This window comes from Nycticebus coucang, chromosome 4 (genome assembly GCF_027406575.1).
Source record: "Nycticebus coucang isolate mNycCou1 chromosome 4, mNycCou1.pri, whole genome shotgun sequence".
Taxonomy (NCBI): domain Eukaryota; kingdom Metazoa; phylum Chordata; class Mammalia; order Primates; family Lorisidae; genus Nycticebus; species Nycticebus coucang.
Genome location: NC_069783.1, coordinates 14,913,401 through 15,057,579, shown reverse-complemented (window position 1 = coordinate 15,057,579; position 144,179 = coordinate 14,913,401). Strand labels below are relative to the sequence as shown.

The 144,179-nt window shown below is 43.2% G+C and overlaps 1 protein-coding gene across 2 annotated transcripts; it reads left to right on the top strand.

Annotated features, from left to right (window-relative positions):
- The first annotated feature begins 24,041 nt into the window (after positions 1 to 24,041).
- Positions 24,042 to 128,267, top strand: CYRIA (CYFIP related Rac1 interactor A). Of its 2 annotated transcripts, none has more exons than XM_053588521.1 (12): positions 24,042 to 24,139; positions 64,758 to 64,913; positions 92,171 to 92,250; positions 111,171 to 111,292; positions 112,490 to 112,595; positions 114,406 to 114,542; positions 114,989 to 115,066; positions 115,245 to 115,361; positions 115,454 to 115,533; positions 116,932 to 117,058; positions 123,103 to 123,173; positions 125,230 to 128,267. In XM_053588521.1, the coding sequence occupies exons 3-12, from the start codon at positions 92,181 to 92,183 to the stop codon at positions 125,291 to 125,293; spliced, it is 972 nt and encodes a 323-aa protein (XP_053444496.1). In that variant the 5' UTR covers positions 24,042 to 24,139; positions 64,758 to 64,913; positions 92,171 to 92,180; the 3' UTR covers positions 125,294 to 128,267. The 2 variants fall into 2 exon arrangements, with proteins under 2 accessions (XP_053444496.1, XP_053444497.1); XM_053588522.1 differs by lacking the exon at positions 24,042 to 24,139 and adding an exon at positions 64,601 to 64,649.
- Positions 128,268 to 144,179: the final 15,912 nt, after the last annotated feature.

Below are 144,179 nucleotides of genomic sequence, written 5' to 3'. Positions count from 1 at the left end.
TGCATGTTATTTAGTGGACAATCTTGGCAATGGAACAAGAAGGATTCATCTTGTTGTACAAAGGTAATTGAGCATTAGGAAGTGAAAGCTATTTACTAAATCAACAAGACAAAGAAAAAACTGCATGGTAATCTTTACAGAGAGCAAGCAGGCATTTGATAAAATTAATATCTATGCCTAAATAAAGCAAAACATATTTTCAAAGTGGAGTTAGAAGAATATCTCTAAATGTCATCTACTTGGGAACCACGGATGAGAGGTTCTTAGGGGATAAGGATCTCCAAAAAGGTATGATGCAAGGGATTGAACAGCAAAAGTGTCAGAGATGCAGAGTGTGAACTCAGCCTGCCAAGTGACTGGTTTGAGTAAGAACTTTACCTCCTCACTCACCTCCAACCTCTGAACTTGATGGGTTAGGAAACAATGCTGGGTAGAGGTGGAGGAGGGCAGAGGAAGGAGGGATAGTGTCAGGTGGAGAAATAAAAATAATGGCTGTGAAGCCTTCTCATCGCCTGGAACATATTTGAGCTGGGGGAGGGGAAAAGATTTAATCCTAATTGACATTTGGAGTTTCACTTAATATCTTGGACTTCAAAATTCCAATTTTTGGATTGAGATTGTTTGCAATTTAAATTGGCCATAGGACTGTTAGATCTAAGAGTAAGGAGAAAAATGTGTCTGCTGTAGTTTTCATCCAAGGGCAGAGGAAAACTACATCTGTAAGACATTTAAAAGGATTTGGGTTTTTAGTATGTTCTGCTTCGTTAATAGTACTAATTACATTTATTTTCAATTCCACGTGAACATTTGAATTAGCTTGCCAGTAACCTAAAAAGAAAAACCTACTAAAATATTCCAAGAAGTGTTGCATTAATTTATAAGTTGATTTGTAGTGAAATTATGTTTTTATAATATTAGGTCTTTTCTATTCAGCTGTTCTTAATACATTCTTCAGTAGTTTTATATTTTGCTTCACATAGGCTATGCATGTTTTTGCTAAGATTTTCCCCAAGATATTTTTAATTCATTTTCGTAGCAATAGGACCTGTGTGATTTTCACTCATGATTTTCAAGTAACAGTTACTACATTAGTAACTGTCTCATATTGGAAAGTATTGAACTTTTTTGTTGGTCTTGAGTTCAGCCACCTAACAAAACTCTTCCTTCTTAAGCTAATTTTATCATCTACCTAATTGATAGTCTGCAAATATTTTTTGTTTTCTAACATTTATACCTCTTTTTTGATTTAATGAATTTTAGCAAGTGAATTGTGCAATTATGTAGATTCACACAGAGTGAGGGTATTTTTCTTATATTAGCTTACTGAGGGGGTGGGCTGTGTGTGTGTACACTGGTGTGTGTGTGCGTGTGTGGTCAATCAGGAATGTGTTATGACATCTGTTAAAATGATCCCCATGGGTCTTGCTTTCTGTATGTTAATAGTGGATTTCATTAATTTACTTCTGGATGAGGAACCATTTTTATATGGCAAGAATAGAAAAAAAGAAATCTTAGATATCCATAATACGTTATGCTTTTAATTCACCGCCAAATTCAGTTTTATAAATGTGCTACTTCTGAGTTTTGGGAAATCGACCAGGATTTGTGAGTCTGTGTCTGTGCTCATGCATGTCCAGGTTTTAGTATCAGAATAATATTTAATTGGCTGTGATGTGTTTATCTTTTTCTGTGGTTTAGAATAGTTAATATAACATAGAAATTACTTCATTTAAAAAACTGAACCTGGATGGGAGTCTTTTCTAGATCTTGGGTACTGTTTTTCATTTCTCCCATATTACTAGACAAGTATGCTCCCTTTCATTGATTTGATTTTCCTAAATTACATGTTAATAGAAAAATCACTCATGTTTTCTAGTTGTTCAGCTTTTGCTCCCAAAATGAAGGTATTCCTCTATAATTTTAAATCATTTTAATTATGATTTTTCTAATCCTCATATTTGTTCTTTTTCATTTTTTTTTTTTACTATTTTTCATTTTAGGGGATTAATTTGTCATAGATTTTCTATTTCATTAATTTGTTCCTGAAAAATAAACACCACCAGTTCATTTTATTGTTCAAGTTTGTTACTTTTTAAATTTCCATGTTGCTTGTGTTAATCTTTATCAAAATAGTCTTCTCTTTTCGTGGATTTATTTTGATTTTTGTCCTACCTTTGTTAATTCTATGCTTCTTTTATTCTCAGATGTTTTCTTTTTCCTCTTCTATGAAAGTAAGACTGCCTATGGGTACTACTAAGCCAACATCCTACAGCTTACAGCTTTTAAAATGTGGTACATTAATTGCAACTTATTTTTAAATAGACATTTAAATGTCCTCCTTAATTCAAAACTTATTTAAAATCCTTTATGTAGCCTTTTTATTGAAGTATAACATACATACAGAAAGGTACACAAAAGGTATCAAGAGAAATTCTTAAGTTGGGCATTAATACTTTCTTTTTTAATTGCAAAAACAAATTGCAAAATTTTCAGCCACCCTTCAATATATTTTCTGATTTTATTACATTGCAGCCAGAGAATTAAATTTATATTATTTTTAGAAATGTTTTATTAAGATTTTCTTTAAGGTATAATACACTGTCATTTTGAATGTTTATGTTTTTCAAAGAAAATGTGTTATTTCTCTTTATTGGTGCAAAGCTTCATAGAAAACACACGTAATACAAATGTACATATACGATCATACATATGCTTTTGTATCATATATCAAATCATATTTAATTATTCTTAGTTGTTCCAAAATTTGTTCAGGTCAGAGCCCAGCTCACACAGAAATTTATCTGTATGGCATGCTCAGAAAATGAACAAAGCTGCTTGACGCCTGCGGTAATTGGTTTTAGGCTGTGGCTGCCTCAGGTCCCACCAGGCCACCTGATGGCCACATGATCAATATCTCAGCACTTCAGTGAGCCATCTGCGGCACACCACTGTGGGAAGGGTCTGGAAACTCTGCTCTCTGTCCTTTATTGTTTACCTAATCCTTGGATTTCAGAAAAAAATATATATTAAATTGTCCTTTATGAATGTGGATTTGTCTGTTTCCCTTAAAATTTGCCAATTTTTTCTTCATAAAGTCTGAAGCCAGACTGTTTGAGGTCTTAAAGTCTATGATTCCTATGGATTCTATGACTATGGATTATAGTTTTTATTAATATTATTATCTCTAGGAGGTCTTGCTGAGAAATTCTCACTTCAAATTCTCTCTCCCCTAAAATTAATATTGCTAGTTTGGCTTTTATACTACAACAATGCACCTGGTATAGAAAAGAAAGTCCATTTAAATTTTACATTTTATGCTTCATTTTGTTTGTGGTGTGCCACTTGTACAGTATAGGACTGTCACCCAATTCCAGGACCTCTTTTCTTTGTGTTCATTTTAACTATTTCTTTAAGATTTATTTTGCACTTGTAGTGTCTATATAATAAGCATTCTTACTGTTTATTTTTATTTCCCTGTCCTGTCTTCATTTTAATTGACTGAGTTTTCTTTATTCTTTTTATTCCTCTAGTATTTTAATGCTTGTATGTCCTATTTAAATTTTACTGGTGAAAAACCCTTGAATAACTGTAGTACACATAAGTCTCCACAGTCAATCAGTATTCATATCTTTAATCAAACAAGACAAAATCCTTCATAAAAATTTCATTTCCTTCCTCTCTCTAACCCTAGCCTTCCTCCATATGAAGATTCAGATTGAGATTACAATATTTTTAAATTATGCAAAAATAATCACTTCAAACAGTTGTATTGGCTGCTGTGGTTTGTGTGGTTGGTATAGTTTTATACGTTTTTTTTTTTTTTTGCAAGACAATTTTTCTCAAAAAAATGTATCATCTTCTTTGTTGAATTTAGTATTTATTTTGCTAGAATATATGCTCAAACAGGTTTTTTGGAAAGTTCTTTGAGTTGCGAATTTTATGATTCTTTGATTACTAAGAATATCTTTACTTTGCCCTCTCATTTGAATGCAGTTTGGGTCACTTTCAGGATTATTGTTTTGAAATGATTTTTATCTCCTAACTCTGAAAAAAACCTGTTCCATTGTTCTTAGAATCTAACATCACCAAACAGAAGTTAGGTGATATTCTAATCTTTTTTTAATTGCTTCTTTTCTTTCTCTGTTACCTTTAAAGGATTTATTTCTTCTAAGAGCTTTTACTAACACATGTCTGGATGTCAATATTTATTTATTTAAATTAAGCTCAAGCAGTACTTTTGGGGTCTTGTGATTTGAAGATTCTATACCAAACTCTTACTCTCTTCTGAAAATTGTACTTACCTATTCTCAGAAGATGGATATTCCTGCTTAGTCAATCCCCTAAAGACAGGGCAGGTTGGCACCTATAGCTCAGTGACTAGGGTGCCAGCCACATACACCAGAGCTGGCAGGTTTGAACCCAGCACCAGCCAGCTAAATGACAACTGCAACCAAAAAATAGCCGGGCATTGTGGCGGGTGCCTGTAGTCCCAACTATTTGGGAGGCTGAGGCAAGAGAATCACTTAAGCAGAAGAGTTGGAGGTTGCTGTGAGCTGTGATGCAACAGCACTCTACTCGGGGTGACATAGTAAGACTCTATCTCTCAAAAAAAAAAAAAGAGAGAGAGAGAGAGAGAGAGGGAGGTTGTTGGATAGAAAATTGAGAGTTAGAAGATGCGGTAGAACAGCACAGATGTACTGAACAGAACGGATATGGTACAACAGTCCTAAAATTTCTTGTGCTAATACTCAGAGTCTGTGAATATGTTGATGTATTACTGCCATGATTTTATTATATTGTGAGGTACAGTTGGCCTTAAGATGAGGAAGTTATCAGGGTGGGCCTGATCCAGTCTCATGAGCTCTTACCAGCAGAGGATTCCCTCTGTGTAAAGGCAGAAGGTGAAGTAAGAAACAGCAGATGCATAAGAAGGGCTAATGAGGAATTCCTGCTCTGAAGTTGGAGGGGCCATGTTCAAAGGTGCATGTGAGCCTTGAGCTCTGATAGTGTGAGAAAACAGGTGCCTCGGACATACAACTGCAAGAAACTGGATTCTGCCAACAACATGAAGGACCCTGCAGATTTTTCCCAGGGCTTCCTGATGAGGACCTAACCAGGTAATCCCTTAATTTTGAGTCTTTGAGACCCTAAGCAGAGAACCCAGCCATGCCTACTCATTCTAGAACTGTGAGATAATAAACAGTTGTCCCTGATGTGTGTGTGTGTGTGTGAGTGTATTAAAGTTGTAATATTCAATATACACCAATAATGTTTGTTATATCTGTTGCAATTACAGAAGTCAAGCATGACTTGAGCATTAAAATTTTAATATAGACTTTCCCTTTGTTAAAATGTTAATGCCTTTTTGGCACCCTCTGTATCTCATCTAACATTTACCACAACCTCTTTCGGTAGATATTATTTCCTGTGTTTAAAATTAGGAATCTCTGGCTCATAAAGATGAAGTGACTTTGTAGAAACTACAGAGATATTTATGGTGGAGCCAGGGTTCAGATCAAAGGCTGTCTCTTTTCCTGAACCCCTGGAGCATTACCTCATTCATGCCTAATACTCCAGTTCAAAGAATAAGACAGCTCTTTTCTCAGCCCTAGGTCCCCAAACTGGGAACTGGGACCTGACCCCGCGTGGGTCCTGCCACCTCTTTCACTTGAGACCTGGTTCTGCTCAGAACTGACTTCCGCAGGTGCCCCCCTCCCTCCACCACCACCTGCCTAGTTAATACCCACCCGGAAGCCTGTGGTGATTATCCCCAGCCTTCTAATACCCTCAGGCTCTAAAGATTGCATCCATCTTTCTGCTGTAATTTCTCCTCAAAGAACTAGCCCCCTACACTTCCTCTGATTCTAAGCCTATGACCACGCTCCATCTTCTCCAGAGAAGGAAGAAGAGGATATTTGTAAACATATGCATGTCCTTTGTCAATTGTCACAATAACTGAGGGATGTGCAGCAATTCAAGTTTACAATTTCTGCAGTTCATGGGTCAGTTCACATGATGAAGAAGCATCTTGCCCTAAATGCCAATAGCACCTCAGCTAAGGAAGCCTTGCCTCCGGCTCCTTCCCCTCCCCCGCTGGTCGGAACCTGCATCTCCTGACTGTGTCTCCTCTCTGGTGGCTTCTGCCATCTTGCCCCTACCCTTCTTTCCAGGATTACCTCCCTTCGTGAATGTCTGTGACACTTCATACTCTCCATTTCCTTCTGCCTCAAATTCCTAGTCTCGTATCCTGCAATATTAGCTTTCTGCCTGCCTGGTGAGTAATCATTTATCTCAAAAGTCTCAGCTTGAATTCTACTTTTAGAAAATTCTTCTACATCCCTGAGGCACCGTTTTGGTGAGGATAGAGGTGTTTCTCCAGAACTTAGTAAATAGTCTGACACGAAAGAGGTTGCTCAGTGATCATTATTTAGTAAACAAGTTAGTAAATAAATAAGTAATGAAGAATGGGTAAAAATTGAATGAAAAGAAAAAATGCATCATGTTGCATTTCATATCGTCAATGGCCTGAAAGTAATAAATATCACTTATTTTCTGAGGTCATGCTGAAGTCAGGCTAAGGCAGAGCTCTGAATGCATTTTAAGATGCCTTGAACAGCTCTCTCCACTTAGGTTCATATGTTAGCTGTGCATGTGGTACTCTGCCCCTCAAGGGCAAGCTGGTGCCTGGGCTGGACCATCAGGCAGTCTCAGTCAGCCTGAAGTCTGGACCATCAGGGACAATGAGAGGTGAACCAGTCAGTGAAAGCCCCCTGGGCTGTGCCTGGGTACCTGACTGCACAGCTCCTGGCACAGCGGTCCCTTGGCTGTCCCTTTAACCCAGAGTCCTTTACCCCGAATATTAACTATAGACAATTCAAACATCCAATTTTCAATAACAGAAGAGTAATTTGAAAATACTATAGCTCTGCATCAAAGATGGATTGTTATTTTAACTCAAGGGTATCATTACTGATGAAACTTCAGGAGGTCACATGCACTGACCCATGGCTCTCTACTTCCTCATTGGTTAAAGGGAGAGGTTAGAAGCCAACTTCTTACAAACAAGAAGTGAGCATAGGGACGTGGAAACTCCTATGGGCTGGACTCATTCATTCATGTACCAAGGACACAGCATTTGCTGCATATCTGTGATGCTCTGGGCACTGGAGAGTGTGAGGAAGGCCAGAGTCGTGACTCTTGCAGAAGAGGTTGTGGTCTAACACTGGGCACCAACAGTGAAATTGGTGAGGGCAGCAGGGGTCTGACCCCACAGAATAGGTATCATTTCCTCTCTCCAGGGGAGCTGAAAGTCCGAGAAGGTGGTAGGGGAGATTCTCAGGGGAGATGAGAGCCAAGTCGGAATTTTATAAGATAGACAAGTCGGGATGGACAAGATCAAGAGAGGAGGAGTTCCAGAAAGAGGGACCAGCCTTGTGCTTTAGAAATGCAAAGCTGTTGTGATCATTGCTCCTGTCACCTTTCTCAGAATTGCCAATTTGTGAACCGCATTGCCAATTTGATGGTTAAATCATCATAGAATGCTGTTTCTTTATTGCATTGCTGTTAAACTCCCCCTTGTTTATATGTTGTCTCCTCAAAGGCCTGTGCTTTTTTCCCTCTGCATTCTTAACAGAACTCATCCAGACACTCATCCAGAACACATCCCTTCCCCCAATCTTCTCCCTCTCCGACTATCCCTTCTCCACTCAGTTACACAGACTCAAAACCATGGATTCCTCCTTCCCGTTCTTTTCTCCCTGTCATCTCAAAGGCCTGACACATAGTGATCAGTGACTGTGCCTTTGCGAAGTTCCCTCTCCGCTCCCCACTCCAGTAACATCTCCTCTCCTCCCGCCTCGGCCCTGGGCCAGCCCGACCCTCTCTGAGAGATCAAGGGGCCTCAATCATTGCCACAGGCTGTGCCCTGGGCTCTTGGCCTCCAGCCTTGTCCTTCAGCTGTCCCCACATGCAGGCCGGATGACTGCACTCCCTGTCTACATGCTGCTGGTGGGGCTCTAACCTTTTCAGTCCATGAAGACGGACATAACATGTCCCTGCCCTTTACAGGGACACAGTGAGACTCGAGACCCAGAAAATAAGGTATCAGGCCCAGGGGACTAGGGAAATGGAGGTTTTGAACATTACCAATGTGCTTATTCTTTGGTCTTTCTCTGTTTTAGATCTTCATGAGGCTCCAGAGATTTATGTGATGAGAGAGACAGACAGAGACAGACACCAGGTTGCAGAGTGAGGTTTTTCACAGAAGGAAAGCAAAAGAACAGAATTGACAACAGAGTCCCAAGTCAGACTATTGTGTTCTGAGAATTTTTCTGAATGTATTTTTCTTCCATGAGGGCATATTAAGAACAAAATTTGGATAACTTTGTTCATAGATTTGCCCCAAAGTGCACAGGAAAACACTCCTCTCTCCCCACTAAGACTTACTGTGGTCAGAAAGAAGGAGACTCTGACACAGAAGGACTTTCTTAGGCTGCTCCCTGTTCCAGGAGGTTGATGGCCACAGATCCAGAGACCCACTGTGGCAAAAAGAAATCAAAACCCAGGAGGAGCTAGGGAGTGGGTGGGGAGTGAAATGAAGACAGAGGTGCATAGGTCTGCTGCCTACAAGAGTTGAGAGAGGCTAATTTTGCACAGAGAAGTGACAGTTGTCCCTGTGGGAACACTGCTGAAGCCAAAGTAAGGACAGTCCACCAGCAGCAGCTGTAACACGGCAGTCACCAGGGCTCCTGACAGCCAGGTAGACGATGGACATGGTTCTGATACACAGGGTGCAGCCCAGTGCAACTCTGAGGACCAGGAGAATCCCAGAGGCCTCTTCCCTCCCAAGGCCAAGAGGCTGTGGGTTAACTTCCCCCCCCACCCCACTCTCAGACTTGGTCTTAGGGAGGTGACTGGGGCAGTGAGAAAGGGTCCTTCCCAAATGATAAAGCAGTTTTTAATCCAATTGAAAGATAATGCTTCAAGAGATAATTTAAATTTCAAGATCAGACAAGCTTTATACCAGATTGAAACTAGATTCCTGTAGTCTTTGTTCTGTTTTATTTGTGTGTATATAGGGCTGTGTTGGGTGTGTGCATGAGTGTTTTGCTGTATTCTGGCTAGCCCACAGGCAGAGAGTTGGGGGAAGGCCACTTGATTACACACATATTTTAAGAAATAATTACATTTTCTCTGCAAATCCAAGTTGTTGTGAGAGTTGACTTTGTGTTTTCCTCCCGCTGTAATCTTCTAATAAACCGTAGTAAGGAGAATGCTAAGAAGGAAAAGAAAACTGGGATACAGCCCCAGGAAATTAGTCACCCTGACATGTAACTGACGCCATGATCTGTCTCAACTTACCTTCAAATTTTATTTCTCATCTATTCCTTTAATCCACCCAACTGCTTCCCAGGGATAATTTCTTCCAAATTTAGCCTCTCTGAAAATGTGTAACAGCTTCCTAACTAGAAAATTGCTCTTTTACTTGAAGAGGGGCCTGCTCCTCCCACCTCTCTGAATGCCGCTCTGAAGTCTGCGCTCTGCCCTTTTGTTCTGTGCTCACGGGCTCTCTGTGTCCCGGGCTGAGCCTCAGTGGACACAAAGAATGAGAACTGAAAGTGGAGATGAAGAGAAACTGGAGCACCCGCCTGGCAGAGACAAGGGATCAGATAAGAACTGGACAGCAGAAACAAAGAGAAGGGACTGTCTGCAAGTGACACAAAAATGGCCTTTGTGTGGAACAGCCACTGCTGGGAGTTGAGGAAGTAGCCTGGCTGGGCCATTTTGGGGAATTCCAGAACATCCTTTCAGTGCCCTCTGGCTTTGTTGCTCAGCTTTCTCTGTTCCCAGGTGTCAGGCTTCAGGCCAGCACAGGCTAGGGTCTCAATAAAAGGAGCCCACGGAAGGGAGAAGAAATCTGGTCATAAAGCAAGTGTCATTATTAAAAAACCTTATGAAACCCCCATTGATTGTTGGCTGCTGAGTGCCTGGCCTTTTGCTGGGATATTCAGGTGGAAGTTCCTTCAGAAGGCATCTGTGCCCATAGTGTGTGCAGTGGGGTGGGGAGGGGGTTCATTTATGTGCACAGATGAGAATCAGCTGGCAAGGGCACCCATGCTGCTGTAGGTGCTGCTGTTGCCTAGCGTAGTGGTGAGTTTCCACGAAGCTCTTCCTAAATTATTATCACAACATGTCTGCATGAGCTAGTGCTGTGTGTGCTCTGCTTAAACCCTTCCACTCCCAAGCTTGTCTCTTTTTGTTCCCCCATAGAACTGTGCTCATTCCTCTGTTGGATCCATAGTACTTTGTCATAACAATTATGAGACAGTTTTTGAGATTCTCAAGAATATGAATGTGGTCACTTTAACAGCTATTTTGAAAACCATCAAATGTAAATTGTTTTTCTGACCAAGTAATGGCAGAAAAAAGCAGCTTCAGTGTCATCTCTTCCCAAGGATTATCCATCCCTGACCCTCCAGGGAAAGTTTCAGGGTTGACATCAGAATCCAGGTGCACAATTGCACAATTTGAGGCTTCCAGGTCTAAGGAACGTAGCAAATCGGCTGCATCAAAATATCCTGCTTCCACCTTCGGATTGGGTCTGCTCTTTGTGATTGCTTTGGGACTTTTGAGCCTGATCCCTGACTGTCTTGAAGAGCCTTGTCCCCTTGTAAGGTTGACCTCTATGTGCCAGGACTGGATGGGCTCTGGCGGTGATGCCCTGGACAGCTTTAATAGCTTCTGCAAAGATGTGCAAAATTAAATCATAAGCCAGAAGTTCTGTCCCCTGCCCAAGTGAGCTTGGAGAGACAAAAGAGCTCATCTTCCCTGTGCTGTGTTCGCCCACACAAGTCTTTTCTCCTGTTCCCGGAATGGCCCCGTCATCCTCTCCCTTTCCCTGTCCGTGTGAGCTCTCAGCCAGTTGGCTCTGCTCTCCCATCACTACCTCAGCAGAAGGCACCTTCCCTCATCCCTCCTAGCTCAGGAGGCCACAGATCTCTTCCAGCCCTCATAGGGACCACCAGCTTGGTCTTCATGAGGGCCCAACTCCTTTCCATGTCAGTTCTTCTCAACCTTCTCTTTCTCTCTTTCACTAAGAACCAGAGAACCTCAACAACAAACAGAGCCCACCTGATGTAGAAATTATCTCCTTCAATAGCCTTGCAGGGTGGCCAAGCATCCCTGCCTGTGTCTGGTGACAGCAGACTCCCTGGCACACTGACTATTCCTCTCAAATTAGTTCTTCCTGAAGATTAAAAAAAAAAAACTAAAAAGGGCCTTGTAAAGTTCCTGTAATATAAATCTATCATGATGTGTGAGTGAAACAGGGCCAGAGGACCACAGTGAGTCATCCAAAAGAAACACAGCAAGTCTGGGCAAGTTCAAGCCTAGAGTAGCCACACTGCCTCCCAATCAAGGAGCATGCCACGCCACACAGTCTCCCTGAGGTCTAGCTGAGCTCTGCCCCACCTCCCCACAGTGTCCACTGCTAGTCCCCTTGCCATCCTCTGGGACCACAGGGGACTTCACACAACGGCTCTCATGGATTCCCAGAACCTTCTCTTCCACACAGTCTGTGGCCCTGTGATTAATCTGTAACTTGACAGCAACCCCTTCCAGGCTTTTATACATGCCTTTATCCAACCTGGATGACTTTTTCTAGTGGTTCATATGTAGGCCCTTTTTCCAAATACCTTTCCCAGTACCTGCCTCTGGAAGCCATATCTGATAACCCACCTTCTCCTGTTGCTACTCTATCCTGCAGAAGTTCAATAAAGGTAACCAGAAGTCTGTCATTGACACAATCTTGGCCATGTTACTTATGGCTATTTTTCCGGAAAAGACTGAGCTTTTTGGAGGCAGGATCATGTTTTTATTCCTCATATGTAAAGAAACCATATTTGAATTTTTTTCATCAGTAACTGTTTTCTACCTTCTTAACTGTGTCTGACATCATATGATGAAAGAGCAGCCCAGGGAGCTTGGAGGATCCCAAGTTCCCTTAGCTGAGAGCTATCAGAGCCGGGACAGAAAGCCAGGTCTTTATGACTCCCATTCCCATGTTTTCTTCCAATGTATCCCTTTGGCCTACAGGATTTCAATGCACCACATCTTTGTGTAAATTACTTACCTGTTTGGGTATTGCATGTCCTCTGAGTGACATGTGACTGTCCACTCCCTGTCCAATTTTAATAACATCAACAAATTCAGGCATCATCTCTGACCATTTTTTAGCCTTTGTAGAGGACTATGTATGGATGATCACTTACTAAATTCTTTGACGATAGCAGTGATTTTTACTGAAAGCCATCATTTGGATAAATATGCAACTACAGTGAAAAGGCTACAGCTCCTACTCACATTTTCTACATTCACTACAAGCAACTTCAAAAAGATTCTGCAGATAGAGTGATGCTGCTATATTCCAATTTAAGCTTTCCCCAGTAATTTCTCTGTAACCACACTCAAATTTTCAATTCCTCAAATAGAAAATGAACTGAATAGAAATTAACAAAGTAATCTCTACACTTTGAAAATTGCAAACTGTCTGAATTTTTCTCTGATGGTTGAGAATAGCCATAGAGAAACCAATCATCATTCCTTCTCTCCAGCCTCTGAACTACATCATTTGAAAAAGCTTCCCTTATTGGGTAATAAAATGAGGAGAACAATCATATTAGAGACTAATGAATTCACATAGGGTTATTCTCTTCACTTTGTAACTTCAGGGTATGAATAATTTTCTTTAAATAAATTTTTAAAACGTGGATTAAGGGACACATTTTGTTAAAACCCTGAAGTCATGAAACTACAGTGATAATTTTTTTCAAGTTTATGAATTTTGTAACATAAAAACGGTCTTTTACAGCACCAGTTATCTTTAACTTTAATCACATAGTCTAGCTAAAATCATTAAGCCCAGGAATGGACCCAGATTGATGTCTGACCCAGAGCAGACATCAGCTGGACTGATCCTGGAGAGTCAGACACAGCTTTCAGTGGCTTTAGAAACCAAAAGAAAGAAGATGTAGTGGAATGGTTAGTTATGTAATCAACAGGGCTGCCCCTTTGCTAAATATGTGGAATAATTTGAGAGTCAAAAAGAAGCTAGCTTCATCCAAGTGTTTCCTATGCACCTGCAGTATCTTCCCTGCCCACAGCAGAGTCCTCTTTTCTGCTAAGGCTTTGTGTTCCTCTCAGAATATATATGTCTTTGTGTCCTCTGAAAAGTAAAGCAGACTGAGATGGTATGGAAGATACTCCCCTTACTCAAAATACCCTAGAAATACTGGATTAAAAATAGAAAAACAAATCAGCTAGCAATTGTAAAATCATGGTCTGACTTGAAACCAAGAAAGAGAAATTCTCCATTGAGAAAAAATAAGAGAATTTCAAAAACGGTGAGAGTTTTTTTTTTTTTTTTTTGTAGAGACAGGGTTTCACTTTGGCCCTCGGTAGAGTGCTATGATGTCACAGGATTCACAGCAACCTCCAGCTCTTAGGCTTCCGCAATTGTCCTGCCTCAGCCTCCTGAGCAGCTGGGACTACAGGCGTCCGCCAAAACACCCGGCTATTTTTTTGTTGCAGTTCAGTGGGGGCTGGGTTTGAACCCACCACCCTCGGTATATGGGGCCGGCGCCCTACTCACTGAGCCACAGGTGCCACCTGGTGAGAGTTTAAACTGAAAAGCAAGCGTAACAGGGGGATTGGAACCTGTTATAAGCCTAAACAGCTGAGACTAGAGATTAATGCTACACAGAAATGGAAATTCAGCCAACAGCCCTATGTGTGTGGGCAGCCAAAACTGAGTGGCCTAAATTGATTCTGTAGCCACTGGTATTGCCATTGGTAAGAAAATCACTGCCTACCTAACCAGCTATAATAAAGCTTCCTATCCACCTAGGCCAGTGGATGGAAATAAACATATTTATAAGAAATAAGAACATAAGAAGGGGTACAAGTTTAAGCCACTTGAGTAGTTCAGGACCCTCCCAGATAAATTATCATGAACATCAGCCTACCACACTTAAACTCATAAAGTTCTAGCAGAAACTGTCACTCAAAACAAGTTACATGGATTTCCAATAGGAAATATCCTGAGAATTAGCTCATAGCCAAAATCATAAACCACGTAAGAAAAATTAATGACCAGGAAGTACAATGAAGAGAAAAAGTAAATAATCCTGGAGATAATAACAAAAACATAAATAAAAACACAGGCAATTCAAATCAATAGCTTTAATTAGAGTTTCCTCCAGAATTTCAAAAAGGATATGTTCAGATATTTTACTGAAGAGAAAATCTGAAAAAAACAATATACGTACAAAAACACGCTCAGTCTTTCCTTAGTAATCAAGAAAGCACCAATGACAGCAATAAATTAAATTACAAAGATTAAAAAAAAAACCCAAAAGCTTGACAATAGAAATATTGAAAAATATATGACGATGTCAGCATACTGTTTCATTGGTGCTGTATTAAATAGTAGAAGCATTTTGAAGAGGAATTTGTAATATCTGCTAGATCTGGACATGTACATTGTCTATAGAATTGCATAGTCATTGTGATGGATGGTTTTAAAATCCATACTATTGAGTAAAGAAACTTAAGAGCCAGAATATTATAACATTTATGTAAGCTTTCAGATCATGCATCATAATACTATACATTAAGTGGTGATAAGTATGTAGAAAATGTGAATGGAAAGATTCCTAGCAACTTCATGATAGTAATTTAACTGGATGGGGAGACTGTAAGTTGTATGGGTTAAGTTCACTAAAGTAGTAACAACTCCAAAATTCAAGATGTTAGAGGATCTCACACTAACATCTGAAGCAGTCTGCCCACAAACCATTGGTCAGAACTTGTCACATGATCCAGCAAAGCAGAGAAAGGACAGAGTAAGTTCCTAGGATACATAGGGAATAATAGAAGTTTTAGTTGACCATTAGTTGGTCATTAATAACTTACTACTTAATAGAAAAAAAATGAAGCACAAATAAAAACATATTAATATTTTGAATGATAAGACCATTAATGTTTATCACATTAATCTTTGTCTATATAGTTTTTGGAATGAGTAAACATCTCTCAATCATTACTCCTTAGAGAGAATTGGACTATCAGTGCTTGAATAAAAAAGAGGAAATGGATATATGTTGAAATCAACATGTCACTTCAAATAATTAATATAAACTTCTTAGCAAATCAGAATATTTCTCTAAAATGACAACTATCTAAAGCTTCTATCACTTTAGTCAAACCAATTGTCCTGAGGAAACCAACATTTGGATACATTTGTTGTTATCTTTAATTTTTCCCCTTTCCCCCCAGGTCAGTTCTACTCAGCCTAAATATGTGAAAGTATAAATTTTTTTCAAACATCAATAATATTGGATAGGAAAAAAAAAAAAAAGGACCAAAGAAAACCTGACCACTTTCAGGAAATTAACATCAAATTAGTATGCATGCCACTTTGGCAAAAAGGCAAAATCTTCTTCTGCCATTACATGAAATAACGACATTTTGTTTAGCTTTTTACAATATTTTCACATCTGTCACTTGATGTGATTCAACATTCTTGTAAAGTTGGCAAGGAAGGTGCAGGGAACAGAAAACATTGAGAAGTTTGCTGACCTGCCCAATATCATGCAATGAGTTCAAAGCAGTGCTGTTTTTTGAATGCAGGTCTTTGGAGTACAAATTCTTCCCATGAGATCACTCTACCTCCTTAGAATGACAGTTTCTGATTCTTGTCCCAGAATTGGCCTGGGCCTTCCATTATAGGTACTCATCCCTGGAGACAAAACCCAATGGAATCTGTGAGAAATTGAGGCAAAAACTTGACAATTTGCAGTTAGAAAACTAGAATTCTAGGTATACAACAAATGGTAAACTATAGTACTCAAATAAGAAGGTGGGGGTGAATGTTGTCCAGCCTCAAGGACTACAAAAACCACTAGCCTGTTACCAGCACACCATGATTTGAATCCAGGCTCTGCCACTTACTTACCTTATGACTTTGGAAAAATCACCTTCCCTTTCTGGGCCTCGATTAGTCCATGTGTCAAATGGACAAATTGGATTAGACTATCTCTAAGGCCTCTTCTGCTCTGAGAGTCTTTTAAGACCTTGAAATGCTTAAACATGTATAATAAAAGGTCATGTTCCTTTTACTTCTAGAAAAATAACCTCACATTAGATAGATTTGCTGAAGTCGAGGTATAGATGAACCATAGAAATCAGAAAAATTAACTGCATTTATGTATAAAAACATAAAATTCACCAGATTTTCTAAAATCTTCCATTTCCTCTCCCATTAACAGATGGAAAGCAGTTTTATCAGATGAAGCAGCTGCCATCCTCGCATCACACTACATGAGTGACATTAATGAGACAGGTGAAATATTCAAGAGCCCAAGACTCTCCTCAAGAAACCACAGCAGTTCTGCCAGGGTCATACTGGGCATGCTTGGGGGTTATTCTTCAGCTCTAAAAATAGACTGTGTAAATACTCTTTCTTATGATGATGATGACTATTATTTATAGTTTGCCCCAGCTTCTAGGCAAATATCCCAGGAAGAACAAAGGGATGCCTCTTATAATTAAAACAAAGAAAATGCAGAGGTGTTGGCATATGAGAAAAGGAAGTGTTTCGACATCAGAAGCCAAGAACTGTTTGTTGGATTTGACTAATAATAACTAATATGGATTTTATTTTAAGATCACACAATATTGTGGGAGTTTTGTTTTAGTCACACACAAATTTATTCTAAAATCTCTCTTCTACTAAAAAGTTCTTACATTGCTCTTCCAGGCTTGATTATATTTTATTTTTCCAGAAATAATTTTAGAAGACAATTATTCTAATCTCTGCATTGTGAAGGATTCAGGGAGATTTAGTGTGACTCAGATCAACTCAGTGGATATTTATTAAGTGTGCACTAGAGGTCAAGCATTGAGAACACAAACATTGTGTGTGTGTGTGTGCTCATGTGTGCGCGTGCACATAATTTGTAAATTCTGGCAGCTAAGGGAGTGGTGACAGAATTAAAACACCAGGAGGTAAAGTGTGCAAATCACTGGGCCTGGTGAGCCAAGGGTCAGAGTTTGGAAAAGAGTTCAGTACAAGGTGATAGTTACCTGCCTACAGGACCACTTGGAGTTATCCATTTGATAACCGACAGGCGGGTGTTCTTGGAAGAGGAAAGCAGGTACAAACACAGCGAGGAGAGGCATAAGATTTTTGAATTAAAGAGTGGGAAAAATGCAGCCAAAAGAACAAGCAAAGGCAGATTATAAATGGCCATGTAATTATAGTTTTGCAGAGAATGTAAGATTTTGTCCTAAAGTCTTGGGGAGCTATTAGAAGGGTTTGAATAAGGAGCCTCTGTGACCACAGTTACCTTGTACAAAGAGCACTGTGGCTGCTGCAGAGTAGACAGTGAATTGTACGGGCTAAATATGAAAACAGGACACCAATCAGAAAGCTGTTGAAATAACTCAGGTGAAAGTTGACAAGGAGTTAGTAGGGCAGTAGCTGAAGAGAGGATAAAAAAGGTAAATATGAATTCTAAAGATATCAAGTTTGAGCATTACCATTCTAAGACACTTCTCAAGTGGTTAAGGAGGGAAAAGGCAAATGCAATAGGTTGCAAATCATTAAAATGGCCACTTATGCAGTTGTCACATAATAATGTGCGTTGAAAGATGAAAAATTCATGAAATTCATGAAATTCATTAGCACAGCTTGCAAAGAAATTCTATAGTGTCAACCATTTTGCTTTATGAGAACTTTAACACTGTCTTAGTATCCAAAGGGTTTTTTTTTGTTTGTTTGTTTGTTTGTTTGTTTGAGACAGAGTCTTTTTGTTGCCCTGGGTAGAGTGTTGTGGTGTTATAGCTCACAGCAACCTCAAACGCTTGGACTCAAGTGATCCTCTTGCCTCAGCCTCCCGAGTAGCTGGGACTATAGGTCCCTGCCACAACACCCGGCTATTGTTAGAGATGAGGCCCTGCTCTTGCTCGGGCTGGTTTCGAACTCCTGAGCTCAGGAAATCCACTCACTACGGCCTCCCAGAATGTTAGCATTACAGGCACGAGCCACTGTACCCAGCCCCAATCTGAAGTTTTTTTGCTTAAATTGGACAAAATCTCTGATAGCAAGAATGCTGGCCTATGCCTCAATCAAACATGCCTACATGCTCACTAAAATATTTTCTGAAAAGCAAAGGAACAATTTGTAAAGAAAAGCAAGATCTGATTGTCCAAGGAATACAAAGTTTTGTCTTAAACTGTGAGCCTTGACACTTTTGTTTTGTTTATTTATTTATTTTTGGCTGTGACTATAACTCAGTTGATGACTTGAACCAGTCACATAAAGCCTTAATTTCTGGGCTTTATAATGGGGTTAGTCATAAGTGACCTCTACTTACCTGTTTGTGCAGCTACACAGATGACCGAACATGCCTGTAAAATGCTCTGAGCCTTTGTTCAAAGGCTCCCACCTGTGTGTCATTACTTTGTTACTGGTGATTTTGTAGACTCTGTGAGTTTTGCAGGCATTGAGTTTGAGTTTGAGTCGCCAAAGGAGCTGACTCATTTTGTCAAAGGCGCCAAAAATTGATGCAATCAGCAGTTTCTGGGTCTACCTATGTAGCCAAAGATTGAGACAACTGATTTATAAGAAAGTATCAGAGTATGTGGACTTAGAAGAGAATGGCAGTCATATGTTGAAAACTTGCAAATGATAGGGATGGGGTCAATGGCAGGGAGGGAGGGGAGGAGATAACTTGATGGGTACAAATAACTTATGATGACTTTTTAAATTTGGTAGCTGGCTTATATCAGGCACTGGGCCAGGTACTCATTAATTATCTGCACATGCATGATCTCATTCACATTTCTGTCTAGGACACAGTAGGCACTCAATAAATGTTAGCTGCATAGACAGCCCTTTGTGGCAAGTCCTAGTATCATCATTTTATATACATGACAAACAAGGCTGAGGAAAATTGAGGACCCGTCCAAAGTCACACTGTTGGAAGTTGGGGAGGAGCCCCCATTTACTTGTGGATCTCACTCCAGTGCCACCGCAGGTCACCCTGATTTCCCTGCCTTCAGTTGACTACATCCCTTTCTTCTTACCACTGTGCCACCAGTGTCCCTTTCAGTTGCTGGGCTATGTTGTTTTTCTCCTTTGTTGGCTGTCATTTGACTCTGCTTTCCTAGATCTTAGGAATTCATTGCCCCGCTTCTCTTTTTGGGAGAGGATGGTGCTGCTTCTGCTCTTTTACCCATCATCAAAGCCAACGTATGTATGATTCAGATTTGTGACATATGAGGAATCCACTCCCTATGAAATGCTCCTTACATTCAGAGATCAGACCTTTGGTCAAATAACTGACAGGCATCAAATATGGTCTTTGACATTCATATGGGAGATGAACCAGCATTGTATTTCCTGCTTTATTCATATAAGTTTATACATTGTCAGTAAATATCTAAAGAAATGCAAGATTGAATGGTTCACTCATACAACTGGCATTTATTGAACATTGATTTTATATGTATCAGGTGCTCTTCAAAGGACTGGGAAGATTATCAAAACCAATGAAGCCCAAAGTCTGTCTCAAAGAGCTCATAGACTAGTGCTCTAGTCGGAAGGTTCAGAGAGTTGATGATGTTCATTATTTTGCTATTCAGGGGATCCCATATTTTTGAATTCACTTACTTGCTAAAATGTATTGGTAACCATAAAATCAATACTTGCAGAGATTCTGTGGTCTTTGACCGACTTGCACCAGCAGGTGAAACCCTTAGGTCACCTGGACATGCATGTTCCCAGCTGAGGTCCAACAAGACCATGTTCTGCCTTCCTGCTCCTCTTTACAACATATTTGTGCCTTATTTTTTTCTCATTTTTGTACTATTTGTTGATAATGATACTGTTTAAAATGGCCCCCAAGCACAATGCCAAAGTGCTGTCAGGGGTCCCTAAGTGCGAGAAGGCTATGATACTCCTTACCCAGAAAATAAATGGATAAGATAAGCTTCATTCAGGCATGAGTCATAGTGTTGTTGACTGTGACTTCAATGTTAATGAATCAAAAATGTATGTTAAGTAAAGTGTCTTTAAACAGAAACATACATAAGAAAGGTTATGTGTTGATTAGTTGATGAAAACTTGACCTTGCAGGAACCTAACCCTGTATTTTCCTAGGAAGCTGTGGTTCGTTATATGTTAATTCAGCGTGCCTGGTGGCTTTTACAGAACGCAGCTACTGTGTATAACAGGAACCAACTATATGTAAACTACCCAGTTAATACTACTTATAAATTGTGAATGCTACAGAGGAAAGCACACAGGAAAGAGCAGTTGACCTGGTCTTGGAGAGCTGGAGAAGTTGTTAGAGAAGAGGTGCTTTTGAGTTGCATTTCAGGAAGATGAGTTGAAACTCAAAGAATGTACCAGGATGGAAGGTCATTCAAGGCAGTGGGGAACCAAGTATAAAGGAAGGGAGGCCTGAAAAAGCCTGGCACATTCAGTGATTAAAAGTGATTAAAGTCAGAGCCCTGAAGTCATGTGCTCCAACACAGCCACTGGCAAGGATTTTAAGCCATTACAAAGTTTCTCTATATAGTTCGGGCTGTGATTTTTACAACAAGGAAGTGTGCAGCATGTCAGCTGTGAAAATTGGCTCAATATTCATAATCAAATCTATTATGCTCCCTCTGAAGCCTGGGCTATGTTTCCCTAGAAACCCCTAGTTACATAAAGGGACTCTGGCCAGTAATTGGCAAGAAAATCCACCACCTTTGGAAACCATTATAGTAATGCCAGAGGGAAAACACTCTATAATTCCTGCTGGAGATCAGTAAGCTGAGAGGGGGAAAAAATAAAAGCAGTTCTGAAATGAACACTTCCCATCTGCCCAGCACAATTCAAGGTACCATGAGGCTACAGACACACACACATACACACACACAGGGTGTGTAGCATTGTACATAACTCTTCTTTCACAGCTACCAGTTTATATTTAATATTAACTTTCTCAGGTAGGTTTTATTACCGTAATCCCATTTTATGGGAGAGAAACCCACAACTCCAAACGATGAAGTAACCTGTTTAAGTGCACACAGCTAGCGAGTGGCAGAAAGGGTTTATGCTCAGCATCAGCTTTGACTCCAAAGCCTATGGGGATTTTATCTGCTCCTCCAATAATATCCCTGTTCTTGAGAAACTGGCATAGGTGAAAAATCCCCAGTGCTTGTGCTGAGACACGGCTGTCACATACCAGAGGAGTGAGTGGCTCAAGCTGTCAATTTTCTAGGACTACTCAGAGGACAAAAGTCTGAGCCCATAGTGCCACACTGTCCCCCAGGCATCCTTAGTACTAGAACAGATGATCATTGGTAGCTGTTGATGGGTGAGGAAGCCGTCCCAGGTGGGTACGCCAGCAAAAGTTCAGAAGAAGAAACGATCCTTCCAAGGAATAAGAGTCATAGGAGAATGAGAAATCAAATGGAGAGGGAATGTTCCACCTCCCCTAGGACAGGTCCCAGTGGGTAGAGAGGAACCTGGATGGGATCAGCCCTATGGCTGTATCCTCAGCAGGGAAGCCCATCTTCCATGATCCTATCATTTATTCAGTAATGCTGCTGGGCACCAATTTGTGCCAAGTACTGTTCTTAGCACTGGGAACCCTTTGGAGAATGCATTTTTAAAAGAGCCTGGTCCTTCCCTCCCAGGCAATGACGGACATTCCCTGCTTACCATTTTCACTGCTGCTTCTTTTTTCTCCACCTCCTGTCCCTGTGGACCCTTAACCTGTCATCAGTCCCCAGGATGAAGTGCACCTGATGGCCCAGTTCTCCACTTCCTGTGTCACATTGTGCAATTCCCCTGGTGTGGGGGCCACACCAGGCCACTTTCCCCATGGCTTTGTCCCTCTACCTGGAGTGCCCTTGTCCTCATTCCCTGACTATTGAAGTCTAGCTCATCCCCTGGGGGTTAGCTTAAAAGCTGTCCTTCCAGAGAATCGGCTCTTAGTTTCCCCCAATCACAATAAATTCCTTCTTTTCCTGGGTCCACACGGCCAATAGCTCTATTTTAGGCTGTTTAATATCCTGCCTCATAGACTAGGACTGGCTGCCTGTCTGTGTTCTCCTCAAGACCAGGGAGCATGCATCTTTAGTCTATCATTTACCAAAGTGCCTGGCATTTTGTCCACAATCAATCTCTTTTAAAATAAATAAATAAATATGTAAAGAGTATGTCCTTGACACCTGAACAGTTCAGTTTACATTGAATTTAATTAAGATATTAAGGTTCATTTTAGCAAACATAATGCAAATAAAAACCATCTGAAATTCAATCTCCATCTACCTGCCCCCTAAATGACAGTTCAATTTCACTATAGTCTTTATTATAATAACCTCTAAACTTGTTATTAGTGTTACTGACAAAGTCAAAAGGCTTTCATCTGGTTATTGTGTCTTAGGAAACATTTAATTATTAAATTCCACACTAATAATTAGAAAACCCTATTATTTTACACTGGGTGAGGCAATACCATGCAGCTGAAATCTCATACATTAAATGGTCTACTCACCAACTCTGCTGTGTTATTAAAGACAGATGGGTATAAAGTAAAAAGTCCTTCTATGGTATGAAAAGGTAGAGTTTTATGGGATAAATGAGATCTGTGCCAGATTGGTTCTTGCCCTTCCCGAAGTCTGGCCAAGTTCAAGGTGGACAGATCCAGCTAGAAATTTTGGAGGGTGTGTGTGCATGTGTGTTTTGGCAGAGGAAGGAATGTAGTTTAGCTCTTGGCAAGAAGGGTTTTCTAATAGAGCCGCTCAAAGATAAAATCAATGGTCTTTGCAAGGGCTGACAATAGAGGCTGTGCCAGGGTATGGGGGAAACTTCAATGAAGCATGGGAAGGTGTTCATTCTGGTCCTAAAGCCCCCTTTTGATGAGACTTACTTCTCTCTAACTAAGCTGTGTCCTCCTGCCCTCTGAATTCTTGCCAAAGCCCAGACCAGTTTGTGAAAGCTTTTAGAACCCCAAGGCGGCTTGGGCAACATCAAGTCCTCTGTGGGGACACCGACTGGATCTGAGAGGGAAGGGACCGTGACACTTCTGATGTTTCCTTCCTGCACTCACAGACCTGGGTTTTGTCTCCTTGTGCTCCCTACCGACGCTGTCCCCAACCAGTGAAGCTACGGGCACACTGCTTGGCACCTTATAGGGATTTCATAAATCCCTAAAATGTTTCACGATGTTCGGCTGATTGGCTGGGAAAGGAAGCAGCCCAAGCCCTCCGCAAGAGCCCCCCCTGCCCTCCACAGGAGCTCTGACTCACAACCTGTTTGGCACTGCTCAGCCATCTCTGGTTTCCTGAATCTCCCACTCTCTAATGCAAAAAAGCCTCCATGGCAGATGTTTTCAAACAATGATCATGACAGTGATGCTGCAATCCACTACTTTCTCCTGCATCACAGAATTTTTTAAAGTATTTTTGCAGACTTACCTTTTAGGGCAATTAACATTTTTTTGGACTAAGCCTTTGTGATCCCGTCAGATAACTGCGGGCCCCAGGTCTGGGAATCTGTTAACAGGACGGGCAGGAAGGGACTGGGAGCAGGGCTGGGTTCAGAATCCAGAGTAATTGGGAGAGGGGCTAGGGCTTGGGATAGTCTGACTGGGAGCATAGGCACTAATTTGAAGGTGCGTGTGCGCCCTTTTTTCTTCTTTTTCTTGGAGGGTAATAACGGGTATGGAGGAATTCGGTGTGTGGAAACAGTAAGGGGCTGGCCGGGGCTTCCTCTGGTAGGGCATGGCCAAGTGGCCAAGGGTGAGAAGGGCCGGGGTTGCCATTCTGGGGGGGTCAGCGCCAGCTCCTGGGCGCGGAGGGCAGAGCCGGCTAGGAGCGGGGGTGGCCAGGACCAGCGTGAGGACGCCCGAGTGACAGCGGGGCGGGGTCCCCTGGGGCCGGGGCGGGGCGGCGCGCGGCCGGCTGGGGGCGGGGCGGGGCGGGGCTCCGGGGCCGTCTCGCAAACTGCGGCGGCCGCGGGAGAGGCGTCCACGGCGGCGGCGCGGCGGAGCGGGCGGCCGAGCAGGGCGGCGGCGACTGGGTGAGCTCGGCGCGGACCCGGCCGGGGCGCGGCGGGAGCGCGGTCTGGGGTCTGCGGGGCGGCGGCGCGGCAGGGCGGGCACCACTCTCCGGACCGTCCTTCCAGGCTCCCCATGACCCTACAGCCTTCAGGCGAGGGAGGGAGAGCAGAGCGTCTAATCCTTGAGTCCTTCTGCGCTTGCTGGCCAGAGGTCCATCTTTGTGCCCCATTGCCCCCTCTCTCCAAGGACAGCCTCCTGATCGTGTTTTTTTCCCAGATCATCCTCTTCAGTCCCTCAACCCATCACCCCTGCCCCCAGCTATCCTTACATCCAAAGATATTCTTGCAGAAGACCTCGACCATCTGCTGCCCTTCCCACCACCAGAGGCCCCGGCTTCTCACCACTCTCTAAAGCCCCAGAGGCAGGGTGACGCCCTCCCCATCCCTGCACACCTGGACCCTTCTGCTGCCACCCACCACAGAGGTTCCCGGCCAGCCGGCAAGCTGTGCTGCCTGAGACCCCAGCCCTCCTTGCAGTCACCCTCTCTCCTCCTCCGGAGCCCAGAACCCAGAACCCGAGGCTGGCGGGAGGGACTTTCCGATACTGAGCTTTGGGAACAATTTGACCCACTTCCCAAAAGGCTGGTCCCAAGCCAGCCACGCTTTTTGGTGGAAACACCTGTCTTGTCTGCCGTTTGAAGGGCCAAGAATGCTTCTGTCAAAATGGGCCAGGCGGTCCCTAGGTCCTTCTCTATGCTGCCCTGACTTGCTGGCCAAGTCCCCAGAGACCAGGCCAGGAGCTTTGTCATTTAAGGCCTCCAAAGGTATTTCCCTATCCCACACACACACCCATCCCAAGAATTCTCCCAGCCACTGCGTTGGGTGTAAAAGAACTGATGGGGCCACCTCTGGGGGCTCTGGGGCTGGTTTCATTTCCTGCACCCTGTTTACCTGCCTGACTTTTAGGCAGAGAACCCACGTCAGAGACAGGGGGCTGGAGTTCAGGGCCTTGGTCCCCCCATAGCTCTGTAGCCTCCTTCCTTTCCCTGTTAGAAACTTTCCCTTTTGCTACCAGCTAGTCTCTCCTCTGGTTGGAGCCTGGACCATCTGCATGGCATCAAGTCCCCAGGGCACAGAAAGCTGGGCTAGGACTTGTGCTGGGACATTATGAGGAACATCACGGGTAGCCAGGTCTGGGCTGGGGGGCCAGGGGTCTTACAGTGGGTTGTCATGGCTTTCACTGAGCTCCAAATGGGGTTCGAGGGCTTGGTTTGCAGTGAAGACAGGAGGCATAGCAGGGGCTGTTTTCCTTGCGTGTTTCTGACTGTCTTGTGTTGCTATGGTGACAGTTTTGCCTGTCTTCCTCCTGACTCTTCTGGGAGCTGGTTTTTATTGGTCTGTTGTCCTGTCTTTTATGGCTCTAATTTCTCCTTTCTACTTGCTCTGAAATAAACAGTCATAAACATGGCTCTGGGCCCAGGCTGGGGGCTGGCAGGACTTCACCTCCTGCTGGCCATGAGCTCCTGTGAGGGGAGACTAGGAAAGGGAAGTAGGAGAGACCCTCCACACACTCCCTCTGCCTCTCAGCTCTGGGAAGGGGCACGTAGTAGGTGCATACTGCCTTAGAGCTAATAATAAAGGTCAAATGTGATGAGGACCTCACTCATATTATTTCCTTTCATCTCCACAGTGTCCGTGAGGGGCAGGGTCTGTCTCACTTTGCAGATGAGGAAACTGAGCCCAGAGCAAGTGGGCTTTTTCTCTAAAAGTCACACTGATTTCAGCCCTCCGTGTTTATTAAATGAATGAATGGAAAAGTAATGGAGCTGCTGGGCTGATCCTGTCCCAAAGGGACCACAGAGCCTACCTTAGTTCAGCTCCCTAAACCTACACTCCAGGGGGCTCCTCAAAGGGGGTCCCCCCTTGCCCTGCTCCTGGGTGCACCAGTGAACTCCTGTGGAGGTGAGCTGCCAGGGAACTGCATATCCTGTCCTGGGTGTACGCTTAACCCTCGACAGAACTGCTGGGGACCCAAAGCAGAGCAAAGCCACTTGTGACTTCCTGTTTTTACTCAGCACCAAGAAGAATTCAGTTTGCTTTTACTCCCGGGGCCTAGATGCAACTGGATAAGTCAGGGATGCTGAGGCTAGCGTAGGACAAGGTGTTCAGAGCTTACTAGGGCCATAGGGTCCCTCACTGTCAGCTGGCACTGATACTCTCCAGTGGAGCTGTCTCCTCTCTTCCCTGCTGCGATTGCCTGTACTGCACTCTCTTCCACCCCTCTTTGTCTCCCATGTAAGTTGCTATGCTGAAAAAATATCCTAGTAGCGTGAAAAGGACAGAGAGTCAGCAGCCTCCATGTCAAATATTGGCCCTGGAGAAGTCCTTTCACTCATATGGGCCTCAGTTTCTCAATCTTTAAAACGAGGTCAACAGCATCTGTCCTATTAGCCATGTTTACTTCTTATTTTAGGATGGAATGGAATAGCCTCAGAGATTTCTCTGAATTCATTGAAAGGCTGAAGGACCATAATGTCCTAGCCCTGTTGGGATATCTCAGTGCTAAAGAGACTACTGAACCACTGTTCAGAGATTGAAAACTGATTTAGGAATAATCAAGTCATAAACTCCCAGTCTTTGAGACATTCTGAAAGTCATCTTTTTCAGCCTTGACAACGCATCAAATCCTTTAAGCGCCTTATATTTACTGAACATCTACTCCGCACCAAATGCAGTTTTGGGAAATGGGGATCTAAAAGATGAAAATGAACCCTATTCCTGTTTACAAAGAATGTAATCTGGTGGTGACGACAAACATAGAAAGAGATACTTGTAATATAGTCATGGAGAGGGTGCTAAGAGGAAAGACAGGCTGGTGCGGGGCCAGGAGAGTCACTTCATGAGGCCGCCATTAGGGTTGAATCCGGTAGGCTGTGCTTTGCAGCTGAAATACAGTTGTCCTCTGCTGACCGTTTGGCAAGCCCCAGTCCGCCCTCCCAGCCATGGAGAAGTTGCTGGAGAGGCCCTCAGCAGCTCCTCTGAGCTGGGCAAGGAAGAGGAGGCAGGGTGCCAGTCCTGCCTCGCTCTTTGAGTTTTGACTTGTCCACTCAGAGTAGCTTCTGGTTCTTACTTCATCTTGGTTAAAATCCTTTCTCAGGAGCTGCATGAATTACCTGACAAAGTGCCATAGTGACTGGGAAGAAAGTGGGCTTAGGAGTCAGGTAGTTCAGACTCCATTACTGCTGTGTCCTAGCTGTGGCTGAAGGTATATCTGACCTCAGTGGGCCTCATTTCTTATACCTGCAAAATGGTAGCAATTATACTTGCCTTCTAAGAATTAAATGCTTTTATGTATTTATAGGGTCTGGCATGGTGCCCGCCTCATAGTAGACTTGCTGTTATTTAGTTATATTGATTAGAAAAGACTTCTTGGTTACTGAGCCTCTGGGTCCTCTTACAACTGTGGTAGAGAGCTCTTTGGGTGGATTCTGGCCTTTTGAGATCCATTCATTATCTGGGAGGGTTAAAAATTGCCCACACTTAGGCCGCTAGCACTGCTCGTTAATCTTGAGGTTATCTCTCACCAGATAAGCTATGTCCTAGGATACCACCGCAGTGTGCAATTTACCAACACTTTTGTTTCTCAAAGGAGAACAAATTTTAAATGGAAACAAACTCCCTGATTTTCAGAAGCATATTCTGTCTATAAGAATACTTTAAAATGGGGTGGCGCCTGTGGCTCAGTCGGTAAGGCGCCGGCTCCATATACCGAGGGTGGCCCCGGCCAAACTGCAACCAAAAAATAGCTGGGCGTTGTGGTGGGCGCCTGTAGTCCCAGCTGCTCGGGAGGCTGAGGCAGGAGAATCGCCTAAGCCCAGGAATTGGAGGTTGCTGTGAGCTGTGTGAGGCCACGGCACTCTACCGAGGGCCATAAAATGAGACTCTGTCTCTACAAAAAAAAGAATACTTTAAAATGAATTCTTCATTTTTTTTTTTTTTTATCCCGGGCATGCCTAGTATCTTTTTCTGAAGTTACTATGAATACATATGTACATGTAGACATTTTCCCCATGTTATTACTACCATTCTGCCCCATTCGTATTATTGTCCCCATTTTACAGTTAAGGAAACTGGAAAAGTAAAGTCATTTGCACAATGTCTGGCAGCGACTAAGTGGCAGGACCAGAATTTAAAAGTAGGTTCTGGTTACTCTCTGTGCTTTCGTACACTGTTGTCATTTCCTTGGCTGGCATGCCGGTGACCTAAAATAATTGTGTTTGGAGAATGCAAGCAGATTTGAATGGGGTGGAACTGGTCAGTGTTGTAACTTAGACTCCTAGTAAATATTTAGAAACTTTATTAGGGTTTTGCTTTCAGCACAGCCTCAATAGAGTTTCTGCAGTTGGCTTGATATTTTTATCCTGTAAGTGATAAATAGGAGTTTGACACATCTAAGTTAAGGAAAAATGTTTGATGACGCTGGAAGTAGCTTCCTTTGCCCAAGAATGGACTGCTGGTTTGTCACTGAAATAAATTGAACTTCTCATCAGACCAAGATTTTATCACTGAACTTATCATAAAGGTGTGACAGTGCCTCTCAGGGACGTGGATACACGAGAAATGACAAGGTCAGGACATACGACTGGGTGGCTCTTCAAAAGCAAGGGTGCTTGGATTAAGTCTGTTGGTATAACTCACATCTAGGAAGCTGAAGGTATTGAAAAGCAATTATAGAATTGCTCACCAGCTTTATTTTATTTATTTATTTTGGTATTTTGGAAGCCTAATTTCCCTGGTAAGAAGCCTGTTGCCCCAATGAAGTCGAGTCCTGGAACTGGGCTCCATGTTTCTCGGCAGTGTGTTTGTTTACGAGGTCTAACTTAGCACTGCAGACAGATGCGTTTCTATTTGCAATTATCTCAGGGCCTGAGTCTGGTGTCTGCTTATTTAATGACTTCACTTTCTAATAAAAATCCTGTATGGCATAGATAATTAGATTTTTAAAATGAAACTGGGGAAATGGAGTGCCCCACAGAGTTTAATTTCAGTTTTATGATGGATCAAGCATAAAAATTAGATCATTCATTCCTTTAACAAATGTGTACTGGGTGAGTTCTTGCCCTGTGTTGCACTAAGATACAGGGACCAATATGGCGCTGTCCCTGCCCTCAGCTAGCTCTCCCTCCCTGGGGGAAGCAGGGGAAGACACAAGTGCCCAAGTGGAGCTCGACCCGTGTTCTACACAGTACAGTGTGCAGGGCTGGAGGCAGCGCCATTGTTTCCACTCTCCCCGCAACACAGCCCGTTTCCTTCCACATGGATGTGGTCCATGGAGCACCTGAATGACACCTGACATGTCGCTCAGAGAGGGAGCATGACAAGCACAGGTCCTGGAAAGCCGCCACTTGGCTGAGCTCCCAGCCGTGCCCCTCACTTCCTGGTGAGGCAGGAGAGGCTCTGGGCTTCAATTTCACTCTTGGTACAGTGGAAAGGTTGGATTTGATGACTTGAAAGGCCTTTTTGCATGGAGCCCAGTGATTCCAATGAAACCTTGGGCTCTTATCCCCGAGTGACAAGTGTGAAGAAGCAACCCTTGGCAGCATTGGGTAGCAGGTTGCTCAGAGCTGGCTGGAGTAGGGGAGTGGAAAATGTGTTGTCAAAGAATCCTCTCAAAGAGCAGAGAAACCTTACTACCCTGCCCAGCAAGGGAGCCCCTTTCTGATTGAGCACCATGATAAATGACCAAAGTCAAGGCTGAAGACAGTGGGGAAAGAGGGGACACAGGAGCAGAGGGAGTGCCAGCTTACTCCCCTGTTCCAGAATCTGCACTACCAGGAATGTGGAAGGGGGTTGACTTCACAGATGCCTTGGATACAGCAGTGTCCAAGTAAATGTCCTTTAAGAAAAAACAAAATGAAATAAAACTTCATTTGGTTTGATGATTCCTAGGTTTCCAAATAGATTAAAACACACACAGTGATCATGAAGAGCGGTGACTGGCACACACCTGTGCCGACACCCTTCAACCCTGTCCTTCCCTCTCCCACCAGAGGCGTGTTCTTCCAGTAGCCATGGTGAGGCTAAATCCCAGTCACCTTGTGTAGAGAGGCCCACGCTGTGGGCAGGGCAAGAACAGTGAGAGGGTCTGGGAAGACCCGGGCTCTTATGCCCACGCTGCCCACTCTCAGGGAGCCCAGGCTCTGACTGGTTGTCTTCTCTCTCTGAGCTTGTGTTCCCCTCGATAAAATGTGGGCAGCGTTGTGCACTGAGCCATCCAGGTATCGTCATCAGAATGGCAATAAGCATTTCATACCCACTTCTAACATTCCTCTGAAGAGCTTTTGAAACGGATATTATCTCCATTCTGTGGATGGGGAAACTCAAGTTCAGAGGTGTTAAGAAATTTGCATAATATCATCCTTTTAGTAAGGTGGCATAGCTGGTGTCTGAAACCATGTCTGTGTGCCTTCAAAGCCGGGTCTCTCTCTACCTCCTACTCTGTAAATAAGAGCTGTGCCCATGTGAGGGGCATGGAATTACTAAGCTTATATCTTGGCTAGAATACTCATCTCCAGGAGGTTTAAGTTCATGCTAGACAGAGGAGCCTCCATAACTTGCAATAGAATAAAATAAAATAAAATAAAATAAAATATAGCTTGTGTTTTAAGTGCTTCCCTGTGCCTTGCGCCTCTGTGATTGGCTGATGTCCTCCAGGGTCCGTCCTTCCTTTGTTCAGCCCATTTTTTGGAGGATGCCACTCAGCAGTGAGGAGCTGAGCCTGCAGTGTGTGCAGCCTATGGTCTGGCTGAGCTGTGGACCCCTCCCTGTCGAGGCAGGTGGTGCATAACTTACTCTTTCGGCCTTTCCCTGGGACAGCCTGCCGTCATGGGAGCACAAGAGAACGATGTTCTCAGCTTACAGAATGACAGGCTCGCCCATGGATGAACACCTCTGCTCTGCAGAAACTGAGACTCCTCTGTTCTGCAGAAACTGAGAACTGGTAGCTGGCTGGCTCAATGGGTGGAAAGAGAAGGTAGGAGGGAAGAAGGAAGGAAGGAAGAGAGGGAGGAAGGAAACAGGGAGCAAGGGAGGGAGAGTGGGAGAGAGAGAAACTAAGACCAGTTGCTTGGGACAAGAACTCAGCTATCAGAACTCTTTGAAACCCGGACAAGTGCCACGTGCTTCTGAAAGTTCTGGAGCACATGTTTGGAAGAAATAGACGTGGACTGGAATCTTGGCTCTTCCCTTGGACAAACGCCATAAGCTTGCTAAGTTTTCCAGTTTTTAAACTGAAGTTAGTGGTACTCGTGTCTGAGGGATATCGTGAGGGATATGCGAATTGAATCTATATCTGTCTCCCTTTTTGCCTGAGCTTTGAATAAAATCGGTTTGAAATTTTTTTGTTAGGTCCTCTAGGTTCCTCTTTGTTTGTTCTTCTGAGTGGGAAATGACATGGAACTTCTCCTTTCTCTGATAATATATTCCAAATCGCCCCTGACAAGCCCCCGAAAGTCTGCTGCTCTGGCTTCTATTTCTAGCTTGGGAACCTTCCTTTTGTACTTGACGTGAACCCAGCTCTGTTATTTACTGGGTTGCAGCAGTGAAGCACCACAGATACGCTATGACCCATCTCCTGATCCTAAGTTTTTTGCTTGTCTTTTACATGTGTACTTTTTTCTGGAATGTTGAGGTTTTAAATCTGGCCCCTCAAATACCTTCAGAAGTAATAAATGGGTCATAAGCTATTTTTTGCCACATACACGTTCCCTTATTTTTAAGTCCAAAAGGCTCTCAAAATGGCAATTTTTTTCATCATTCCATTTGGAAGCTAAAGTTGGCTCAATGTTACACCAGAGTATTTATAGCTTTTATTTATCCCACTCAAGATGAATGCGTTTTTTTTTTTTTTTTTTTTTTTTTTGGTAGAAAGATAAGTGATCCACACCCTGGTAGGTACCTAATAAATGGTTCAGGCACTCTTTGCTTTTCTAAAATTAAAAAAAAATTATGAATTAAGAAGCACATCTGAGCAAAGGGTTTCAAAGAAGGGTTTGCACATGTCTATTGCAAGAAAGCTGAAGGAGATCACAGGACCCATAAGATCCCAAGGACAAGAATAAATATCCTTCACATCTTTGGATATTAAGTGGTGTGGGGACATGGTTCATCTCACGCTTTATGGAAAGCATTAATGGATATTTTTATATTTTGTCAATTTAAATAATAGGAAACGAATTAAGTGACCTAGATTGGCACAAATACAACAACAATAAAAACTTTTAAGGACATGGGTTCCTCCAGAGTTTTACTGTCACAAAGTCATTTTAAAAGAAAACTTTCTGAGAAGTGAAAATACGCTGGGGATTTTTGATTGAGCATGGCTTATAATCAGATTTCAGCAGTGGCCCTAGAGAGGAAGGTAGAGGGAATTTTTAAATCTGACTCATCATTTTAGTTGTGCAAGGAGGAACCAGCGCTTGAAGAGTAAGCATGGGGAAGTGAAAAGCCCTACAGAGCGTGAGAAAGTCTTGGTTCTTATGTCAGGTCTGCTTTTGACTTGTTGGATGGACTGGAGCTTATTACTTGCCTTCCCCAGCCCCTTAGGAACTGAGTTTCTAAGTCATGCGTTGAGGCTAGGGCCCCAAAGGAGTTGGGCAGGGTGGGAGGTGCAGTCTGGCTGGCCGGGCCATGTGGCCTACGGGGCAGTGAGAAGCCTCTCTGAGCTCCGCCTTGGGTTCTTCCGGGCCCTGCCTTTGCTCCTCTCACAACACTGACCTTGCCTTCAGCTGGTTTGCGTAGATGCCTTCTGGCCCCAGCGCTTTCACTGCCATCCTATCACTGATGATCGGGATGTCTCTGACGTTGGGATGGGTGGCGTTGGTCGTGACGACAGTCACCTCAGTGGTTGCTCTGCTTTGGGGGGCTGACACTGAACTTTGTTGAGAGGCCCGTAAAAGTTTTCCACTGGGGAGCACAGGACCCAAGCAGGATGTGCCCAAGGAAATGGAATAGTTTGATAATACGGCTTGTGTCTGTGTGGACTTAGGTGTTTAAATATAGAACATTTAAGCAGAAGTAGCAACCAAACCATGGTTGCTGTCTCTCTATCTTGCTCTCTTTTCTCTAATGTTCTCTTTCTTTACCTCTTTGTCTTTTGAGTTTATGCTTAATGCATTGTAATTCTGACTCTTGCCAGGCTGAAAGCTTTAACATATCTTCCAGAATCCAATGAGGCTTAAAAAGTCAGTGACTCTGCCTCTCCCTGAGGACTCCCACTCTTCATCTGGAGTAGTGTCTTCCCCAGGAGACTTGACCACAGACAAGTGATTTCCACAGTTGAGAAATGACCTGGAATTTCAAGATCCTGAGGTCTTAGGTTTGCATAGATGGGAATTGGAAATAGGCTTTACGTGAAGGCATAATGAGGCCCTGAGATGAGGGTACCTCTGGGGGTGGCTGGTCCTTATAATTAGAGAGGCCTGGACTCCTGTGTATGAATGTGTGTGTGTGGTTTGTGAGTGGGGGTGAGTGTGAGAGTGTATGCATGTGCTGTGTGGGTGGGTGTGAATGTCAGCGTGAAATATGACCTGCATAGGTGTGTGTATGAGCATGCGTGTGTGTACATGGGCACGTATGTTGTGGGAGGATCCTTTCAGACCCAGCAAGGTGCTGCCCAGGGCGGGGCCCTTCCAGACACTGTCTGGACAAAGCTCTGCCTCAGGCCAACCTCTGGGCCTGTGTAGCTCGGGAATGGAGTTGGGTGATTGCTTAAGTCCTCCTGCAGGCTAAAGGGCCTTTTGTCTTTCAGGGACCAGTGACCAGCAAGAAGGGCAATTCAGACGTTAACTGGCAGAAGTAACCAAATTCCCTGTCTCAGGGAGAGCTGGCTAATGCTTCCGCTTCAGAAACACAAACTCCTGCGAAATCTTATTCTATACATATTCAGAAACAGGCAAATCATTTGGGTGCTAGTTTAAAAATAAAAATAAATGAAAGAAAAACTTAATATGGGTTTAAAAAAATAAAGGACTGAGAATATATTCAATTTTATTTACTAGTCAGTTGGGAGAAAGTAGGAAAAGATGATGAAAGTGAAAAGAAAAAGAAAGAAGAAAAACACAAAGGGAGAAAAACTGTGCCACCATTGCCTTGGCCCCTGTGTCACTCAGACACACTCTAGTCCCCTCATGTTTACCACCCCTTGAAGTTCAAGCTCTTTCAGGTCAAATCCAGACAGGGCTTCGCTGAGTCAGGAGACTGGGTGTGAGGGAGGAGAAGGCCCAGAGGAGGGGGCGTTGGGGATGGTTGCCTGGCTTTGCTTACTAAGCTGCTGAGGATCGGGAGGCCCACATGGTGGTGGGTCCAGGCAGACTCCTGGCCGCTGAGTGTGGCTCTGCTGCTAACTCCCTGCCTAACCGGTTGTGAGCCCATTTCCCTCTGTGAGCCTCAGTTCTCCACCCTCAATGAGTGAGTTTGATTCGACAAACCCTAAAGCAATTTCTGGGAGAAAGCCTGGCCCCATACTGGAGGCCCAGAGGCTTTCTTGAGATGGGAAGGAGCTTGTTCAACTCCGGACTTCAGCTACTATAGCTAAGAGCCCCCTTCCCCATTGACCTAAATTGGGGTTTCCTTCCACAGAGCCAGGGAGGGGGGTGAGTGTGAGCGCTCCCGCCCTGTGGATGAAACGTTACATGTATTGCCCCTGTTTTTTCCTACCTTTAAGCCACCTATGTGTCACCCCTCCTTCCCCCTTTCACACTGTACATGCCATCAATCATCTATGGGTAAGACCGGGGGTTGTGTAAATTTATCTGTTAAACCTCAAATTCAGGAAGTAGTTTGAGTAGCTCGTATCAACTAAAATAGCTATAGTGTACTTGCTGTTTTGCGGTGTATTCATGCAAATTATTATTTGTTTTTTCTAACCAGTGATTTGCAGGTTACCCAGTCCTGACGTGATCGCTAATTTTTCAAAGTATTTCTGAATTTTTAATTTTATTAATAATGGTGGATTACGCTATCCAACATGTATCTAGCATTTATTAATTTTAACTATTTTATAATCTTTTTGTATACATTTCTCACCCCACAGACAACCTTGCATGTTGCTATTTTTAATATTCTTTTGATGTTAAAGGCACTGAAGCTAAAAAAATTTGCCTTAAGACCTAGCACTGAAGGTGGAACACAGGTTTTGGTTGAAGTCTGCCTGGCTCTAAAACTTCTTCACGTTTCCACACCACACAGCTTACGCTGCATACAGGCCACAATTTTTTTTTTTTTTAAAGAAAATAAAATCCTTTTTTTTTTCTTTTACCATGACTGGAGTCTCTTAAACCTCAGAAAATATAATCATAGCTTTATTTCATTACTTTTCCTGGAATGAAGTCCCAGAGCTCTACCTACCCTAATGTAACTTTCATGTAAGTAGTATATTCTGTTTCTGTTCAACAAACTTTTCCTGGGTGCTTCTGAAGCACCAGGCACTCTGCTAGAGACTTCTACATGTGTAATTTGATGGGAGAAGAATCTGTGGTCTACATTGTAGAGAGGGCACAACTAAGACTTAGAGCAATGCTATGATGTACCTGAAGGCAGATAGCAGATGGAAACTGTGGCTTGCTTTGTGAATTAATGCTTCACACAGTTCAGTGGTAGGGTGCTTGGTATTTTGCCTTGACCTGGAACTGAAGCACCCCTTGTTGAATAAGGAGATTGATTTTTCCAGCTGCCCCACCAGTTCCCACCTCACTGGGCTGGGCTTCCCCACTTTCTGTCTGCTGGTCATAACTCAATCTGGTGGTTGCAGAGAAAGGCAGCTTCCTCTTGTCCCTTGCCATGTTGCATCACCCTGCACCATTGCTGGCTCATTTTAGATCACCCAAGCTCCTTTTTTAGTTTCATGGCTCATCATAGACATGCAAATACCATGCATTAGCTCCGTATTATGAAAAAAATCTCTCTTCACAGGAGATTGTCCTTTTTCCAAATGCCCTTTCTTTATCTGGACAGATCCTTTGAGATTCACTTCACTTTCTTTATCTGGACAGATCCTTTGAGATTCACTTTAAACCTTCTCCAGGTCCCCACCAAATTCATGCATCCATCTGTCCATCCATTTATTCCACGAGTATTTGTTGACCACCCATGATGATCAGGCATGTCCTCTCTGGGCCAGTTTCTGGGGATTCAGCGGTGAACCAAACAGGCAGACTCCCTGCCCCTGTGGAGCTCATGTTCTATTGCAGAAGGGAGACCATAAACACATTAACAGGGTAAATGTATATTATGTTAGATTAATCTCCATGAGGAGAAGTGAAGCAGGGATGGGTGCACAGAGCAAGCAGTGGGTAGGGGGAGGTTTGAGGAAAGAGATGCTGCTTTGAGTTGGGTGGTCAGGGAAAACCTCACGAGAAGGAAATGGGAGACAGAACCAGGTTGGATAGTCAGGGAACACCAAGTGCTGAAGCAGAGGCTGGGTGTGCCTGGCCTGTTAAAGGGACCGCAAGGAGCCCGGGGGCCATAGCTGAGTATGCAAGTGTCTGGTGGCAGGCAGTAAGGTTGAAAGACAGCTCGGACCAGCCTGTGCAGGCTCTGGCCTAGAGCTAGCGCTGCACCTGGCTGTCCCTGGTTCACTGGCCTCCTCTCACACTGGCCTGTGCACCTTGCAGGGCTCCACCTCTAGAGCGTAGTGGAAGGCCCAGGACAGAGGGAAAGCTCAGCTGCTATGAACACCTTTGCTCCTTTTATTTTCCTTTTTTTTTTTTTTAAATGTCAGTAGTTCTAGTTAAAGATAGATAAACAAGGGAATTTTGAAGGAATGCTGACTCTAAATCCCATTTAACCAGTTCCTTTCTGAACAACCATCAGATGGGTGGAATTGCTAAGGAAAGAAGAAGGTGTGTGTGTCGGGGGTTGGGGGGGGAGCTAGAAGTGAAAGTCATGGAGAGGAGAATGTTAATTAGAGTCCAAAGAAAGAGGGTTTTTCCCAATCCCTGGGGAGTAATAGCAGGCCCCGGAACCCTGCTGGGGACTGGTGTTTATAAAAAGTGACCGCAGGCTGCAACAGGGAGGCTCTCAAGAAACCCTCAAAGCGTGTCGGGATTTCAGCCAGAATGTTCCACTCTCCACTTTGCTGACTCAGAGGGTAGCAGGGGAAGTCCAGGGGACCTGGAAGGCTGTGCCTCTGGAGACCTTTCTACAAAGAAAAATGCCTTCACGCCAGGCAGGGTGTTTCTCCTTGCTGAGAGGAATGCTGGTCTCTGAGAAGTTTGCTTTTCTTTTAATTCAAGAAAAAAATCCTAGGAAATGAAGAGAGGCTACAGCAAGCGGAGGGTGAGGGCTAAGGTGAGCATTGCCCTCCTGCGGTGCCAGGGTCAGGGCGCCATGCTGCCTCTCCAGCATGCATGGGGTGAAAGGGGGTTATAGCAACCTGTACCAACTTAGACCAGGTGGGACAAGTCCCCAACAGGCTTAGATGGGGTAGCAGTTAGTGAAGTTTGAAGCTGGGGGACACTCTGAAGTCTGGGGAAAGCCCTTAGGGCATTTTCACAAGAGAGGAAGGAAACTGGATTTCCAGCCAGGGGTATTTGTGTTTGTGTGTGTGTGTGAGAGAGAAAGAGAGAGAGAGAGGGAGAGAAAGAGAGATTGAGAGAGAGAAGTGTATATGCCCTAGGTATAAAACTGTGCAGTATTCATTAATGAATTAGTGAAAGTTGGGGAGGAAAGTTATTTGCTTTCAGCTGGTGAGTCAGGAGGTGGACTTGCTTAAAAATAATAAAAAGAGAAAATACAAAGATCTGTCTTTCCCTTGTTTACCAACAGTTTCTTGAGACACAAATAAGGGTTGGCAGGTGCTGGCCCGGCATCAGTCCTGCTGGAAAGCCAGCCTGCATGGGGCCTGCATGGGGCCTGCACGGGGCCTGCACGGGGCCTGCACGGGGCCTGCATGGGGCCTGCATGGGGCCTGCATGCCTATCGGCCTCCTAGGAGAACCTGATTTGAAGGTAACGTGGGATAAGATCACTGGAATTGCCTGGATTTAAATGAACGTTGCCAGCTGTCAACTGAAGAAATTAAAAAACAAAAACTCAGTGCCTGATATTAAAAGAATGAAGAGTTAATTTTGTGTCTCCCAATGGCCAGGCAAGTCGCTGCCTTCCTGGGCCTCCATCTCCCTGTCCTCTGGTGAAGCTAACCTTCCTCCCTAGTTCTGTCCCTCTCAGGGGTATTTTGAAGTCAACACGCTTTGAAAACAAGTGAAAAGCTCTGTACAAATTGCAGGGCGTGAATAACATGCCTGCAAGGGACCTGTGTTCACAGGTGATACCTGGTGAGAGGTTTCTGAGGAAGGCTTATGTTTGCTCACAAAACATTTGTTCACAACTCGATTTTTATCAACTTTGCATATCCTTGTTTGTTCCCAAACGTCTGTTTGGATTTTCCTCCAGCTTTCAGAATTAAACTTCCTGATTTTCTATTAGTATTTGATTTCTGCAATTCAGCATAATGCTGTAAAAGCATAAGCATGTCAGTGTTTACCTACTTACTAGAAGGCAATTGTTTAATATCATTGATGAGACAGGAACAGAAGGCAGTGGCCAGGATTGCTGCTCCAGATACCAGGAAGCTGGAGTGCTGAATGCAGAAAGTGTCTGTAGGTACCAAGGGGCAGGAGGTGTCAAAAGTCAGCTTGGCTTGGGTGTGGTAGAAACCGGTGGTGTGAATTGTCATGGAAAGCCACATGTAGGGGCGCTCCCAACCTCCCCTAGAAAGGGATGTTGAAAATTGAGCTTTCTGGTAAAAAGATCACCTTCTGCAGAAAGCCTTCCATATACGTCAGCAACCTGGGGCAGATTGCATAGGGAGAGCCTGAAATGTGTCTAAATAAATGATGAAGGTGACTTACTCGCCCCCATTGAAAGGAGTATTTTTCAAAAGTAAAAGTAAGAGGGAAGACAGAGAATAAAGCAGAGAAAAAGCACAATACGGTTTGAATTTAAAACAATATGAGCAAGAAAATTGAATTAGTCACTCATGTCAGATCCTGTTTGCTTCTGTCCTGAATTACTACCTCCCTGGCTAGGCATTAAGGTCAGCGTCTCTTTATGTTTGAATTTCCTGGTGAAATAACACAGCCTTCGATTGTTGCCAAGCCCCGTGCCGGTTCCAGGCATGTGATGGGCTTTCCGGGAATGTTTGTCAGGGAGCTGCTACGGAGGTGGTCTGTTGATGTCGGCAAGCCTTTCCCTGGCCAGAGAGGAGCATCCACTCTCCCTAAGACCTTCAGTGAGACCACATGGAACCACTCAGCCTTGGGATACAAGAGCTGAGGCTACTGGTGCATTCAGTTTAATGGGATAGATGCCCTGTCCTTTGGTTGTGTGTTTCTTTTTGGGGTGCTCTTGTTTTTTTGCTACATCACCCCTGATATCAGGAACTTGCCCAGAGAGCAGTGAATCCTTTATGATTTGCCCATGGTTTAATCCATTTGCAGTTTGCAGAAGGATTTTTGCATTAAAGGTGAGTCAAGTCCTGTTTTTAATCTCACTTAGCTATCATGACGTATACAGTTTTCTTCCCCCTCCTGTCATCTCTTTGCTGTTTGATTCTGGAATGTCACATAAGCGCTCTTAGGTCTCGGGAACTTCATCCATAAAATGCATGTAATTCTTTCTTTACTGACTTCACCATTGTACCTGTGAATATGAAATGATTTAATCTGAGCCAATGTGTGTATTAGTCAGTTTTGCCACAGTAAGAAACAACCCCCAAATCCCTGTGGTGATAGCAACAGGCATCTTGCTGCGTCACCTATCAAGGCCTTCAGGTTGGCTTTGGTGGCACTGCTCCACGTTGCTCCTCATTCTGGAACCTGGGCTGAAGGGGCAGCTGCTTCTGTCCCACAGGCTCAGGACAGAGAGCAAAGAGCAAGCAAGGTGGGCAGACAGTTAAGACTATTCTTGAGACTACTTTTCTGCTGGGATGTAGCATTCTTTGTTCCAGAAACTCATATTCAGTCTGCTAGTCAATGTGAATATCCAAGGCCAATATCGATTGTATCCCATCCCAGCAGAGCAACCAGCAAGGCTGTGCTGAACAGTGGGCCCTCAGTATGTGTGGGGGATTTGTTACAGGACCCCCAACCCCAAATGCTAAAATCCCAGGGGATTTGCATATAACATAGGCACACCCTCCTGTATATTGTGTTAAATCTTCTTTAGATTACATAGAATAACTAAGACAATGTAAATGCCATGTAAATGGTTGAACTTATAACACTTAATGCAATGTAAATGCTATGTAAATAGTTGTTATACTATGTTGTTTTTATTTGTAATGTTTTTTATTGTGTCTTTTTTTACATTTTTTTAAAGTTTTGTTTTCTTTTTCTTTTTTTTAAAGACAGTCTCACTCTGTTGCTCAGGCTAGAGTACAGTGATGTCATCATAGGTCACTGCAAATTCCTGGGATCAAGTCATTCTCCTGCCTCAGGGTCCTGAGTGCCTGCGATTACAGAGGCACCACCTTGCCTGGCTAAAATTTTTTTCTATTTTTTGTAGAGATGGGAGTTTGACATGTTTCTAAGGCTGGCCTTGAACTCCTGGCCTCAAGTGAACCTCCTACCATAGCTTCCCAAAGTGCTAGGATTACAAACGTGAGCCACTGTGTCTGGCCCTTTTTTCCTAATGTTTTTGTTCTGTGGTTGGTTGAATCTATAGATTCAGAGCCCACAGATGTGGAGGGCTGATAATGTAATCTTTTACAAGTGAGGAGATAACACAGTCTAGCCCATACAGTGTAAACCTATTGCACAAGAAGTGAACATTACGTTTTTAGTAAAATAATATTTGATGACATACTAGGAATGGAGTTTGTATCTGGTGTTGATATTTTAGTGAGAAATATCATGTTCAAATGTAGCAGCTCCATGGTGGAAGTATTTTTGTGTGTTCACTCCTGGGTCTTAGGGTTAAAGCCTGGACCCTGCCTGACAATTAGTAGGCATTCCGCACACACTGGTTGTTCTGCATAAATTCATGAGGTCACAGCTGCTGCAATACCCTGGGAACCCTGGAAAGTCAAATATGATTAAAGTCTCTGCACCCTATTTAAGATCAGAAAATTTGTCAAAGTGTGTATTTCAACCATGTGCTAGAAAGATAAAGCGGTTTATCAGTTTATGGATTAAATTCAAATATAATCACATCCTTGAAACCTTTTTTTCCCCTTCTCCTGGAACTCATGTCATCATGTCAAAGACCTCTAGTCACACAGTCTGAAGTCCCCACAGTCAGGGTCCCCACATTGTTGATGAGCAGGAACCCCAACTGGGGCAGTGACCACACAGTGCTTTTGACCACTGTTGCCTCTTCTTTGAGGCTGTCCCAAACACCTGCAATTCCTTATATTCTTTTTGCTTTTGTTGTTGTTCCTACTCTGTCTTCCTGGGAGCAAGGGTAACCTTTTAAATACAGAGAAAAGAAAACTAAGTCATCAATCTGCGAAGACAAGGCCAAAAGCCAGGCAGTGAGTTGAGTGGATATTGCTCTCAGCAAGGTAAGACCCCCTGGGCCACCTCTTCTCTACTCAATAGCATAACCTTGGACAAGTTACTGGGTCTCTCTGGCCCTCATTATTCATATCAATAAAATGGGTATAATAATAATAGTGTTTCCTCTTTGGGGTGCTATGAGGATTTAAAGAGGATATAAAGCATTTGGCACCTGGGTGCTTGGGGGACCAAGTGGGCTTTCTGGTTTGACAGGGCGTCTAGGCAGTTTTGGGGCTCAGACTGAGTGGTGGTGGGTCAGAAAAAAGCATTTGCAGGGGTGTTGTCTTTGTCACATGGCAGCCTGGGTCAGACAGAGGTGTGGGGGTCTCTGGGTGGGAAGTGCAACTTGGGAAACACGTACAGAGCTACATCTCAGGACAGCAGGCTCTCAGTATTGCCGTCAAACAACAAACCACAGATAAACCACTTGGTAGAGGGCACCTTCTCCACAGGTAATATCCTCAGAGTCATCGCACACCATCATTAGCTATGTCCCTCTAAGACCTTGATTAGAGAATATTATAAAAGCCCAGTGTGAGTTGCAATGTGAACTTGAAAATAATAAACGATAATTCCATTTTTATTCCATCATTGAGATTTACCTTTTTAAAGCAACTTTGTTAGAGAAAATGGAGCTATAGGCCTTATTTACCTGTTAATCATTTCCCCTTCTGCTAGCATTAGTGGGGAAGACAATCTGTGTACAGCTCTGACGACCTGTGTTGTTCAAGGGCAGGAGGGGACTGATTTCCAGGTTTGTTCTTTACCCAGCCTGTCTCCCCCAATCTTCATAATAGTCCTGGGAATTGCATTTCACTGTCTGTGCCTATTTTGTGGAAGAGCGAACTAAGGCTCAGAGGTGTGTCTGCTTGGTTGTGGTTATACAGATGGTAAATGGAGTACGTGCAGCTCAGAGCAGGTGCCCTTAGCATTGCTTAGGATAGTGGTCAGTGGGTGATCTAAACAAGCTTTCTTAGGACACTTTATCTTCCCAGATGCCTGGGCCAAAGTGGGTGAGTGCTTGTGTTTATGAAAACCTTTATGATGTGGCTCAAAAAGGTTGTGTGAGGATGGTCCTGGTGGTCACGAGAGGTTCACTGTATGGAGCCTAATCGCCTCTGCCCACTCCCACTAACAATGCAGGAGCACGGGGAGTGTGGGCAGCTCAGGGTTAATCCAGTGGGTGAGTTCCTCCCATCATACTCCATGGTCAGCTTCTACCCAAGAGTGAATGTCTATTCTTTCCATGTCTGTCCCAGTGCGGGGTCACATGGGCTGTGGGGACTGGCCTGGTTCATTCATTCTTTCAGTCCCCAGTCAACAAATACTTACTGGGCATCTACTATGTTCCTGGCATTGGACAAAACAGTGCCTTGGCTTTTATGTTCATATATACATGCTTGTGTATAGTGTGCGTGTGTGTAAGACGTTAGGCAGTGATGAATACTGTGAGAAGAAACAAAGAATAAAGTTAGGTAATGGAGGTAGAGAGTGACAGATGTGTATGTGTGTGTGTGTGTGTGTAGGGAGGAGTTAGAGGAAGCCTGCCAGTATCTACAGGGAAAGTGGGGAGACCCTGAGGTGACAGTATGTTGAGGAGTCATGAATGAAACCAGCGGTGCTAGAGGGCCCAAAGCAGCTGGACAGAACCTGCAGGGCCTTGGAGGATGGGTTTTGAACAAGGAGAAAGGAAAGTGGCGTTTAGTGAGGACACATGTGCGCTAAGCCCAGGCTGGGGGGATTGTGCCAGAGCAGCTGGTAAAGGAGGTGTAGGCGAGAAAGCTGAGCTCACGTACTTGTCTGTGATCAGGTAGCTCACAAAGGCAAACAAAGGATTTGGACAAGGTCTTGGGTTTCAGAGTGTACCCCAGACCTGCTTCAAGTTTGTTAATTATTTAGTACCTGATATACTTGTTCATTTCTCTACTTTGTGTCAATTGCTATGATACAGGAAGGCTACATTTCCACTCACTGATTTGCATTAACACAATTAATGACTATAAAATATCTTTTAGGAAGGAAGACTGCACCAGATGTAGTTTGATTGCTTGAGCAAATTAATATATCCTGTTAGCTGATATGTCCTACTCCAGGCTCTTCAGAGAAATAGAATCCATAGGCGATACACCACTTATAGAGATGCATTTGAGGAATTAACCCACATGGTTATAGAGACTCAGGAATCCTATGATCTGCACCTGTTAAGTTGGACACCAAGGAGGTGGATGAGATAGTTTCAGCCTGAGTCTGAGAAACAAGGGAGCTGGTGGTGCAAGTCCCAATCCAAGTCTAAATCCAGATGTGGAAGACCCATGTCCCTGCTTAAAGATAGTCAGGCAGAGACAGCAAGTTCTCCCTCACCCCACCGTTCATTCTTGTAGATGAGAATGAGGCCCACCCGTATTTGGGGAGGGGAAAGGGCAGTTCACTGTAGTCTATTGACTCCAGTTTATCCCATCCAGAGATACCCTCACAGACACACACAGAATATTTGCTAAGTGTCAGGACACCCCATTCCTCAGTCAAGTTGCCACATAAAATCAACCATCACAGAGACCATCTTTATAAACATACGTATGGTTAAAGAGACCGGAAGTTCTGATGGAGAGGCTACATCACGGGGTGTGGCTTCTGTGGTCCTGCAGGGGGGCCTGAACCATCCGGCCCCACGGCCTTGCAATTCCTTACACTGACCAGCTTCTTGAGATTCCTGAGACTCTTCTTTTGCCTATTCAAGCCCTCTTTGTTTCACTCAAGCTTCACCTCATAGGTTGAACAAACAGACAGGAATATTTGTGATGATCTTGACTAGGAATTTTCAACATATTCTATGTCATGGTCAAGTGGAAAATGGAAATGTTTGTACAGCACACAGAGGAAATGGATGAAACTGCTTGTGACCACGGGGTAGTGGCCTGTGGGAGGTGGACTTTGGACATCCTAATCCCACCAGCTGTCTCCAGCTGAGTGAATAAATTAGCACACCTTTGCTGCATAGTTGGAAAAATTTGGTTTAAATCAAGCCATCCATCATATAGATGAGAAGACTGAGGCCTGAAGAGGGAAAAACCAAAGCCAATTGTTACCTCCTGAGATTTTCCTGGTCACACTGCATAGCTGCCTTACCACTTTGGACATTTGTATTTCTGAATACTCACTGAGCAATTTGTCACCAACTGTCAGGGACAGCTGACTTGTGTGTGAGTGTGTGTGTGTGTGTGTGTGTGCACACTGTCTCTTCCCCATCAGGTTATTAATTATCCAGGGACAAGGTCTGTGTCATGTTTTCTATCTTTTCTCGTACCTCAAAATTACCAAGCAATCAGACAGATCACACTTTTCTAAGTATTAAAGTATAAACGAATAATCATCCACCATTATCCTTTAAAAATAAACTGTAGCATCCCCCTACTTCAGATTCCCTTTCTTCTAGAAAGTGTTTGCTGATATCCCTGGCTATGAATGATTACTGCTTTGTATCACCTCCCAACGCATTTATTTTTGTGACATCTTAAACCTTTTGCTACTTTCCATCTTTTAGAGTTGTTGGTGAACATATTTCATCTCTCTTTCCAATAGTACAGCACATGTAAAGTAGAAGTTGTGTGGTTCATCTGACAGAGGGGCATTTCCTTACAGGCATTTCAGCCTTTTTTGAAGGTCTCTTGTATCAGTGCCTGTATCAGCTACTGCACTGGCTCTCTTCTTACAGGGGTTTCTCTACATACACATCACATATTTGCAGTGAGGACTGTCTCTTAGCTTCATTTTAGTATATGAAGAAACTGAGGCTTAAAGAGGGGAGGGGAGGTGCTAATTCCAGACTGGCTTAGTTGGAGCCCACTGGTTCTAAATGCCACACTCTCGAGCTAGCCCTTGCTTACCTAGGTAAATTTTATGGAATAAGTACACAAACCAAGAATTGGTGAGTTAATTCTTTTAGAGGCTAACAGATGCCCATCACAAATCATTTATGGTGTTAGTGGCTATGAAAGTACCCTCCTGGGCGGCGCCTGTGGCTCAGTGAGTAGGGCACTGGCCCCATATACCGAGGGTGGCGGGTTCAAACCCAGCCCCAGCTGAACTGCAACCAAAAAATAGCCGGGCATTGTGGTGAGCACCTGTAGTCCCAGCTACTCGGGAGGCTGAGGCAAGAGAATCGCTTAAGCCCAGGAGTTGGAGGTTGCTGTGAGCTGTGTGATGCCACGGCACTCTACCGAGGGCCATAAAGTGAGATTCTGTCTCTACAAAAAAAAAAAAAAAAAAGAGAGAGAGAGAGAAAGTACCCTCCTATTGGAAAAAAATGAAAAGAATGTTGATTCTCAGGGATTCGTTCTGCTTGCCCACGGGCTGTGCCCTGGAACATCTGCAAGTTCAATTAAAATATGACTTCCACATGAAAGAATGCTGTCACTGTCCCAAGACTTTCTGCCCTGATTTCTATCACAATGAAAACAAAAATTTACCCTTTTTTTCATTTTAATGTTCATCAGCTTTTCTGATAAGTCTTTTATTTATGAATGAGGTCGATCCAATTGGCCGCTGACCTCTAGGAGGCTGTGTGTTTGTGGCTCCATGTGTGTCCCTGTGTGTGCGCGTGAACGTGTGTGTGTGTGTGTGTGCATGGCAGGGTTGTGTACATCTTGCTTTATTTTTCTGCTCTACTTTCTTTGTATTTCCTGTAGCCATAATTGACCCCCTTTCATATTAACGACTCCCCCAAAGGGAGAAGAAAGCGGGCACAGTAATGCTAGAATCATCTTCCGTGTTGTCATCTAAGATTGGCCCCCGGAAGTTGTTTTGGAACCCAGTTACTTCCTGACTTACTCGGAGCCCCAAGCCCCCGTCCTGCTCCTGAATTTGGTGATGACAAGTCTCTTCATGGCATCTGGGAGGACAGCGTGCAGAGAGGAAGCTTCTGATAGAAGACAGTAGTTAAGTCACAGCAGTCGCTTGACAGATGCTTCTTAACAGCAGGATATGCACCAGCTCACGGGAGGATGTGACAGAGAATGTCCAAGGGAGGAATGGTTGTCTGAGGCCAGGACGCAGAGGGGTCAATCCTCACAGGTGTGTGACATGAGGTGTGATGAAACTCTTGCTGACAAGGAAAACGCTGAGGTTGCCCATGACTCAGCCTGTCCACTAAGGAGACTGGTCTTAGATGCAGCTCTCCCCTCCCTGTGTGGAAGGGAGGACACCTCAGCTGGGCGAGTGATGGTCTTCACCTGCAGCGTCTCTTTTCCTGGGATCAAACAACAGCAGCCGAGTAGAGAGTCCTGAGATGCTGGCTCATCCAGCACCCAGACCTGCAGGTAGATGAACTTGACTTTTAGTTGTCAGATACTTAGTAAATGTCTACTGGAGCCAGGCCCCACGCTAGGTGCAGGGAGACAGGGTTGGCTAATGCTCTGTCTGCCTGGAGGCCAAGGCAGTGGGCCTCAGAATGTAATCTTATGTCACCCGAGGGATCCTGGCAGGGCATGTTCAGAGGCATTCATTCATTTCTTCATTCACTGAACAAAGACTTTGAAAAGACTCTGTCTGTTCATAGGCTGGGTGCTGAGAACCTCCCAGGGAGCAAGACCGTGGTGTGAGTCTGGCTAGAAAGCAGGCCTGTGGGTTCTCATTGTGGGCACATAGAGACAGAAGGAAGGATACTGTTTTTGTAATATTCTAAGGGAAAAAAGGTGCGAAAAAATGTGTAATGCAAACAAAATTGTAGACGCAATATTTACACACATTTACCCACTTTTGTGTATGTCCTTTGCATTTTTACTGTATGTAGTATTTTTTCTTTTTAGCATAGTGATACATTGAAGTCTCTCGAAACTTTTGTAGGCTGGTCTGGGCAAGTTTGAAACCACTTAGTGGTGCTTCTTTAGTGCTGCTGAATAGTTCAGGTGGGTCTTTGCAAGACTGTAACATCCTAAAATGTTGAAGGAGGCTGTATTTCCCAATCCTCTGCTCCTCAAGTGCCCCTGCCTGCAGAGCCGTTCATCTCTGTCTGTGGCTCAATGGCATTCATTGTTCAAGCTACAGGTCAGGGATCACCGACTGAAGTCATCCACTCGTGCATTTGACAAATATTTATTGAATGGCTGCCTTCTGCCAGGCGTGGGGCAGTAAGGATGTGATACTGACACATAGTGAAAAAATAGTAGATAGTAAATAATAATATTAACAAGAAAGTAATATTAATAACAGTATTCTAGCAATAATAACATTAAAATAATGGTAATAAAGTCATATTTATATTATTTGTTATAAATAATACTTCAAGGTGAAAGTAATAAAGGGATATTTTTTACCTTCTCATGTATTAGAAGGTAACAGGATCTATGGGGAAAAAATGGAGCTGAGTAAAAGGAAGACAGTTGCTATTGAAAGCTGCGTTAGAAGGTTTTCATTGGAAAGGTGGCATTTGAAGAACTTTTAAAAGATGAGGGAGTGAGCACATGCTACCTGGGGAAATGTAGGCCAAGCAGAGAGAGAGGCCAGGTGACTATGTGGTTGAGGACAAGGGAGCTGATGCGTGGGCCCAAGAGAGCAGAAGGAAGGCGGAAAGTGATGTCAGAAAGACCATGAGGGGGACTTGGACTTGAGCCTGAGGGGCAGGGGCAGCTGCAGGCTTTGTGCCGGAGGAGAGTCGCGGTGGGACTTGTATTTCCGGGGGATCACTCTGGCTGCTGTGTGGTCAGTGACCAAAGGGGACCAGCGTTGAATCAGGGAGCCACGGGGGAGGATGTCCTCGCTGCCCGCAGGGATGGAGGGTGGGGCAAGGTGCTGTGAGTATTTTAAAGGAAAAGGCAAAAGCATTTCCTGAAGGATGGGATGTGGGGTATGACATTAAGAGCAGGCTGCGATGTCTCAGTATTTTTGTCCTGGAAGGATGGAATTGCCATTAGCAGGGATGGGAAAGGCTGTGAGTAAACAGGATGGGAGGGACGATGAGGAGCTCTGCGTGGGGGCTCACTGAGTCTGAGTTCGCCTGCTGAGTGTAGCTTCTGAGCAGAGCATAGGTCAAAGCTGGAAATGTAAATCTGGGATTTATCAAAATAGAGCTGATATTTAAAGCTGTGAAACTAAGGACACACCACCAAAGGAGTGAGTCCTTTCACAGCCACGGGAGGCCGAAGGGCTGAGTCCTGGGAAAGACCAGTGTTGAGAATTTGGCTAAAGAGAAGGACAAGGAAGTGAGGACAGCCAGGAGGGACATGGAGAGACCACCATCTCCGAGAGGTCCAATAAACGAGATCTGATCGAAGGGATGATGATGTTTTTGTGTTAAATATTGCTAACAGATTTTAAAAAGGTGAAGACTGAAAGACGACTGTTGGCTTTAGCTCGATGGAGGTCAGTGTGTTGCGGACTGGGGTCCGCTCAGCCTGCCCCTCTGTGTGCCGTCCTGACCTGACCAGCCCATCAGCTGGGCCTCCTGCACAGTATCCTGCCGGCCTACAGACAGACTGACTGTGCGCTCCTGCGACGCGGTGAGCACCTGCTGGGTATCAGCACTGTGCTGGGGCAGTGAGTGCGCAAGACGGAGCTGGGTCCTCCTCTGCCCCAGGTTTCTGATGGTCCACAGAGAAAAACAAGGCGCACAGGATCTCTGATAGCAGCAGCAGGTGGTTGAGGTGGAGTGAAATGATGAGAGGACAAAGACGTTTTCTCTGGGGCCAAGACTGGGTCCACGGCTGAAGGGGCCTTCGAATTTGGTATTGAGGGCTGGGTTAGACTTGGAGTAAAGGAGGTGGAGGGGAGAGGTGAATATTTTAGGTAGAGGGAGAGGTGGGGGCAGGGGTACACAAGGGAGTAAGGAGGGGGTCGGTGAGGCAGGGTTTGCCCAGGGGGCTGATGAGAGGGCCTAGCAATTAGACGCTGGGCTTTATTTCTTAGTCAACAGGGCCATGGAGTGACACAGTGATAGCTGTGCTGCTTCAGGAAGAATCACCAGTTGTGCATGCCGAGCCGTCCAGGAGAGAGATAATAAGGACCTAAATTAGGGCTGCAGGAGCAGAGAGGAGGGGTAAAGTGAGGCGCGGGGGATGGGCGCTGGGCCCAGCACCCAGAGAGAAGGGCACAAGGGGTAAAGCTGGGTCCTTGCCTGCCCTGAGATCCTCCCCGGACTCTGAGGGCAGTGGCCTCACCTCCCTCCTGCCCTTCTCCCACACCTGCCCCCACCCCCCTCTGGCCTATGCGCCCTCAGGCTTCTCATTCATGACACCAAGCTGCTACTTCAGGAACTCTGTGGTTAACAAGTGTCTGCATTTGGGAAACAAAAGAGCCAGGTACAGTTCAGGACCCACCACCTATAATGTGCCCACTTTGAAGAGGGGAGAGCTGGCCCACCTGGGTCACCTTGGGCCTGTAAGCTCTGGTCTTCTCTTGCATCCGACCTGATGGGATCTGACCGCTCCTGTGCACCATTGTCAGAAATTGTTGAGCAAAGGTAGCTGTGAGGCCCAAAGAGGGGATACACAGAGCCACCGACCAACAGCGCCTCAGGAAAGGCTAAGGTGCCAGGTGGGTCTCTCTGCTCCACTGCTTAAGGCTGGGCCCAGGCAGTATGCCCCAGAAGATGGAAACTCTCCTGATGGCCCCAGGCAGAGTGGGGCACACAGGTCATGGCCCCAAGGGGGTCGGCACTGATGTCTGAGGCTCGCCTGGTGGGAGGAAGGGCTGGCCACCAGCCCCAGTGTCCCAATTCATGTGGCAGCGCATGGGGAAAAGCCTCTGGAGGGGGCGAGGCTGGCTTCTTCCTGAATCTGCCCATAAAAGGATAAAAGTGCTGCTGTCTGGTCGGCATTGGTAGGATGTCTGATGATAAATTTTTTAAAAGTGTGGATTTTTCCCCCTTTGTGTAAGGACGTGTGTGTGCGCGGGTGTGCCTGTCTTCACACAGTCCGCAGCCTGCATGTGCTAACAGATGGGCCCCGGTGTTACAGAAGATAAAACTCAAACTGGATGATATGTTGCCTCTTCAAATTAAGAGAGGAAAAAAAATAAAATAAAAAAGCTCTTCAAGGGAAGCCCTTCTGGTAGAAAAGAGTGATCCAAAGTATTGTCAGGCTGTACTCAGAAAGGCGGAGACAGCAGAGCTATCTGAAAGTGGTTTTTCTCCCTCCCACTCTGTGACTTCTCCAAAATATATCATCTCTGTGTCAGAAGTAGGCCAAGCTTTAAGGCTATCATGAATTATATATCAAGGGACATCATTTCCCAGGAGTCTAGAACAAATGCCCCATGGTTTAAATTTTGCAGATATTTTCCCCCCAGTGGCAGTGCTTTCTGGGATGGAATGGGAAAGTGTTTTGCAAAAGGCACAATGAGACATTATGCTAATCACGGTAATTGTGCAATGGTTGGAAGCCCTTTCTTCCTGAAAGAAGGCTTTTACCCTCCCCACACCGCCCCTGCACTCCAGATACTCAGGCTGCCTGCTCTGGTCTTGCCTTATTTTAACAGGATTTGGAGACATCCAGGGTGAGGGAGGATTGAGGGAGGGGAACTTAACTGGGCACGTCTGTGCTCGTCCCTTAAGGCAAAGACCCTGCCATCTCACCTGAATATCACATACGTACATATGCTTTTTTCCTACCTGTTTACTATTCTGTAAAATTCAAGAAGGGCTTTGTGAAAAATCCTTCTTTTATCTAAAGTTGTAAACTTAAGCACATCGGCTAAATTGGATAGATAGGTTTTGGGGGTCTTGGTTCTTCGCCTCCTTAGTGCAGGTGCAGGGGTCAGAGTTAGCCCAGAAGGTAGGAGCTGAGGACAGGCCATTAGCAGGTACAGTGCCCTGTAGGGCCTTCCAGATAGTGACAGCTAGAGCTTCCGGAAGTGGCCTTCTCTGCTCCCCACACCATATTCTTCCCCTCAATTCATTCTTCTGAGCTGGATGTTTGAAAACTTCTGAGCTCTCCTGTATACAGACTTGAAAGAATCAAGGTGTATATATAACATTTATATAGGCTTTCCATAGTCTTTATAGAGGCTTTCCATTTTCTCTTAGTTTTAAATAATCCTTTTATTAATCATCCCATTTTATTCTTTTTTTTTTTTTTTTTGAGACAGAGTCTCACTATGTCACCCTCTGTAGAGTCCTATGATGTCACAGCTCACAGCAACCTCAAACTCTTGGGCTTAAGTGATTCTCTTGCCTCAGCCTCCCAAGTAGCTAGAACTACAGGTGCCTGCCACAATGCCCGGCTATTTTTTTGTTGTTGTTGCAGTTGTTATTGTTGTTTAGCTGGCCCAGGCCTGGCTCAAACCCACCAGCCATGGTGCATGAGGCTGGCACCATAACCACTATGCTGCAGGCGCCGAGCTGATCCCATTTTATTCTTAAAACACTTTTGGGATATGGAGGGCAGGTCATGTTTTTCCCATTTCAGAGATGAACTAATTGTCAGTGCAGTAACACGAGCAAGGTCATGGCTGCTAGGGTAGTGCTGTTGTGCAGATACAGATGTAGATCAGCGCATGCGCAGCGTGAAAGGCAAACACAGCAATGTTACCCGCTCCCTAACAAATAATAAAAGGTAAAACCCAATGTTGAGAGTGTAGATGCCTTTGTAAGGACATGCCCAGCCCCCTGGTCTTCTCAGCTCTGACTCTCTCCCAGGCCATCCCATCATTTTCTTGCATTTCTACCACCCCCAATGACACCTTGTTCCCTGCACTGGGGACTTTATCACTCTCATCCATTTTTAGTGCCTGTGCCCTCTGCCTGAGCACCCTCCTTCTCACTCCCAGGTCACCCACTTGCCTAGCGTGGTGCCATCTATTGTCCCGGCTCAGCTCAGGCCCCTCCAGGAAGCCTTTCCCAGGCAGATCCCGCTACCCCGGTGGACTTCAAGATGCATCCCTCATGTCTCCACGTCTGCCTGTCACTTGCCACACTGTATTCACTTGTCATTTTGTATGTTTATGTTTTCTGGTAGCTCATGAGCTGTTAGCCAACAGGGGTGAGGGGCCATACTTGTTCTCAAAATCTTCATCCCTAGAGGAGGAAGGATGCGTGCAGGGTGGACCTGGGTGAGATTCCTCTGTCCTATCTGTACTTCTCTCTGAACACACCCCAGACGAGGACTCCACCCTCCAAGAGAGAGTTCGGTGACTGTCCTGTGTGCCACTCAGGTGTATGGCTACATCCAGACCCCAAGATGAGGTCACAACTGCTACCTCATTCATCACCCCCAGTGACCTGGGCCCCAACACCGTCCTCAGCTGACACGTGAAGAGAAGATTGATTATTCTAGAGTCTGTGGAATCTCATCTATCACTGAGCTAACACAGTCCCAGGTGCAGAAAGCAGGTCATTATGGAAAAATGATCCAGAGATTCCGAATCAGGCACCCTACTGCCATTGACTTGCTGTGTGATCTCAGAAAATTCACCTAGGCACTCCAAGCCTTTGTGCCTGCATCAGTAAAGAAAGAAGAAATGGATTCTACGTGAAGCTACTTTAATAATGAGAGATTATTTTGTACAGTGCTCAGTACATAAAGGATATGCATAAATATAGGCTGTCATTAATATGAACAAATGTAGTTTTGCAAGTCCATAAATCAGAGGATTATTCACAATATAGCAAAATGATCTGCCATTACTGAAGAAGTCATGGTCTCCGTCCAGGATACTATAACATAATATATAGACCGAATGACTTAAATAACAGAAATTTATTTCTCATAACTCTGGAGGCAGGGCACTGTCTGGTGAGGACCCCCTTCCTCGTTTGCACAGGGCTGTTTCCTGTTTATATCTCACATGGTGAAGAGAAAGTTCGTTTCTCTCCTGGCTCTTCTTATAAGGTCACTGATGTCATTCATGAAGCTCCATTCTCATGACCTTATTCCTCCCAAAGGCCTCACCACCAAATATCATGACAAGGGTGATTTTTTTTTTTTTTTTATACAGAGTGTCACTTTCTTGCCCCGAGTACAGTGCTATGGAGTCGTAACCCATAGCTACCTCAAACTCTTGGGCTCATGCAATCCTCTTACCTCAGCCTTCTGAGTAGCTGGGACTATAAGGCATCTCCCACAATGCCCATTTATTTATTTATTTATTTGTTTGTTTTAGAGATGGGGGTTTCGCTCTTGCTGAGGCTGGTCTCAAACCTGTGAGCTCAAGTAATCCATCCACCTCGGCTTCCCAGAGTGCTGGCATTACAGGTGTGAGCCACTGTGCCCAGCCTGACAATGAGGATTTTGGCTTCAACATATGAATTTGGGGAAATACAAACATTTAGTCTCTAATAGTCATCAAATTGTTACTTTAAGTATTACAACTGTATCTTCAAAAGACAAGAATTGGTTTGAGGTATGAGCATTGGAACCAAGGAAATCCATTAGCTGTTTGGCCAAGCGTGTTCCTCTACTTCTTTTAGCCTGGGTTTCATGAGACCTGGCTTGCCAGGGTGTAGGTGTGAGGATAGTGAGGCGGGGGCGTGGAAGGGGCTTAGCCAATGACAAAGCAGGGTCTTAGGATGTGGTGGTTCTCAGAATTTCTTTGCCTGAAGCTGTCCTACTTACATCCTGTGACGTTGGGTCCTTGCTGGATTGGAGCCAGCTTGTTCTGAGCTCCATGCCTTGGAGAGGGAGTGTAGAGACCTCAACAGAAACCTACTCTCTGACGAGATAAGTGACTCAAGACTGGACACACAAAACTGCATTCAGCTGAGAGTGAGTAAGAAACTCAGTACAGGCCCGGGCAGCTGGCCTTTCAGGCCATGGGCCCCCATCCACCAATGAAGACTGGGCAGACGGCTGCTCAGGTGGCACCCAGTGACTCTAATGAGTAGTTGAGCAAGTTGTCATTCATGGACCAGGGAGGGCAAAATTATCCTCATTAATCTGCTCACAGTTCTGGTGCTTGAGGAGCCACTGGGTCCTGCCACGTCTAGAATTAGCTTTGAGCCCTTGGGCTTTTAATTAGCGAGCTTTGTGAATCAGAGGGTTTATGGTCAGATTCAGATCTTCAGGGAGACACAGAGGGAGGTCCTCTGATTTGTCATCTTCTCCTTTAGAAATTGGCTGCCTCTCCCAGCGTGAGGACTCTGGGAGTCGGGAGCCTTGCAGGGCACCCCCAGGAATGGCCTGTGGTTGAGCTTCACTGGCCATTTCTGCTGACTCCAGGCCCCTAAGGCTCAGGGGCAGTAGATATGTTAAAAGTCATGGCTTTTTTCCTTGTGAGGGTCTGGCTGGTGCCAGCCCGGTCAGATTCTGCCGCGTTCCCCACGCTAGCCACAGTGTCTGTGGTTGTTTCTTACCCTGTGCTGTTTCCGCTTCGGGTGTTTGGTGCTAAATGCATTTTCGATCCCAAGTGGTGCAGAGAATAAAAGGATTGTCTTTAAAAAAGTGGCTTTGAGTGTGTTGAAAGTAAGGTTGCCTGCTGTGTTTTTAACAATTGCTTCCCCAGAGGAGCCTTTGAAAACCTCACCTTTCAAGATGTTTCAACTCCTATTAGAAAGTGACTTTAATAAAATTGCTCTTCTGACCATTGCTGTTGTGGCTGGCAGACTAGTGACTGTTTGTCTAACCTGAGTCTCCAGGGCTAGAACTTCACACCATCTCTTCTTGCTACCCTCCCAGCAGAGGTGAAATCATATTATCACATTCTTCTACTTGGTGTCACTGGGCAGTGACACCCAGTGTCAAATGTCAAATGTCTCCTCACCACTTTGCATTTTCCAACCTGGCAGGTGGGAGGTGGGCACAGCAGAGTGTGGGCTTGCTGAAGAGATTGCACTACGATTTCAACTAGATACATTTGCTTTTCCCGTAAACTACTCCTGGGCACCTGTCCCGCGGGCAGCACTGTGTCAGGGCAAGAGCTGTGTCTTATACGTGCACTGTCAACCTGGAGTATACATCACAGTGTTCTCACTGGCTGGCCTTGTGGGTTTTTGTGAGATGACCCAGTTTCTCTTCTTTTTCTTAGGATACTTACATGTTCAGGGTGCTTGCATATCTTTACATCAGGATTGCTCAGCCTCAGCACCACTGACATGTCGCGCCAACCAGGTCTCTGCTGTGGGGGGGTCTCTCCTGTGCCTGGTAAAATGTTTAGCCATGTCTCTGGCTAGTAGCACCGCACACACCTCAGTTGTGACAACCGGACATGTCAGCAGACATTGTCAAATGTCTCCTCACCACTTTGCATTTTCCAAAGTGCTCTTATGTTCTTTACAGATGAAACAACTTAAAAGAGGAAACTTGCCCGTATCCAACTGTGATGTGGGGGCACAGATACCGCTACAATTGAGATCCATTTGGTGGTGTGCTAATAAATATTTAATATCTAATTCTCTGGGGTAAACAAAAGCAAAACAACCTTGATTGGAGCATGTGTAATTTCCATGGTGTAAGAGCTCTCAACGTGGCTGTTTTCACGGGCTTCCCTGACTTGTCTGAACGTGAAGCTGGGAAGAAGCAAGCAGGATTGGCTCTACTGAACCGCATAACTGGCTCCAGGATGCTCTGGGGTCCTGTGTGCTGCTGCTCCCAGATCAGTCTTACTCTCTTCCGGGCCTTTTCCTACCTGCAAACACAAATACTCGCCACTGTGATGTTCTCTGGGGGCAGGGTGAGCCTGGTAAGAGGAGTTTGATCACCTCTTTGGATAAGCATAGCAGGTAGAGGGAAAGTTTCCTTTTACAGTCTTTCCATGGAGGGAGGCCCAGAAGCAGTGGGGCAGCTCTGGCCTCAGGAATTTCACCATGGATCTCCTGGACAGAGGAACTCCTGGTCAGGGACAAAACACCATGGCTGAGCATCAGATCTGTGGAGTGTGAAGTGCTTGGGAGATATCAAAATGACAATGGCCAATGGACTGTGGAGTATGCCATTCTGGATGTAGGAGAAAGGTCTTGGCTAAAGTTTTAGTCCAAATGCAAACTATGACCACTGTGAGACTGTAAGAGGAGAAATGCCAATGCACTTCCCACTATTAATGTCAAGAGCAAATGAATTCTCTTGTGCCTGTACCTCACCTACCTTCTTGCTTCAGATTCCTTTCTTGGTGGATGGGTTGATGGTCATAATAGTGTGAGCTCTTCAAGCTTAAGGACTTAGCTGGTCTTGGTGTTTTCACCTTGACCATAGTTCAGTGGCATTTGCTCCTAGTTATCTGTGATCCAGCATTGACCTGGGAGAGCCTGGGACTGAGGGAAGAACCCTCAGCTTGTTATCCAGAGATCTGGGTTCCCACTATGTGTGGTGTCACCGCATTACATAACCTGGGGGAGCAGTTGGTATGAATGGAAGATAGATAACCCAAGGGGAGGGGCGGGAGCAGGGTGTGGCATTTGGATTTGATCACGAAGGTGGTGAGAGGTGCTTGAAAGGTTTCAAGCCGAGAAGACAGATGTGTGCTTTAAGGAGTTCGTTCTGCAGCGTTCAGGGCCACAGTCCAGGCAGGATGAAGCCACGTAGGAGGGTGGTGCCACACTCCAGTCAAAGGAGGAGGCAACCCATGGGTTCTAGTTCTGAATGGTACACAGGGAAAGTGCTATGAGACTTCACAAAACAAGAGGCCAGCGTGGACCATAGTTAGTAGGGGTTTCAGAGGTGATTTTGTGGAGGATGTGAGACCTCTGGTGCCCTTGAGGGATGGTAGAAAAAGGGGAGATCAAAGTGTAGGCTGCAGGACAGAGAAAGAGAGCACAAAGTTAGCTGAGAGCTTATATAAAGGATGGGTCTTGCTTAGTGTAGCCTTGTTGATGGAGGGACTCGAACCTGAGGCTTAGGACTATGGATTTTGTCAGAAAATGGTGGTTCTCATGTGGAAGGTACACTGTCCTGTGTTAGTGTCTCTGGGAATCCATCCTTATTCATTCTCGTCCACTGCCTCCCACTGCCCTTTCTCCTATGATAAGATGTGGGGTGCCTGAGGCCCTGATGGGGGTGCCGTGTTGTTGGGGAAGGCAGACTATCTTGCATCTTGAGGATGATTAGAAGCTGAATGTGGGTCTACGACTCCTGATTTGCCCACAGCAGGGAGCCCAAGACGGAGAGCAGCTGTGCTGTTGTCTGCAGCAATTGCTAGTATTTGTCTACCGAGGCCAGGGGTGACCACTGCCAGCATTGTAGATTAGCCGGCTCCCAGCTGTCACAGGTACGTCCTCCATCATTCCTCCTCCTGTCGACGCTGACTCGCTCCCTGTTTCTGAGGATGATGGAAGTGTCTCATTTCCCCGTGTCTGCTTACTGAAAGCGTACCTGGCTCTGTCCACAAGGGCGAAGGATGACCAGCTGCGGGTGTCTAGGTGAAACGAGATCGGCACTTTCTATGAAGTATTAAGAAACGGAGTGTTCTGGGAAACGGCATGGGCTATGATCCTTACCTCTGAAGCTCACACGAGGACACTGAAGCTCAGAGGTGTGGAACAGCTCATCTGAGGTGACACACACAGGAGTATGTCAGGCGAGAACCGGAGACCAGGCCCCCTCTGGATGTCAGAGTGTTCCTGATGGTTTGGGATGAGGACATTTATGGGATGGGCTCCATCACCATGGGATTTTTATCAGAACTCTGCCTTGTAATAAAATCACTTTCTTAAGCACAGTATGTGAGATTAGTTATGTTCCTACGGAAGCACTCCACAGAGGGCTGCTGTAGGCATTGAGAATCCCAAGTTCCAAAGACCACTCAGCTAGAAAGCCCTTTATTGCACAGGTAGTAGCCAGTGACTTGCCCTAGTGTCTTTAAGAGATCTAGAGCCAGCCCAGATCTTCTGCTCCTCAGCTCAGCATGCTTTGCCATCCACCCAGATTTATGGCACAAGTGGGGTGTCTGTCGAACACCCAGCAGGTATCTCCAAGAGGTGCCCCTTGTAGATGGTACCGTAGGTCAGGGCCACTTTGAGGTGGTTTGTGGGACTTAGGTAATGTTTGCTGTCATGTGAGACCATGTGACTTCTGGGTGTGTGAATGCTGTAGGTGTTTGCAGAACATGCAGGACCACCCCAGAGTTGCCCCCAAACTGGACAGCAGATGTGTCTGGCCACACTGGCTCTAGGTCGTGCTCACTGCAATGTAGCCATAGCACCAATTCCTCGCTTCTGATTCCGAAGTAGCACTTGTTTACCTCGCGCAGTCCAGATCATCTCGGTCCTTAGAGCAGACATACTTGCTGAAGTTCAACGAGGTGCCAAGTACTAGGTTGGTCACTTTAAATGCTAGGCGACCCTTGTGACCCTGAAATGGAGCTGCTGTTCCCATCATGCAGATAAGACAGGGAACTCACAGAGACTGAAGTTCATAGCTGCTGGGCTGGAGACCCCAAGCTCTTTCCACAGCCACATCCTCCTACTAAAAACCTTCTTCAAAAACCTTTGCGATATCAGCAACATATTGAGTTTAGGGGTATCAGTATGTGTTAAGTCCTCCACAGCCTGGTGTCAGCCTCTTTTTTCTTCTCACTGTGTCTTCGGCACCTCTCTTCTTCCTCCCCATCTGCACTGAGCTGTTCACTGCCCTCAAAGAAGCGGAATTTTACAAATTCAATCATCAACACTTCTTATTTGTGCAGGGCTCTGGGCTAGTCACAATAGTCTGTGAAGATGAATGAAACATGGTCCCTCATCATAAGAAACTTTCCACCCAGTGGTGGAGATAAACCATGGACACAAATAGCTCCTTTGATGTGCAGAGAGGCTCCGCGCATGTCATATCTGCATTTAACAGGTGGCGTGTCTACAGGGCAGAGAGAAGTGACTGACTGAAGGTCACACAGCTCAGCCACATCACGATGGGGGTAGATCCAGGTTCCCTCACCCTCTCGTAAAGCAGTAACACTTCATCAAGGCATCCTCCTGGCTTTTGTCACCCTGGAGGCTCAGGCTTAGACTCCACCATCTGGACTGTCCATTCCTGTCTTGCTATTGCCTTCCTGATGTTCGCTGCTGATGCCTCAAACATGTTTGAGTTGTGCCCCTCTGCCTTCCCTAGAGGTGACGCTCCTATGATGGCACCAGGGAGAGGGAAGAGAGGAGGTGAAAATGCCACCGTGTGGGGGTTTAATGGTATTTTTGCTCACGTTGGCAGAGAGGGAGCTGGTCTCACTGGGTTTCTAAGGTGTGTCGCACTCCCCCAGCGGAAAGCCTGGAGTAACGGACCTTAGAGAATGCTGTCTCAAGGAGAGGGGATCCACTGGGGTGGTTTGATTCAAATAGAACAATGTGAACTCCTTGAAAAGCTGGGTGGACTTTTCTGAATCGTTCAGCCAGTTTGACAGACTGAATGGGTGTCCTCCTGCCCTGCACACACCTGTACGCACCTTCATGGCTATTTAGGTGTGACAAAGATCACAGTCAGAGGTTAAACCACAACCTTGAGGAATGGAATAAACATGGGCCCAGGAATAAAGACCTGGGCTCTTGTTCAGGTTCTTACACCATTTTCTACCTGCCACTGCCCTCCCAAACCTGTGTCCCAGGTAGACCATCTGTCAGGATGGCCCAGGCCCCTTCTTTGCAGTACAGTGCAGCAGTCTGTGGTGGGGGTGCCCATCAGACATGGGTCCAAATGCATGCTTCACTCTCTTCTACTGGCTAACACAGGGCTAGTCGCTCAGCTCTCGGAATTCCTCCCCAGTTCCATGCTGGAGAGGCAGATAACAGAAGGACCAGGTTTCCCACAGGATTGATACCAGGGCTAGGTGGAACACTGATGTGGTGCCCAACAGTGTCAATGTTACATGGTCACCTGAATATAATCCACAGTCCCATGAGGCTGGTCAGTTTTGCAGAACAATCCAGGTATTTGTCTCGGTAAAAGGACCCCCTTTCACCCTCAGAAGTATCCAGGTTGGGACGATAAACCTTGAAGTCGCCCTAATTATGTGTGACTATGTACGTGGAAGTGGTTAGCACACTTAGCGCAGCCGTGTAAGGTGGAGAAAATGGTTCAGTAGAAAATGTGCTTTGGCAGCTCAGAAGCTGGCTGTGGGTTAGCATCACCGCATGGCCATGGGCAAGGCGCTTACACATTTCACAGCACATGCGGCTTTGAGGTGAGATCATGGGCCAAAAACTCCCAGAAATAGTGTTCAGGTTCTTTCTTGTAGGGGCTAGCTTTGACCTTTACAAAATTGATGAGTTCTACTCAACTACAAATTAGGAATAAACATATGAACCTCTCAGAGTTTGTATGGTTGTAATTATAATCTATGTGAAACATCCAGCTTATTTCCTGACATATTATTATAGGACTGTTCCCAACAATTGGGAACTGCCATTATTGTTATTATTCCAGGACTGTGGCTGTTTTAGCTTCAGTCTCTTCATCTGGGAACTGGTGAGAGATGAGTCCTGTCTGTCACTGCTTCCCAGGATTCACGAGGCTGGAACCAGGTGGCATCCCAAAAGCTTGTGTCCCAGGAGTGCGTGTACAGTCGGTGCCAGGGACTATAGACAGAGCACCGCCCTCACGCCCGCCCAGCTGCTCCACCCCTCTGGGAGATAGGAACAGGGTTCCCAAGACATCATCCCCTCCACCCACTTCTCTAACTGTCCCCTCTCCAGCCCAGCCACTCCCTCCTCCCACAAGTGGTGCTTGCTGGGTAAACACCACAACCAGGATGTCATTTACTGGTGCTGGCTGACACTGGTGGGGCTAGACTGAATTCCCGATCCTGCTTGCACAGCCCCTCTCAGCATTCCCTGCCCGGAGAGTTGCCTTTCTTCCTGACTCCTTCTGAAAGAAGGTGTCATCCGCTCCTAGGGCATTTTGCTTTCTCTTTCTTTCCACTACTTTGCCTCACAGAGTTCAAGTCAGATGTGGCTTTGTCTCTCAAAGGTTTACTCCCTCAGACAAGTGACTTAACCAGTCTGTGGCTCAGTTCCCTCATCCGCAAAGGGGGAAACGGCAGTGCCACCTGGTAAGGTTGCTGTGAACTTGCAGGGAGCTGCTAGGTGCTTCAAGGCCTGACGCCCAGCAGGCACTTAACACATGTTAGCTAGTGTTATTATCGAAACACCTGTCCCTTCTTACTTCTTAATGTTGGTCCTGCTCCAGGGTTATAAGAAAGAGGCCACTGATGCTGTGTAAGCTCTGGCGAACTGTGTGACTTCGCACCAACACGTGCACATGTCTGCCCGCAGACTGCCTGCCTGGAGGGTGGGATGGGTCTCTTTTGGGCCCTTCCATTTTGCCTTCTAGTCAGTGGGCCCCAGCCCTGCCTTCCTGCCGCCGGAGCCCTTCAGAAGTAGAAGCCAGGCAGCTGTGCAAGCCGTCCCTTGGCCCCTCTGCTAACTGGAGACATCTCCTGTCTCTGGATTCCAGCTTCTCCACTATTAAAATGAGGCAAGCCTTCGGCTTTGTACCTCTCTCAGAATGGCCAAAGATGCTGAGATTTTGAAAAGCACTTTGCTGGCCTCCCGGTACTGCAAAGGGGCAGACCCCTGCCTACTTGGGCCAGTGTTGGTCCCACCAGGCCACAGCTGCTTATGATGGAAATAAATAGTGATGGTGTTGGGTGAGCTTACACTGCTGGCGGAGACCCCCAGTGGAGTAGGAAGTCTCCTTTCCCACTTGATCTCTGTTTTCACTATCGGACATTTGGGCCACGGGTAACTCACACAGTGTAAACCACCAACAGTCACTTCAAAAAGCTTGGCCTCCTCTCAAACATACACTACTTTTTGTTTCTCTGTGTTTGTTTGGATTGGGGATGGGGATAATTTACAGAATCTGAGCAGGCCCTGGGGGGCCATTCTCTGCGGGACCTCGAGTGAGCCCCTGCCCTTGGAGGGTGTCTGCATCTGTGGGCTGGGAGGGAGGTGGGCGATGGCGAGGGCTGAATCAGGGCCTGTGCTACCTAAATGCCAGTCCATGAAGCAGAGCCAGTTCGATCGGGGATGCTAAATCCCTCCCAGAAGATTTTTTTACCATGCAAGTTTCCTTGCCACTACTTTGGGTTAGGTCTGCATTTTTTATTAACTTCCCAGATGCACCAGCAGTTTGGAAGAAACGCTAGAGGATGGGGTGGTGCCTGGGGCCTTGTCTACTGGGGCACTCTGCATTCTCTGCCCCCACCTGCTGCCCCTGGGGGCTATAAGACAGTATCAAAGCACTGGGTTGTTACTTGTGTGGTTGTTCCACTCACCAGGTGGCTGCCATCCGTAGTTATCTGCATTGGGAGTTGGGGAACTTGTGAGTAAGCAGAGTGGGCAAAATGGATAAAAACACACAGGATCATGCACTGGGGAGACTCAGCCTTCTGCGGGACCGACCCTCCTTGTATTGAGGTAGGAGGTGGTAGCATTTTTGCTGGGCCTGGTTGGGCAGATCAGTCCCAGTGACATTCTGAAAACAGGTTCTCATTTTGAGAACATTTGAGAAAGGAAAACAGTGAGGATGGGATTGCTCCCCGGTGCCCGGTCACTTCTACAGCTTCTAGATCTTTTTGTGACACATGGGGCCTCGCAGCCACAGCCAAGACGTGAGGAATGTGGTCGTCCCCAGGCTCCCACTTTGGGAATCCACCTCCTTTGGTGACAGGCTGCACCTGAGCGTGTGGGAAGCAGCCCTGTGTCAGGCGCGCTCTGCGGTGGGAAGTGAAATTTGTGGGCACCAACCCTGAGTCCAGAGGAAACAAAACTGCTCTCTCTCCGCCTACCTCCCCCTGACCATCGTGACCAGGTTTCCCAAACTGCGAGGCTCGGCTCCACACATGTCCACTCAGAAATCACTTTCTCATGGGGCCAAGGACATTTCAAAGTTGCTGTGTTTTCTCTATCATTTCCTTCCCTCCTCCCCGCTTCACTTCCTGTTTTTTTCTTCCTCTTTCTCCACCCCCACCCCATCTCCCCTGGCATGTCCCATGTTGTGTGAGAACAGGAACAAAGCCAGAGCCAGGGAGCTTGATAATCATGACTTCCTGCAGTGCCCTCTTGCTGGTGCTGCCCAGAGCAGGGGCCAGCTCAGCCTCTGGGGGCCTGTGACCCCAGTGGAGCCCGGCAGGAAGCCTTGGTCTTTAATATTATGAGAATAACCCTTCATATCCTTATAATGGCTACGGCTTCCAAAGAACTTCCTTGGACATTTTAGCTAAAACATTGAACAAAGTAGACAGTTCTGAGTATTTTGACCTAACAACAAACTGTAGTCCGGTTTAGATGACCAAAGCAGATTTAGGAGTTAGACACGGGTTCATTTTGGAGTCTGTGTTCTGTTCTCTATTTGACTCTATAAATCATTCTAGCTCTTGAAAGGTTAGTTTCCTACCTCTTTGCAAAATGGAGTTAATGGTATTTCATAGGGATTTCTTTGAGGACATCTTAGGAAAATATATCCATAAAATTCTCATGGGATGCCTGGCAGATATTTGCTTAATGAGTGTGAACTTTTTTTTTCCTGTGATTTTTATGATTTTCTTCACAGACGTGTGGCCATTCCAATGAACAAACGCCAGAAAATATCTCCTGATAAATGATATTCCATATTTGATACTTCAGGGAGGGAGGGGGGAAGAAAAAGAGAGAGAGAGACCTGGGTGCAGGCGTGCTTCCCACTAAAACCAGAGCCCACCCAGCTCTGTGTCACTGTGCCATGGGTCATGGTATTCCCTAACAATAGTTTTCTAATGGAAAACAGGGAGAAGCATCCTGACCACATGCCTGAGGTGAACTGTTTTACCAATTTAGCTCCCAGGGGTAAAACTGCAAAAACAGCATTCTGGAAAAAGTGCCACATCCCCGTTTGAAAATCTATTTGAAAAAAAAAAAAAAACAGAAACAGAAAAACCTTCCCATTCAGGGTCAGTGACCATTTGTTTGAGAAGTCAACCCGACCATGTGTCTGCATTTTAAAAAATTCCAAAGGCCAGAGAGTCAGAGTCAGGCTTCCATGGGGATTCTGCTCCCAAATTGCTGAATCTTCAAATGAGGCAGTTTTGTTCTCTGAGTCTCAACTTCCACAACCTAAGAATTTTATCAGATTATCTCAGAGATCTCCTCCAGCCTTGGTAATCTACAATCTTGTGATTCTCTCTGCTCTCCTTAAAAAAGTACTTTGTGACTGAAGGAGAACAGGAAATTGTCTCTTTAGTAACATGACTTGCATTCTCTTGCAGCAAGGTACCACCGTCTTCAGGACAGAGGAGCTGCGGGACTCCAGGAGGTGACGACCCTGACTCCGGGAGCTGGACTTGCCTCAGCCAGACAGTGGCTCAGCTGGTTCGTCTCATCAGCCTGGATTGGTGAAACTGAACCATAAGAGATATTTCCAGGTAAGGAACAACTGACTTTGGTGATAGCACCTAACACAATAATAACCAATATCGTAGTGCAGGAAGTGTGTATGTACATGTCTGTAGAAGACTTGAAGCTAGTGAGGATGCTCATTTGACCCAACCTGTCCTCTTTGATTAGAAGCCATGCCTCCTAGCATCACATACATCTAAAGAAAGATAACTCCCCACCTCCACAAAAAGAGACATAAATAATAATTGACATGCATTTCAAGGTGGCTATCATTTTGAAGTAAAGCCCCTCAGGTTCTATAGCTGTATTTTGGTGGGATCTGCGTTGTCTTGAGTCTTTGGAGTGTTTAGGGATAAAATAAAGTAGCAGGAGAGGAGCAGATTGGAGCTATAGGTTTAGTGTCCTTTTTCCTTGCAGAACCCATTTATGATTGAGCTGGTCAGTGCTGCTTTCTGCCCATCCTGGCCTAGCTGATTTAGACAAGCAGGAGGAGAAGTCCTTTAGTAGCCAACCTAAGATGAAATTCAAGTCTCATGTTAGAAATCTGACTCGCATCCCACTTGCTGTATCATTTTAAAAGGCAAATCCAATTCATGAAGTTATCACTCAAGAGCACTTGCAGTGGGCGGGCTACAGATAATGACTCCATTGCCCTCTTCTGCCACCAATATGCTGGTTCTGTCTTGTTACCATTCTCCTCTCACCTCCTCCCAATCAGTTATGAATACTTTTTCTTTTTATGTGCAAGGATATGGCCACATCTGTTTACTTGAATGTCTTCATTGGGCTTGCACCTGTTATAGGCTGTCATTCCTTCCAGGTGACTAAAGATGTGGTGAGGGTTCATCTCCCGGGACCCTGGAATATCAACACAACTCTCTTAGGAGGAGGGAGAAAAGCTTTGGGAATCAAGAGACCTGACTTCAGATCTCAGCTCTGCTATGTACTGGTTCAGTGATTTTGCTGATTATTTGAATTTGAATTCCTGAGCTTTTGTGTCCCTACCTGTAAGATGGGCCAGAATGTTCTGTGCTGTGGGCTGGTGCAGATTAATAAATGAGATCACACCTGAGCATCATTTCTTACTAACAGGAGACCTCAGAAAGTGCTAGCTCCTTCCCCACCCAGTCTTTTTTTTTTTCTGCAGTTTTTGGCCGGGGCTGGGTTTGAACCCACCACCTCTGGCGTATGGGGCTGGCGCCCTACTCCTTTGAGCCACAGGCACCACTCCCACCCAGCCTTTTTTAGAGCTACTTAAATATAGCTTTGATCTCCTGTCTGGAGTCCATTGGAATCTTGTACCTAAAATCTAGGGGCAGGCTTTGTTCACAAACACCATTAGGTCCCAGCATGTTAAAGAGAAGAGCCTTTCAGAGCCCTTTCAACAGCAGTCTATTCTCTGGGCTTGGTCAACTGTCTCTCTGAGCTGGCATTGGACACTTTGCTCTGTCATATCCAAATTTAGGGTCACCACACTCCCCTAGTCTCTTGACTCCATTCTTTGTCTTATGAGTTATTAGCTGAAGACTAACTTCCTCCCAGTGGCTTTTTCCCTTGAGTCTAGCATACTTCCAAGACCCAAATGAATGGGCCAGTTGATTTGGGGCAGATGTCATGGCCCAGCACTCAGCAAGACAGTTATGGTTCAAGCTCACCTGCATCCAGGGATTTCTTCCTTACCTGCTAGCTTTTCCAGTGAGTTCATTCAACTGGTCATCAATTTCGTCAACACATATTTATGGAGCATGGGCTGGGCAGCATGTTGCAGGTACTGAGAACAGCAGAGGGCAAATCCAAGTTACTGTTCTCATGAAGCTTGATTTGAGTAGGGTCAAGGGATTGTCAATAAGTAATAAGTGTACATATATTACATCAGGTAGTAGAAGGTGATGTTCTGTGATTTGCTTAGATTATTTAAATTCCTGAGCTTCTGTGTCTCCACCTGTAAGGTGAGGCAGAATGTTCTATGCTGTAGGCTGGTGAGGATTAATAAGTGAGATTACACCTGAGCATCATTTCTTACTAATAGGAGACAAAGAAAATTAATCAGAGAGAGAGGGAGAGAGAAAGTCAAGCCAGAGAGCAGGGGAGGTGAGGGAAATGGACATTGCTGCTTTATATAGGGTGCCAGGGGCCTCCTGGACAAGGCATTACTGGAGCAGGATCCACAGAGAGCGAGGTAACAAAACTACAAGGAAGAGCTGGAATGAAGGCTCTCAGGGTGGACTGTGCTTGAGCTTTGCCAAACCACAAGTGGCTGATGGGACTGGAGCAGAAGGAAAGTGGGGCCTGTGGAAGGAGGCGAGGGCAGAGAGGAGTGGACAGGTGGTGCCAGACCTCGGAGGCCCTTGGGAGGACATACGTGTTTCTGTGCTGGCTGACTTTTCTCGAGTTTCTTCTGCCCATTCCACTTTTTTCCCCCCAGAACAATTAGAAGCATTTAAAGGTCTCTTCCCTGAAGCATTCTATGTAGAAATAAGGATGGCTATCCTTACCTGGTGGAGTATTAGTCATTCATTCAAAAATCTTTACTGGGCCCAGCAGTGCCTGAGACCCTGGAGGGGAATGAGCCTCAGCCCCAGTCCCTGGGAACTGACGTCTTGATGCTGGGTTGGGGCTTCTTGGGGAAGGGGTATTGGTAAAGGAGGTGAAAGGAAACAGTAGTCCTGATGTGACTATTGTAGAACCAATTTGCCAGAGTAGAAATTTTCTGCTAGAACCTCCCACATGTCAAGCTTCCCAATTCCCTTGGGATTTGCTTACACAATAGACTATTGGCAAGTCTTGCCCTCAGGGTAGAGCGAAGATCAATTCCTTCAGCTACATCTGAGGGCTTCTCATAGGTCAGCGCCTGTGCTAGGCCTAGGGGATGAGTGATGACTAGATTGAGTCATTCATGGCTTCACCAGGAGATGTACTAATTACTGGGCAGGACACACTTAGAGTGGTCCAGTAAGGATGGTGTGCAGGGAGCCCCGAGGAGCAGCCTGGACCCAGACTGAGTGGTGGAACCAGAGAAGCTCCCTGGGGACATGTGTTCTCCACTGGGGCAGATAAAGAGCTGGGCGGCTGGAACATTTCAGAGAAAGGTGTCAGGAGTACTCAGGCGGAGGGGATGGGATGCGTAAGCAAGGAGTGCACCTTCGAATTCACTTGTCAGAGCTGTGGAATGTGGTGAGGTGAGTCTGAGAGAGCAGGGGACTCCTGCAGAGGGGGGACCTTCCAGGCCAGACCATGTGGCTGGAATCTATTCTCAGGACAGCTTAGAGCTGCAACACTTTTTAAGCAGAGATGGACGGCTTGATAAGATTGGAGCTCTAGATAGCAAAGGGTCTAATTTTATTTGCCCCCACCCCATTCTTTAAAATGCTTATTTTATGTCTCCTCGAATGAGTCTAAGATCACAGTTTCCTCAGCTATAAAATCAGTTTACTCAGGTGGGCTGAACAAGATGGTTGTTGACAATGGATGAATACAATGGGCTCCCCACCACAGGATGGTGCTTCAGAGTCAGTCTTAGTACACAGATTGCTGGGAAATGGTTAGAACACGAGCCCTGTTTCTCATAAGAGGGTGTGGGTGGCAAGAGGTTATATTGGTCTGGTAGAAATGATAGAATTTAAGTCTTATTGTATTTTCTTTTAGTCAGAAAATGAATGGGTAATATCCACTTCTAACTTTTTCTTTACCGAATACAAAAAAAAAGTATTCTCTGTAGAAAGTATGCATTTTTTAAACAGAGAATACCTGAGTAGCTACCTTGGGCCAGATATTGTGCTGGGCCTATGAAGATCAAGACGGATCGGATATGGTCAGGACCTCAAGGAATTCATAATCATGTGACAAAAACAGAGGAGTCACCAGTCAGAGAAGCAGACTATAGGCAAGAATGCCAATGTGAGTAAATTGATACAGACATTGAGGAGGGAATGTGTTCTCTGCCCAGGAAACTCAGGCACAGCTCCCAAGAGGAGGGGCCATATGAACTGGGCATTGAAGGATGAATAGGAGTTGGGAGCTGCAAGAGAGAAACCCTAGATATGGAGCCATGCTCTACGAATAGGAGCTAACGTTCAATTCTCTGTGATGAGTAAGGAGAAGATAGCCAGAGTGCTCATCTTGCACTGATAATGCCTTGACTGGGCTTTTTAAAAATCCATTAGTGGCTACCTCCTCATCCTCCCACTTTGTTCCCAGCAGTGACTAAAAAACAAATTGACTAATTTGAGTTGATCTCTTTTCTGACCCCATGGAGGTGTTAATGAGCAGAATAGGATGAAAGGACCAAGAAAAGAAGTAGAAAGAAGATGGAGAGGAATCCATCCCCAACATCCAGAAGCCCTGATGTCACAGCACAGATTGTGCCATAGCTCTCTACACAGCCTTACAGAAAACTGGGTCTGCTGCTTCTCAAAGAGGCAGAGAGAGGAATGTGTCCAGGCATATGCACATACAGGAGTGTGTGTGTGTGTGTGTGTTACATAGAATTCAGTCTAGAACCCTGCACAGAGCCCGACACAGTCCACCTCCTGTCCCTCTTGCTGGCTGCAAGATGAATGGGTGGATTAGGACCAGCCTTGCCACCTGCACACTTCCTCAGGCCAAGGCTTGGTATTGGGCATTCACAACACACGAGGAGGGAGTCTTGGGGCCAGGCATGGAATATGAAACAAGTGCAGAGAGATGACGTCACTTGCCTGAGCCCCAGTCAGTTCAGGATTCAAATTCTTTCTTGATTGTGCCTGCTGTGTGTCACCCCTCCACATGTAGGTGGGGCTTCAGCTGGACCAAGGGGAAGATTCTGAAACTAAGAATTGTTCTTGGCCATGGTTCTCACCTAGACTCCAAACTGCAGAACTAGACAGAGCAGTGGCATCCCATTACAGAGTCAGAGAGGCACATGTCTGGGAGGGCTCCGAAGGCTACATCTTGGCTTGCAGAGATCTGCTTGCATGCTTCCAGGGACAGGGAACTCATTACTTTACAACGAAGCTGGTTCTATTTGATACTGGGCAGCTGTCCCTCCTTTCAGAGTCATTTCTGAATCTAACCAGGCCTCAGTTCTGGTTGGCATAAACATCTCAACAGTGAGGGGCCTGGAAACACAGGCGGCCCTGGGACATGTCCTCCTCCTCAGTTCTCCTCTCAGGGAACCAGTGTCCCACCACAGCCAGGGATGTTTTGTTTCTCATTCTTAAGGGCCCTGTTTGTTCCTCCTAACACGCTGGGGTTTCTTCTCTTCTCCCTTGAAGAATCTTCTTCGACTTTCTCTTTAAAATCCGAGGGGTACTCAGGGGGAGTGAGCATTTCCTTTAATATAAGATGAAGTTCAAAAAGATTTTTTAAACAGAAACAGAGAAGATGCTGGGAAGAGGGAGGGAGGAGAGAAATGCTGTCCTCAGGGGTAGCACCCTCCTGTCCCTCCCCTGTACCCAGGCCACTCCCCTGCTTGAGCCTGGGCCACCATTCATTGTCCCACAGCAGCCTTAATGTCCTGAGAATCTACACCAAGGCCACCTCCCCAGGAAGCCTGCCTTGACAGCCAACTGGAAAAAGTTCCTTTCTTCCCCCAAACCCCACAGTGCTGCTTGCTTTTGACAGTTCTCAGTGTAACAGGGATAGATACTGTTTAAAAATAGTAAGGAAGGAAAGGAGGAAGAAAAAATGACCATGGTATATGGAGTTAACTTGGGTTTTAGCCCCAACTCTGACACTGACTAACCATTTGACCTTGACTGGCTGACCCTCTTCCCTTCTCCATGGTAATTGTGGGGGAATTTGGTTGTATTGTCCAGCTTCTATCTCTGAACTTACCTTTAAAATGACCAGCTCCCAAAAGAGTCCTTGAGTTCGGTTGAATCCCACGTGGCCTGGCAGGACCCCCATGTGGGGCTGCTCCACCCTCACTAGCAGAGGAAGCCCTTCTGTAAAGAGAGAAATGACCTCTAGCCTCCCTGGGCAGGCAGAGTCCCTACCAGCCCTCCATACAGAACAGCTGACCTGGTTCATGAGTGCAACGGGTTCAGCCTGCCCCCCACGCTCCTGCTTCAGGCTTTCATCTTGGCAGCTGCCAGCCCTGTGCAAGAGCCCCGCACAGCCATGACCCCACTCAGTCCCTTGGACTGATCAATCCTCTGTCGTCCATGCAGCTCATCTCTGCTTCTTCTTTGGGTTGGAAACTGGAAGAACCTGCCTGTGGGGGTCTGGCCTACGCCTGGTGAGCCTGCCTTTCTCAGCATGGGGCTGGGAGCTGCCAGCCCACATGCTTGGGGATGGAGGCTGCACTGACCTGGGGGTGGAGCCTGCACTGACCCGAGGATGAAGGCCATATCAACCTGGGGGTGGAGGCTGCACTGACCTGGATGTGGAGGCCGCACTGACCTAGGGATGGAGGTCGCACTGACCTGGGGATGAAGGCCACACTCACCTGGGGGTGGAGCCTGCACTGACCTGGGGGTGGGGATTGCACTGACTTGGGGGTGCAGCCTGCACTGACCTGGGGATGAAGGCCGTACCAACCTTGGGGTGGAGGCTGCACTGATCTGAAAGAAAAAAAGAAGGAGCCCAGGGGCAGGGCTGGTGCAGAGTGCTTCCTCTGAGGATCCTACTTGGTCATCAGTGCCTCTCCCCGGACCTTCTACCCAGAATGTGAGCTCTTGATTTTCTCTAGGTCTGGAGCCTTAACTGCACTGGTGGTCAAGGAAGAAGGGTCCTGGCTATCTGTTCTGAAAGAGTAGTCTTCAGTTATCATAATGTGTAATACAGGGAGCCCAGCAGTTTGATGACAGTTGCAGAGCAGCCCGCACCTAGCTTCAGGAGTCCAAGTGCCATGCGTTCTTAGTAGGCTCAGCTGAGATTTGCATTCATCATCATGTGATTCCACATAGTGTGGTTGGGAGCAGGCACCTGGGCTTGAATTCTCATGTGCCCACTGCCAGCTGATGCGCTTGACTGAGTTATCAGACCTCCACAGGACAGTTTCCTTATCTGCAAAATGAGAAAAGTACTAACACCAACCCCCTAAGATTGCTATGGTAATTAAATGAGTTAATGTACATAAGCGTTTAACGCAGGGCCTGGTGCACTGTAAGGACTCCATACGTGTTAGCTATTTTTATTTACACTAAAGCCTCGGTTGAATTTTCTATTGGAAGTGAGCTTCTGGGGCAGGATGTAGGTTCAGTCCTTTAATGACTATTTATGGAGCATCTTCCAGGTATAAAACTGGTCGTAGACTATAGAGCTACAAAGCTGAGGTCAGCACCAGTGGTGAGTACACGTCACACCACTAGGATGTGACACTCTCTGTGCCCATAGAACACCCAAAGAAAAGCATATTAGGACCCAGAGGAAAGGAAGCTCTTTAAATGAGAAAGCTTCTCAGAGGAGGCCCAGAGTCATGATGGGAGCAGGATCCTGGGACGAGGATCAGTGACCTGAGGAGTTGACAAAGGGTGACTTAGGGAGAGGATGCCGTTACAGATGGGCGAGAGGGAAGCCAGCTGAGGAGGGAGGAATTGTTTAGCAGGAATTTTTTGGTGCTGGTGTGGGCAGTAAGTTCTGCTTAGAGCTTTCTCGGTGTAGATGCCTGTGAGCCTCAGGAGCAGATTCCACCTCTGTGCTCAGCTCTGGAGTCAGGGGAGGACAGGAACATGGGACGTGCCAGTGGAGGGTCCCCACTGCCACTGTGAGGGATGGAGCAGGCCATGGGGGAGCTCCCAGGCTGAGCTCACAGGCCTCCTCTGTGTGGCCTGAGCCTGGCCAGCCTTGTCCCCTTGAAGGACCGACAAAGACTGGCTTGTTCTGCTATGACATCAGACCTCACTCCCAGGATTTCTCTATCCTTCTGGGGCAAGATCTCACACAGTGATAATAGAGAGACAGGGAAGAGAGGAATCAAGTGAAGACTGTCCTGGTCGTCACCATGCCAACCCGCCTGTGCAGAGAGGAAGGTGGTTCCTGCCGCCTCAGTCTTCTGCACCTCCCCGGTTGCACCTGGGGCAGCCCGAGTGGCTGCACTGTTGGGATCAGTTCAGAGAGACTTTGCTGCCTGGTCAGCGCGTGACAAAATAGTAGGGCCAGATTCATTAATAACCGCATACAATGAGTTGATTGTTTTCTGCTTTTGAGTTGCATTTTATAATCTAGATTTTCTGTTATAACAAAGATTTATAAGAGAATTGTGCCTTGGGAATTTCATACAGCTTACTTTTAGAGGGACCTGAGGGATCATCTGGTCTAGCATCTGTCTAATCCTTTCATCAAGCAAGAAAACTGAGGCTGGGACTGATTCCTTGCTTGGAATATTGGTCATGGAAGGAGGGAAGAGGCTGCTGCCATCCAGCCCCAAGTCAAGGATTGAGGTGCTGTATGGAAAGTGTTTAGCACCAAGCCTGGCCCCACCTGGTTACATTTTAAACTTCCCGTCTGCTCCAACTGGGATCAATAAATGAGACTGCTTATAAAAGAAAGTGCAGACTAAGCCGTGGGAGAGGCACTCCAGATTTAGTGGCCGGTCCTAAAACAACCTTCTCTGTGCTTGTGAGATGCAGGAAGAAAGGGGACCTAACACTGGAGCTTCTAATCTTCAGTGGAAAGAAGCTCCAAAACTTAGGGCATCTATTATTACAATGGGGACTCAGATTTGCAGGGGAGGCCTGGGTGTCTGCGTTTCTATCAAGCTCCCAGATGGAGGCTGGTGCTTCAGGTCCCCAGGTCATGCTTAGAGTAGCAAGAGCCAAGAAAACTCACAGCAAAGAGCCATTTTGTATTTTGTGGTCGTAAATTAATAAGTTATGGGAGATTCATTGTCAGAGGTCCTTCATGAATAAGAATGACTGAGACCTGTTCGGAGCATGATACGGTCCGTGCAAGGAAGTCACGCAGAAGGTCATGACAAGTTCCAGAATCCCACTGGGCCTCCATTTCCTTACCTGAAGAAACTTTGCAGAGGGGGTTTGAGGTTCAAAAAGAGCTGGCAAAAGGCTGGGCCTCAGTAGGGATTCAAGGAAAGGGGCCTGGCGCTTTGCCAAGGCCATAAGGCTGGAGGGTGGGCAGTGAGTGTGGGGGTCTCTGCGCTCCCTCATTTGGGTGTTTTCCGCCCTCCACTGGGCTCCACATCACCGGAGATGATTTTGCTCAGCTGGCTTCTCAGATGGCCCAAACTAAGGAGCCACTCGAGGCCTGTGTTTGAGTACCGGTTTGCTGTCTTCAAATGGAATGAAGAAGTAGCCTAAACAGTGCCTGAGCCGTCTGAGGCTCGCCAGCCCTCAGAGGATGAAGGTCAAAGCTTTCCAACATAGAGGCCTCTGTGGCCACAGACACCAGCCTGGGAACCTCGGCTGCAGGGGAAAGTTTAAATTAGGATAGAGAGTGGCTGAGTCATCCAGAACAGGGCTGGGCTTCAATGTAAATTCAGAGATAAACTTTGTGCGTTTGTTTGTTTGGTTTAATTGTGGTCTTGGTTGATCAACCTAAATAGGGAAGTTCCAGACGGCCTTTGCTGCCTTCTCTTGTGTCCTGTGAGTTTCCTGCCGGGGCATCCTCCCTGGAAACAAGTTAAGGGGTACAGATCACAATAGACGGTTTCCAACTACCTTTAATTCTCATTTCCACAGCACTTTCCAGACCCCAAATATAATTTTAAGTGGAATTTTTGTTAAAATGAGCTATAAAAACTCATTTTGATAACGCTGTGATACGTTCTCAAGTTTTCTTGTTTCTTTTTTCTCATAACACTTTGTAACTGGAGTAAAGTTGGTTCAGCCACAAGATGGGTGTTTTCCTCAGTGGAAAACACAACTTAAAAAAATTAGTTGAATGGGCTGGAGAGTGTGATTACTAAGCCAAATGGTTGAATCTATTAATTTTTCCTTCTCAAAAAATCATGACTCCAGTTCTGGCAAAGTGACTAAGACTAATGCCTTTGAAATGAACTTCAAGCAGGAATTGAGTTAGTACATTAAGTAAACTAGGCTATCCAACTGTGATTTAAAACACTTTTTGCTACTGTGGAGAATAACGTATAAAAAATACTTAGGATGTTGAAATCGATCCCTCTGTTTTGTCTTTTTTTCTTTAAAAAAAAAAAAAAAAACAACTTATGCTTGTTTACTAAATCCCTTAACTGACCAGATCTGGGCATGTTTAATATGAGATGATAATGCCCCTTAGTGGATAAAGTACTTAACTGCAAGTTCTTACTTTTGCACAAAGAAAAGCTCTCTATTTTAGCAGACATGTGCTATAATATAGTAACTCTTAAAACTACTTACCTGTATTTGAGCGTTACTGTGTGAACTATGAACATGTTTGTGTATAGCACTTAGTGACACTGAGTGCAGGGTAACTTGGCAGATACCTGCTGTTAGCTCGTTCATGTGACAATGACTGTTTGACAGCCAATGGCCTCCACAGAAGTGGGGGAACAAGTGCTCTGCAAATGCAGTGTCAAGGCTCTCTGTGTCAGCTCTACGATACATTAGGAAAGGGGCCTGAAGAGTACAGGGTCCTCACCTGGCAGGTGGCTCCTCACTGGCCCACCTGTCCAGTGGTGACAGGCACGAAGTCCCACTTTTGAAAATACATGGGGTCCTGCAGCCTTCAGCATTCTCATGGGGCAGGGATTTTGATTTGAAGGTGCATCCACAAAACGTGAGTTCACCTCCACTTGGTGGGGGAGACATTGCCATGCTTGACCTTGGAATTGGACTTCCCACGTCTCAGCCTTCTGAGGCTGATAAGAGTTTTCTGATGCAGGAGCCCACGCAGGAATGGTTTTGCAGGTTACTCTGTGAAAATGAGTCTCTGGCCATCTCAGCCCAGCAGTGGGAGGCAGGCGCTTCTCAAATCCTGCTCTTCTGTATATTTTTGCATCACTGAGAACATATTTCACTTTTCTGATGACTCACATTTTTTTTCTTTTAACTTTGAAGCACAGCGTGGAATCTGTGTCTGCTTCTTTATGTGCCTGACACTAACTGGCTGTATTTTTATTAAACTAGGTGGGAACGTGGTGGAACAATTTTCCTTCCTCTTTCCCTCCTTCCTTCTCTCTTTCTCCCTCCTTCTCCTTTTTTTCTTCCTTTCTTCCTCCCTTCTTTTCTTCCTTCCTTCCATTTTCCCTTCCTCCTGTCCTCATTCTTTTCTCCTCTCCCACCCACCTGTCCTCCCTTCCTTCCTCTTTCTCTCTTTCTAGATAGTTTCCTGAAAGGGCCTCTGTCAGAAAGTACTTGGATACCGATTTTGGCATTCACACCATCACTGTTCATTTATTCAGTGGACACACATTCCCTGGGTGGCCTGAGTGGATTCAATCAAAAGTAAATCCCAGCTCCCCATTCAGGGAGTCTCTGCCTTCTACAAGGAAGGACAGGCAGTAGGTTGGTGTGACAGGAACATGGATATGAGCTGGGCGGACTTGTGGGGCAGAGGGCAGGGAGTGCTCCCCACAAGAAGGTCTAGGCCAGGCCTCAGTGCCTTGGGAGCATGTTTAAGAGCCATACAAGAAACCTGGTCCCACCACTCCTTTCTAACATGACGACCAGGAGCTGCCAACAGAGCCCAGAGCTGAGTCTTCGACAGATGTCACTCCACAGCCCCTTGTTCCCACTACCCTCAAGCAGGCCTGATCACTGCAGGGCCCACAGCGAAGGGCCTCAGGCTCCTTCTTCATAGCTCATGGATTTCACTGTGGCAGGATTTTCACTGGGCATTCGTCCCTCGCCCCCGTCTTCCTGCAGGAAACTTCCCAGGTTCTTCCAGTCCAAATGAGTCATCTTTTGGCACCTCTTCACCAAAGGCTTTGACTTTACCCAGGGAAAATCCCCACCGGATGCTTCTTCCCATTTGAGTTGTCTTTGAACTTGGCTTCTCACCCTTACTCGTCCCAGGCTCAGGGACTATGATTTCTTCACCTCTAGTCTCTGAAAAGAGTGATGCTCCTATGTTCCTTCTGTTGACCAGCCTCCAGCTTTTTGTACTGTATCAAGAATTGTGCCCGGTGTGGAGGACAAGCAGGGCTTAAGACCTACCCTCAGGAAGCACAGCAGACCTGTGCATTTCCTAAGACTTAATTTTTTGGTAGAAATACATACAGCATATGCAGGGAATATATATTAAAGCAAAAGAAAGAACAAGTCAGTCCTACCTTGGGGGCAAATAGCCAAGGTGAAGGAGGGTGTGGTGTTGGCTTTGGGTGGGGAAGGGGATCATCTGAATTTAATTAAATGGAAAGTGAAATGTGAGTAGACAGAAATCTAAGCAGAGCCATGTCAACTGTACAGCATTTTTGGTTATACTTTCTGGAAATTTGACTAGGGTTATAAAGTACTCCAACTAAATGCTAGAACTGAAAGCCTAAGTGGGCTTCCAAGGCCTTGAGAGCTTTTCGTCATCTCATAGCATCTTTTGGAAAGCCACCGGATATAGCTTTGATCTTTGCGTACCATTCTCAACCTCGCATACTAATATTACAATTTTATTCTCATCACAGTGAGAGCTACTTTGGGCTCTGAGGGCAGGGGATATAGGCAGGTTCTTAATTTCTTCTAACATTCCCAAGAGAAAAAGTCTGAATTAGAGAAATATCATGGTATATTTTTGAGTACACATGATAGATTGAACCAGGCTGTCCAAGTATTGCTTCCCATGGGTACTCTAGGGCAAGCTTTACTGACTATATGAACATGATTTGTGGTTAGCGTATTGGTGCATTTCGTGACATTTAATGCTTTAAAAGTGCAAAAGGACTTGAGAACAACTTTCTTTAGTTTAGCCATTCCACCAGATTTCTGAATTACTGCTTTTTCACAGAGATCAACTCTGTAGTACTCCCTGATTATAGCATCAGCCAATTGTGATACAGTGGTATACTTGAAAGTGCTATATCTTTATCATCCTGGCCTTTATCAATAACTTGAAATCCATAGAGCTTTAAGGAACAAGACTACAAATGCTCATTGGAAGTACTGCTGGTCTGAAGTTCTGTTTTTGAAACTAAAGTTGCATTTTATTTCTAATTAACTTAGCTCATGGTTTGATATTAGGTTGCATGAATCCATATTTGGGGATTGGTGACATTCTCATTGTATAAAACCCTACACTGCTGAGGCAGGGAGGAGGTTTACCTGATCATCTGGCCCAGTCCTGTTGGGTTACAGATGATAACAATGAGACTCAGAGCATGGAAATGACTTTACCTAGGGTCCTGTAGCAAGTAAGTGACTGAAGTAAGTTTAGGACACAAAGCCTGTGACTCTCTGTGTAGTCAGTATCTTCCATGTCCTTCAGGCCGGGGTTACACAGTCACCTTCCAACCTGCCTAGAAGGACCGAGCCACATTTCTTTTCAGAAGTGTCCATTTGAAAGGTCGTGTAATAGTCCTTAGCCAGATTTCCCAAGTCTCTGCCATTTTACTCCCCAGAGCACCTTTCCTGTTCTATGATTTCCTGACGTCCCTCAATAGGACAGAGCTCTCTTCTCCTGAAATTACTACTTCTCTCAAATTCTTATCCAGCTGAGCCTCCTCTGAGTTTCTTAAAGCCCAGGTCCTATTTTAGCTCCTCCGGGAAGCTTTCCCTGGCATCCTCTACCCTGATTTGGTTTTAAAAACCTTATTCAATACCAGGCGGTTCAACGCCCAAGTTGTTTAATAGTTGCCTGGGTGTGGCTTCTGAGACCCCACCCTTCTGCCCTGACCAGAGGCCACAGGCCACCATGTCTTAAGCCATTTTGTTTTCTGAAAACATCCAGCTCTGGAGTCCATAACAAGCGGATTAACATAGTGGCTTAGAGTGAGAGTTCTACAATGGGCTGGGCTGTGTTCAAATCTCAGTTGCACTGGTTATTCATGGAGTAACTTTGGGCAAATTATTCACCTTACTTCAGTGTTCTCATTTATAAAACAGAGGTAGTAACAGCACACATGCTGTGAGGTTGATTTGGGGATTAAATATGACAGTATATGTAAAGTATTTAGCACAATGCCTAGCACAAAATATATTCACTCTCTCTGGAGGTCACTAGTATCCAGCTCACAAAGCAAAAGCAATAAGTATTCAATTTCGTATTTTGTTGGCTGTAAATCAATACATATTGGCAGTATGCTCTGTCTGCCAAAATTCCTCAACGCCATGTTGGGTTGCATCAGTAGAGGTATGATGTCCAGATGGAAGACAGATGGAGTCCTGCTGCTCAGACCACACTCAGGGGCCTGGAAACAGTTCTGGATACTACACAGTAGTAGATGCTTTTACCAGTGAGAGTGTGTGACCAAAATATCAGGATGATCTGAGAACTTCTCCTTCCCTATGATTTAGAAAGAAAAACCCAAGTTTTAAGAGGAGAAGCTGCAGAGGAGTCATAGAAGATGTGTTTATCAATGAATGTCTTCATTCATTCTGCATGGATCTGTGACCTTCCTATTATGTGTAAGGTCAGGCCCTATGCTAGGAGTTGGGGGAGGTATAAAGTCAATGGTGATAGATACTGAAAAGAAAATAAAGAGAATGATAGAAGGTGGGGTGAAGCACTATTTTGGACAGAACAGTTAGGTTGGTCTCCACTAAAAAATAAACCCTGAATGGAGTTAGCAAGAAAAGTCATGAAGATATATTAGGGAAGTAGTCCAGATAGCAGGACTAGCAAGTACAAAGGTCCTGTGGCAGAAACATATGTGATCTCCAGCTAGAACCTAAGGTTTGAAGGCAGAGATAACTTGCCCAAGGTTCTGTGGTGACCACATGTTGCATTTGAGGTGTTGAGATTTAAACTCAGGCTCTCCAGATTCCTAAGCTCATGCCTGCAGCACTGAGGTTTTTAGAGAAGGAAGGGGTAGAACAACCTAGGGTCATGAGGGCACTCTGCCTTATCTGCTCAGACCTGGAATGCAGTTCCAGGGATGGCCAGCAGAGGGGACCAGGCACAGGGTTTCTGCAACACACTGCCTGAAGCCATGTTGAAAATGAGCAAATGTCTGTGACCAACTCTGTGAGATCTAAATGTCTCCTTGGCAGGAAATCCTCTAGGAGCACGGCGGGGTTGTGCAAACAGCCTTACAATGTCTGCTTGTGTGTGTGCACTCGGCTTTGCCCGTGTCTTCCACAATGCTCTGGGTTTTTTTGTTTTGTTTTGTTTTGTTTGGATAATGGGGCTCTGTGGGCCTGTCCGCCTGTCATGCAAAGGGAGTGACCTGTGTTTGTCATAAATGGCTCTTGTATGATTAATAGCCATGCGAATGAACCCACAGCAGCTGTCAGCACCCAGCTTCACCTCTTCACGGAGGCGGTGGTCTGAGTCCACTCCAAAGCAGCAGCGCAGAATTTATGGCTAAAAGGGAAGTGACTTGTTTGCAGGGTGGTTGCAGTCTTTCAGATGCAAAGTAGGGGGCGCACACCAAGTACTTTATCTACATCATCTTACCCTACTAACAACACTAAAAAGGGAGTATTACGATTTGCATTTTACCAACATGGGAAACTTGGATCCAAAATTACGCTGACTCTGCCAAGGTCTCCAAAGCTCATGCTGTTTACATTAAACGATTCCCTTTCCTTCTCAGAATGGCCTCGTCCATGGTCCACACGCTTGGAAACACCCTCCTCATTTGGCTTGACTAATGAAATTTGTGATTTTAAAATAGATGAGGGATTTCTGTCCCTGGGCACCAGTGTGTTTATTGTACATTTGTACATTTTTATGAGAAAGCCAGTTTTCCTCAGATTCTCAAAGTAGCCTGTGATCCTAAAACAAAAGGGTCAAGCACCCCAAAATGTTTACATTTGGGGAAATTCTTATTTTTCTCTGGCCTGTTCCTCTTACCGATGACTGTTTCCTCTGCTCGGGGGTGACGTCTATGCTGTGACCACTAAAACGACACTTGCAACGCATTTTAGTCACTGTGAGTGACAGTGTGACATGTCCAGCCTATGAGTGGTGCCTGGACTGGGGGGAGGGGCTGAAATGGCTAATATGATGAAAGTGAATCAGACACAGCCCTTGAAAGAATCTACAGCAAGAAAGAGGGTTACTAGGAAGAAATGGCATTTCGTTTAGTTGACAGATAGAATGGACACCCACAGGCAGAGAAGGAAAGGGTGTTCCAGGCAAAGGAAACCACAAGAGAGGTCTTAGCACTCTGGGAGATTATAGGGGGTGGATTGCTTGAACTCAGGAGTTTAAGACCAACCTGAACAAGAGCAAGAACTCATCTCTAGTAAAAATAGAAAAGCTAGCCAGGCATGGTGGTGGGCACCTATAGTCCCAAATTCTCAGGGAGGCTGAGGCAGGAGGATCACTTGAGCTCAAAAGTTTGAGGTTGCCGTGGCACGCTAGCCTGGGACAACAGAGTGATACTCTGTCTCAAAGAAAGAAAAAAAGAAAGAAAGTAAAGTAAGAAACAGCAAGAGGGAAATCACAGAAGAAAGAAGTAGGTGAGAACCCTTAGTACAGTCCAAGTTCTGGTGTGAGCCAAGTACACAGTGTTCAGAGGAGCTTCCCCAGAGGGGCTGCAGTGTAAGTAAGCACTTAGAGCCAGGTTTTGTAGCCTGGGATACCAAGTAAAAAACTATCCCCACCTTTATTTGATGGCCAGCTTAGGCAGTGTCTCTGTTAAACACGCGTTTCTTCCACTGGTCAGGTGTGTGTCCCATCCCTCGTGTCCCATCCCTCCGTGCTCCAGTCCAGTGTCTCCGGTGCAGCCCCCCACACACCCTGCGTGACAAGCTGACTCCCACTGCTCTGCCACTGTCACTTCTGCCACCGTTCTTGTCCCAGCCTTAGGCTGATGGTCTCACAGCTTGCTTGGGGTTCAAGCCAGGACTTACATTTTAAATCATTGATTTTGTTTGCAGTAGAGTCTACCCTGATTTGCTCAGAAACTAGAAACAAAGGGAGAGACACACATGTCTCTGAGATGTTAAGACAGGTTTTGGTACTTTGGATATTCTTGCTGCTGGAGATTTCACAGAGCATGCCAACTTCTCTTGGCCTCAGATTCTCCAGGTCTTTATTATGTGACTTGGCTTTTGTTGGATTTATTAGTTTTTTGTACTGATATAATTGTTGACATCCCCCACTCTGAAAATAAATTTGACCTAAGGAATAATGCCCTAGATGTTTGGACATGTGATTCCAAAGATTATTTAGGTACCCAGGTGGGCCCCAGTGTAAAAAATCTCAGCACCTGAAAACCTTAATTTAGGAACCAAGTCAGTCCATGGCCCTGGGGCCGTGGGATTCTGCAGGGGCTTTCACCTCCAGAAGGACTCTTTTCACTAGCGCCTCACTTCCCTGAGCCACAGCCTGCTGGGTTGTTTTTGACCGCCTGACAGAGAACTCTGCAAGCTGAGATAGGCACTTAAAGAGCAAATGCATCATACAGTTGCCCAGGGAATGAAAGCCAGGCAGAGAGATAAAGAGAAAGTGCTATTTTTCCTTTCTCTTTCTTTCTTTCTTTTTTTTTTTTCTAGTTTCTATTGGTAGATAACGGAAATAAAGATTTAATTCACCAGCATTCATTTTATGCATGGCATTTCCTATAACATGTCCAGAAACTGGTGGGTGAACTGAGGGCCCGCAGTATCCAGTGTGGGAGTATTGAGAGGGCAGAGAAATGAGGACACGGACTGGGGGTTAGAAGGCTCCTGGCACGGAGGGGAAGCCTGAAGGGGGGCAGAGGAGGGAATCCAGACGGGATGCGGGAAGTTAAACTGAAAGTTTGATGGGAGAACGGACATGAAGGGTGAAGCAGACAGGGAAACCTCAGATGACACTCAGATTTGGGGCTTATGCAGTTGAGTGATGACACTCTCCATTGGACTAGGGAGGAGGAGGAGCTTTGAGGAGGGCAGAAAGTGAGGGTTTTGGGCCTGTGGGATCTTCACTTAGATTTGTGGGCCCAGAGCTGGAGACAGAGTTCCAGGGTGGGGCCGAAGGTTCAGCATATGGGTGGAGTTGGAGTCGCATGGGTCTTGCCAGAGAGGGTGAGAAATGGTAGGAAGAAAGAATGCAGAGACCAGCACATGAAAGTCAGATGGAGAAGGGAGAGACTTGAGTTGGAACAGGCAGGGCGATGAGCGTGGACGGGGAAGCAGCCCCGAACCATCCGGGAGAAGGGCTCGATCCTCTGAGCACATGCTCAGCCACGTGCTGTCTGGAGCAGGGGATGGGGGCTCCTGGCTGTTGTCTATCTAAATACCCAGAAAGAATTTTGGCAAACCCAGAGGCTTACAGCCCGAGAGAACTGACGGCCTGTCAGTGTAAGCCGCTGTCAGAGCAGCCCACTGTGGTCACTTCCTAGGCCTTCCCTCTCCTTCTCTAGACTGAAGATGAAGACATTGAAGCGAGGTGGCCCCACATTACACCATAGCGAACGCTGTTTCCAAGGCAAGCACTTGTGTCTCTGGGGTCTCCTTCCCTTTGAAATTGGGTAGAAGTGGCCTGGGTGGGCTGAGACTGTCAGCCTCCTAGGTGAGAAGCAGACTTTTCAAGCCGTTTCCCTCATAAGCATGTTCTGGATTTTGAAAATGAAAGGGAACAAATTCCGTAATGACTTCCCAGCGGTGGGCTGGCCCCAAACTAAGCCCCACTTTGATTGCTTCCATACTCACTGGCATTTGAAACTGGGGGGATACACTGACTTTCACTCCCTAGAAATGAATCTGATTTCTTGGATACTTTTTGCTGTCTCGATATTAATGTTTATGGGAAAGTTAGCTATGATGAGGTAATAGTCTATTTTAGAAAACCGAACTGAGATACGTATTGAAAGAGCTATTTTAAACCTGTACTTAATTGTTCAACTCCATAATGGTCTGTTGGTAAGTTTTTTTTTTTTTTGAGAATCACCATGGATTGGCTTACAATTGGAATCTAGCAGCCTGTATTCCACAGAGGATGCCAAGCCCTTTTGAGGGACACCATGGTATTAATGATGGATGAGAATATTCAGGCATTTTCCCACTTGAGTGCCATTACTTGTAGTGTTAAAACGTTTCAAAAACACATTTTAGCCATTAACTCATTTTTATTGTCAGATGAAAGTGCTTAATAGACTCCACTTCAGTTTTCCTCCTTCATCGTGGAATGAAATCATCTGTTGGATTCTTGGCAACACATTCGACAACGGAGCAGAAAACCTTATGACTTCATTGCAAAAATGGCAGATGGATCAGGGCTTCAGCCCAGCCCAGCTATCAAAGACTTTTAACCTTGTTTGGCAAATGTGGGCTCCCGGAATTTATAAGCTGAGCTACTTCATTCCACTCGTACATTTTTACCCACACACCCCCTCCCCCGCCCAGGAAAGCAGCTGCTTATATCATTTAAGAAATGTACCTTTATTTTAGTTATGTAGTATTTTTAACACTGTGAATATTGTGTCTGATATATTATAGGTTGATGGCGAACTGGAAGCCAGTTGGTTTTTTCTTTGCTCATAATTCAAAACAGTTAGGTAGCATAAATGTTGTACCAGGGGCTCTGCAGTTACCAGGAGAAAGTGTGTCTGAATACTGGATGCCTCGGGCCCAGGCTCTTTCCTCTGGGGACATCCTCTGGGGGCCAGTGGATGATTCAGGGGAGGAGCCAGAGGTGTGTCTAGTTGTGCAGAGCAGCATGGTGTGTCCTTGACAGCAGTGGCCATCCTGGCTGCTGTCAGGATTTCTCCAATTCTAAACCTTGTTGACAGTTTGAAGGGTTGATTATCATAATCATCTTCCTAAAATCACATCTAGTCCCTAAAACATTCCTACAGCCCCAATTAGATTGCGTTCCTCCACTCTTTTGGGAAAATCTTGAGCCCCCCTTGTGGGTGGGAAGTGAGACTTACAGCAAAACTGAGTGAGACTTACAGCAGGTGCGGCCGAAGGCCCTGGGCTGAGCCAGAAAAGCTATGTTGCGCTTGGAGCTCGGCCCCAACCCTGGGAAAGTCACTGACTGGGTGAGGAGCTCCCTGACTTCTAGAGAGTCACAAACTAGTAAAATCTCACAGTCAACTATGTAAGTTTAGAATACAATTGTTGCCATCATTTTATGAGATAAATACAAATACTGCAACATGGAAATATTTGGGCAACTTTAGCTTTATGAAAGGACCTTGACATAGGCTTTATTATTCTCATAGTGCCTTGTAGGCGCTGATGCTTAGGGACCACTGGACAGGACAATCCAGTGCTCACTACATGCCAGGCCTGGCTTTGAGGGCTAGGAATACAGTGAGGTATAAAAGCAGCCTGCTTAAGAAGTGCACTGTTTTATTTATTTATTTTCTCACTTTCTGTTTTTTATTGATAAAAAGTGGTATTGGCTTAGGAATTCTCCTTTCAAGTAGTCATAGCCAGAAAAGAAATCGTTTAGATTAGCTAATCATGAAAATTGAGCATTGAAATTTTGGTGCCCACAGGCAAAGGTCAACATTCACATTATCCTGGGCTTTCATTGTTTATTGTGTTTTGATTATAGAAAAGGAATTTCCATAAACTGTGGTCAAGCCCTGCTTGATTCCACGTGTTTTGTTTTATTTATTTATTTACTCTAGGAATGCAGCTGTAATTAATTTTATTTTCTAAACAAAAATAGAGTTCCAAATAAGGGGGAAAGTGTGTGTGTATGTATTCTCCCCCTTTTTGAAACTGGAAATGTTCTCAGGGAATTATTTCCTGAAGAGAATCATTGTTTTCCATTGAGTAGCATCAGAGCCATCTCCCATGGAAGTGGTTTTGAGTTGAGAGCCAGGAAAATGATCATAGGAAAGACCATGCACACATCCAAAATTGTCACCCCTTGACACTGAGTGCCTCCCTTGGCAAGGACATGTAGGCGCCTGTAAGGGCAGAGCCACCACTCCTAAAGTAACTAGAGAAACACCCTTCTTCCACTACTGGGGGGAAAAACCTAAAGGATCCACTTCAAAATACTGGTATAGTAAGGGAATCTTGAGTGATAAGTCTTCCATCTTTGAAGAACTTGATGAGTCACCCAGCTTGTATCTTTTGTTCCCTACACACTCCTAACCTTCCCCTAGCTGGAGAGCTTCTCTCAGCCAACCACATCCCCAGTGCTCTTCACAGCTGGGTGGCAACCCTAGGAAGTGGCTTTTCCAGACGTATTCCCCCCACATTCAATCCCTGGAGAAACACCTCGCCTTCCCTGCACATGCCACGGAGAAGCATTAGTATAGAGCAGGGCCCTTTGGAATCTAATGGAAGCTGTAGACTCTCTCCAGAAAAATAAGCATCTGTAGTCAACAGTACAATATCGCACACGTGCTCTCTGCAGACCATAGATTCGCTGAAGTTCACAAGCAGGGACCTTCCTTCCAGGGCTCTGGAGCTCTAGGTCTTCTCATGTGTGGAAAAGAACACTTTGGGTTCACAGACTTTCAGAATCAAATACAACTCTATCTTTTATTCTCTTGTAGAGTTGGAAAGTTATCTAGCCATTTGAGCCTCTTTTTTCCCTGCCATTAATATGAGGATAGTTATAGCTACCTGAAGGTTGCTGTAAGGTTGCAGTGAAATAAAGCTCGAGGTAGCTGCAAGTATAGAGCCAGGCACGCCATGGACACCCAATAAAATACTGCTGTTCTCATTTCTCTCGTATATATCATCAGTAATGATAACTATCATCTCTCTGATCGGTACATAATATGTATCAGGTACTTACTGTTATTTTCACATTCAGTTAACATCTTGGAGCACTTAATGGTTATCAGGGACTTGTTAGGGGCTTTGAGTTAGATTACATTATTTAATTAAAGATGTGCTGTCTCCCTAAGTAGAACAGACATCACCTGAGCACCTCAGCCCCCGCTGCCCTCACGGTACCCTCTGCTCACAATCACCCTGTGTATTTAGCGTGTTCAACAAGTGATTAATTCTCTCAGAGTGATGGTTAAACATGGTGTTTTGTGAGAAAAGCAAAAGATAAAAGTAGAAGAAACTGCCACCAAACCATTACCAGATTACCTTTCCTTGGGATGAGCATCGCGCGTTCCTTCCATTTCAGTAGGTGTCACCAAGAGAGGAAGGCGAGACACATCTCCTGCGACCAGAGTGCACAGCAGTCCCAAGCCTGCTTTTGTTTAGGTCACTGGAAAATCTGAGTGTTAACTCTTTGTTCTTTGGCATTTTATTTCTTTTCAATAGAGGTATGTCATGAGCCACTTTGATTGGATTTTGTTCATTAGATATTTGTGTTTTACATAGACTTTTTGCTATATTTATGACCTGGGGTAAACATAATACCACTGTTTGGTTAATTGAAATTAAATACAATTAAAAATCTTGGATGGTCACCTGAGCATTTACTAAAAGAGTGGACTTACTATCAATATTTTCAAAGCACTTGTTTAGGCTTCAGAGTTTTGCATTGAACATGGGTATTAATCTATATAGAATGATCCGAAGAACTCCAGTCTCTAATTATCATAAAATTATATAAATATTGATTCTTTTAAAAATTTGATTTTCTTTTATAAGGACTTATGTTGTATTCAATCAGCTTTTACACTTAATCCCAATAATTCTAAGTTTTCTGATCTCTAAAAAAATCTTCCCCCAGGTTTATTTTGAATATGAAATAAGAGAATGTATCTGAAACATAGTGTCTCACATGTAGGAAAATTTCTTTCAACTATTAATGCCTATAAGTATTTACCTGATTATAGCTTAGCATGAAAGAGATACGTGACCCCCCATAAAGGGTCATGGGTCTTGGAAGATAAAGAAAAATGCAAGTCATGTAATTCCGGAGATGCTGCATACATTTATTTGATGTCCTGTGAATCTTAAGCCATAAGACACGTTATAATGTTGAAAGCTTATGGCTAATGTTTGCACAGCATTTTACAGAATACACAGGGTTTTCAAGCTCATCTTGTTTAGTCCTTGCAAGAGTTGGGTGTGGAAGATACTGTAACCTTACTGTTTGTCAGGTGAAGAACCTATCCTCACAGCTTCAATGACTCTAGTATACCGGGGTGGTTAGATGGTGCCTTACATTTGTGGGCTCTTCCAAGCATTGTTCTCTATGATCTTATTCTTTTACTGCTTACACTGTAGATATTTTGAAAATAGAAGCTCTGAGAGTCTTTTCTCAGGGCCAAAAAACCCAAAGTCCAAAATACTCCAAAATATGAAACTTTTTTGACCATCAATGTGCCACTCAAAGGAAGTGGTCAATGGATCTTGGATTTGGGATGCTTAGCCAGTAAATAGAATGAAAATATTCCAAAATCTGAAATCTGAAACACTTCTGGTCCCAAGCATTTTGGATAAAGGACATTCACCTTGTATAAGCACTTGGCTACCGAGAGAAGGGAAAGGAAAGGCCATGCCAGTTGGACTTTGGGTTCTGGGATTTGGAACACTCAACCTGTACTCTCTGTTCCTATCCAGGCTCTACCTTATAGCCCCTCACAAAGCACTTTAGATCTTGTAACCATCAGGTGTACTGCTCAAGCCACATCATTTTCCTTGAGGGCTTCATTTTAGAAATAACCCCTGAAGATGCCCAGGCAGTCATTGTGTGTATCTGTGTGCACAAGTATGTTTGTGTGTGTGTTTAAATTAAGCTTAAACTTTACAATATAAGCAACATGCTAGTTTCAAATAATAAACTCTACAGATAATGTTAAAATAAACTGCTCTGCAACTTACTGCTCCGACTGCTTCATCCCTGGAATACCCGTTGCCATCCTCCGTTATCAATTCTATTCCTAATATGTTAGTATTTTTGCATCTATGTTGTTTGCTATACTTCTCTCCTTCAAAGCATTCTCCTTCTCTTCTTTTATGATCGGAAAGACTTTTCCTGTCTCCTGAACTTACATAAGAAAATTCCTTACCTATGGAAACTGCTAAGATTTAGCATCATTTTAAGGGAAGCAAGGTAAGGTCCTCCTAGGCATCTCTGCGCTCTGTTGAAAGCTCCCGCACCACAAGGAAGTGGCAAGTCCCTTCAGACAGGTGTAGTAGCTACGTTAGGTATGTAGCCAGGCAATTCCTGAATGGAGCATAGAAGCCAGAGTTCCCAGCTTTCCAGAGTACACCCCGAACCAGCTGTTCTGCCCACAAGATCTCTGAGACCAGCTCACCCTGAGATGTGACTTCCTCTAGGAAGCATCCTCTTCTCTTAGTCAGACGACATTTCTCTTTGTAGTCACTCTCCCGGCCATGTTTCCTTTTTCCTTAATTTTCTGAGCACCAAATCTTGAAAACGATCATTTTTTTTTCTACTTTGCTTTGCCTTTCCAAAAGCTCAGGTTCACGCTGCTGAGCCATCTCTAACAACTGGCTTGGATGGCCTGTAGTTCACGTGCCATCTCGTTTCTCTGCCTTCATCTTACTGCTCTGCTTTTATTCTTCTCTGCCCCCACTTCCATTCTCCAATAGTGTTAATAACGCCTGTGAAATTCTTTTAATGATGAGATAAAATGATAAAAATGATCTCTATTAATTAACTAAGCCATCTCACTAGTACCGTGGCACATGGCCATCTAGTTTATATTCACTTAGGAGCTGCTTGAAAAGATGAAGGAGTCTGTGCCATGAAGAGTATAAGTGAAGGGACTTTCCAAGTGGAACTCTGGGTCCAGTTGAAAGTGGGCACAGCCTCTACTTGGTGGCTTTCTGATATACCAAGTCACTTAGCAGGCTTCTCTAGATCAGAAGGTACTCCCGTAATTCTTACTGAGCTTGGAGAAATGGCAGGACACGTCAAATCCTTTGGCCATAAAGCAGATGAGATTAAATACGTCTGTGCTAATTGAGGGGTCTTGTATTGGATTTGCATAATGTTTTCTAGGTTCTATATTATTTCTCTTCCAAAAGAATCTTCTCTATCCCACCCCCCTTTTTTTGATTTTATATAATGTCCCACAGTCATTGTTCCAGATGTTCCTGTTTGAGAGATGACACTTCTAGAGACCTGGAAGTTCCAATTAATTGACCTTTGTGGATGTTCGAATGATGTTCCAAAATATTTGACCATCTCAATGCCAGCCCACTCAGATAACCTTTTGAAGAGCTCAACTTCCACAGCTAATATTCAGATGTTTTCCACATATCTTTGCTTTAGTCTATTATGAATTTCAAAGGCTTGGCGTATTTTTCACCCAGGTACTCTCTCAGTAAAATCATACGCAAGATCAAATTTTAGGATGACGCTAAATCCATGTAGGTCTGTTGTGACCTATTTATAGCACAAAACCATGAAAATTAAGAATATTTAATTTACATCAAGGCCCTTTGTATGATAGGTCAGGGCTGCTGCTAAACAGTAAAATCATCTTCTTACAAGAAGTGCCTCCAGGTTGAAGCTGGACTTGTTCATTCAGCTGGAAACAGATTCTTTCCCAGAGACCCAGGAGGGTGTGTGAATGCTGCCCTGTGGCAGGAGTGGGTTATACCAGCCAGGTCCGAGGTTTAATTTGACAGGACATAACCTCACACAGGGCTTTACTCAGAAATAAGTTTTAAAAGGAAATGTGCATAAAGGCAAGGGAGAAGGAGGACAATGACGAAAGGGATAGAGAAGATTCTTTTGGAAGAGAGAAATATGGTGTTTGCGTCCCCTTCCATGTACTGTGTGTGTGTCTAAAAATCTTTATACACCCCAAAGTAGGACACATCATAGCAGTCTTAGTCAGCCCTTCTTCTCAACACGTAACTAATTTTTATGACTTTGTTAAGTACTAATATAGCACATTTCTACTTAGAAATCATCAGTGAGAGAATGCTCACTGTGTCACAAAGCAAACCACTCCATATTCAGACAACTCCAGTGGTTAGAAAATGTCTCTTTGTTACTTCTCCATTCTCCTGGTTCTCTTTCCTAGAGCCACGTGCCGCCCGTGTAATCCATCTGCCAAAAGCTAATCCTAAGTGACTATTTGAAGCTGTTAGGATAACCGTGATGATGATGGTGGTGGGGGCAACTGTCACGACCATCATCAATAGTATGAGCATGGAACTTATCGCAACTCTTCCTATAAATGCTATGCTAAGAATTTTACATCTTTATCTCATTGTCCTAATTTGATGAAACAGATACTTTTCAGAAGTTCATTTTCCAGGTGAGGAAACTGAGGCTTACAGAGATGAAGTTGCTTGCCCTGGATAACATGTAGCGGGAAACAGCTGGAATTATACCTGTGAAGTCTGACACCGATAGACTCTTTAAGTCCCAGCCTCTTTGGTTTTCCATTAGCAAGTTGTACCGTGCAGCCTATCTGTAGACGTATGAGTATGTGGAAGAGGATGGAGAGACCAGGGTCCACCACTTGCTACATATTTTGGTGTACAGAATTATCCTTTTGGTGCATTTTTCTTTCACTACATCTTTCTCAGAGTGGTGTATTTAAAAAAAAATTCATTGTATCAACATAAGCACTGTTGGAAGCTGTATGCATAGAATATTTCAGCCCTGCAGTTTCCTTGCACTGGTGCGGTGGTTTCAAATTGTCCTTGATGCTCTGAGTCCCCAGAGTTCACTTACAGCCGAGTTAGAGAATGTCTTCCCAAAAGCACAGTGCCCAATGTATAACTGCTGTTCCACAAAGAAGTGGTGAATGAATTAGTAGACGAGTGACTTCTCCAAGAAGATAGTTTCCTATCTAAAAATAATAGCAGTAGAAATTTTGCTGTTTACTTTAAAAATTGCTACATTTTAGCTATTCTTCTTCTTTTTTCTTAGGTTGAGAGACTACATGTAGGCAGCAAATTTGTATTTTCGTTTGATCTGACACACCTTTGCAAATGTCTTAAGCAGCAGTTTCATTGAGAGTAACTTTTGGAAGTACCCTGTCTCGGTACTGTTGGAATGCTAAATTATGAGAGCCACTACCTTGCCTATGAGCCAAGCCTCTGAGAAATCTGTCTCCCTGTACCTGTGAAGTGGAGTCCCTGCAACTGTGAATCTGTGTTGTCTGAACTCTGTTCTCATGAGCTTTAAGAAACTTACCTTTCTAGACAGATATTTTAATAATGCCCCTGATTGTACTTGTTCTCCGACGTATGTTCTACCTCAATGCAGAGCTTATGACACTTTAATCGTTGTCATACTTTGTATGGTGTAGGTCAGATGTCCCTAAGGTTTAGAGACCCAAGGCCTCAGAGATACTTACCACACATTCAGAAATGAGTGGCTGTGTTGTCACTTAATCTCTGGGATGAAGCGGCTTTCTTTCTGGTCTTCAGAGGTAGCCACAGGGATCTCAGTGGTGCTCATGCAAACCCGTTTTTCATTTTGCTGATGAGAGTTGGTTTTGTGTTGCCTTTTCTAGGTTTGCTGGGATGGGAAACCTGCTCAAAGTTCTTACCAGAGAAATTGAAAATTATCCACATTTTTTCCTGGATTTTGAAAGTAAGTGCAAAAAATTATAACATAATAATAAAAACTTTTCACATTCTTTATAGCTCACTGATAGGGAAGTTAAAAAGCTTTTATATGATGTTTAAACCATATCCAATGTCACTGTGTACTTCTTTCCGAGATGATTTCTAATGTCATTTTCCTTCTTTATTTATCTATTGTTTTAGAAAAACAGTGGAAAATCATTTTAATGTATCTGTATGGTTTTTTTGGTTTTATAAGTGACCAGCTTTTGTAGGCTTAGCATAAATTACTGTGTATATTTTTCTTTAGGAACTTTTATGAATTATTGTTTTATATTCCAAAAGAAAATTGTAAGCAAAGCAATTTATACATATTACTATAACACCAATGTCACTAGATATGAAAGAAAAAAAATCAATACGGGAAATTAACTTACAGATTATTTTTTTAGTTATTTTCATTTATTCTTTGTATTTGATTGTATGAAACATTTCAGGATTTTGAGATATACTCCTTTTATCCAAGAGGTCGTTTCTTTTATCAAAAACGTTAACATTATTTTTTTTCAGGTAAAAAAATGGCTTAAGAAATCATGGCAGAATAAACCCATAAATTATTTCTTAATTATGGATTAAATATATTTACAAATAAGTGTGGCACATTCATGTTTAATCAAACAAGGCTTATGTTTCCATCTTCCCTTTTGTATCTTGCCCTTTTTATTTTTATTTATTTATTTATTTTGAGACAGTCTTACTATGTTGCTCTTGGTAGAGTGCTGTGACGTCACAGCTCACAGCAACCTCAAATTTTTTGGCTTAAGCAATTCTCTTGCTTCAGCCTCCTAGTAGCTGGAACTATAGGCACCCGCCACAATGCCCGGCTATTTTTTTAGCAGTTGTTATTGCTGTTTTTGCTGGCCCGAGCTGGATTCGAACCCCCCAGCCTCAGTGTATATGGCTGGTGCCCTGCCCACTGAGCTACAGGCACTGAGCCATCTTTCCCTTTTTAATAATTCCACTATAACAAGCAGGGTTACATGCCTTTTTTAAAAAACCAGTATTCACCACTTGTTGCACCCTTTAATCTGCTCTCAACTTAATTGTTCAATTATTTTAGCTGTATTAAAAATAATAGTTGGAACTTCCTTACATATAGATCCTAATGGAGGTTTGCTTCTAACAGAGATCTGTAAGTCAATGCTAGAAGACTCTTCCAAGATGTCCTAGACTGAAAAATGACAGTTCCCTAGATGTATCTTTTTAGTATTAGCGTGTTTTTAAAATAGCTCCTTGAAAATGTCCTGTATGTTCTGAAAAAAATTAATCTAGATTATGTTCAGTGAAACAGGTGTTACTTCTGATCGAACTCACGGGCTGTGTTGCCGTTGTTTGGCTTGGCTTGGTTGGGTTGGGTTTGGGTGTGCAGCAATAGCCGGTTTGATTTGATATTTCAAAAGGAATGGACTTCTTAAATAGTTTATCTTTTGCTATTCCTTTTGCTCCTCTAATAATAATAATATATATGTGTTTTTTATATATTGTTAAAATAAGGATTTATTAATAAGTTATAAAAATCTTAACGAAATAAGTTCCTTCTAGTCTTACCACCCTTATTTTGCCAGTTAAGTTTTCATTGCTCCCTTCTCTTTCCTTTCACATGTATTTTACTTTGTTGCCTTCACCATGTACAAAGGCCAAAATAGTGGTAAAACATCTCATTGATTCACAACTGTGGGGATTTATAGCACCTATAAAGTTACATGCTTGTTCTTTTTGGAGGCCCTGAATCCCGCTTGCACCTGTTTGTGCTCACCTGCGCCCCCCAGCGCTCAGGGATGCCACCTGCCTGCTAAGCTCTGCTGGATCTATGGCTTTCCATGCTTCCTCGGAGAAACTCTTGCTTGGGTCTAATCTTAAAAGCCTTTAAAGTTACAAAAATAAAATTGGGAGGAGGGGCTTTAAAATGGTGGTTTTCTACCAGGGTTCTCCGGAGCACAGATTTCTGAGGCAATGGTTTAGGGGTGTCATCCCTGCCCTCTGCCGTAGTCAGGGACTGAGGGGCCCTGCCCCTCTCCCCTCACGACCACAGCACTCGGCTCTGCTCAATCTTGTACTTTGGACATTTTGTTAACATTTGATTTAAAGATAGGTCATGGTGGCTAAATCAATCACTTAGAAATCTTGACTTTTGATGCTAGTTTATGGTATAAAAACTTCATTTGTTAATATGATTTTTCTAGAGGAAGAAGCGAAGACTGAATTCACACATCTTGTGGTTCGTTACTAGGCCTGTAATATTTAAGGAAAGTATAAAACTATAAATTTATAAAAATTGACCTGGCAATTTTTATAAATTTATAGTTTTATATTTTCTGGTGGGTTACACTTGTAATCCGATAGACTCATGAGGCACAGGGAGAAGAATCACCTGAGCCCAAAATTTCAAGACCTTTCTGGGCAACATAGTAGACTCCATTTATAAAAAACTGAAGAAAAAATCATTGAGGGGTGGTGGTACATGCCTCTAGTCTCAACTATTGGTGAGGCTGGAGTGGGGGGATGGCTTGAGTCCGGGAGTTCGAGTTTGCGGTGAGCTATGATCATGCCACTGCCTTCTAGCTTGGGAGACAGAGTAACACTCTGTCTCTACGTAACGATAATCGCGATGATAATGATACATTTTAATAAATATATATTAAAATTCTGTTTACTTCCTCATCAATCCTAAGGAGAAGATCACTTTATTCCACTGAGATTCTGAGAAGATAAATAATTGAGTTGCAGTCACGTAGGATTGATGAGGGGATGTAGGTGTTTTTGTCCATCCTGTTTCTACTACTTTGCTTCCCTGAAGGGCTCAGCACCAGAAAGTTCCTAGAGGGACCACAGCTATTATTTTATCCCTGGCTAGAGAAGGAAGTTTTAATTTTCTGCAAACTAAGACGTATCATAAGAAAAAAATGATTTTGATTTCTTGATCCTAAAAACCCTGTTTCCTAAAGGTGGCTTTCCAGAAAGATTGCTGGTGGTCCAGAAGGATCAGGAAGGTGGCTTGCTGTCACTCAGATTTCAGTTCCATCCAGTAAGGGTATGTTGAGTAAGGTCACAGCCATGTATGTAACCCATGCAGCATCAGGGGTGCAGAGCTAGATGAGAACAGTCATTGCCTAATGGAGACTCATGCTAGAGTGGAGGACAGTACAGGCACACAGTCTGAGACAAAATAAAATAAATGACTCAGGGAAGAATGGCATGGCATGACAGTGAAGAGGAAAAAAGTATACATAGTACATCTGATTTCTGGATGTAGAAGACTGTGAAGAAATCAGAGAAGTCTTCTTGCAAAAGGTGGCATTTGGAAAAGGCTTTAAAGAATGAGTAGTTTCTCTACAGTGCAGATGGGGAGAGTTTTCCAACAGATGGAAACAGTATGATTAAAAGCAAAGACTGGAATAAGAAGGGCATGTTCTGAAGAACAGCAAGAGGTTTGATTTAGACAGAGCACCAAAAGCTTGTTGGAGAGAAATGGGGACTGAAATGAAAGCCTGGCTTGGGTTAGGCAGTGGCAGCTTGGCAAAGCTAAGAAGCTCAGGGCTGGATGTCCTGAATCAAAGCTCATCTCCAAAGAGAGTAGCCAACATCCCGAGGGAAAACTACAGATTAGATGAAGCTGACAGATGGCAAGTTGGGCATGCTAATGCTTAAGGGAGGGCTTGAGCTGCCGGAGGATCTACATTGTAGAGGAGGAAGGACACTTTACTAGAGAGAGATTCCTGAAGGCAGGGCTTGAGCTCCACTCACTTCAAGGAGGCAACATTCAGCCCTTCTCGGACATGAAGCTCTGAGCACCAAATGAACTTCAGTAACTGATGCTGGTTGCTTTCGGGCACAGAGTAGAGCAGGCCAAATTCAGGCAGGCAGGAGAGCCCAGAGGCTCAAGGAAGAAAGAATGTAAGTAGATTCAAGCCTGTACAGCTATCAGAAAACATAAAGCTTGGAAAGGGGATGAGGACTTGGGCAGTGAGCTGCCCAGTCACTGGTGGCCCCTGGGGGTAGGTGGGGGAGATTCCAGATCTGTTGCTTTGTGTACAGAGGCTGGAGTGTAAAGAGTTAAGGAGGAAGGGGGTGAGGGCAGGAGGGAAAGCTGAGCAGCGTGTAGTAACAGCATAAATGAATGTGGCACCTCTACTTTGAGTGTTGAATATTCTTTTTGAAGTTGGTGATGGAATCTAATTGAACTGGGTCAAATAGATATAATTAAGCCAGGTCAAAACATAATACAAAAGTAGACACATCTGTCCCTAGGTTTTTCCGTTGCATAGATCTGATTTAAATTCTCATTTGACCTTTGCAGCAAGTTCCACACTTTATGCTCATATTTCTGCACAACCACTTAACACCTTTTTTCAATTGCTGTTCTTTCTTCCTTCTCACTCCAAGGCCTCACTGTGTCTTCATTTCCTCTTTGAAGGCTGGGAGACAAGAAAGAAATAGAAGATTAATGCAGGTTGCTCGTCTTTCATAGCTTTAGGGACAGCGTACAGGGAGATGTGTGCCTGAAGTTCTGCCCAGGGTTGTGTGGTCAGATCCACCATATGGCACCCAACATCAGCAGCGGGCATTAGTCTTCCAGTGAAGCAGTTCTTATGATTCCCAGATGGAAGTGATCTTTCAAAGCGTTTAGTGAACTTTCTTTTTATTTGGGTAACTGAGCCTAACCCCAAAATTCTGAATCAGTGGTCTAGTCCCAAGAATCTGCGTTTCCCCACATTTCTAGGTGCTTCTGATGATCAGCCAGTTTGGAAACACTTTTAGCTAATACATCCAACTGAGGAATTAATTAGCCCACCCCAGTGTTTAAGACAGGGAACTAAGGCACACAATTTCTTGAGTGCCAAGACCTAAAGCCTGGTGTGAAAGGTCCCACACATAGGTACAAATTCAAGTGGACTGAAATCTATGCAAGAACACCTTGTTTCAAAGATAAATTATTTTTTTCTATCAAGAAACAATTGACCTATTAAAGATCCATTTGGGATTTTAGTAGGCATTCCTTCCAAGAAGGTAAACAAATAACCAATAAACACATGAAAAGATGATCACTAATTAGTCATAAGGGAAATAGAAATAAAACCACAATGAGGTAGCATTTTACCTCCACTAGGATTGTTCTAAACTGAAAGGGAGCTCATATTAATAAAAAGTGTTAGTGAGGAAGTTAAGAAATTAGAATCTACATACACTGCAGGTAGCATGTGAAATGGTATGTATACGCTTTGGAAAACAGTCTGGAAGTTCCTCAGAAAGGGTAAACCTAAAGTTACTAGATGACCTAGAGATCCCATTCCTAGATTTGCATGAATAAAGGTAAACTCTCCATCTTTTTTAAGGCTGCATAATATTCCATGGTATACATGTACCACAATTTATTAATCCAGTCATGGGTTGATGGGCACTTGGGCTTCTTCCATGACTTGGCTATTATGAATTGAGCTGTGATGAGCAATCTGGTGCAAATATCTTTGTTATAAAGTGATTTTTGGTCTTTTGGATATACACCTAGTAGAGGAATTGCAGGATCAAATGGCAGGTCTACTTTCAGATCCCTGAGTATTCTCCATACTTCTTTCCAAAAGGGATGTATTAGCTTGCACTCCCACCAGCAGTGCAGAAGTGTTCCCTTTTCTCCACATCCATGCCAACATCTGTAATTTGGGGATTTGTTATGTGAGCCACTCTTACAGGAGTTAGATGATATCTCAAAGTGGTTTTGATTTGCATTTCTCTGATGATTAAAGACAATGAGCATTTTTTCATGTGTCTGTAGGCCATGCACCTATCTTCTTCAGAGAAGCTTCTGTTCAAGTCCCTTGCCCACAATGAAATGGGATTACTTGTTCTTTTCTTATTAATGAGTTTGAGTTCTCTGTGGATTCTGGTTAGCAAACCTTATATCAGATCTATTAGTATAGAGTATAAATGTCTTAACACAATAATTAAGCAAATGAGATGAGGTATATATATATATATATATATAACCCCACAAATAAATAAATAAAATTAAGAACACTCTGTTTCAGAATAAATACAATTAAAAATTAAAGACATCCACCATTACTCAGATCTCCTAGGGCAGCAGTTCTCAAACTATGGGTTGTGACCCCTTTGTAACAATGAAAATACATCGTGGCATTAGGAAGATTGAGAACCATTGTTCTAGGAGTTAGGAGATCTGAGTAATGGTGGATGTCTCTTCATTCTATTTTGGTCAAAAGCTGCAGAAATTTTATTCTTTTGTGTTTTCCTGGTTAAAAGTTCCTAAAGCCATAGTAATTACATGCCTACTTGTTATAATGATTTACTTTAAATCATGCTTAAATATTGCAGCAACATGTACTTTATTTGGCACAACCCATTTTTAAAGTTCTAAGTGTGGGAAGCTATATGTATTCTCAATTATAGTTTATTTGAATGTGCAATATTTTTGGAACAGTGAAGTAGCATACTTTGGGGGGGTGGAATGAAAATATGTATTTTTAAATGAACTAAAGTTTTCGTAATGTTCAGTATCCACGATAATTTTAAAGTTCATTGGTTCTGTTTTATATCATAAGCTGTGAATAAAAATATCTTTATGCAATGAAAAAAAAAAAAACAAAAAAGAAACCACATCTTACACCAAGGTAATAAAGTTATTCTACTCTGTTTCCTTCTGGAATCTTTGTTTTAAACTTTACATTTAGGTCAATAAGTGATCGTGACCTAATTTCTGTATGTTATGAGGGAGGTATTGGGTCAATAATATTTTTTATAAGATCAATAAAATTGTGGTAGCACAAGTAGATTGTTTTGATACCACTGTCATAAGTCAGATAATTGTAATACATGTGGGCTACTTACAGACTTTCTATTTTCTCTCATAGCTCTATCAGCCTACTTTTACACCAATAAATACCAAATATAACAAATAATAGGTCTTAAAGTCAGGAGGAGTGAGTTCCTTTTCAAAAATTTTCTTGGCTATTCTCTTTTATTTTTCTAAATAAATTTTCCAATTAGTTCTCAATTTCTAATAAAACAAAAAAACCTGCTGTGATAATGATTATACTTAAATTAAATCTATAGATCAATTTGGGCAGAATTGACATCCAAACAATATTGATTCTTTTTTACCTATAATGTCTCTTTTCTTTTATACAGATATTCTTTAATTTCCCTCACGAATGTTTTATAGTTTTCAATATAGAGGTTCCGCACATCTTTTGTTAAATACACCCCTGAGCGTTTCGTAGATTGGCCAGTTTTCCCGTTCTTTTATTTTCATCCTGTTTGTGTCTTTGCTGTTAGAGTGTGTTTCTTGTGAACAACACGTAGCTGATCTTAGCTTTTCATCCTTGCTGATAGGAGCTCTCTTTTAATTGGGTGTTGAGTCCATTTATATTTAATTAATTATTATATATACATTTAATTAATGCTTGTATTTCGAGCCTATTATTCGAGTCTTTACAATTCATTACTGTGCTATATTTAATTAATGTTTGTATAGAGTCTGCTTTGATGTTATATCTGCTGTGTTCATTGTATTTGTTCTCTGTTTCCTCTCAATGTTTTCCTGCCTTTTTGATTAACTCAAATAAATTGTGGTGTTCTATTCTGTGTTTTCTGCAAACTTTTTTGTTATGCCTTTTTTGTGATTACTTCAGAGATTGTAGTATATATGAATGCCATCTACCTTCAAAATGTGTTTTCTACCTCATAAAGAATTTAACAAGCCCACCACAGCATACCTTCGATTACCGTTCTTCCACCATTTGTTCTCTTGCTATACTTTTTGCTTCTATATATACTATAAACTTCTCCTGCAATGTTTTAAACTTTAAACTGTTAATAGTCTTTTAAATGTGTGTGTGTGTGTGTGTGTAATTTTAATAGAGCCTTAAGATTTACTGACATATTTGCTTTTTCTGGTATTTCTCCATTCCTTCTTACATAACAGTGTCTGATATCATTTTACCTCAGACTGAAAATCTTCTTTAATCCTTCTTTTAGCTCTGTATTGGGAACAGATTCTTTGAGTTTGTTTCTGTCTGACAATATTGTTATTTCATTTTCATTTTCAAAGGATACTTATTTCTCAATAAAGAATTCTAGATTGTCAAGGTTGGGGGGGGTTGTGTTGTTGTTATTGTTATTTCATTTTGTTTTCTTTGAAAGAAAGTATTCCATTGTCTTCCGGCCTCATTGTTTCTGATGAGAAGTCAGTCATCATTCTTATCACTGTTTCTCTCTAAGCAATATGTCTTTTTTTTCCTGCATATGTCTTTATCTTTGCTGGCATAGTTTCTCTATGATGTGCTTAGGCATGTTTTCTTTGTATTTACTCTGTTTAAGGTTCCGTGAGTTTCTTGGATCTGTGAACGATACATTAATTTTGAAAATTCTTGACTATTATCTCCTTAAATATGTCTTTTGTCCCATTTTATTTGTCTTCTTCTTTTGGGATACCAATTGCATACATGCAAATTTATTTGCTACTATCTCACAGAACTCAAGATACTCTGTTCCATTTAAATTTTCTTTTTCTTTTCGTATTACAGTGTGTTTAATTTTTATGGCCTTTTCTTCAAGTTGACTGATACTTTCTACTAATGGTGAGCTAATGATTAGCTCACCATTAGTAGAAAGTATCTAACATGGAACTTTTCATATCAAATGAAATTTTCCATCTCTGATATGAAATTTTTCATTTTTAGCATTTTCATTTTTTAATAGTTTTAGTGAATTTGCTAAAATTATCCTTTTAACATGTATTCAGCTTTTCTTTTATATCCTTTAATAAATTTGTCACTGCTGTTATAATGTTCTCATCTATTAATTCTAACCTCTGGGATATCTGTAGGTTTGTTTCTGTTGAGTCTTTACCATCTTCATGATATTTTCTTGCTTTATGTTTGTCTGTTAATTTTTTTTAATTGAATGCCCAGACAATATGTGTTAAGGCCACTAGTGTGAGTAGTCGAGTATTTTTAGTCTGTTTCTGGGTTATATTACTGCTTAAGTTATATTAAGTTCACTAGAAACTTCAGATATTAGATATTCACCAGCAGACTTCTCAACAGAGCCTGAGACCTAGAGAGTTTTTCTCAGTTTTCCTGCCCCGTCTGCAAGTTTTAGCAGGCATTTTGTACCTACTTCTCAGAATGGCATTTCTTAGCTGCCAATGCTCAGGCACTGGCAGAGAGTTGATCCTTATTGACTAGAGAATGGCTGGTGTGTTTCTTTCAATTTTTCTGTTGTCTACCATGACAAGTCTGCTGTGCTTATGCCTTAGAGGTCACCTCCCCAGCCCTTCTCCTCTCACCCAGTAGTAAATGGTCATGTTGCATACTTTGATGTGACCCAGAGTATAAAGGCCTTTCTGTAAGTTCACTTGTGTATCTTCAAGGAGACCCAAGAGTGTTTTATAGTTTAACGTTTTTCTTTCCCCATCTTAGTTTTTCTTGTTAGCATTTGGTGGAAGTTCATGGAAAGTACATTGCAGGTAGACATAAACTGCCCTTCTCCCTGAGATTCCCAGGGCCTCTTGGTCTTCATGCCAGTCCATAATAATCCTTTCAAAATGTGTAAAAATTTCAGTTATTGTATTCTGAGGTACACTTATGACAAAATTCTCCTCCTATCTTTTCTCTCTCAAACCTGAAAGCACCTCAGATCCCATGTCTCCTAGGAAAGTCTTATCATCTTTTGAGTTATATAGTTCATTAGGTGCTTTGTAACCTTGACTTTCCTACAGTGTAAAAAATAACAAGAATTTTGTAGAGTATCTAACTTGTTTTCTTCATTAAGCTATAAGCAATATTCTCTGTGACTTTTTTGCATCTTTTACAAAATAATGTGAAAATGTATTATATAAGCACAGATTTATACCTAACAAAATCAACATTAATTCTTGTATATCATCTAATATATAGTACATATATATTTCTTGACACTCTCAAGAAATATAGCAAGTACTATATTTTGTTGTGCATACAGGCAGCTCCCAGGTTATGAATAAGATAGAGTTTGTAGGTTTTTTTCTTAAATTTAATTTTTATGTAAGTTGCAACAGGTACATATTTTTATTACCTGTAATAGCCTGTATTTGTAAGTGCAAGTCATATGTCAGTCAGATGTTTGTAATTCAGGGACCTTACTGTAATAACCTCCATTCATAAGTGTGAGTTGTATGTAAGTCAAATGTTTGTAACTCAGAAACTGCCCATAATATGCACTCTGTTGCCCTACTTTTTAAGGGGAAAATAAGGATGCACATTATACATTTATGATAATACCATTCCCCTTCTGCCAAACTGCCATTTTACTCTCTGCTTGTTTGACTTTCAGGAGCTTAATATAAATGGATCTTATGGCACACGTTTTTCTATTACTACTGAATCTCTCTTAGCATAGTACTCTCAAGGATTATCCCTATTGTCACATATGGCAAGATTTTCTTTTTATAAGGCTGAATGATATTCCCTTGTATGTATATACTACATTTTATCTGTTCTTTTTAAGTGGAAACAGAACTCCTGACTATAATCCTTGTGGTTAAGTTTTTCAGGCTATCATGCAGGGTGTTCTATAGGCCAGGTACTCTGCCAGTTGGGGTGTGACCAGCTTCAGAGCTAACAGTCTGCTCAGGTAGGCAGATGTGAAAGCCGCCATCTATAATTCAGTGTAGGTAATTGCTGTAGCAGAGACACATCCTGTGCTATAGATGTCATAGGTAAGAATAATTAATTTGATCTGAGATAAGGTAGAAGAAAGAGTTTAAGAAGGACCAGTCTGGGAAGACTTCCAAGAAAGGGTGACATAAGAGCTTCAGTGATGCCATATTAAATGTCTTCTTTTCCAGGAAACCTTCTTAGCTTATATTGGTTGCTCTGGAGAAATGTCTATACAGTCATTGCCATTTAGGTTTCACTACATGATGCATTTGCTTATATGGTTCTATGAAATTATTACCAACAGTAATAACTTTAACTTTCCGTGAAAACTTCAGCCTTATTTTACTGATTGCTTTATCTCCTTGATAACCTGTCACTGTAGCAGGCATATAGAAAGTGCCCAGTAAATGTTTTCTGAATTTAATGATTGTGCTCTCACCTTTCTGAGGTCCTTGAGGGCAGGACCTAGGACTGCTATAGGCACATAGTAAACACTCACAAAATATATTTGACTGATTTTTCTATTATCTCATAATCTTTTAACATCTATTTGCAATTCTAGATTTTTTTCTTCCTCTTGGACCTTGACAGGGCCTATTTTGGATGTGTAGAATATTTGGTCAGTGTATTAGTTTTAACTGCAGGGAGAAGTTCCTGTTAACCCCAAGTGCCACTCAATCATCCACTATCTGAGACACTGTGAGGGATCCAGCTTTGCTAGTTTTCTTCTGCAAGTGTGCATTTGTCTGTGTTTGGATGACTGATCTCTTATGATTATTTTATCCTATGTTTTGTTCAGTGTCCAACATAGACATCGGCATGGGAGTGTAAGCCTAGAACATTTGGTTTTGATTGGTGCTAATTAAATAATTATATGCATCACGTGCCCTACATTCCTCAGGCAGAAACAACAACAGTGGGGTTAGGTTCTCAGAGGGGCAGGGAGACCTGGAGGGTTGAGATATGACACATAAATATAGGAACGTTAGAAGACCATGGTCTCTTCTTCAAGGAGATATAATTTTATCATACAGATAAGAGGTAAGCACCCCGAAGACACAATAGTACAGATAGTGGGGAAGAAGTCTGTGATAGAACAGAGAGCAGGTAACATGTCAGCCAGAAGGACGGGTTCTAGGTTGTCCTGAAAGGATGTTTCTTAGAATATAGTGGCTGAAAAGTGGTTTTCTTACAAGACAAACCCACACTAACATAGTAGTAATGGTCAGGGTTAAGAAAGAAATTCTAAACTCTCTACATCATTATACTCTAAAAAAGCTCTGAATATGAGGACTATAGACTCCTACTCTTTAAAATAGGGGTTGAGTGAGATCAGCCTATCATCTGGGATTTTGTTTGTTTGTTTGTGTTTTTGACTCAGATCACTTCCTGCTACTACTGATCTCTTCTTTCCTCTTTCTGCTCTGCACGGCGACTTTAACCTAAGATAATGTGAGTAGAAGACACAACTTGTGGCTGATGTCTCTGGTTTTGAAAGAAGTCCTGGCGTTTCATCAGTAAGATGTATGGTTATACCTGTGCCCCAATGACTGTCATATAAACGCCGAGAAAGGTACAGAAACCCTCACGTCTGATAAGGCTGCTTAGAAGAGGCAGGATAACCTTGGAAAGGGGGTGAAAATGCCAGGAAATAATAGCTGTTTTGAGATCTAGTATCTTCAATTGACAAAAGGAAAAAAGAAAGTACAGAACAGACCTGGGAAGCAGTTTCTATTTATGGAAATGCAAAGATTAGGTTAAAAAATGTCTTTAAGTTTTCATATTGTTGCTTTAAAAGTTCTTTTAATCTATGTCATCATCTTAGTTATGACCTTATAGTTAGGGAGGAGACGGCTATTCTTAGCTTCTCTCTCTTTTACCGAGATCTAATGTGGGGCCCAGAGAGATAACCTGTCCTGCCCTTAGGTCTAACATGTACACACTCAGTGGGTGGCAAAGACGGCAGTAACTCCCTCCAACGCCCCCACCTCAGGCATCCCATTGCACGTGAGTGAAATAGACAGCCCTTCAAGAACCTTGACCCCCTGGCTCTTTTCAGCCTTAGTGTGGTTGCTCCACAGGAAAAGTGCTCTGGGCTCTGATGTGAGATGACTAATGTCCTGTATGAATAAATTTGTCAGCCTCATCACACATACTTTCCAATGGACCTTTGCAATTTTATGCTATTTCCGTTAAGCAGTTAGTATTCTGCTATAAATCATTATCGTTTTATGTCCCCAAATGTTAATAATAGGTAATTATTTATGTTTCTTGGTTTATCCTGGAGGAGAGAGGGATTGAAGAAGGGAGGAAGTGGATGAGGAAGAAGGGCACAGATTTAATTTATGGCTTCAGCAGATCCTTTGTGCTGCGCCTTTCTTCCGTGTTTATGTAACAGTCACAGGGGCAGAGACCGCTGTATATCCTATTGATGAAATGCCAGAGATTCCTTCAAAATCAAAAACATCTCCACATAAATTGTGTCTTCTCACTTTATCTTAGGTTTAATATGATTCTTTGTCAAATTTGGTAGAGTCCTAAATAGGTTATTGATGGAAGGGAAGTGTGTTCCTGGTGCTTTTGAAGACAGGGTGAGTCCTTGGCTGATTTGCAAAATAAGAGCACTTTGATTTGAGGCTGCTGGTGTGCCCTGTGGTAAGTTCACCAAACACCTTCCTGACAAATACAGCCACTTTCCTCTCCATTAGCACCGTGGAATGCCAAGCATTTGCATTGAATAAATATCATGGGGCTCCAGAGTGCATTCTTCCAACCTGCCTCTGGTGACACCAAAATGTTGGCCATTAATATTCACCATCATTAGCAAATTGAGCCAAAGGAGGATCAATGTATTTCCCAAAAACAACATTATTACTGTTTAACTATTTTAATTGGTAACAAGGTATCTTTTTTCTATTAAAAATTCTGCACACTTGGAATTTAGGGAGTTCTTGACCGTAACACTGTGTGAGCAAGGCCACAGGGCACATGATGTGTTTCCATACTTTCCACATAGCAGCTTAGAACAGAGCCTTAAATCATTGCCCAGATAATGGCCTGAGTACACTTGTTCCCGGGCTCCTAGAAGTATTGGTTTCTGAAATTGCCTGCATAAATCACAAGGATTTTTAACAGCTTCATTGTTAGACAGGAATAACTCCAGCTTTATGTAACCATTCTCCTCAATCTCAATGAAATAATTGGTAATGATAGAAGTTTACAATTACGATGTGGCTCTTAAAAGAAACATTCCCAAAGAATTCATTGGCTGCAAATGGAAATAAAAACCATTTTCATCAGTAAGATTATTGGTGTGTGTGTATGTGCATGCATATGTTTGTACCTTTCTGTGAGTAACAGTCGATCTTTGTGTTAAAAATAGAAAAGCAAAGCTCATAGTTCAGGGCTCCTATTCACTCAGCAAATGCTTTACGGGGTTGCTGATGGTTAAACATAGTAAGCTTGTCCATCACTGATCGTTCAAGGTCCCATTCAAGATGTCTTTCCTTGACATCTGAAAACTCAATAAATTTTAAAAATGTGGTCACCAACTGGATCTGAATATGGAGAATGCCCAACATATAGACTCCAAGGCCTCTCAAAGGGTTTTTTCAATAAGGCAACATGATAATAGCCTTAGGATTAAAAGAGTAAAGATAAGTGCAGTTTTTCAAGGGCCAGCTTCAACTATTATTATGTTAACCACCCTATTATTATGTTAACCACCCTGAGGAGACGTGGAGGCTGTAGATGAATAATGAATGATCTAAAAACACAAATGTTGGTGAAGGTGTGAATGCTCAATTATATTATAGGTAAATACACAGATCTTAATGGTAAATGGGAGAGATGTCATCAATCACTTGGGGGGAGGAGGCAGAGGAAAGGATCTAGAAGTAATAGGACCTTTATTTTTTCCACTGCTTCCAGCATCCTCCATTCTCTACACCCAGCCAGCTTCCTCAATGTTTCCTTTATTCATTAGAGCTTACTGAGTCTCCAATGGCTGTCTCAGGAGATCTCAGAATTTAAAGCAAAGCAGAAAAACCACCACAAGACACGGCAAAAGAAATATATTTATATTACTTGTTATAAATTATATTTATATTACTTAACTATTTGTTAAGCAAATTTTTCTTGAGTGACTATTAATACTACAGCCTGGCATGGTGTTGCACCCTGGGACTGTAATGTCCAATGAGTCAGATGTGGCCAGAGTCCTACAGTCTAGCAGGTAAAATTCTCATTAATGAGTTCTGACTGTCTCATCATTTAGGTTTTTTTGGGGGGTGAAACTAGGATGAATCATGGATTTGAGCCAATGTTAAATGTCACCTAAGGTCACACAGCCCATTTCCTTCTTGAAAAGAGACAGACAGACAGACCAGGGTTTCTCCAACTGTGTCTGCCCACCTTGGAAGCTGACTTCACTTGTGATTTGAGTCCCCTGAAAATCTGACTGCACACTGGCCCAGAAGGCAGGGACTGTGCTGCCTGCACCAAGGGCCTAATTATAGCTAGAAAAGGAAATGACTTCAGTTCCATGACAGGGAAGGAGGAAGAAAGTTGCACACCCAATAAGACCAACACATTATGGAGGAAAACGAGCCAACACATTTCTAAACCCAGATGAAAAATCAAGTGATGGGTTGAGTCTCCTCCCCCACACCACCTCTGCTGCACAACACAAAAACATTTGTAATAGAACACCAGGAAAACTGCCAAAAGAAACAGTTTTCCAAAGAAAGAGGCTGGGGATGGAGGGTGCTGTCTCACAGATGACCCCAGCTGGCAGGACAGAGGTGCTGTCATCCCTTTGCTATAGCCCCTAGGTCTGTCTGCTCCAGGAGGGAAGTAGCACCAGTCCCAAGTTACTTGTCCCAGTCTCTGTGGTCCTGTAACTGTCGCTGTTGATTTATACTAGAAAGTGTCCCTTGGCTGGGATGGGGGTGGAGCTTGCCTTACTCTAGTCCTAGCACCACTTTGAGGCCACCGTGGCAGAAACAATCTCATTTCTGCAGCACTCAGGAATGGCCTCTGTTCTATAAACTGACTGGAAATCTTTCTCCTGTTGGGTTAAAGCATCATTCACAGATCTTTTGTTTGTTTTTCTAGCTGTCCCCCTGGTAGTCCACTTAAAGTTTTAATTCCTTTTTGTCTAAAACGTATCATGTGGTGACTTGCTAAGATGGAGCCAGGTGACAGTCAAGATGAGAAGGCTTCCTTTCCTGGCCTCCAATGCCTTGCCTTTTCATCGGCTAGTTTACAAATCCATCAAGTAGTCTTAACCCTCAGAACCTTGGTCACAGACTCTATTTTGCTTTTCTTCTCCTCCAAATGCGTATTTCTTTAGGAAACTGTCTTTGTTTAGGTTGTGACTTGCTGATACATTCATCAAAAGGGAAAAGAATTTGAGTTAATGAGCATTTGGTTGTTATTTGTTTTCTAGGATCTTTGCCTTGCTTTTTTCTTTCTTTCTTTTGTTTACTCTCCTGACCCTTTTCTTACTCAGTAACTGCCTGCCATGCTGGAATTCCCATGTACTGCAACACCTCCAGTTACAGCCTTCCCAAACTTATGGGTTGAAGACACCTGTATCACTTAGAGAAAAGTTTGGAAAAGATAAAATGTAAAGTGATTAATATTATGAATATCCTGAGAAAAGGCACCAAATGTTTGTGGGAGGCAATGAATGGGCACAAAAAAGATACAGGAGTGCAGAGTGAGTATCCCTCATGAAAATGCTTAGGACCAAAAATAGGAATATAAGGAAATAGATATTGTTTGGGATTATGAATTTTATCAGATTTTGCAAAATTTGCATTATACTTACCAACTGAACATGCCAAATCCCAAAATCTGAAATTTGAAATAACTCCAATGAGCATTTCTTTTGAGTGTTTTGTCAGTGCTCAGAAAGTTCCAGATTTTGCAGCATTCTGGATTTCAGATTTTTGGATTTGGGGTGCTCAGTGTATATTAAGTGTCTTTTTCCCTCCCATCTCCCAGCAGACTGCTTTCCAGCCTGGCAGGTCTCTTTCCTCTTCCTGGCCCAGCCTTGCCTTTTTCAGCTGCCAGCCTTCTCCCATGGTTCCTTTCTTCATCGGCTTCCTTCCTTCCTCCTTCCATCAGCCCAGCTCAAGTCCCATCTCTTACGTTTGACTTAGTCCACGCTCACCTGCTCCTTGTCTGAATCCTGATGCACATGTACTTTTGTGCCTCCCTAGTTCCTACTTGAAATTGTCTGATTCTTTAAAGGCATAGTTTACAAACATTCTTGATAACCTACAAGGGCCTATGATGTTCCTTTTTTTTTTAAAGAGAATTACCATGCAATGATGAATTTCACCATTCATTTCCTAAGAAATTCTACCAGTTTCTTAGGTGTTGGCTGGGACAGCATGATGAGGAATCTAGTCTGATAATTTCCCTGGGCTTCGCCCTCAAGGGTCCAGCCGTGGAGTGTTTCCATGCAGCGCAAGGTGACTAGAGCCCTCAACCCCTTCTGATCCTGGCCTCTCAACACAGGCTCAGTGAAGCAGTCCACTTTGGGTTATGAATCCCAAAGACTTACCTCCTGGATTCTGTTTTTTATGCCCTGACAGTAACACCAGCCAATGACTTCTCTTTTGCGAGATCAGCCCTTTGTACTGTCACAAAGATTAGTCCAAACAAGGATGTGATCTGGGGAGTCTAAACGCTTTCCTCACTCACCCACATTAGCTAAGTCTGCTGAGATCATTCAGTGACTTAGGACTTGAATGTTTGAAAGCAGAGTTTTATGAGATGACATCTCCATGACTGTTCATTTTAGACAGAGAGAGGAACTTCATTTCTAGCCCAGACAATTAACTTGTTTTATAGGAATTGTGAGATAAATGAAACCCAGTTTTTATTTAAACCCATCTCTCTCCTTCCAAACATTAGTCCCCATGAATGCTCCTGTGCGTAAGAACACATACTGGGTCCAGAGAATCAAGTGAGAATTCACAAAAGAGCTAAGGGGTCTTCATTTATTTAAGCTTGAATGTGTCACTTGTTTTTGTGGGTAACTGTCACAGATAGTTAGACCAAAGATAGTCAGAAGAGGTGTCATTAGAATGAATTCCCTGCATGTCTTTGCAAAAACTCTTGAACATGAGATCATGTTCAATGAGAAATCTCAGTGCTTTCTACACACCCATGTGTTCATGAATCATATGCCTCTGTCATGGCTCTGAAGGGTTAATTATCTCATTTTTAAGCTTGTATTCTTTTTTGAGACAGAATCTCAAACTGTCACCCTTGGTAGAGTGCCGTGGCATAACAGCTCACAGCAACCTCAAACTCTTGGGCTTAAGTGATTCTCTTGCTTCAGCCTCCCCAGTAGCTGGGACTACAGGTGCCCGCCACAATACCCAGCTATTTTTGGTTGCAGTTGCCATTATTGTTTAGCTGTCCTGGGCCAAGTTCAAACCTGCTACCCTTGGTGTATGTGGCTGACGCTGTAACCATTGTGCTTTGGGTGCCGAGCCTTAAGCTTGTATTTTTATGTAGAAATATGAGGGGAACTGTTTTTCCTGCCTAATTTTCAATTATAACAAAAATACTTAGTCACGACCCATGTTTATTATTTGTTGAAACAATAATTTTTTTATGTATTGGATTAAATAAGGTATAGTATTAGATTTTTTTTAAAAAGAGCAAATCTAATCTAGTATTTTAGTTTTACAAGATGAAGAACTTTGGAGATAGAAGGTGATGATGGTTGTACACCATTATGAATATTGAATACTACTGAACTGTATACTTAAACATGATTATGATGGTAAATTTCATGTTATGTGTATTTCACTACAATAGAAATGTCAATATTCTAAAGAGTTAGAAAGACAAAAAATGCAGACCCCAAAACAATAATGTTTATTCTTTTTATTACCCAGTATTGTGCTTTACACATAGTAGGTGTGCAAAAAATGCATTCTACATAAATATATGAGTGCCTACAGTAATTCCAGCATGCTTGTTTTAATGTGCATGGAAAAATTGTTGAATACTTTGAACAGAGTTATGGACAGAAGTTGTATTAGTTTTCCCTTCCTAGCATCCTAGCAGCTTATTAGGTTAAAGAGTGAATACTAAACCTGCGGGAAGAAGGTGAGACTGTGAAGTGGTTGGAGCTGATTGCTCATCCTGCTCCTAACCTGTTTGTAAACCCCAGCTCTCTGGGTCTCTCGGTTTCTCTGCCATCTAGATGCCCAGCCTACAGAAGGAGAGAGAGAAATCTGGAACCAGATCAGCGCTGTCCTTCAGGACTCGGAGAGCATCCTCGCAGATCTGCAGGCTTACAAAGGCGCAGGGCCTGAGATCCGAGAGGTATACCAATGATAATACCCAGCTGACAACACCCTGGGAGGGGGGGAAACCACACATGCACACACACAGCAGGATTAAGTAAGAGCCCCACTATTTCCTAGAGTTTTGGGAGAAACAAGGAGGGTAATGTGTCCTTACAAAAATGCATGAATGGTCCCTTTTATTCTAGGGCATTAATCTGAGCACATGGTGCTATAGATCATGTTAAATATTAGTCATTTTCTTCTCAGACATACATTTGATATTACAGGACTCACATTTAAACAATGATGTGTTGGTATATTACTTTATTTGAGGGAAATGTACTTTTAAAGTCTATGAAGACCACTTGAAACATGAATCAACAAGTCTGGGTTGACATGTATTTTCCAACATTTTGTAATGCTTTTGGCAGGTCCCACCAGTGTCACACCATAACCCAAAATCACCTTGTTCTCAGTAGACGGCAGGTCTGCCATCTCAGATGTCTCCTGAGGTGTAAAAAAAATAAATGAAAAACGAAGCAACCACCAAAACAAAAAGGAAAATCATCGATTTGACTTGAGACTTCATAATCCCTTAAAAGCCAGAAACTTCACACTCCTTTTATTTGAAAGCATCAGTTTTATGGAAATAACACACACACACACGTGTGCATATGCACACACATACACACACTACTGCAGTGTCCCATCCTTCTGAAAAGAACACCACTGCATCATGACCCTGAAGCTGCTGAAACCCAGATCAGACAACATTTCTAAGAACGCAGTAGTCTCTAAAGAGGTGGTTTCTCTACCTACAGGTCCCCGTTTAATTTGGGTAATCTAGGTGGCATTACAGACTAGCAGGAATGTAATGCATATTACAAGGAAGAAAAATATCTACAAAATTGGCATTTATAATGAGCACTGACTCTAGAAGAATCAAATGGGGATGGTGAGGGCTGAGTTTGTTCCAGTTTAAAGTGCATTTTTTTGTATTCAAGATAACAAACGAAGTAAGATGACACAGGCTCTAATTGCAGAATGTAAAATTTTCATTCAAAATGAGCATGTTGGGGGACAGTCCAGTGAACTGATGTCCATGTAAGTAGTACAGATAGCAAAGCACAGCAGGGATTGTATTTTTAACTATTTTTTTCTCGATATAAAAGCATTTTGATGTAGAGGGTCTTGCTTCTTTTTAAACAGACAGTTTTAATTCTGTTTTTTGTAGGCCATTCAAAATCCCAACGATATTCAACTTCAAGAAAAAGCTTGGAATGCCGTGTGCCCTCTCGTTGTGAGGCTAAAGAGATTTTACGAGTTTTCCATAAGACTAGGTGAGTGCGTGTTTGTAGTTTTCATGTCTCACACGGGAAGTTCTGTGCTGGAGTTTGAGAAGGCAGCAGGAAGAGCTCGGCTTATCAGGAAGAGCCACACGTCCTCCCATGGTAACTAGAGGCCATTCCTGGACAGCTCATCTGACTTTCATTTATTTCAATCTGCCGGGGAGTTTCTTCCCCAGAAGTTATCAGCACATGTAGAGCGTCTATACTGGTGGGCGCCCCTTTGGTCTTATTCTCATCTGTGTTCTACTCTTAATAGTTTTACTGGAGGTGGATCACATTTCTGATGAGCAGAGATGTTGGGAGGTATGGGTTACCTGGATGACAGGAGTCATGTGATGCATTTAACATAGGAAAATCCAAGACATTTCCTTATGCTTAAAAACAATCAAATCTGTACAGGTACAGGATGCTTTTGTAGAAGCAAGAGTTAAGACCAAGTCTGTCTGGCAATAGGTTCGGTGTAACCAGCCATATGATTCAGTCACTGTCCCCTAAACAAGCTGTCATAGTTGAAATCGTGTTTCTAGAAGGGAGAAGGGGGTGGGGGGAGAAGGCAGTGGCCCTGCCCTGCTGTACTTTTGCTATAAAATGAGTGCCACGATTTAAGAAGAAAACAAAGACTGTGAACGGCTTTGAGGAACAATGACCATGATGTTGAAAGGACTAGACGCTGAGAGCAAGACACATTTCTAAATGAACCAAACCAGTTTTTCCAGCAGAGTGGGCTTCTGCAGATTCTCAGGTAGGAGCAGGACCAACTTGTCTCTGCATTTCCTCAAAGGGTGCCTCTTAACCCAATGAACTGAAACCTTAAAGAGCCAAATTTTAGCTCAACAGAAGGAAAAAGATTTCATCAATCTGAGGAGGCCAAGGTAATGCTGTCTGCCTCAGAAGACAGCGTGTTTCCATGGATGGAAATATTTTAAAATGGCTGGCGACATCCCTTGCGAAGATGTTGTGAAGGGCACATAAGAGCTGTGAAGAGCAGATGTCAGCAAACTTAGCTGGAAAGTACCAGATAGTAGACACTTAGACTTGTTGGCCATCCTGTCTTTTTCCCCACTATTCAACTCTGCCATTGTAGCACAGAAGTACCCCTGGTGAACACATAAAGGAACGAATATGTCCATGTTTTAGTAAATCCTTATTTGCAGAAACAAGTGATGGGCCAGGCTTGGGCCATCCTTTCCCAAATCCTGCTATAGAGATTGGTGAAATGATGTTGTGCTGTTTAAAATATATTGAATTAGACACTATAGGGACTATTTAGAAATAAATAAGTTGGAATAGTGAAACCTAATAGAGACAAATATGGCAGTAAGTTTGTAGAAAAATATTTCTGAGATGAGGTTAGAGCGTAGATGCAGAGAAAAACTAAAATAGCAATTGGAAGTCTTTCCCTGCGAACAGGTGATCTAAGCCACTTGTGAAGGGCTGCTCTCCCATCCCATCCTGTGTCATGAATGACTGTCTCTTACACATGATCCCACAGCACATATTTGTGCTTTTCTGACAATGTGAGGAATTGGGAATACCAAACACATTAGGACCCTACTGAGCTCAGAGAGGCATTTACCAAACACTGTTGCAGGGGGGTTCCCTGGGAGGCAGCCTGCTCAGACGATGGGATTTCTCTCATCCTTATACACATGCGGCAAAATCTTGCACACATACCAGGAAAACCATGGGGAGGAAAGACCCAAGCAAGCTGCGTGTGAGATTTATCCACTGAGCTGAGAATTGTCCTTTCTGAAGGATCCTGTGGTTATCTCAGGGGTCTCTTTATCCTTTTGACTTTCAGAAAAAGCTCTTCAGAGTTTACTGGAATCTCTGACCTGTCCACCCTACACGCCAACCCAACACCTGGAACGGGAGCAGGCCCTGGCAAAGGAGTTTGCAGAAATTTTACATTTTACCCTGCGATTCGATGAGCTGAAGGTTAGGCCGAATGTGCTGTGAAAATTCATTGAACTTCAATGGAGTACCTCCTGTTGGCGACTACCCTGTTAGTGCTGTGGGGTGGGGGATAGAGAAATGAGTAAGATGCAACTTCTTCCCTAGAAGGATATATGGTATCTGAGAATCTGCTTTCCATAGTGGGAAAAGTAATTTAAGATGATGATTTGTGTATGGAAATACAAAATCTGCCAAATGAAGTCAGAGAAAACCTTTTCAAGTGTCTGCCTCATTGAGAATAAATGTACTTTCCCCGAAACCCAGCCCATGGTAAAAACAGGGCGTTTTATAAAATAATGAAGCTGTGGGTCTGATTTTTAACCAGAAGTTGCTTTGACTTCTATGTAACAAACAGAAGTGGTGGCACATTTATGCAATCTAGTATCTGGGCTTATAATATACAGTCTTTTCTCTCTTCTGACTTCCAGATGAGGAACCCAGCTATTCAGAATGACTTCAGCTACTACAGAAGAACGATCAGTCGTAACCGCATCAACAACATGCATGTGAGTCCCTGGGTCTCCTCGCCCTTTGCACCCTTCTCCGGGGCTCTTGTGATTTCTGCCTCAGCCAGTGCACGGAGAGAAGACCGAATCCTTGTCTGTCACTTGGTTTCCAGGAGGGAGTAATTGAGAATTTTGATTTTGTCTTTATAATTGCATCTTCTCTTCTTATTTTCATCAGCTAGACATTGAGAACGAAGTCAATAATGAGATGGCCAATCGTATGTCCCTCTTTTACGCAGAAGCCACCCCGATGCTGAAAACCCTTAGCAATGCCACAATGCACTTTGTCTCTGAAGTAAGTGAAGCTGGGCAACAGGGTGCTTTTTTCTTTTAAATGCACGAAGAGCCACTAGCAGGCCTAACATGCATTTTGTGTCTCCCGTTTAGAACAAAACCCTGCCAATAGAGAATACCACAGACTGCCTCAGCACCATGACGAGTGTCTGTAAAGTCATGCTGGAAACTCCGTAAGTCCTATCAGATGTGTATCCGTGGTTGTGAGTTCACTCAGCCAGGGTCTGCTAAGGTGGTGATAACAATGATGGTGAAGACAATGTGTGCCATTGGATCGGCACCCTGAAGTTGACATGTGTAGTATCTGCTTTAACTTCAAAAAGACTGCCAGGTGCCGGTTGTCATTATCCCCATTTTATACCTGAAGAAGCCAAGGCTCAAACTAGTCAACTGGCCGCTCAAAGATTGCATAGCTTGTTTGAACCAAGACTTGAATCAAAGATATTGTAGGAAATGTGCAAGGAGCAAATGGGAAAGTGTACTAAGTGACGGGGTCTCATGAGAAATATATTGTAAAGAAGATTGTGAGAGAAGATTGATGACCAAGAGTGAGGTGGTAAGAGGTCTCTCTCTCTCTCCCCCTCTCTCTCTCCCATTTCCTTGTACCTAAACTAGTTACTAGTTGCTAGGTTTGAAAACAGTTGAGCTCATTGAGGATGCAGCAGTGTGGTTATGGGGAAGTCTGCACTCAGAATTCTAGATTCCACTATGTCTGTAGCCCCTACCATGCCTGCCAACACCAGCCTGACCTCCTGTGCTCTGGTTTCCTGTCTAACGACGTTCCCATAATGCCATTTACTTTACAGTGTGTTTGGGAAGGCCTAGGGCATCAAGAGTGCCTTATAAAATTTGATGCTCTGTTCAAATGTAAGATGGCATTAATTTCAAATATTTCACTTATATCAAAGCTAAGATTTATTCCAAGGAAGAAAGCATAGTCATCTTCATGGTAGGGCCAATTCATAATGAAATAGATACTAAGAAAGCCTCTAGAATTGGCCTGAATTATCAGAATCATCCGGGACCCTGTCAAGGTAAGGGAAGAAGATTGAGACTTCACAGATACTCTCAGCTCAGTGAATGGGACATAATTTCTTTTAGGTATCTTTGCCAATCCAATTCAATCTGCAGCCTGGATCTTAACAAAGGAAGTTACTCTGACCAGTGACATGATAGCCGCGCTGTAGAAATGAGCCTGATTCTTTTTCTCTGTAATGAAGCCATTACTCTCTATAATCTTGGACAGCCAGAGGGACATGCTATAAAACATTCAAGATTCATGGACAGGGGAGTGATATACACGATGAGCTAGCCCACTGAAGGGCAGAGGGGAGAGAATTGACTGCCCTTTAATTTCCCCAATTTCCACCCTGAATTGCTGGGTGAAGAGATGCAAGGAGAATTATCATCATGGATTTCTTCAAGAGCATGTTAACTGGTTGTTGCAGGTCCGGAATTGTTCTCAAGAGAGAACTGGGCGTGTGTGAAGCAGTCAGTTGGGAAGGGCCGAAAATGCACAAATGCACATGCTCTGACAAGGAAGTGACTCTGTGATGTGTTGTGTCTTCCAGGGAGTACAGGAGCAGGTTCACAAGTGAGGAGACGCTAATGTTCTGCATGCGAGTGATGGTGGGGGTCATCATCCTCTACGACCACGTCCACCCTGTCGGAGCTTTCTGCAAGACCTCCAAGATCGACGTAAGAATAGCTGCACAATGTGCTTTCCTGACAGGAGCATACAGACGTTGCCAAACAGCCCCTGCTTCTCTCCCCAGCAGGGACACAGTGGTGCTGCAGACCCCCGCGGCTCTGGGGGAGTGCAGTGCATGGAACGTCACGTAGCTGCAGGCTGCCCCTTCACTTACCCAATGCGCCATACCAGCAGGTCATTTCTTCATGACATGTGTCTGAAGGTGAAAAGAGTTGGGAGATAGCGGATTACACCAGGGTCCAATCCCATGTGACCTTCTGATTTCCGCTCCTGCCACTCCCCTCCCACTGCAGCAGCGGTGCCCAAGCCTTTCCCTGTCAGCTGACTATGTGTGAGTCCTTTCCCCTGCCCAGGGTGCCCTTCCTGGTCCTCTCGGAAGGCTGGGTTCCTGCAGACGCTCTTCAACTGTGTTCTAGGAACACATTTCCTGCGTGTGCCCAGCTTTCTGCTCCTCTGGTCCCTGGTGCACTTACTCTTTTATATTTTCTGACTCTCCCACAGACTGTATTTTTTGACAAGGATGGAGACAATGGCTGTCTACACCTCACGTCTGTCCTGCTGCCTGGCACACAGTGCATGGCACCCAATGGCACCCATGGCACTGTAGAGTGAAGATAACTGGAGAACTCCTAATCTTGTTGCACAGCTGTCTTCCTGTTGACTGTGGGACAAGCAAACCTCTATTAGCCCAGAATGCACCTGTAGCACCAACCTGCTAGTGGCCCCCACGTGATAACTTAAAACATATTAAGCACAGAATTGGACCTCGTGGTGGTCCTAACTTATAATGACATGGCTACATCTGGGTGACACACTCTGTGTCCACACAGAACAGTGTCCTGATGCTCTAGTACTGTGCAAAAGAGTCCATGTGCCCGGGAGGAAGGGGAAGGGGAGTGTGTAACTCGGAAGAATGCAGGAAGCTTTACCAGTGAGAAATGCAGCTTAGATTCCTCATTTGGAGGTTTTGAATTTCTGGCATAGCAAGGCCTTGTTCTTCATAGAATCTTCATGATTTCTTAATGCAATTTTTTCTATTTACCAAGAAAGTAAATATTTATTATAAAAACGTTATGAAATGTAGGAAATCAAAATATAGGAAATTGGCCAAGTGTGGTGGCTCACGCCTTATAATCCCAGAAGTTTGGGAGGCCAAGGTAGGAAGATCAGTTGAGGCCAAGAGTTTGAGATCAGCCTAGACAGTATACTGAGACTCCATCTCTGTAAAAAAATTTAAAAATTTAGCCAGGCATGGAACACATGCCTGTAGCCCCAGCTACTTGGGAAGCTGAGGCAGGAGGATCACTAGAGTCCAGCGTGGGGAGGCTGCAGTGAGCTGTGACTGTGCCACTGCACTCCAGCCTGGGTGATAGAGACCCTATCTCTTAAAAATACACATAGAGGAAGAAAATTAAACCTATTTGTAATAACTTCAGAATGAATAGATAGCCCCTGTTATTATGTCAACATATATATGTGCCGCCTTTTTATTTTAGATGCTTATGTGGATGTGTTCAATTGTGACTAACAAACTAGGACCCCGCTATGCATATTATTTTGAAACATACTTCATTTGCATAACAATACATTTTAGGCATGTTTTCATACCAGTAAATATTTTTATTGTATCCTTTGTGAGGCTTTAACACTTGCATACTATAGATTGAGTGAAAATGACTCTGTGAATAACTATAAATATTGTTTGAATACTGATTGAGTTTATTACCTGGCAGTCATAAGATATTCTCATTTACCATAGCCAGATGTTAACTTGTCACAGAGTCAGCAATTAAAAATACACTAGGTACAATTATGCCTTGTAACCTCAGCCTTTAACAAGCTTGACTTTACATGTCATTTGCTGAGTCTTTCGGTCGAGGTCGTAAACAGTTTATCATGCTAAATCTTTGCACATAGTCCTGATGAAGTCTGTTTTTGTTCATTCAGGTCTCACTAAGAAAGGTTTGTTACACTGAAGTTTGCAGGTGCCTCTAAGAAAGTTTTGGGTTTATACCAGGCACAGAACATATGTGAGATGGGCCGTTATTTTTTATTACATAAAAGGACTCTCTCCAGATACCAGTTTGCTTCTACACCAGAGGTTATGGGCAGTGGGTTGATAAATATTCAGAGGCATCAGCACCAACTGTGAAGGCGCATGTGTCTGTGTGAGGCCTGGAAGAGGTACTGTGTGTGTGTGCAGAGAGCACCCCATGGAGTGTGGAACAGACGAGCACTGAGCTCTGGAAACCCAGGGGAGGAAGAAAGTTGTGCTGCTGAGAAGCAGGCACAGCGGGTGAGGTTTGAGGTGGACTTTGAAGAAGGTGCAGGATTTTCCCAAATGGACAGAGGGAAGGAAGGGTACTCCAGGCTGAGGGAATCATCCAAGCAGTCAGTTAAGCCCAGTGGGGTATGAGCCAGTTAGAGAAAAAATGCCAGGCTTAGGTGCCAGAAAAGAAAAGTTACAGTGAGATGGTGTTTCCAAAAGATTTCCTTAGAGTCTTATGAAATAACCCAATAAGGAATTAATCCTTAACCTCTGCACCAGAACTCCAGACCCCTCTTCTGTGGACACCTGAAATACGGCCAGCCCCAAACCAAGGTTCTCCTTTCCCTACAAAGCTGGCCCTCCTCCTGGGTTTCTGTCTCAGGTGTTCACCATCCTCCATCCAGTCTCCAAGCCACAGCCCAGAACTGTCCCTAGGAACCTAAGGATTTTTTTTTGCCACTGTACCTTATGGTCCCCAAGCCCTACAGAGTCACCCTCAGCTTAGCCCCATCTCTCCGAGCCTCCCAGGCCTCCCACTCGCAGGGTTTTCCCTGGTCTTCCTCTCTGTTCTTGCTTCCTTCTGGGCCCTTTTTATGAGCCGCGTCACTAGGTTGTTTGACACCTGCCAAGTGAGTTTCCTGCTGGTAGAGCCCCCCTCTACCATGCTGTTCCACTCACTGAGTTAAAGCCAGGCTGAGTCTGGCCTTGACTTCATCCCCCACAGCATCTCCTTACTCCCCCCGTGGCTTTAATCATCCTAGAGTAGAACTAGAAATTCCCAAACTGTACCTACTGCCCTTCCACCCCAATCCACATCTGTGCTCTCCCTGTCCCTTACCCAGGTTTACAAGAACACTTTTACACTGTGGTAATGAACTATGAGAGAGGGACAAAAAGCTCTGCATCCTATGCCTGGGGTGGATGTCCCTGGGATGCTGTGGCCTCTCCCAATCCAGTTCCTATGATGACATCTGTAATTGGCCTTGACATCCTTTCTTGACTAGCCTGTATGTGACCCCCAAATGATTCTCAACCCTGTGCTCCTGCTGTTTCCATCAATCTATCTCTTGGCCTTTTGGATGAAACTTTTGAAATAGTAGAAGTATACACAGAAAATGTCTGAGGCCCTTCATATAACCAGACCAGTACATGTGGTACATGAACATTTGAGTTTAAAGTGAAGGATTGTCTTCTTTGCAGAAAGTTTCTTGCCTTGCCAAAACCTCCAGGACATGCATAATATAATATGAGCTCTATAAATCTAGTTTTCAAACATTTCCCAAACTTTGAGTAAGTTGTATTCCAAGGGCACAAAAAGTTAAAAACTTGACTAGGTTCATGCAGATACTAAACAAGCAAGCACGGATGAACCTCTGGCATTTTTTTTTTTTTTTTTGGTGTTTCTTTTTGCATTAGATTTTTTTTATTTCAAATAAAGGTTCACATTTTTTTTTTTTTTTTTTGAGACACAGTCTCACTATGTCACCCTGGATAGTGTATGGTGGCACCACAGACCTTAAAACCTAATGAAATGTTTCCTTCTGGATTTTGAATTTTTTTTTTTTTTTGCAGAGATAGAGTTTCACTCTATTGCCCCCAGTAGAGTGCCATGGCATCACACAACTGACACCAACCTCCAGTTCCTGGGCGTAGGCTATTTTCTTCCCTCTGGGACTACAGAAACCCACTACAATGCCCAGCTATTTTTTTTTTTCATTGCAGTTTGGCCTGGGCCACGTTTAAACCTGCCACCCTCGGTATATGAGGCCAGCACCCTATTCACTGAGCCACAGGCACTGCCCGATTTTGACATTTTTTAAAAGCAGTGAACCATTTTTCCTTTCATTTGCTTCTTCTGGTAATGAGAATATCTATAACTTTTTGTCCCACCATCGTATTTTATTTTATTTTTTTATTTTATTTATTTATTTATTTATTTTTAAGACAGAGTCTCACTACATCACCCTTGGTAGAGTGCTGTGGCAACACAGCTCACAGCAACCTCAAAGTCTTGGGCTTAAGTGATTCTCTTGCCTCAGCCTCCCAAGTAGCTGGGACTACAGGCCCTGCCACAATGCCCGGCTATTTTTTGGTTGTAGTTGTCATTGTTGTTTGTCAGGCCTGGGCTAGATTCCAACCCACCAGCTCCCGTGTATGTGGCTGGCATCCTAGCCGGTGAGCTACAGGCGCCAAGCCAAGGTTCACATTCTTAACAATCGCTCTTTACCAGTCCTCTCCAAAACGGTTATGACACGAACCTAAACCTCTAGGAGCTCCTGGTCTAGGGAGGTAGACAAATTAACTGGGGCACTCACCTCCCCAAGGTTCTCTGATAAATGCCAGAATAGTATTAGGAACACAGAGGTGTTTGTTACTTCTACCTAGAGAGAGAAGTGAGGTCAGAAAGGGCTTTCTAAAGTGGCTGATCTTCAGCTAAATAAATAATTTTCCAGTCAAACGCGTGAAGGACCAAATACATTTTGGGCAGAAGGATGACCGTGGTTTTGTAATACATTCAGTAAACTCCACTGGGCACTGAGCAGTGGGAAAGGTCTGTTCTTGACTCTGGGGAACAAGACAAGAATAAAGCCTTGATTCATTGTCCTTAAATGCCTGGCAAGTAAAATATACAGTTGCAGTACAGTATGAAAAGTAATAATGATTGTGATCATACCCTCTAGAAGCCCAAAGGAGCAACTTACCAACTCGAGGGGGGAGTGTCAGGGTCCTGCTCCAGGAGCAGGATCCTCTAAGACCTGTGGAAACTGGCAGCGAAGTGAGAAGCAACATTAAAGAAAGAGACATGAGACAGAGTAGAATTAAAAGTGGGAGCTCAGGGGTCCATTGCCCATTTGTGGGCTTCTAGCAATGGCCCAGAGTGTTTGCTTCACCCTGATTTTATTGAAGTCTATTTGGCCAGAGGGTAAGATGAGGGAGGAAACAAAAACGCCAGCAGATTCTCTGATTGAACATACCAGCTCCCATTGTTATTATTATTAACCTTAAGGGTAGCCTTAAGAAATCTGAAATCTGAGCTTTGTATTGAGAGAGCCTCCTGCTTGAGATCACACACAGATTTCTAGGGAAGTGTTAAATTCTGCTAGCTCTCTGTGGAGTAAAACGCCACCACCATCACCGGTGTTAATTTCCTCTAAGGAATCAGTGGGAGGGAGGCAATTTCCTCCCATCACCACCACAGAGGATCTTCCTCTGCAATAAGGGATATAAGCTCTTCGGCCCATATCTCAGGGTTCAAGTTACTCCCTTGATCTCCGTCCCAGGCAAATCTCCATAATGGGTATCTGCTCTGCAGTTTAATGGGCAGGAAACGCCCTAGAAGACGTATCTTTTTCTAGGACCTGCCACAATCTCTTCTATGGCCATTTATTTTCCTCAGAGTGCTAACAGACCCAGCAGGGTGTTTGTAAACTGTATTCCCAACAGGCTAGAATTTCAAAAAATGCAGGAAGCTTGCTAGCAATGGCTAGCTTAAATGTAAACTAGCTGACTTTTCTTTGTTCCAACTCACTCAGCTTACTTTTTAATTTTCCCCTTTTTCTGGAGGTGCTTTCCCTTGCAAAGAATGGGGTCTTCAGTCCCCATTCTCCCAGCAGGGGAGGAAAACCAGTTGATCATTTCTGTGTTTGACTTCTATGGGCAGAAATAATGTGCTGTCATTACAGACTGGTGTCATTACAGAGAGAAATTAGTATGTACAATATTACTAAGATATTAATAGAACACCGTGCTTTCTCCCTCTAGATGAAAGGCTGCATAAAAGTTTTGAAGGAACAGGCCCCAGACAGTGTGGAGGGGCTGCTGAATGCCCTCAGGTGAGCTTTACCTCTGCGGTAGACATGAGCACGGGGCAGCCAACCCCTCAGGTCTATTGTGAATGTGCATATGTTGGAGATCAAGGGGGGAAACCAGGCTTAATCTTTTGTGTATTTTAACCTCATAACCTGCATCACCTCATGACCTGTTGAGGTTAGCACCATTTTTATCATTATCACCCTCTTTTTACAGGTGGATAAAACAGAGATTTAGAGGAGTCAAATAACTTGCCAGAAGTCATACAATAAATAGCCAAGCTAGGACCTAAACCCAGAGCTGGGTGACCCCTGCATGTCATGGACCTAATTCTCTGTAGCATTACTTTGTGGTTACTTGAGACACCTCAGAACAAGGGGCATCAGTGTCTTCCTACCCCCTTCACCAGTGGTTCCAAAACCCCAATGCACATGAGGGCTACATGGGCAGATTTTGAAAACACTCTGACCCAGACTAAATGAATCAGGATCTCTGGGCTTGGGGCCCAGGAAGCCTCTTTGGGTGTATTTGTTTGTACAAAAGCTCCCCAGGTGATTCACATGTGCATTATCCAGAACTGAGAACCCACTCTTTGGCCAGCTATGGTGTGTTTCAGCCCCTCACTGCTAACAAGATATGCCCTCACACCTGCTCCTTTCCCCAGGATACATGTGTTTAATTCACTTCAGAAAGGGAAATTTGATTTTTTGGCTATCACGCATCTATAAGAATCTGTTGAAACATACCACTCAATCATACCACTCTGTGAATCATTCCAATACTGGATCATAGTCTGGAACATTCATGGTTTGATTTCCCTCAGTTCCCCTCAATGCTGTGTGCGCAGCATTTAATAAATATAAGTGGAATGGATCAATAATCCTCTGCCTATGTGCAACACTCAGATGTGATACTCCACATACAATCACATTGTCTCAATTGTCACACTCAGAGAGGCAAGACTCATCTATCATCTCCATTTAATAAATGAAGAAACTGAGACACACAAGAAATGAACAAAGGAGAACTGAGGTTGATGCCATTTTGCTGAGCTGCTAAGTCATCATCCTTCAAAACAAATACATTATTAACATAAGACCCTTATGGATTCTATGGGTAAACGACTGGTGTTCATATCACACCAGGCTTCCTTTCTACATACAATAAAAAGACTTTAACTTCTGAAGGTTTTTTAACATTCCGGCTTAATTCAGTCAACCAAAGCACTGTCTTAGGTTATAGGTCTCCCCAGAGTAGTTGGAATTTGTGTCTCCTGAAGACACTGTGGTGATGTGAGAAGAGCACAGGTTTTCAAGGTAGCCAGATCAAGGTTTGAATCAGAAATCACCAGTTGTTCAACCTAATCTTGAAATGTTATCTTTGTAATCTGGAATGGGTCATTTAACCTCCCTAAATCTCAGTTTTCTCATCGGTAAAATGAAGGCTATAACCTTGCCTGCAAAGAGTTATTATGAGCAAGATAGAAATGTACATGGAATGCCTAGGACATGGTCAAGGTTTTAGTATATGTTAATTCCCTTTCCTTCCTTTGCTTAAGTGATTTCTCTACCAGATTAATGGGAGGCTGCAGATTGCGGGTCTTTGGTGTGTTTACCTCATTTGTGCCCGCTTGTGGTGGCAATGAGGTTAAGTGTTGCAGTGAAAGTAGAGTAATAAATATCCCAGTTTGGGGAGGGGGGAATGTTGCTTTGCAAACACCTATTTTAAAATTTGTGACTCACCAGATTCTACACTTGGTCATGTGAAGTCTACCTCTCTAGAAAAGAACATTGTTTTATCTTCTCTGTGTAATTATTCTATTAGGTTAAAAAAAAAAAAAAAAAAAGACTTAGTTTATTAACCCTAATACAAAATTCCTTTGGAAGGAAGAATCAAATATGCAATCTGTCTGAAAATGCTGTGAGCATTGAAGTGTGTCTCTTTGTCTAAAGAACTGAGCCCCAATTTGATTTATAAATATCAATTGTTTTCCAAGGTAAAGATGAGCTGGCAAGTGTTTATTGAAGCTTTCCCAGAGCGGCATTTGCAACTCACATCTCTCATTCTCTCTCCATCCAGGTTCACTACAAAGCACTTGAATGATGAATCGACTTCCAAACAGATTCGAGCAATGCTTCAGTAGAGCTCTGCTCACAGAGGAGGATCTATGTGCTGACCTCAGAAGATGTATATGTTTACATAATTTAATACAGATTGATGTTAATACTTGCGTATTTACATAACTGTTTCCTTCTTGTCACTGAAATATATGGACCTTAATCTGTATCCTGACTGACTCAACCCAGCAGAGCATAAATTGACTTGAGAGCCTTACCTTTGATGTCTGAAAGGAAACCCTCTTCTCTAAAGGCAAAATTTGGAGACTTTGATCTTTGCTACTGGAGTCCTTTAATGACACCCATAACAATCAGAAATTCCTAATAGTTTGTGGTAGTGTTTTAATTCTAGATGTGTTATCTCTCTGGGAAGAATAGTTTATAGAAACACAAAATATTTGATTTCCTGTGTTGGCTCAGCTACAAGAAACACAACTGTTATCCTGACAGAGGGAGAAAGGAATCCAAGAACTGAAAAATGCATGTAGAGAGGCAAACCCAAGTGTTTTGAATTCAGCACACACCCTCTCTGTCCTCAGATTGCAAACTGCACGTGCAACTTTTCTGTGTGCACATGTTTTATTAATCAGTATATTCCCTTTCCATCTGGATTTATATCCCTCTAACATTCCTTTTTAATTTTGCAAGAGGAAAATCACCTTTATTTTAATCAGTTTATGGGGGAACAGCAGGAGTAGATAGGTTTGCTATTGCAGCCGGACTGATGAAGGTGTTGCCTTGGAGGTGGGGGACAGCTGGGAGGAGGCACAACCAGGAAACAGCACAGCCGTGCCTCTCTGCTTTAGTCCTCTGCTTAAAGGACAGGGAAATCGAGCTCTGGCTTTGAAATCATGGGTAAGTTCACCAACTTTTCAGGAGCCTACACAGCGCTGCATGTACGGCCCCTCCTACCAGGAGCCCTGCTCTCTGGAATTCATTCAATGGAAACAGAGGTTTGGGGCACCTCATTAGTTACCAGAAAATGGGGGTGATTGGGAGGGAAAGTCCATGTTTTCTGGTTCCCTGTATTTAAAAGGCAGCTTTTCCCTGACCCATTACTAGATTGTTGCACTATAAAAGCTCTGATCTGAATCCTTCGATTTAGTACTCTCTGAGTCTCAGCTTCCTTGTCTATAAAACAGGCAAGTAACACAGACAATCTTCAAACAATCCAGTAAGGTTAGGAGCCAATGAAATGACTGACTCCACCCTTCTTCCTTAGTAAGCACAGGGTGGATGTAAAGTTCACGTGCAATTTAAAACAGTGTAACATAGTAAATTGCACCTGAACTTTATGGACACCCCATATAGTCCAGTAAGCACTCCCCTACCCTGTCTTGTTGATTAACAGTAAAACAAGATGTGCAGTAATTCTGAGTGTAAATCAAAGCTTAGAATAGAATCTTGAAAATGTTCTATTCTGACCTCCTGTGGAAAATTGAGACTCAGAGGATGTGGTCACGTAGGACGGCTCCCTGTGGGACTAGAACCCGAATGTTTCACCCTTAACCCCATGCATGCTCTTCCTTCTTTACCATGTGGCCTGTGAACACATGCTGTGGGTTGGGACTTGATCTTGAATCTGCAGTTGGTCTACGTTATTACCTGCCTGTTTTCACTAGAAGGAAAGCATCACACAGGCAATTAGTAAATGATAATCCTGGAAGTTGGAACCAGGAACATCATTTGCATCATCCCGAAGCATGAGCTATAAGATACGATTGTTTTCTAGACTTCAGTGGCCAGCATCAATTCCCTGTGGTCCTTCAAGGAAACAAATAGTTGAGTTTTTTAAACAAAGAAATGTATTCAAGTGGCAGGAAAGATTCCCTGTGTCAAAGCATCAGTCAACAAAGAGGGGAAAGGAAATTCTCCTTGGCGATTTTCAAGCTCAACAGCAGAGCTGCTTGGATGGAGGTTCTCATCAGAACAGGATTATGCTAGGTGTCCTTCAGGACCTCTGCAAACCCCGGGATTCCAATACCCTAGAGCAGTGGTTCTCAACCTTCCCAATCCTCCTAATGCCTCCTAACGCCGTGACCCTTTAATATAGTTCCTCATGTTGTGGTGTCCCCCAACCATAAAATTATTTTTGTTGCTACTTCATAACTGTGATTTTGCTACTGTTATGAATCCTAATGTAAATATCTGATATGCAGGGTGTATTTCATTGTTACAAAGGGGTCGCGACCCACAGGTTGAGAACCGCAGCCTAGAGGGACCTAGAAGAGGTGGTGGTGCCAGGTGAGCGGTTATCAAATATTCAGCTTAAGAAATGGTCTATGTGTACTTGGCAGCTACAGGTTTTGCTTGAACAATGATTGTCAAGACAAGAAATAGAGAAGCACACGATGTTTGTTGTTATTGGTTTCATTTCCCTCCTTAGCAGTGACCACATTAAGGCTTGAAGAGAGGAAGGGCTTGTCAACCAGCACAGGGCTTTTAAGGCTCAAGTCTTGTGTCTGTACCGGAGCTGCCTCTCAGCTGACTAAGTGAGAAAATGTTAGGGATAATCGGTCATATTATATTAATATTTATCTCAGAGTAAATAGTTAAGCACATTTATAATTTTAAATTAGACATTCTATCCAATAGGACCAAACATCCAGGAGGGCCCGCTGGCCTACCTCAGTGTCATCAGGCCACCTTGTCTCAAGGCCAAGACGTAGCAGTACATGGATTCTGAAAAGCCCAAGGTTGAAATTGTTGCCTCTGATTATTGAGAGGACAAGTTAACTGAATGTCTATGATCACTAGCAGGTGATGGACCTTGGGTCCACTCCAGAACTATGGTGGGAGACAAATTCTTTTAACACAATGTCCACCAGGCACCAGGAGTCCTTAAACAATCACGGTTGTTTTTTCTTGTGCTGCATGCACCATGTGTCCAAGACTTACCGGTGGTTTAGGGGAAAGTGCTAGCGACAGTGTCAATGTCAGTGTTAACTATATTTCATATTTGAGGTCTGATAGTTTTTAAATAAACAGTGTTTTCCATGACTCAGATATTTATTTGGGGGCAAGCAACAAAGTGAAATTATGTTTCTCAGATACCTTGCTACTACCTTGGCATTGTAACTGTATTCTCAGAAACCTTTCATGTGCTGCTAGGAACTAGTAGTAAAAAACAAGTAGAAATGGATATTTTAAGTTGTGCCAACCCTTTAACACTGGAGTGTTAACAACTGGAAAGAAAGGTTTGCATATTATCTTTTAACCATTAGTTAATATCATGCTTCATCAAAACGTTTTCTCCTAGTCATCACCATTATATCAAATTATTAATGGTAACCTGAGGTTTTGGATGCATTATCAGATTTAAGGAAAAATAATTTCCTGCTTTTCCAAAAGAAATGCCTCCTTAATCTTGGGATGTAATTGTGCAATAGAATCCAGGAACTTCTCATTCAATCTCCTATCCTGGACAGCCATGAATTTTTTTAAATGTTAATAATCAACATTGGAATTTTTATCTTAAAGACTCCAAAATGAAGTTGTTAATAAAAGATACGAAATCCCCATCTTTTTATGGCTGAATAATATTGCATGTTATATGTATACCACAATTTATTAATCCATTCACAAGAATGGAAAAACAAAACACCATTTGTGCTCAGTACTAAATTAGAACTAGTAGATTAACACCTACATATTTGCATAAAAGAAAAAACTCAATGAAACAAGTGGGGGGAGGGGGAATGGGGTGAGTAAATTTCCACCCAAAAGGTATAATGCACCGGTATATTATACCCTTCCCAGGGGAAGAACAGACACACCTATAACTCAGACCTTAATTCAACAAAAGCAAACTATGTAACCTAATTATTTGTACCCTCATATTAATATGAAAAAAAGGAGTCCAAAATCATGGAACCCAATTTTCTCACTACATCTATAAAGGCTGTTGCATACCTGAAGCTATTTTAAAGTTGTTATATGTTGTTTGCTGAAGTCATTGTAATTTCTTTTTTGCCTGCTTTGCCTCTTTTTGTACAGAAGTTTTGAGTGTGAAATGAAAATTAAAGTTTGGTACATATATTTAAAAATACATCTCTACTTTGTGTGACGTTTGAAGTTGAGTGACAAACCCAGGATGTTAAATCTACACAGATGTTTACTAAATACCTGCTCTGAGGAAATCACACACCAGCTGCCCTTTACCTCTCTGCACCTCGGTGTCTTCAAATAGAACATAAAATACTCAAAATGTGCTACGTTTGGTACCAGCTGTCTCTTAACTCATTTCAGCAAGGACCTTTCATTATAAAAAAGGCAGAAAATAAACAGAGAAATGATTGCTATCTAGAACTGCATGAGACCTACTTGTCCAGGGATGCTAAGAAACCCGAATAAATGTCCTTTTATTTTCTTCTGAGTGCAGTAGCACTTCATGGATTTGGCAAGGTTAGCAAATAACCAATTCCACGTGAGTACATTTTTCAGACAATGTAAACACCAAAGCAAATCTTTTAACTATTCATCATTGAAGCTTTTCTAGACAATCACTTTTAATCCCCGCAGTTCTGAAGCTGATCACCTAGTGATGCATGTTCACAATGGGAGAAAATCCCCAAGAGACCTTCTGCAAAAGGCACAGTCATCAAGATTATTTGGAGTGCAAAAGGACATGAATAGAAATGGGACATTATCTATAAATTGTCAAATTGACAAATTTAACTGATGAAACCCAGAAGGTTAGGGAAGGAAGGGGTCCTCTGAAGTGTGGGTATGTGTCCCTCATTAAATACTTACTGAGAGTCAAAAGACACAAAACATGAAGAGGGGAGTATACGTGTGGTTATCCACAGGAATCCAGCCAGTAAGGAGTTGAGAGTTTTGTGATTCAGAACACCCTCTATACTAGCCAGAAAGCTGACTATTATTTAGGGTTCTCTTGAAAGGATGGGGATGAGGAGCTTAGCTGGCCGTACTCACGAACCCTGGTGAAAATTTGTGATCTGTAGTCACACCTGACTTTACATTTTGGCTTACAAATGAGTAAGTAGCATTTCTAAGTGTTTGCTGTTGAAAGGTCTATGTTATATTTGGCCATCACGACTTCAGTAACTGATGAAATAATAGTCATTTATCAACTTATTTCTATACACTGTTCAAATTCATTACCTTCGTTAATCTATCCAGTACTTAAATGCTGATGGAGACTAGGACGGCGCTATCTCACCTGTGCGTACCTCTTGCAGAGTAAAGGGAGGTCTTGACTATTCTGTCTGCTCCAGCTCCACAGGCAAACTCCAAAGAAGAAAGTTTATCTGCCTGATCGCATCAAGTTTCTTGGTGTTTTCTTGCCTGTTTCTCTCACATGAAAGTCTGAATATCCCAGAACCATTGGAAATACATGTCCTGAACATACATTGTGCAAAATGACCTCCATTGGAATGCTGTTTGAAATTATGCCTTGTCAGATTTTAGATAGAACTTAGTTTTAAAAGAGTGTTCTTAGGAGACAATGTCTGAACACTCACTTAAAAATAATTTCTCTATGAAATCTCCAGTTTCTCCCATCAAATCTCACACTTCCAGACTCTTCCTCCTCTCTGTCTGCGTTTGTGTATATTTTAAAAATTTCCTTGTTTGCACCATGAGGGGTTTGTTTCACATTGAGAACTATATTTTATAAACTCTTCATAAACCATCTAAGAGCTAAATTTGCCAGTGCTGTTATTTAGAAACCAGAAGTTGTAAGAGGTACCTTACGCTTTAAAGGACACATCTCTAGAAAATGTCAAAAGTATTTGGCTATCAAATTATCTTCTTCCAAATGTCAACATATTTGAAAAGGATATATTTCTTCCTTGCATCTGAGATAAAAAAAAATATATAATCTCTATGGCGGAGGGTGCAGGTGTGATGGTGTTATATGTGAATGCAGGTGGAAGGATGAGCTGGACTAGACTGGGCACAGAAAGGACAGAGAGCTGTAGGCTGAACCAGGTGAGTGTTTACCATCTCCCAAATGCATTTCCACTCCCAGTAAGGCACAACCTCTCTTCTCAGTCTATCTGAATTCCACCTGTACATCCTGGTCCTTCTCTACTCCCTTCATGAAGCTTCCCCTAACTATCCCAGCCCATGCTAATCCCCTCTGTTCTGGGTCCCAAATGCAGTTCATTTAGTTAACAATAAACATAGGTCACTTTCTATTAATTATACTTGCAATGTGTGTCTGTTTTTTCCACCATATTTTGAGTCCTTCAGAACATAGAATGTGTCTCTTAGATGGATGAGCTTACTATATAGGTAGGTGGCAAATAGAAGCTGCCCAAAAAAGGGAAACTTCAGGGTCCTGAAACCTGGTGTGCTGACATGAAACTCTGAGAATTAAATCTCACAGCTTGCCAAAACCCACAATAATAAATTATCTGCTCCCTTGGCTGGTCAATTTTACTCCTGGAGGAAATATTTACCTCCCTGTCAGAATGATTTTAACCTCTGTGGACACAAAAAGCGTGCAGCTTGCAGCTAAACTGCCAGGAGTCCAGATGAGAAATCAGGCTGTTATCTTGATCAAAAGTCAGAGTCAGCTAGTCCTGGCAAGGGAGGGCAGCCAAACATGCTAGTCAAATGACATCTTGGGATGTTGGTGGGGACAAGGCTGCTACTCTGACAGAGAGCTGAGCTTGACACACTCAGAAGCAGTTTCAGGTTAACGAGACCAATCGATTCAGCACCTTGGATAGCTATCTAGGCGTCTTGTCTTAACAGTGCACAGCCATTTATCCTGGAATCTATAAGCCCGATTGGTTGATGCAACTTTGTCTTTAGAACTCTGGTTATCCAAGATAACCTTCCTTCTAAAAATAAAGTTAGTAGATAGAGGTATTTTTCCTCTTCCTGGGACTTCTTAATAGCGCATAAGATGGGCAGAAAGTAGTTTTGGAAATGCCCAAGAATCATCTTGAGTTTTCATATTCTTAGTGTTTTTAGATGAATCTAAGCAGACTGATAGGATTGACTCTTCATTCTCCTTTAGCCCCACATATGTTTCACTCCTAACACATATCTTTCTAAAGAGCTCTCAAAATTTATCTACTTATTCCTGTCTGTTTTATTACCTCCAACCTTCATCTCCTCTCTAAAAGATCACCCGACATTTTACTGTTCCTCCTCCTATCCATTCTTCACACATCCAACCTTTCTGTAACATATGTCAGAACCTATCAGTGCCTTGGGCAAGTTTTCTGAAATATAGACTCAGAGGTATTAATTTATATCCAATGAAGGGAGGTAGGAAGAGAAGATGTTTGTGTTCAAGTGTTTGTGAAATGAGGTTAAAGAGTTTCTTTTTTTCTATAGCCCTGGATGAAGGAGGGAACGGGAGGGAGATGGAAAGGAAGGGGGGTGGTTTGATAGAGGCAGGGTTAATGGTGGGACCACACCTATGGAGCATATTACAAGGATACAAGTCAAATCTATCAAGTATAGAACACAAATGTCTTAACACTGTGATTAAGTAAATGAGGTGAAAGCTATGTTAATTAGTAGGATGTAAGCACTCCAATTTGCACAAATAATCAACACATTGAATCCCACAAAGGCATAAATGTATTCATTATCTATGTATATATGACTTAATAAAAAATAAAGAGTTTACTTTTTCTTTCTTTCTTTCTTTTTCTTTTCTTTTCTTTTCTTTTTTTTGAGACAGAATCTCAAGCTGTAGCCCTGGGTAGAGTGCCATGGCGTTACAGCTCACGGCAACCTCAAACTCTTGGGCTTAAGTGATTCTCTTGTCTCAGCCTCCCAACTAGCTGGGATTACAAGCACCCACCACAACACCTGGCTAGTTTTTGGTTGTAGTTATTATTGTTGTTTGGAGGGCCTGGGCTGGATTCCAACCCGCCAGCTCCAGTGTATGTGTCTGACACCCTAGCCTCTTAAGCTACAAGCGCCAAGCCTACTTTTCCTTTTACTACTATACTTTTTATACATTGTAAATCTCCAAGGAAAGGTGGACCAAATGATATATACATAAATTCTGAAATGTATTTGTGTACAGACTCTTTTATATTTCACAGAAGATCTTATGGACATCAGCATTCCATAATACTAAACGAAACTTGGTGGCTTGAGATGCAAGGCTGAGACAACCTGTCCACAGTTCTCTCTTCTCACTCACCTTCCACCAAATGTGCACCCCATTTTCTCAGACTATGAAACTTTTCACAGTTTTCTAATATAGCCTCTATTTTTCATATTTATAGGCCAACTAATGTTGCCTTTTCTGCCTGAAATTTTATTTCCCCTTATTTGCCATGTGAAATTCTATTCATTCTTTAAGACATTGCCAAAATACTTCTTCTCTTTTGAATCTTTTTATATCCCCAAACAAAGTTGGTTGCTCTGTGCTGTGTGTCTCTCCATATATACGTATAATAAATAGTATTTTAATATGTATAATAAATAGTATTTTAATATTACGTTAAAGGTGAGTGATAGTGGAGAATTAAACACATAAAGAAATAAGCATGTAGATGTAAGACATTATGATAAACATCCCATTCATATGATATTTAATATTAGATTTTAAACATTTAATATTAATATAATATTTAATATAATATTCTGTATTATATTAAAATATAATATTTTAATCTCATATAAAAATATGGATGTCCACCACACAGTATTTTTCCCTTATGCGTTTATTTGTCATTTTCTCACTGGACAATGGATTCCCTAAAAACAGTAACTTCACTGAATTTCTCTCTCTCATCTCTATTCACATCACCTAATGGGATGCATGGTACTCAACATGTGCTCGGAGCATATTTAAACTAATTTCCTCTTCTCACCCAGAGCTGAAGCCCAGGCCATCCTGCCATTTGGAACAGGATGACCTCATGTGCTTTTGCACAAATGTGGCTCTGCCTGCCGTTCTCCCTCAGGTGGCATTTTCAATTTTGCCGAGGACTCAGAACCACTGTGAGAGCCGGGAAAAAAGATGCATCTTGTTTGTGCTTTTCCATTAGGAAGCAGGAGCCCTGACAGCATGCACCAGGCATCCAGGAGCCACTGGATTCTTGTTACTCCTGCCATTGTGTTTGGTTCCCCTTAGTTCTGTGACTCTCACCTAAATAAGCCTCCCCAGGATCAGCAAATGAGACATAAATAGGATATTCCAGTAGAAACATTTCCCCAAGGCATTCAAACTAAAGCTGGTCACAGATACAGATTGTTATTCCATGACACACATCTAGACAAGAGAATAATGAATTTTTTTTTCTTTGCAGTTTTTGTAGTTCTGGGCCAGGGCTGGGTTTGAATTCACCACCTCGGCATATGGGGCCAGCGCCCTACCCCTTTGAGCCACAGGCGCCGCCTGAGAATAGTGAATCTTAATCACAAATGCTCCTCACTGCTCTACTTGGTACTACTCAAATTCAAGGTTGGAGGCAAGGGTAAGCAGCTTTAAATGCTGAAAGCTGTGTGGGCCACACTAAGGCCCTCAAAGAACCAGAATTAATCTACCTCTAAAGCCCTGCCATCCTTAAGCAACCACTGATCTGTTTGCTGTCATTATAGATTAAGTTTTATTTCCTGGAATTTTTATAATTAGAATAATACAATATGCATTTTTTTCTGGCTATATACCAATCCTGGACATTTCAGAATTCATCTATGTTGTTGCATGTACCAACAGTATATTTCTTTTATCGTTGGCTAGTATTCTTTTTCTTTTTTGTGGAGACAGAGTCTCACTTTATGGCCCTCGGTAGAGTGCCATGGCATCACACAGCTCACAGCAACCTCCAACTCCTGGGCTTAAGCGATTCTCTTGCCTCAGCCTCCCGAGTAGCTGGGACTACAGGCGCCCGCCACAACGCCCGGCTATTTTTTGGTTGCAGTTTGGCCGGGGCTGGGTTTGAACCCACAACCCTCGGTATATGGGGCCGGTGACCTACTCACTGAGCCACAGGCGCTGCCCTATTGTTGGCTAGTATTCTATAGCATGCATATTTGAATTGTTTGGCTATCACAAATAAAACAGTTATGAACATCCATTTATAAGTCTCAGTATGAACATATGCTTCACTTACCTGGGAGTACCATGGCTGGATCCCATAGCAAAAATATTTTAACTTTTTAAGGAACTAACAAACTGTTTTCCAAAGGGACTGTATCATTTTAAACATATTGATTTTCTTCTTATAGCTAAGCTTTGAGAGTTATTTTTGTGTATTGAATGGTCACAATAGTGACTCTTCTAACCCATAAAGACAGTAAATTCCTCCAGCTGTTTCAGTTTTCTTTAATTTTTAAGATGTTCTTCAAGATTATATATAGTCTATAAATAAAGACAGTTGCGCTTTTTCTTTCTAAATCTGCGTCCCTTTTATTTATTTTTAACCTACAACACTAACTAAAACCTCTAGCTTGATGTTGAATGGAAGTGGTGAAAGTGAACGTTCCTCTCTAGTTCCTGATTTGGGGGGACACACTTAGTCTTTCATCATCAAGAGTGATTACCTGTAGATTTTATTTGGACACTCTTTCCAGGTTGAGAAATCTCTTTTTTATTTTGCTGAGAGTTTTTTATCAGGAATGCATGTTGGATTTTGTCAAATACTTTTTATGAATCTGTTAATAGGATCATATCTTTTTTCTTTTTTTTGTGTACGAACATGATGAATTTGATTGATTTTTGTTTATTTTTTTATTTTTTTTTATTTTTATTAAACCATAGCTGTGTACATTAGTATGATCGTGGGGCACCATACACTTGGTTCATAGATCGTTTGACACATTTTCATCACATTAGTTAACATAGCTTTTGTATGTTAAACCAAACTTATATTACTGAGGTAAAACTCAGTCATAATTCGTTATCTTTATACATTTTTATAATTGATTTCCTTAAAAATTTCCCATACATCTTACACCTATGTTTATGAGAAAAATTTACAATACATCTTACACCTATGAGAAATGTTGGTCTGTAATTGTCTTTCTTGTAATATTATTCTCTGGTTTGGGTATCGAATAATGCTGACCTCATTAAATAAGTTAGGAAGTTCTCCCTCCTCTTCAATTTTCCGGAAGAGCTTGAGTAAAATTCGTCCTCCACAAAAGTCCTTGAACTACCCAACCCCTTCTCTATCTTCTTATATTAGCTTAAACATCATTTCTTGAGAAGCCCCATCTTGAATCCCTAGAGTTTTATATCCTCCCTAGGTGTATGTTGCTATGAGCAACTCTAATTTTCCCTTCATTGACACACGTCCTACTTATAATCGCTTTAGTATTATCAACTTTTTCTGCCAGACTATAGACCTCATAAAGTCAGGGTCATTCTCTGTATTGCTGACTTCACTATTGCCATCATTTAATAACACCTAGCCCATAGTAAGCCTGGACAGCTTCTTTGTTAGGCAAATTAATACTATTTTAACTAAATGTCCTTTTGAGTTTGTAATGAGAAGATCATACTTTTTTCCTGTGAAATAAAATGTTATCAAAAATGTTATTGGAAAAATTTCTTAATGTTGAACCACTACCATACCCTGAGATGAACTCTATATAGCATTCTATGTAATTGTTAGTGTGAGAAGAACAGACTACTAACTTCTCTTTGATTTTGTTTCATTTAGCACTTTTTTCTGTATTAACAGACTAGTCTGTTGCTCATATGTGTAGGTTCGTGACATTTGTTAGAATTGATTCTAGTTTCTTTAAAAGAATCAGAGCGGTGTATTTTTTTCTATTAATTCTCTCATTAGAAAAACAACTAGAGAGTATAGGTAGTTTGAAGATCTGAAATGAGGCCTCTTTTCCACCTCATTTTTTGTAGGAAGTATTACCAGTTAATATTCTCAAATTCTTTGGCAATTATGAGACTTGATCGTACAGTCTACATATTTCTTTTGATTTTTCTTGGTTTATGTTTTTACAAAAAATATAATTTATCCATATGTTAAAATATTTAGTAAAATATTTTACAAACTTTTTCTTTTTAGTTTTTGTTATTTTCTCTTTATCTCAGATTATATTCCATCCTTAGAACTTTTTTTTAAATTTGTGTTTCTTCTTTTTTTATCTTGATTATACAAATAGGTACTTATCTATTTGTATGTATGTATATATGCACCCTGCCTCTGTGTGTGTGTAAGATGTAACTTTTAAATAGCAGTAAATAGTTTAAGAGAGGGAGGGGCTGAAAATTCGGACACACTGGGTTTGCGTTCAAGTCTCATGACTTATTAAATGTGCAATCTTGGGCAATTTTACTTGTGCCTTAACATAATCACCTAAAAAATGTAAATTATTAAAATGTAATAAAAGTTTTCCAAATAGTAACAAATCAATAATTATTAACTGTCATTATTAACATCTTTACTGTAGTAATTTTTATTTTTATTTCCTGCTTTCTTAAACTTTATTTTTATTTATTAGCTTTCTTATTTCTTTTCTGGTTTTTTTTTTTTTTTGAGACAGAGTCTCACTATGTTGCCCTGAGTAGAGTGCTCACAGCAACCTCAAACCGTTGGGCTTAAGCGATTCTCTTGCCCTCAGCCTCCCAAGTAGCTGGGACTACAGGTGACTGCCACAACACCAACGTTGTTGTAGTTGTCATTGTTGTTGGGCAGCCCTGGGCTAGATTTGAACCCGCCAGCTCCAATGTGTGTGGCTGGTGCCCTAGCCGCTGAGCTACAGATGCCAAGCCTCTTCTTCCTTATTTTTGTAACTTCTTATGTGGATTTTTTTTTATTGTTCATGGAAAATCTAAAGAAATGCATTTCTCTGTGGCAATTCCTCTAGTTATACTTCATTATTCTTTTTACTAGGTCATTTTATGCTCTGTGTATGATTCTTACTCATTTGATATTGTTTAAGAGTAATTTTAAATATCCAAGTTGTTGAGGATTTTGTTGGGTTTTGGATTGTAATTTTGTCATTATTGTTAGTATGATTGATCACGATCAGAATGTGCGACCTACCCCACTCCTACCATTTTGGAATTCACCATGGTTTTCTTTGTAACCTAACACTTCATTTGAATTGCCCCCCAGAACTTAGGCGCAAATGATTTATTTAGGACCCAGGAACCAGGGTCAAAGGAACAGAGGGAAGGAGACAGGGAACAAGGAACACCTGACAGGTACATTGTTCAGCTAGTTACTTCTGTGAGCAACGAGGGCTTAGTCCTCTCAAAACCCTCTGAGAAACCAGGTAGAAAACTCCTAAGTATTGTCTCTGAAAGACCGATTTGTGGATTTAATCCACTGTTTCACTGCCCCTGCTTTTTCTCCTAAGGGATATATATGCACCCTGTCCTTCTGAGATTCAGTTGTGTGTGAACAGAGGAAGTCTCCTTGACTTCAGAGAAGCCATAGAAACAGCATAGAGGAGAGAAATAGTCCAGTTCCTGAGTAGGTCTCATCAACCATTCAGGCTTCTGTAACAAAATACCACAGACTGGGTGAATTAAAAACAATAGAACTTTATTTCTTACAGTTCTGAAGGTTAAGTGCAAGATGAAAGTGCCGGCATATTCCGTGTCTGGTGAGGGCTGCTCTTTGGGCTGCTGACGGTGACTTCCTGCTCTAATACCACATGGAAACACAAGGAAGAGGTAAGGGGCTCTCTCAGGCCTCTCCAGTGAGGGCGCTAATCCCATCACTGAGGGCTCCACCCTCATAACCTAATCACCTCGCAGAGGCCACAACTCCTGATTTCAACTTGGTGAAGGTGGGGGGATTTGGAGGGGAGGCTCACGGTCTGCAACAGAAGGCCACTGACAGCTCACAGAACTGTTCCCCACAGCCACAGTTGACATCCCAGGTATCCCAAGGGATTCTGGGGTGGGAACCCGTATTCAATGTTGCACATAAAATCACCCTAAGTTTTTAAAGTTTGCCAATGGTAATGCTTTATTTATTTATTTAATTGTTTTTGAGACAGAGTCCCACTCTGTTGCCCCGGGTAGAATGCCATGGTGTCCTACTTCACAGCAACCTCAAACTCTATTTTTAGAGAGGAGATCTTGCTCTTGCTCAGGCAGGTCTCCAACTCCTCTACTCAAGCAATCCACATACTAGCCTGGGCCTCCCAGAGTGCTAGGATTACAGCCGTGAGTCACTGTGCCCAGCCAATGTTTTATTTTATTTTTTTAAGGATCTTTCAGGCATGACTTCCAGTTTTTCCTTTTAATATTTACGAAAGGGAAGCATAATGTTGCCCAAGGACAATTGGAAAGCATATAGAATAGTATTGCCATTTATAAGAAACGAAGTACAGTTCTATACTCTCTTCTTATGTAATAAATAGAAAATAATTATTCATATATATTTGACTAAGAGTTTCTTTGTATAAAATTGGACTGCAAAGAGTAAATAATCTCTTAACATTAAATAAGAATCAATAGTACAGAAGTGCTTTGAATCATTAGCATTAGCAATTTCCTTAAAATGTATTGTCTTCTTTGCTCTTATTACAAATAATTACGCTGACCTGACAGAGCAACTTTTTATCTAGATAGAATTAATAGCCCGTGAGAATTATATTTGTAATATTATATGGTGAGTCGAGAAAACTTGATTGCCTCTCCTTAATTAACAGACATACAGTTGTGTTCTTTGGTTTCAGTATAAATTATTATTACACCCTGTTCCAGTTCTGAAAAGTTATTCCTAAAAGATTATGAATAGTCTCTTAATATAATAAAGCCAGAACAAAATTAATTGTGGCAAGTAAAAAACATACACTTACAGGGCGGCGCCTGTGGCTCAGTGAGTAGGGCGCCGGCCCCATATGCCGAGGGTGGCAGGTTCAAACCCGGCCCTGGCCAAACTGCAACCAAAAAATAGCCGGGCGTTGTGGCGGGCGCCTGTAGTCCCAGCTGCTCGGGAGGCTGAGGCAAGAGAATCGCAGAAGCCCAAGAGTTAGAGGTTGCTGTGAGCCGTGTGATGCCATGGCACTCTACCCGAGGGCAGTACAGTGAGACTCGATCTCTACAAAAAAAAAAACATACACTTACAAAAACAGAGAGGGAGCTAGGTAGAGTATATATAGAACATCTAAAAATATTTAAGACAGATGATGGATTAACACTGCTACTGGTAATGGGGGATCTTATGTAACATAAGATGTTACAGATGGTAGGAATTATGGGTATGAAAGGTCTCACTTGGACAGATTTTGCTAGTGTTTTTAATAAATGTCCCATTCTAGCTTTAGACAGAGTTAGGCTGTTTCAGAAGTAGCCACACGTGTCATGTGGACTTACAGTACCTGTTATTAACTCATGTTATAGCCTTGAGATACCACGACTGTGTGTGTGGAAGTATTATATTCTCTGCACCACTTTCTTAGTGAGTTGTGAAATTAGCATCGCTGAATTTCTGCGGTTGTAGGTGGAGATCACTGCCCCAGGATAAAATGAAGATGCTCTCAATGAAAACAGCCTTCATTTCTTCTTCTGACTTCAGTCACTTGTATATTCATTGTACAGTTACTGAGTTACTGATACTCATATGAGGTCGTGTGCTAATTGCCAAGGATATAGTTATGAAAGAATATTTGAGTGCTAGTTGGGGGCAGCATAAAAGGATGGCTCAATTTGATAAAGATTATACTAGAAATAAACACAAATTTTGCCTTAGGAAGAATATGGGAAATTTCACCTTTCACAGGTCAGGCTAGGGGAAGGGGGTCGAAAAATTCACTCATGCTGTGGCAGTTGAACTAGGTTTGAAGAATGGTGGGGAAAATCCAAAGAGGGAAGAAAGGGAAGTGGCTTTTTCCAACAAGGAGCAGCAGGTGCAAAAACAGTCCTCAGGGAGTCCACGCGGCTGGGACATATAGTTTGCTTTATTTTATTTGTGGGGGCAGCATCGGAAGAAGATAAATGGTGGGAACCTGGTGACAGGTGAGGCTGGATGATCTGGTAAAAGATATATAAGGATGACAAGAAGATACGAAAAAATGTTAAATTGAAAAGTGACATGGTCAAATGTATACCTTCCAGTGATTATTCCACCTGCTGGGTTGGAAAATGACTTGGAAAATAATAACTTGAAGAGAGGAAATCAGCAGTCAGTAAGAAGAGAAGAATTAATTACCTACCACGAGTTAGACCCAGGGTATAAATTATTAATATGAACCTCTCCATGTGTTCTGTACTATCTACTACATCTCATCTTTACAGAAGAGGAAATTGAGGTATTGCTAAAGATTCTCTGCTTGACCAAATCCTCCTTGGGCTCCTGCTGAACTCTCTGTTCATCTAATTCTGACTTTGAACTTCCGTGATTGCCTCTACAGTGCCTCATTCCAGCAAGAGTTCTGCTAAGTTAGTTTCACCAGAAATCCCAGCTTTGATTTCTGATCACCTTCGATAGCTAATCAGATTCTTTATCCTCTACCACTCCCCAGGTGATGTCACCCTGGCCTGCCTTCAGCAAGAATCCTGTTAGGTTTGGCCAGAATTCCCCCTTGATAATTTTCTCTTTCCTGACCCCCACCCTGCTCCTCGACGACAAATCCCCACCTGTCTGCACTGCATTCAGCGCTGAGCCTGATCTCCTTCTCCTATGCCTACTGCAGTAGTTCTCCCCCATGAATAAAATCAGCCTTACCATCCTCAACAAGCATCAGTAATATGTTTTTTCTTTTCCATCACAGAGATGATTAAGTAAATTCTCCACGTTCTCAGAGCTGTAGGTGGCAGATCTGGGATTCTAAAGCAGGCAGCTGAGCTCCAGAGTGTGTGATCTCAGTCATTGAACTGTATAAACTCGAATTTTTGTGGGCACTCACTCTGCATAGACAGTGTATTACCACTTGGCATATATTATCCCATTTACTCCTCACAAGGACTGGAGGTAGGTAATCATATTATCTCACTTTATGGATGAGGAAACTGAGGCACAGAGGGAATGAATACATTTCCCAAGGGAGTTCAGCATGAATCCAGAATGAAGATTTGGACTCATGCTGTCTCATTCTTGAGACTGTGCTTTCAATTGCACTGGAATACCCTTCATTAGCAAGCAACTCCTATGACTACATAGTGGATCTAATTACTGAAGCTGAAACTTACCTGATATAAAACCATCAGAGGGAAATGGAAGGATCCAGAATGAATGAAAATAAGTATGTCATGATCAGAATCTCTTAACTTCCTTTGGTGAGGCTGGACTTACCCTTTTCCATGATTGGAATCTTCCTCACTCGATTCTGAGCTTTTTAAAGAAAGGGATTCTGATGTGTTCATCTGTATATTCCCAGATACAAAATAAACGTGAGATAAACACATTAATTAATGCTTCTCAACCTGGGAATGGTCCAACACAGCCTGGGAGGTCTCTGAACAAGAAGAGAAAGTGTATCTGCCTGGGTGGTGCCTGTGGCTCAAAGGAGTAGGGCGCGGGCTCCATATACTGGAGGTGGAGGGTTCAAACCCAGCCCCAGCCAAACACTGCTAAAAAAAAAAAAAAAAAAAAAAAGGAAGAAAAAAGAAAGTGTATCTGCCTGTTATGGATGCTAAAGGGCAAACCCACAGAGAAAATGCGGGACCTGTGCCACCCGGGAAAGGAGCCACCAAGTACATATGACTAATTTGATTTAAATTAGGTGAAATTTTCAATTGCTCAGTCATACCAGGCAAATGCTCAATAGCCACAAGTCATGGCTACTCTAGAGCACCATGCTGTCAGAGATTACTCCCACCACAGCAGAAATTTCTGCTGAAGAGCCTTGCGATGTTCCCCTTGAAATGTCTGTGTTCAAACACCCTGAACATCTTTCTATAAAGCAGATTTCTGGATCCTATTCCAGACCTGCTGATCAGAATTTCTTTGCAGAGAGCCAGGAACTTTGCATTTTTAATATTTATCTATATGATTTCTTTTAAGAAATACCAGCCTCAATCTTCAATTTCAAATATTTTTGTTCAAAAATTCCTTTGTTCAAATAAAATCTCACCTAGAATTCCAGAAGGGAAAACAAAGAAAAATGGAACAAGTTAAAGTGGTGGAGATGATAAGCCTGGGTGCCAAACCAACTGCCCAATCTCCGTGAAACACTAGAGAGCAAAGACATTGAACTTTGCATTTTGGAAACTATTGATCCTGGAGATTATGGGAACTTCCCAGAAACTCTGAGGTTCTAACTCCCTAAAGAACAGAAACATTGATGATGGGAAGATGCCGTTATCAGTGCCATGACCCTAGAGCCCAGGATCCATCACAAACTGGACTAGGGAACATGGGTCATATTTTAAACACAGGTGATGGAACAACTAATATATGCCAAGCGTTAAAGGTAGCTGTGTCCCACAGCAAGGCAGGCTCAGTGCCAGCTCGTCCTAGGATTGTTGAGAAGTGAGGGATTAGGTCACACTTGTCCTCTCTAAGTCTCCAATTCTGCAGGGTTCTCATCACACCCGTCCTGGTGTTCTCAGTGTGCTAGGTTTTGGCAGCTGCTATGGCCCTATGTAACTTCTTGGGAGTGGGCTATCCACAGGCTGGAGATTGATCAGGCAAAGTGTGAAGACATAACTTCACGAGTTGGTGAGAAGATATGCAAAGAGGTTGGGAAAGGGTGACTTCAGTTCATGTCTGAAGTTTAAGATTGGATCCAGGAGATATTTCAGCTGAGGTGGTGTCGACAAGTATCACCTCAGTCACAGTGCAGGTTAGCATGGGAGAAGAAAAGAGGCTCCTTTACATCTGAACATACTGAGTAGCAGGCCATACCACCCGGCTGCCTGCTGTGTTCCTGAGGTTGGCCACCTTCCAGCAGAAGTCAACATTATCGCGTTAATTGCCAGAAAGCCCTGGGCTGGAACTTTTACTGGTTAATGAAGTAATGTTTCTAAACTTACTTTGCCATCTTTGAGGGATTATTGCCACACAGTAATGGGGGAGGCAGGCATCATATCATCCTCATTCT

What these genes read in the sequence shown, in the direction of transcription:
- CYRIA (XM_053588521.1), top strand. Translation starts at nt 92,181, where the DNA reads ATGGGAAACCTGCTCAAAGTTCTTACCAGAGAAATTGAAAATTATCCA. An exon ending in CAATGCACTTTGTCTCTGAA is followed by an intron (nt 115,362 to 115,453) that starts GTAAGTGAAGCT and finishes TCTCCCGTTTAG; the next exon opens with AACAAAACCCTGCCAATAGA. An exon ending in GGGCTGCTGAATGCCCTCAG is followed by an intron (nt 123,174 to 125,229) that starts GTGAGCTTTACC and finishes CTCTCCATCCAG; the next exon opens with GTTCACTACAAAGCACTTGA.